Source organism: Diospyros lotus, chromosome 1, assembly GCF_014633365.1.
Source record: "Diospyros lotus cultivar Yz01 chromosome 1, ASM1463336v1, whole genome shotgun sequence".
Lineage (NCBI taxonomy): Eukaryota > Viridiplantae > Streptophyta > Magnoliopsida > Ericales > Ebenaceae > Diospyros > Diospyros lotus.
In genome coordinates this window covers 40,884,386-41,006,281 of record NC_068338.1, presented here as the reverse complement: position 1 = coordinate 41,006,281, position 121,896 = coordinate 40,884,386, and the positions used below count along the sequence as shown (strand labels likewise).

Genomic DNA, 121,896 nt, shown 5'->3' with positions numbered 1-121,896 from the left:
TGCTCACACTAAGTTCAAATTCTAAATTTATTCCTAATAATCAACAAGGAGTGATGGCCGACTTGGGTTCCTAAGTTTGAATTCACTCATTGCGCAATCACTATGAATTAGACTTCAGATTTATCTTTCATGTCAAAAATCATAAAACTGGCCAGCGAAAACTCTCACAAGAAAGGGCATCCTAAGGTTTAAACTCTAAACACCATATTTACTTGTCATAAGGTGTAAATCACAACCTGAGTCTCACTTAGGACTCTTAATTTATTATTTTAAGAGAAGTCAAGTGCTTTTATGGAAAACATACTGAAATTGTAACTGATAGGGCCACACCCTGAACACCAGAGAATAGAAGCTATATCCTGTGCATACTGCAACACCGCCAATCACTTAAATCCCCTTCCAGATAGATAGATAATATGATATGATGCTCAGAAGAAGCTTGATCAACAGGAACAGCAGGCAAAATTTTAGAGTGATAAGCTTGCATAACTAGCTCTGTTAAGACTGCCATATTCTTCCTATTTGTTAATTAGGAGTTTCACCACACGGATTGAATTTCCAGCCCAACTGGAAGAACCTAACCTAGACTACTGTTAGCAACGATAACCACATACATGATACGGCTACATAAAAAAGCCAAATAGCACATAAAAACCTAACCTTTCAAGGAAAGAGTTCATATTTCTCTCTTATTACATCTCCATCTTAAACTTTGTCTCATCGAGCTGTGAGATAGACATTTGATGCTGCAGCTGATTAAGCATGCCCGAGAAGCTTCTGCGCCATAGTTAACTAACCCTCTTCGTCATAATCTTCCTCATCTTCATCCAACCTGGAATTGAGATGTGCAAACTGAAGAGGGTCGATGGCCATTCTGCCCATCTCAGAAAGTGACCAGCCAGGATATTCCTCGGTTCTTACTTCAGTAGGCCCACTCAATGATGTGCAAGCAGCTCCTCCGGCTGCAGCAGCAGCAGATGCTTTATCTGTATTCTCATCCAATTTATTCTCATTCAATTCCACATTCAGATCGAAGTTCCGAACTTCTGGATTGGCACCATCAGGAACCTTAACATTTTTCATTGTTTCGTTTGACTCCAAACCATTGTCCGTATGCCTCCCAGGACTCTGATGTTGCTTGATGCTGTGCCGAGGACTGCAAGAGTCAATGTCAGCATCAGGCTCCCGGTATGAAGCTCGAACAGCACGGGCACGGCCTCTCCCTCTACCCCTTCCTCTTCCCCTCCCACTGCTGCTTGCCTGGGTTATGCAGTGCAACAGAAAAAAAACAAAAAAAGTGAGTAGCTCTCTAATGATTGATTGGTTTTATAATTAAGATGCAACAATGAATTTGTACTTCTCTATTTCCTGATTTACGTACTTTGGTCTTTGCTTAAGATTGCAGTGCACTGGTTAACATACTGCTGCTAAAACAAACACATCTCAAGTTCTCATATCTATATTACTAGAAGATCGTTGTCTTATGGTTAAATTAGGGTCACCTCTCCTGGACATTTACATTGCATAGATACAGGAAAGGTCTCCCAATCATATTACAAAAATTATACCAAGTTTCCTCATTTTGAAATGTTGCTAACAAGACCCCCTAATGTTATAATTTTTCAACAGAATCTAATGATGAAATTCAACATCCCTATTTACCATTTTACATATCAAAATTGCCCCCGCTAGTTATGTGCCAGTAACTATTTTAATCTTAAAATCTATATTAATATACAGTAAGGACATATACACCATATGCAATTCACTTTATCTACCATGGTTGCAACATGACAGTGCCATCAGCTCCCCCAACCTAGCCACCCCTTGGCCTCTCACTTAGTCAACCTAACCTCCAACCTACTGCCCAAACCCCTGTCCTCGCTTTTTTCTTCTATGTCTGATTCCAACCCAGAACACAGTCAGAAATAAAAAAGATCTTGAAATCAATAAACTCTAGATTTATTTCCTTACAATTCCCTGTTCAATCAAATAAAAAAAATGAAACAAGAAGTTAATTTTACAAGTAGGTTCAGCCCAACTTCCCACCAACCCAACGATCTAATTTCTGATCAAACTCTCACCATGAGAAGGGAGGGGGGGAGCTATTGTTGGGTGGGGAAGACTGCTGATATCAAGGAGTGAAGTTGGAGGAGTGGTTTCAGTCAGAATTGGAGGTGATCAGCGGGGAAGCCACGGAGGAGGATAGCAAGAGCTTCTATGTTTCATCTACCACCTCTTGCCAGTTCCACGCAACATCAAGCATCCTCCCATTCCCTAGTTTGCAGCCATGGCAGTATTGGATGGGCAGGAGGTGGAGGTCACCCTCATGGCAGTCACCACATATCAATGGCCTTTGTTCTCATTGCCTCCGTGATTTTCCCACTGCTCTTGTTCTCCCCTGTATAAAGCTTTGGTTCTCAGAATTGATGTGGCAGCAGCACTGCTGTCTTAGGAAGGGAGACTGGGTGGTGGTGGAGCATCCACAGTGAGGTCAAAGAAGGTAGTAACAGGCTTGCTAGGTTAACCGAGGTCAAGCAAGGAGGCAACAGGGTTGCTGGGTTAACTGCATTTGTGTGAGGTGGAAGGTGTTGGTTTGAAAATTAGCCATAACTGTAATCTCACACCAACAGTGTACCATATTTCTTATTGGTATAGTACGCATAGGACCCAACGTGTATTTTAGACACACAAAAAAAGAAAGGAGAGTTAGAATTTATCTAGCCATCCCACCTAGTGGAATTAATGCTTGTGTACAGTATGCACCATTATTGGTATATTTCTACATACCATTTTGAATTTTTGCCATACCTAATATATTTTTAAAAATAATACTTTTCCTTTATAAAATTTAACTTAATATGCCATTACCTAGTCATTCCTGTCTCATTATTAAACAGTTTCAAAGCAATATAAGTGTATATTGTAAATATAAATGCATGCATATAAATAGACTTAAAGACTAATACATTTTTTAACATATCTAAAATTCAAATATAAATCTTCTTACTGTTCCTCATTATTATTATTATTATTTTTGAGAGGGGGGGCGGGGGTGTGTGGGGAGGCAGCGGCAGTTACTAGGCTCTTCATTATATGCTGATATTAAGAATTTTTACAACTTCAATTAATGATTCACGGATAGATGTTAATAATGCTATAGAAGTGGTCTATAATGGCATGTCTATGTTGTAAGTTCTGAAGTACAGGATACTCTTACCATCCTAGTCCTCTTTGAATCTTCATCGCTATCATTGAATTCCTCAGCTGCAGCTTTCCTGGAAAGGCACATAAACTCTCCATCTGGTTAGCTTGGAGAATATAACAGGAGGAATAATCGAGGAAGAAAAGGAAGCCACATTTCCTAACCTTCTCTTTGACATGGTCCGATCCTCAGCAGTGGAATCAACATGACCATAGTCAGGAACCTTGCTAACTATTTCCCTCAGAAAATCAAACACATTATAGCTGTGGACGCAATGCTTTCTGCAGTTAAGGCACAGAACTTAGATTGAAATTCAATGATGGAGAGCTAAGAATATGGAAAGAAAAGGAAAACAACAGGAAAAGAAGAAATGGGGATAGTGAAAAATCTTTAAAAATATGTTGGCAGCTCCAGAAAAAAGATCATTATCCAAGAAAGAAAAAATATGGGAAGTTGAAACTACTTCACCCCCTCTTCTCCACATAAGGAAATCTTGTACTTACCTTCCTCTCAACCTTTTGCTACATAAAACAAAAGGCACCTATCACTAAAACAAACAAAAGAAAATGGAAACAAATAATCAACTTACAAACCCCTAGTACCATCAGAGAAACCATTAGGGACCCCACTAGCCCCCCCCCCCCCCCAAAAAAATAAAATAAAATAAATAAATAAATAAATAAAATAATAAATAAAACAAAACAAAATAAAATGAACTGAAGAAGCATAAAAATGAGCCCACTTCCAGTTTGATTAACAGCCCAACTTCTACATCAGAAGAAAAAGAAATCCCCCAAATTTTAGAAGCTTGCAAAGCAGACCCAAATATATTACTCTAATGGGAAAAACTATACGACCATTGGAAATCAGAACAGACTCTAAAGTTTAACCAGCCCCACAAAAGCATTACGTAAATCCAGATATCACCCCCAATAATTCCATCAACCAACTGGATAATAACTTAGCAATAATTGTATGCACACTATCCGCTAGGAAAACAGGCATAAAATCCTTTAATTCCTTCACTACACCCATCTTATACATTAAAGGATGAAGGGAACAAATCAAGCTTCTCAGATGAGACCCAGAAGGATAAATCATGCCACAGCCTCCCCATCAACAAAATTCAAACACTAATAAAAGAAAAGCTCAAGGAAATTCATCAACTAGGGTCCTTATCCCCATGTGCTTGACTACCTCTTTCAAGAGGGTGTCTCATGCTAACCTTGTTGCTTCTTTGGCATAGAATGGCAATCCACCCTTAAGAGGTCAGCAGGTTAGTCTCCTTTTGAGAACAATAACAATCACAAACCTTAATCTCACTAGACAGAGTTGGCTTCATGAATTCTAAACCTCAAACTAGCTTTGTAAGATCATTATATCCTATGTCATATTTATAGGTTTCTCACCAAGTTTCTTTGGTCTTCTTCTCTCTCTTTTGCTATAAACTTCATCCATTTCATTCATGTGTTGCCTCCCAAGTGCATCTATTGATCTTCTTGTCACATGTCTAAACCATCTTAATTGCCTCTCTTGTTAGGCACCACTAACATTATTACATATAATTTTCATTTCTTGTATGGTTGCACATCTACCATAACATCCTTTATCCCAGCTATGCTTATATTTTACATGTTGGTACCTAATCCCCCAACATTCTGAACCATACATTGCACTAGAATTCATTAGAATAAAATTGCAAGGACAAACCTTATGTAGAGATACTATCTTTGCTTTTCAATAATAGGAACGGTTGTTATCAGGGTAAGATAAGAAAGCATAAATGGTCATAAATCTTGACTTACAGATGCAATGCATTCATTGTCTTTGCTCCTCTCCGAATAGTTATATCATACGTTCGATCGCAAAGGTCTTGCAAAAATAATTCCAAAGCTTTAGCTGCATCGGAATTGCAGAAAGTAAGCAAGGGAAAAGTTTCACTAAATAGCTGTTGAGGCTAAATGGATAAACAATAACAGCTACTTACAAACCAAAATAGGCACTGCCATGGCAATCTTCCCAATATCTTCATCAGCTTGCATTATTTTTTTAATCCGAGCCTGACAAAGTAAAACTTGCCATTAGATAACAAGAGTAAATATTAAATAATCCCTAGTTATTCCCCCAAAGTAAGAGAACTACCATTCATTATCAAGACAGAATATGTAAAATGATTCAAACTCAGATGACCTGATCTTTTTATCATTTCTCTACATACACCAAGAATACCCTGTGAAGGTATGAGGATCTTTGAATTCATTATGAAGTAGGACCAGGAGTAGGGACTACCCTCCTAATATAGTAAGCCCAAACTTTATAACATAGCAATATCAAGATCTATCGAAGACTGGTTTTAATTGGCTTAGATAGGCTGTAAGCTGGTAATACAGAAGTTTTTTAGATTAAAAAGGAATAACAGAGAGGCTGTGGTTTCAGAATGAAACTACAATTAGGGGCAGCTCTGAGCACTACATACAAGCAAGCTAGTATTAGTTTGAAGAATTTAATGTGGGATAGTGTTTATGGTAAAAAGAATGCAGTAAAAAGATATGGTTTTCATATAAAAGCATTAAAATACACCAGAATTAAGAAACACTGAGAAAAGAGAAGATGAACAATGCCAAGCATCATCCTGGGCTTGTTAGGAATCATGTCTTGGGTTGGATGTGGCACTCAATTCACAAGAAAGGTTAAAAAAATCTTCATAAAATTCTCCACAAGTATTAAAACCTTAAAAAATTCATATATCAAACCAACTACAGACAACTTGATCCGCAAAGCAAACCATGGAGTCATGCTGCTGCAAGACCCCTCACGTGGTACCCAAACTTGATGCCCTCTCTCTAAGGCAGCCAGCCTCTGATTGCTTTCTGAATGAACTGTATCAATAGACAGTAATGGCCGGTCACTTATCAGTTCGGATTAACTTGCCCACACAATGTCAGTTTTGAGAGATCAGGTCAGGGGGCAAAGTGAGGCTTCTTGTATGTCGCATTAAGAAAAATTAGATGCATAATAATTAAAGTAGATATGACCTACACACACCCACAACACTTACTTGAATGCGTTAAACACAATTATTACCCGCACCAACATCCACTTTTTGAAACAAAAGCCTTTTTGTGATCTGACCTTATAATTAGGGGAAAAATCTTTCCAAAGACCTAGACCATTTTGAAAAAGTTTCTTTATAACTTCTCAAGATGAAAGTTATGATGCACTAAATTTAGAAAGAAATCAATTCAATAGTGCTGCTAGATATTAAATAACAGAAATATTACGACAATAAAAAGTTGAAGTCTCAAAGAAAAAAAAGGTTAAGGAGGACAAAATAACCCCCCCCCCCCCCCCCCCAAAAAAAAAAAAAAAAAAAAAAGTTAAAGCCCATTGTACGGTTCATAGTCTGAAAATGAAGGCTAGTTGGAGAGGTACAAAGGGTAGAAGTAGAGATCTGAAATGAAACAGTTGCATCAAGTAAAGATTGTTATGTGATAACATAATAAGATATAGATGGAATTATGGGAATGTGGCAAACTTTCCACTCAAATGCCATATTGACAAAGACACAATTGTCATTTCCTTTCAAAGCAAGGGGTTAGGCTAGTCAGGTTCGGATTCCTAAATGAAATGGACCTTTCCAATCCCCTAAATATGGCAAAATAAAAGCAACTATCCAAAAATGAAAAAGACCTTTTTCAAGTCCAGATAATATTTTACCCTTAAAACCCATTGCATCATAGATGCCAAATATAGCATTATCAAAGAAATTGGTAACTCTACATACTAGACCTAGTGTAAATTAAAAGATGCGCTAGGTCTCCGCTGAAGCTCATAGTAGATATTCTGGTGTAAGGGGAACTTAAAATGTTAGGTCTCATCAATTCAAGGTCACTGAAGGGATTCAGACTACATTAGAAAATTCCAAAAGCAAAGAGCCGATTTTAGGAGTAAAAATAGACCCTAAAATCAGCAGTGGTGAACGTATGGTAATTGCACAGCCTGAAGCCACGGTCATACTGAATGGAACCAAATAACTAGCTCTACAAAAGGACCAATTAATTGAATTGAGTCCAGCGGGGAAGAAGGAACCTAGACAAGTTCTAGAAGCAATCATAACCTCAAACCCTCGATGAAGCAGCAAAACTAATAATCCTCCAAAACCAAGTCGAGCAAGCAGACACACATATACCAGAAGAACTAGGAAACCAAAAACATCTAAAAATCTAGAACAGATGCGGAGGCAAGATAAAGAGGATAAGTATACCCCCAATCGAATTCGAGTTGAGGAAATACAAAATAAAAATTTTGCAATTATGCATAGAGCTCCAACACCAGTGGAAAAATTCAACGCTACCGAAAATCAGATCAAACTTGGCACAACAAGAATCAGAAACATCAAAACTGCAACAGTGCCCTAACCGTCAAAAAGTTGGATAAGAAGCATAATAGGAAAGACGGGGAGAGAGAGACGGAGAGAAACTTACAGCGGGGAAACGGGTATCGAGCTTCTTCTTCATGGCGTCAGATTCGAAGCATTGAAATTGAAAGAAAAATAGAGAAAAGAGTGAAGTCGGAAGAGGGGGAGGCAAAGTGAGAGTGAGACGAGGTGGAAGCGAATCGGACACAGTAATTGCTTTCTTTAATCATTTGCGATTATCATCTCTTCTCTGCGCGATATCAATATGCAACGATCCCATTTTCAGATCAGATACGACGCGATGCTTTTTATTTATTTATTTATTTTTATTTTCAGGGACGGGGACGGCAAAATCTGGTTGCACCGCCACTGGCACACGATTACGATGTACGAATGCCTTCCCAGTACCAACAATTTAATAATAATTATAAAATATCGATTTCCTAATATTTTCTCTTTTTTACCATCAGAAAATAATAACAGGATATATGTAATCAAAAAGAATTAATATATTATCCATGTCGACGCGAGCTAACAGGGGTTGAGCTAACAGGGGTTGGTGTGTACGCGCCATTTCCGTGAGACTCACGCGCCCTCTCTCAAATTATTCACGTCGCTCAGATAATTAGTATGTTAACAACATAATAATTTTGTGTAATCAAAATTCAAAATCTAATGAATTTTAAATTTATAACATTTCTTATTTTCTCTATTAATGATAATCAGTATATTATGTTTCAATAAAGATTTTTTTGATTAAATAATAACATAACTTATTTATTTATTATTCATTCTCTTCCACAAATCTTTCTTCGAAATTATCGTGGTTATTTTATTTTCAATATTAAGAAAAAGGTAAAACAATTTTTACTGAAATATTTAATAAACCATTTGAGCCTTGTCCGGCTAAGGTTCATACAAACACGGAATTGTTCTCTCCAAAACCTTGCCAACAGTGACCAAAAGAGTCTTGACATATCGTTCTTTGTATGGTTCGACTGAATCGACACAAAAACTTTTCCATTCAACTAGCATGAACTTCGCAACAAGATCACTTGAAAACCATCTCAAGGTGCAAATGCTATTGCCGCGTTCCTTCAAGCAACTTGTGACGTATGCATATCTGAATCTGATTGAAGGCAGCTCCATTTGAGTTCCCTGCCAATAATATAAAATGAAACCTCTTCTTGGCAACACAGGCCCACCGGTCACACCATGGCTGCACAATCAACTTCACTTATTCCGTGATAGAATATACGGCAAAATGGCAGCTTAGCTATGACAAATTAAAAATTTGGGCAGGCCAACTGTGTTTTCGGCCATCAAGGGTGAGTCCTGCAATCTCCAAGGAGATGTCGATGCTGCGATGCTCAGAAGCACGGGCAATGCTGATGCGGGAGAGGATTTTTGAAGCAGGGCAGCCAGCAGTACCAACAGCCGCGGATCTGTCAGCATCAGGCTTTCCAAGTGCCATTGCAATTGGTTCCCGGAAGGTCAGAATTGTTTGCGACCAGTGTGTTCTGGGAGTATATGGGGATGTGGACAGAACAATTGGCATTTCTTTGCAAAACCTACTTGTAAAGCCAGTCTCAAACCACAGGACAACTCCATAACACCAGGTTGTTTTACTCGTTGCATCTGGAGAGGAATTTGTTGGGCTATTATCGGGCAATGGTTCCAACTCAATCCTTGAAGTGAAATCCATTTCATCGTGTGTCATCCTCAGCAAATCAAATGACTAAGAGGAAGAGAAAAAAAGTATTACCACACAAATAATAACCAGATGAAATTTATGCATCAAACAACTGACATTAGTAAGTACTTGGGACCGACTATCAGTAGCTACCAATTAAATGCACTGGTGGCTACGAACAATCACCACTACCTTATCTCAAGAATAATCAAAATGACTTCCAAAAACACCATCTATTAATTGCTTGGTGAAAACAATCTTATCTTCTAATCCCAACAGAAAGAAATTAAAAACTATAAAAAAAAAATCCAACAGATAAGTTCATCAGAAATTATTAAATATTTAGGTACTAGAAGATAACTAAACATAATTTAATCTGAAAAGATAACATCTAGAAGTTTCAAATTTTAACCATAAGTAATTCAAATTATTAAAAAAAATCCAACTTATAAATTCTCTCAGTTTCACATTTAACCCAGAGAACTCAAAAGTACTAAGAATAATTTAGTCCCAACTGATAAATTCATCTCAAAGTTTTCACATTGAACCATTAGCATTTCAAAGTATGATAAATAATTTAGCACAATTCTATCAAACAGCCCCCATATAAAGCAATAAAACTTCCCATAAGGGCATCTAACATCAAGTGTTTGGCAAAGAACTCTTTCTAAAGGCTTGGAGGATTCAGTATGTCAACAAAGGGATAGAACAAAAGTCCCCAAAAAAGTGTTAGGAATTTAGGACTATATCCATTAGGAGTTGACTCGAGAAAAGACCTATCTTGAATACAAATAAATCAATCTAATGGAAAAGCAAGGAAAAATGAGGATGTTGGCATTCTTAATAAGGCCTTATTTTCTAGATCATTTGAATCCTGGGTGAATATAGAATCTCCTGACACACCCTTAGGGTTGAGCTAGGGTATGAAAAGGGACTTGGGAAGATTAAGAGAAGAATTTGGGGGAGAGATCAGATGGAAGGGAGAGAAACAGCAGTAAGAAGATGAGGATAAGGGAGAGAAGGTAACTGAGAGAGAGAGAGACAGAAATATTAGGAGAGAAACAGCAATATATTCAATTCATTCTCATTCATCATAGCCCTTCCTATAGCTAAGGCTTAATATATATAGCCTCCTCACATTAGCTACTAGACAAGGCACTCTAACCGCTAAACTACAAGACAAAAAAGGGAAAAGACAAAAAAGAAAATATCCTAACAGAATAGAGGGGCACAATTACATAGCTACCCTTGGCATGTTACAAATTTCCCCCTTTTGAAATGTTTCTTGTCCCCAAGAAACTTACTACCGTTTATCCATAATTCCTTATCCAATTCCGGCTGGCTCACCTCCGTCGTTGTCTTCCTCTAACCTTTCCATATGCAGCAACTGTCTTCTGCATTGGTGACTCAGACTGAATTTGTCCCCACATTTTAAGCATAATATGAGCCTTCGCTTGGACTCCATAATAGGAGATTTGGCTGCCTGAGGATTCTCTTTTCCTTGAGTCCGATCTGAGGCTGCCCTCCAAGCATTTTCTCCCAGTTCCTGACTGCTTCAAGGACACTTTTTTGTTACAGTACCGTGCTTCTTAACAAACGCCTCCAATGATAACTCATGCAAACGGGCCTTCTCTGCCGCTTGTCTTACTGAAGTAGGTTGCAGTATTTTGGCCATTGGCCTTAGCTCATCACTCAGTCCACTGAGGAAGCAAGACACGAAATAATGTTCATCTAGAGTCGGGTGAGCTTGTCTTATTATAGACCTAAGAGCCTCAAACCTTATCTGATATTCTTCCACTATTCCTTCCTGCTTCAGTTTGTCAAATTCTTCCACTACATTAGTTAGGTCTCGCTCCCAAAACAAGCACAGAATTCCTCTACAAATTTAGGCCACCGCCATTCCGTTTTCTGCTTGCTCCACCCTTGAAACCATGAATCTGCCACATCATTCAGATAGGCAGCTGTCATGTTTACCTTGTTCCCTTTGGCTATTCAGTAGTGGTAAAAAAAAAACGCTCGCAACGTCTGACCCACCAACAGGGTTTATCCACTTCAAACATCGGGATTTCGAGTCTCAGCGTAGGGGGATTATTCTAGTTTGTTAGGGATCCCCAAAGAGACCCTTCAGCAGCATACTTTGTCCATTCTTCCACTTGTGGCCGACCCCTCGATCTAGGAAAAATGGGTGCTGCCGCGACTCGAGGAGGAAAATCCACTGGCAGGCTTGCATTGGGCTGTCGGGAGAAGATGGCAAGGGCAGCACTCAGTTGCTGGCTCAAACCCGAAAGCTCTTCCTGGATGTTCCTCTCCATTAGCAACACATCTGCTCGGATGTGGCTGACTTCCACTTGGGTGTGTCGAACCCTAGCTTCAACAGTCTCCAGCCTCTCATCTACCTACTCATCATTTTGTCGAAGGCTCGCTTCCAAGGCATCCAACCTCGACTCTAGTTGTTTCGTCCTTGTGCCTTTAGCCATCCTCACCTCCAGTCCTTCCTCATTTGACAACAACTAATCACCTAATGCATTTGACACTGGTTGTGACCCCTTCCTCACTAACTCTGACAGAACTCCCTCACCTGTCTTCCGCTCTAGTTGCAACCCCCTAGGCTGTCCGTTTCACCTCCGCATGACTCATGATCACAACGGAACGTCCGTTACAATTGCAAACGCTTGTAGGTCCGCATCACCCTTCGACACCTAGAGGTCCGCTACAATCGTGAACGACCGCCGTTCGCATTGCCTCCGGCGTGCTCGTCGGTGGACCCACCATCCATTCGCATTGCCTTTGGCGTGCTTGTCATTCGACCCACCTTCGTCCGACTTCCAAGGACGCCGACTCTGATACCAATTGACACACCCATAGGGTCGAGCTAGGGTATGAAAAGGGACTTGGGAAGATTAAGGGAAGAATTTGGGGGAGAGATTAGATGGAAGGGAGAGAAGGTAACCAAGAGAAAGACATAAATATTAGGAGAGAAACAACAATATTCAATTCATTCTCATTCATCATAGCCCTTCCTACAGCTAAGGCTTAATATACATAGCCTCACATTAGCTACCGGACAAGGCACTCTAACCGCTTAAGCTACAAGACAAAAAGGGAAAAGACAAAAAAGAAAATATCCTAACAGAATAGAAGGGCACAATTACATAGCTACCCTTGCATGTGACATCTCCCTCAACAATCCTTTCTTTGGTAAGCTCAGGCATGAATAAATATATTCAGAGAACACAGAAAAAAGTACATGCAAAGATTTTTATGTTCTATCAACTACAGAGCAAACCCCAGGCATGCAGACCGTTGAAGACACCTTTTCTGCAATAGGATAAGAATGAACTAAAAACAGATGAATAATCAATGCAACACCTTATGCAAGGGCTTCTGCAACATAATTAGGTGTATTAAAGAACCCATAGATATTCTTCCAATCTTTTACAACAAAATGAGTTGATTGTTACAAGCAAGCTCCCTATAAAGAGGTATAAAAACTCTCCTATAGAAATTCAAACAGGACAACTGTAGGATCGTAAAATCCAGAATGGGTGAAATTTCTAGCATAAAATAACTTGGAAAACTGTAAAGAATAGAAAGACATTTTTCAGTAAACTCATCCCCTCAAACAAGTCTTAAATTACCAATAAATATTTCTTAAGCAAGTTTTGCAATTAAAATTTTATAGAAATTTTGGAGACTTGGGTGAAATAAATCAAATAAAAGCTAAAGCATTGCTTTTTAACAGAATTTAAGACCTCAAACTGGGAAAGAAAAGCCAGGGGTATGGCTAAAAGATAATGAATGGGTCCAATCAAAAATCACTGGCTCTTTAACATCATGGCCTCCAAATAAGTCAAAAAAACGTTTATCCCTTAAAGATTCATGAGTAAAGCCATGGCAGCAATTGCCTAATATGACCACAACCAATGTTCAGAACTGCATCACAAAACTTGTAGTGAATTGTAAAATCTTGTGTAGATCCTTGAAGATGGCATGTGCCCTAAGAAACTTTTACTACAAATTCTAACCAATCTACCAAATTATGTTACTTTACATGCTATATATTGCTGCAAAATTGAACAAAACTTTTCTTTTCCCATCCCTCAGGTGAGGGAGAAGCCAACATGGAACTGGTCCTTAATTGTGATTGGAGATAAACAGTCATTCGCTTATTAGTTTAAGCTAGAATAAATTGCACACCATGAAAGACACTCAAAATTGGTAGTTTGGTACTGTAGCCATAACAGACAACAACAATGAACACAAGCCTTAATCCCTCTAGGTGGGGAGGTATAGTGGCAATGATTGGTATACTGGACACAGATACTCTAATGAAAGACACTTTGAAATATGTGTTGTAGCGATAATTGATATATATTGGACACATATAGTACAGAGTTGTTAAATTGAGATTCGAATCGAGAATCGAAATCCTTATTTTATGAATTGTGAATCGAGAATCGAATCGAATCATAAGATTCGGTAAACATTCTCAATTTCAACTATAAATAATATATATCCATAGAAAATAAATAATGTGTCCACCATGATCAATTCTTTTAAATATAAATAGATAAATAAACTTCTAAATATATTTGCTAAGTTTAAAATCATACCAAAAGGAAAAAGTATATTCATGTTGCCTTTAAATTCAAATTGCACCAAACCAAACCACTTTCAAAATAACAAGCTAGAAAAAAAAAAAAAAAAAACTACAACTATAAGGTTAATAATAAACTCCATTGTCCATAATCTTCACTAGTTATCAATCATCTTCATCTTTAAGTTCAAGAGCATCATCATCTTCATCATTTTCTTTGTTTTCAAAGATAGTCAAATCGAACGAATATTTGATTAAAGCGCACATGCAGACGAAGTCGCACGAATTGGAGGAATCGGACGAATCGTGCTATTCATGCGATTCACGGTTGATTCGTCCGATTCATAGTTGATTCTAAGGGATTTTCGATTCACTCTATAAATTCGACTCAATTTCTATATAAATCAAGTTGAGTCGTACGATTCTAAGGGATTTTAGATTCACCCTATAGATTTGACTCGATTTCTATATGAATCGAGTTGAATCGTACTATTCGAATCGTGAATCGTAAGATTCTAACTACAGTGATATAGTATAATGAAAGACACTTTGAAATAGGTATCATAGCCATGATTCACACACTGGAAACAAATAGTCTAAAGAAAGAGCCAAACCTGGAGAACCACAGAATTGGTTACAATATCATGACTGTCAACAACATCAACTATTGGGATTCGAGCAGCTTCTTCAAAAAGTTCCTTGCCAATACAAGACATGTTGAAACCATAAACATCTTCCCAAAATGGAATACTGGTACCACCCCGGCCAAAACCAGCGACGAACTGGAAAATTATTCCAGGATTGTTTAGTTAACTTAGAGAAGCACCTACCAGATTAATAAAGGCTAATAAAAGATCTAGAGAACTCACTATGGTAGCTGTGTCTGGCAGAATAGCACCTCCAGGCTTCAACCATCGATCACGTGCAAGAAGCACAGAAGTCAGCATTGACTCATAAAGTAAGCAATAGCCCATCCATTCACTCAATAATACATCAACACTCTGAGGTTGAATACATTCCAACTTATCAAGCTCTTCAACCATTCCCTGGACCACCCTTATTACCCCAGTGGATCTACTTGTCCCATTATTTGGGTTTCCAGCCCATGAAAAGCCATTACCTTTTGCAATCTGCATTTTCCCAAACCAAAAGGGTTTTCAAGGGGAAAAAGAGTAAAAGGATCATGAAGAAAGGGCCAAGAAAAATAAGAAGCAGCACCTCAGTTGCAACTGCAGCCATCTTGTCACTGGCTTCAACTGCAATTACACTTGAAGCACCTGCTTGGGCAGCAAAGAGACTAGCACAAATAGGAAGAAAAATAAGAAATAGTTATATTAATATCCAATACTTGGAACAGATTAACAATTCAGGTGGTATATTTAGAATGGTACTTATGATGATTGGCTAATTCAACTTGCAGTACTGTGATAGATTTATCGAAGAATGTGTACCACAAGCATACAGAAAAAATCATCTCCCAATAAACCAAGAATTGAGCCAATATCTAATGCCTATTGACAAATTTACATGGCCTTAATGGATAAGATAGATTGACATGAAAAGGTTCGACATGTGAAGCCCCCATATGAAAGATGTGCATCTAATAAATATTTATTTATATAGACAAATCAACAATTGTGGATCATACATAGGCTCTTTGGTACAAAATGAGCCACTTCAAATAGATAGTTATGCCAGATCATCAGCATCATCATCATAAGCCATAATCTCACTAAGCAAGATCTGCTACATAATTTCTAGCCCTTCAATAGCTATATCAAGGCCATTATATCCATGTCATGTCTAAGAGTTTTCCACCAAGTTTTCTTTTGTCTTCCTATATTTCTTTTACTACAATCTCTTGCATTTCATTTACTAGCTTCACAAATTTATTTTTTGGCTTTCTTTTCACATATTCAAACTATATTAACCAAGTCTCTGCATTTTATCTTCAATAGGCATCCCTCTAATTTTATTATGAAATTGTTTTTTTAATTGTCATTTCTTGTATAGCCGCAAATTCATTGTACCATCTTTATCTCGGTTACACTCATATTTTACACGTCAATAGTCAACTATCCAACATTTTGTACCATATAACAAAATGAACTTATAGTCATCTAATAGAATTTATATTTTAAAATTTTCATAATCACATGAACGTTGGGTGCACTTCTCTATGAGTAACATCCTTAACAATTTTCCCTTGTTTTTAAATAACCAACTCCAAATATCTATGCTGATTTTTTGTAAAAATAACTTGATTTTGAAGTCCCACCATAATATCATCCACACCTTTATTTTTACTAAATTTATATTCCTTATATTCAGTTTTTGACCTTTATATTCCATAGTTGCTTATTGAATAAATTGATCATTTCTAGTCGACTAGTCCACAAGCAAAACAAGTGGTTTCTTATCCATGATCCATAAAAGCAAGAAATTTAGTACCAAATCAGGCTTTAATATGGTGTTTCTGAATTCTGCCTGTGCAGAAAATTAGTTATTTTCCTTTTTTTTTTTTTTGCTTATTTCCAGTCACTGAAACTAGTTATTTTTTGGATTGAATTCATTGTAGGACCTGAATGTTTACTAGTGCAAACAAAGATAATAAGGATTGTGTATCAGGAATACAAAACCAGCACAACAGACATCAATATTTCAAGTTATACCACAACAACAACAATCACAAGCCTTAATCCCACTAAGTGGGGTCAGCTATCACAGTTTATACCACAGTGAAAAATTATTTCCATAGAAAAAGAAAAGAAAATTATTTCCACAACCTTCCACTCACAGAGAAACAACCTTACCATTGCTACCACTATAAACAAAACCAAAAAGAGAAACAAAACATAAGGACAGGGAATAGAAACAAATTCTCAAAATAAAAAATAAAAAGAGCAATTCTCACCTAAGTATGCCAGTCCCACATCCGACATCCAGAACAGCAGCACCATGAAGGAGAGAAGGGTTATTCAAGAGGGCCTGTCTATAAGCATCCGTTCTTACCTACAAAACCGGATCAGCTGATTTGCTATAAGCAAACAATAAACTTCCATTTTCCTAGAACATTCTTGCAGGAATTTAAAAAAAAAAAACAAACAAAGATCCTTAAAGAAAATTCAAGATTCAGCATTGTACCTTATCGCTTATCATTTCCCTGTGGATCCCAAATGAACTGTATGACCCAAAATAATTCTTATTCACTTTTTTAATTTCATTTGCAACCACTTTTGCAAATGAAACTCCCAAATGCTCATCTTTTAACTTTCTATCACACAAACAACCATTTTCTTTTACAATGGCACCATTGTTGTTTGCCTCCTCCAAAGGATTTATCATGCTCAAACAACTGCTAGAAGTGGAGGCAATCTCCTCGCTTCTATTAGCATCAGCAATGTGAATACTTTCAGAAGTAACCAGATCAGTAATTTTATCAACTGTAGCAGTATCCTCATCTTCTGGTTCATAATTATCACTAAAACTGTATAAAAGTGGATCATCTTGTATAAAAGGCCTTAGATATTTGTCATCACTCCAAGGAAGGGTACCAACTTCAGAACTGGACGCTTCATGTAAATGATTCTGTAGATCTTGCCTTGACAAACAGGTAAACTCACAGCTCCAGCATCTGTTTTCTGCTACCTGGCATTAGATACAAGCAAGCAAAGCTCAAGCAATTAACATTTCTAACTTGTAATTAGGTGCCTGAAAACCAAACATTCGACGTATGAAACCTCTACACTAAAACATTGTGCTAACAAAGAAATGCAAATGCATTTTAGCATATTAAAAATATTTTTTTCTTTTTTTTTATTTCCTTTGTGAGAATAGGTTTTGACTTTTTTATAAATGAAAACAACTAAATGTCATTCTCTATTTTCTTTTCTAAAATTTTGAAAATGAAAATTGAACACAAGCGGAATGGGTACCAAAGAGGCCCTTATCATATACTCATTCTTCACCTACCATGTGGCCAGATCAAAGAAATAATCCCTAAACCATAGGCAAAGGAACCGGGGTTTAGCACAGCATGTACAGTACATATACCTGCACTATGAAGTTTTTATGCATAACAGTAAAAAAATACTCGAAGTTAGTTTAATTTGGACAAAAAGGAAGTTAGCAACTAATGAGCCTCAGAAGCCAAGGAACCAGAGTTCAACCGAGGGCATAGGCACATGTTAAGTACTTGGACACGTACACTGTCGTGTATGTACATAAACGTCAAGTAGATGCTTGTCCTACTTTGCAGCATCATCCTCGTGGTTATCCAGAATTGATTTGTTATCGTCCTGAAGTTGAGTGCCATCCCAAATGGATAACTCAGACAAATTAATATTTAACGAATTAAGTATAGAGATCCTATAAATCTGAGACAAAATGATTGCACAAACACTGTTTGGTTTGCGTTAAAAATCCTATAAATCAAGAGGAATGGATGGCACAAACTCTGTTTGGTTGGCGTTAAATCCTAAGAAAACGTGAGAAATCAAACTTCCCCATCCGATAAAGAAAACAACAAAAGGAAATGAAAAAGTTGCCTTCCAGATTATTTGTTTTTCCTGATTTTTACCTGAGACCTGACGTAGTTGATGAGCTTGAAGGAAGCATAGAAATCCAAGCCTAGAGTTCTCCTGATAGCATGAAATTCGAAGTGATGAACAGATCGGCAGTGCTCAAAGAGCTCGCCGGAGGAACTGTACTTGGACTCGCAGAACAAACAGAGCATTAAATCAGACATCGAATCATCTCCCCCTTCCTCTTCCTCGTCATCGGCATTCCAATCCCCCCAGTCCTGACCTTCGTCGTCGTCGTCTTCTTCTTCTTCTTCTTCATAAACCAATTCTTCTTTCTCTGCCATCTTCTTCGCCGGCGGAAAGCTCCACAGTGACTACTCGTTAGACCCTACACGCTCACACATACGCCTCAAAACCCTAAACCCATGCGGTGACGTCTGACACCTGTTTTGGCATGGTTCAAACATAACCGTGCTCTTTTGGCATAGGCAGTATAATTTTTAAACTGAACGAACGCCTTAAAAGATATTAAAAAAATATATATATATATATATTTATAAACGTAACTTAACCACCACCACTTCTTAGAATTTTTTTACATTAATAAATTAAACACCTTATAGCTTTTTATAAGTAAAAAGATTTTTAAAAAAGTATTTATAAGACACCATTACTTCTTAGATTTTTTAAAAATACTTGACTGTTGTAATTTTTTTTTTCAGTTAAATGATCGTTGATATAATTTATATGGGTAGATAATAACTTAAAAAAAAATTAATAAAATGAGGATACGAGAATTTACATTTAAAAATTTGAATTATTTGAATTATCTCTATTTATTAGAGAAAATTTTTTAACATTTTCTGCATTGATTTCATGTGAACATGTCAAGAGTCAAAACTTTAATACAATTAGCCTTTTAACTTCTAACCACTTGATTTACAAATTTGAAAATTTTCAATTATGCTTAATTTGAGAAAGAGAGAGAGAGAGAATAAAAAAAGTCTCCTGTAACTTTAACAGAATTGAGTTAAATTGCCTTAAAAATCTGTTTTCAAGATTAAATATTATGAAAATTAACATAAGTTAAAGCTTCAATCTTGTCGTATGTAGTAGAATTTGGTTCCTTTTATGGCAACCAAGTTGTCCCAATTTTTCTTCTTAAAAAAAGGAAACTCCCAAGTGGAAGAAGCGCCAATGAACCGTCGAGAAACTTGTTAAGTGATAGGGCCACACACAGATCCCGAACACAATAGAATAGATGCTGCATGCTGTGCAGACTGCAACTCCAACAACAATCACTTAAATCGCCTTCCAGATGGATGGATGGAGATATGAAGAAGCATATTATTGAACAGGAACATCAGGCAAGATTCTAGACTGATAAGCTTGCGTAACTAGCTCTGTTAAGACTGCCATATTCTTCCTATTTGTTAATTAGGAGTTTCAAACACACAAATTGAATTATCTCCTTTCCAACTGGAACAAGCTAACCTAGGCTACCGTGAGCAATGATAACCACATTCATGATACAGCTACATAAAAAAGCCAAATAGCACATAAAAACCTATCCTCTTTCAAGGAAAGAGTTCATCTTTCTCTCTTATTATATTCTCCATCTTAAACTTTGTCTCATCGAGCTGTGAGATGGACATTTGATGCTGCAGCTGATTAAGCATGCCCGAGAAGCTTCTGTGCCATAATTAACTAACCCTCTTCGTCATAATCTTCCTCATCTTCATCCAACCTGGAATTGAGATGTGCAAACTGAAGAGGGTCGATGGCCATTCTGTCCATCTCAGAAAGTGGCCAGCCAGGATAGTCCTCGGCTCTTACTTCAGTAGGCCCACTCAATGATGTGGAAGCAGCTCCTCCGGCTGCAGCAGCAGCAGATGTTTTATCTGTATTCTCATCCAATTTATTCTCATTCAATTCCACATTCAGATCAAAGTTTCGAACTTCTGGATTGGCATCATCAGGAACCTTAACATTTTCCATTGTTGTTTCGTTTGACTCCAAACCATTGTCCGTAGGCCTCCCGGGACTCTGATGTTGCTTGATGGCGTGCCGAGGACTGCATGAGTCAACGTCCGCATCAGGTTCCCGGTACGAAACTCGGACGCCACGGGCACGGCCTCTCCCTCTACCCCTTCCTCTTCCCCTCCCACTGCTGCTTGCCTGGGTTATGCGGTGCAACAGGAGAGAAGAAAAAAAATGTTAGTTGCTTTCTAATTATTGATTTAGTTTTATGCTTAACATGCACCAATGAATTTGAACTTGTCTATTTCATTCACAGACAACAATAAGATGTATTTCTCCTGATCCGTATACTGTTTTTTTGTTCTTTTCTTTTTGCTAGAGGGTTCATATACTTTTTTCATCACACATTTTTCGTGTGGTGAAATGCAGAAGCACACCTATTGGTGCATTAGTTAGTATACTGCAGCTTAAACAAATACATTAGAACACAAAGGATGCAATACAGCACATGGGATTGTAAATATTTAAATTTCACCTACAATTAAATTACAACCTCTGAGATCTGAGCTTGAATGTAATGATAAACCCCAGATAAAATTGAAGTTGAATCATAGATTGATATCCAAACTTAATCACTTAACAGTGATTATGTCATTTCAATTGGATTTATGTTCACATTCAAACTAACAGACAACATTAAAGCACCAAGGATGCAACAAATAGGCACACAACTAATCGAGATATTTCGGTGTGGCACACCAGCTGGTTTGTGACAATGGCAAAATCAAAGATAGCAAGGTTAAAAGATGAAGAAAACCAATGGAAATGGTATTTACTGAATATTAAATGACCTATAAGACCATCTAACAACTATAAGAACTTGTTGTAGAGCTCAGAATGCCAAGCAGCTAAGTGCAAACATGCACAGAATATAATTGTAGCCAGGATGAGGATATTACGGTGAATGTGTGACCATAGAAGAAATGACAATAAGAAACAAGGTCATATGTAATAAGGTTGGAGTAGCACCTACTGAAAATAAGATGAAAGAGTCACCACTAAGATAATTTGGGCATATGAGAAGACAACCTATAAAAACTCCTATGAAACAAGGGGATGAAATGGAGGAAATTTGCAGCAAACAAGATAAAGCAAGACCCAAAAAACTTGGTGGGAACCTCTAAGACATTACATAGAATATAATGGCCTCATAGAAGATATGACCATGGATCGAGATGCATGGAAGATACATCCCATTTAAGTGGGATATTAAGGCTTGGGATTGTTGTTGTCGTCCTTGTACCTAATTGTTTAAAGGAAAAAGATAAAAAGAAGTCCTGATAAATGTTCTCTTTAGATCCATTCTTATTTACTAATTTATTTATTATTATTTTGGTGGGGGCAGTTGCTAGGCTGTTCATTACATGCTGTTATTAAGAATTTTTATGGCTTCAAATAATGATTCACAGAAAGATGTTAAAAGGCTACAGAAGTGGTTTAAAATGGCATGTCTATGTTGTAAGCTGAAGAGTACAGGATATTATTACCATCCTAGTCCTCTTTGAATCTTCATCACTATCATTGACTTCATCAGCTGCAGCTTTCCTGGAAAGCCACATAAACACCATATCTAGTTAGCCTGGAGAATATAAAAGGAGCAATAATCAAGGAAGAAAAAGGAAACCACATTTCCCCAACCTTCTCTTTGACATAATCCGATCCTCAGCAGTGGCATCAATATGACCATAGTCAGGAACCTTGCTAACTATTTCCCTCAGAAAATCAAACACATTATAGCTATGGACGCAATGCTTTCTGCAGTTAAGGCACAGAACTTGATTGAAATTCAATTATGGAGAGGTAAGAAGATGGAAAGAAAAGGAAAAACAAAATACAACAGGAAAAGAAGAAAAGGAGATAATGAAAAATCTTTAAATATATGTTGGCAGCGCCACAAAGAGAGTACCATTAGCGAAAAAAGGAAAAACTATGGGATGCTGAAACCACTTCACCCCCTTCTTCTCCACATAATGGAATTTCGTACTAACCTCTCAACCTTTTGCAACATAAAGCTCAAAGCAGCCATCATTAAAAAAAAAGAAAAGAAAAAGGCTACAAATGATCAACTTGCCTGAACCCTAGTACCATCAGAGAAACCATTAGGGACCCCATTAACACCCCGCCCCACCCCACCCCCCCACCCCCCCCCAAAAAAAAAGTAATAAAACAAAACAAAATAAATTAATGAAATACAAAAATGAGCCCGCCTCCAATTTGCTTAAGAGCCCATCTTCTACATTACAAGAAAAAGAAATCCCCCAAAAGCATGATCATGAACCTTTAGACATCAAGCTTGCAAAGCAGAGCCAATATATTACTCTAAATTGGAAAAGCCATACGACCGTTGGAAATCATGATAACTTCTAAAATTGAACCATCCCCACAAAAAGAATTATGTACATCCAGATATCACACCCAATAACCCCATCAACCAAGAGGATAATACCTTAGCAAATAATCTTATGCGCACTGTCCACTAGGAAAATAGGTGCCTAAAATCCTTTAATTCCTCCACTACACCTATCTTAGGCATTAAAGGATGAAGAAGAAGTTTGAGCTTCTTAGATAAAACCCAAAAGGACAAATCATGGCTATACCCTCCCAATCAAAAAAATTCAAACACAGATGAAAGAAAGCTCAAGAGAGTCATCAACTAGGTCCTCATCCCCATTTAATAATCCATGTAAAACCCCATGACTACCTACTTTCAAAAGGGTCTCTCATGCCAACTCAAAAAAATTCAAACGCTGATCAAAGAAAGCTCAAGAAAGTCATCAACTAGGTCCTCATCCCCATTTAATAATCCATGTAAAACCCCATGACTACCTACTTTCAAAAGGGTCTCTCATGCCAACTCAAAAAAATTCAAACACAGATGAAAGAAAGCTCAAGAAAGTCATCAACTAGGTCCCCATCCCCATTTAATAATCCATGTAAAACCCCATGACTACCTACTTTCAAAAGGATCTCTCATGCCAACTCAAAAAAATTCAAACACTGATGAAAGAAAGCTCAAGAAAGTCATCAACTAGGTCCTCATCCCCATTTAATAATCCATGTAAAACCCCATGGCTACCTACTTTCAAAAGGGTCTCTCATGCCAACTTTGCTTCTCCAAAATAGAATGGCAATCCACCGGTCCTCAACAGGTTAGCAAGTTAGTCTCATTTTCTTGAGAACAACAACAATCACAAGCCTTAATCTCACTAGACAAAGTTGCCTACATGAATTCTAGACCTCAAACTAGCTCTATCTATGGCCCTATCCTTTGTAAGATTATTATATCCTATGTCATGTTTATAGTTTCTCACCAAGTCTCTTTGGTCTTCTCTCACTTTTGTTATAATCTTCCTCCATTTCATTCACTTGCCTCATAGGTGTGTCCATCGATCTTTTGTCACACATATAAACCATCTTAATCGCCTCTCTCACATATCTTTAAGTGGTGCCACTCCAACTTTATTACGTATAATTTTCATTTCTTATTTTTTTTTTCTTGTATGGCTACACATCTACCATAACATCCTTTATCTCAGCTATGCTTATACTTTACATGTTGGTACCTAATCACCCAACATTCTAAACCATACATTGTACTAGAATTCATTAGAATAAAATTGCAAAGCCAAACCTAACGTAGAGACAACATCTTTGTTTTTGAATAAGGGGAATGCTTGTTAACTAGGAAAGATAAGAAAGCATAAAGGCCATAAATATTGACTTACAAATGCAATGCGCTCATTGTCTTTGCTCCTCTTTGAATAGTTATATCATATGTTCGATCACAAAGGTCTTGCAAAAATAATTCCAAAGCTTTAGCTGCATCAGAATAGCAGAAATTAACTGATGGAAAGTTACACAAAATAGCTGTTGAGGCAAAATGGATAAACCAATCACAGATACTTACAAACCAAAATAGGCACTGCCATGGCAATCTTCCCAACATCTTCATCAGCTTGCATTATTTTTTTAATCCGAGCCTGACAAGGTAAAAGTTGCCTTTAGATAACAAGAATAATATTCAATAATCTCTACTTATTCCCCAAAAAGAAGAAAAATCCCATTCATTATCAGGACAGAATACATGAAATGATTCAAACTCAGATGACTTGATCTTTTTCTCATTTCCCTGATTCCTAAATAAATACCCTAACTATTGCAAAACAGAAGTACCTATCCAAAAAAGAAAGGTACCTTTTTCAATCCAGATAATATTTTACCTTAACACCCATGCATCATAGAAACCAAATATAGCATTATCAAAAGGACTATATTTTGAGGGCAATAAAGTGTCATATCAGAAAATTAAGAGCTAAATAAGAATTCACATCACAATGTCCCATAGAATCAGTACAGTACAAGGTAAAGATCACCTGGATGAAAAAGGAATTGGTAACTCTACATACTAGACCTAGTGTAATTTAAAAGATGCATAGGTCTCCTCAGCTGAAGCTCATAGTAGATATTCTGGTGGAAGGGAAACTTAAAATGCTAGGTCTCATGAATTCAAGGTCATTGAAGGAGAATAGAAAATTCCAAAAGCAAAGAGCCGAGTTCAGGAGTAAAAATAGACTCTAAAATGACCGGCGGTAAGTGCATGGTAATTACGCAGCCTGAACCCAGAGTCATGTTGAATTGAACTACAATAACTCTATAGAAATTAGAAAAGGACCAACTAATTAAACTGAGCCTAGCTGGGAAGAAGGAACGTAGACAATTTGTTATCTAAACTAAAGATAGATTACCCTCCCAACCTCAAACCCTTGATGAAGCAGCAAAACTAATAATCCTCCAAACCTAAGTCGAGCAAGCGCGCGCACATATACCAGAAGAAGTAGGGCACCAAAACATCTAGAACAGATGCGGAGGCAAGACGAAGAGAATAAGCATACCCCCAATCGCACTTGAGTCCGGGAAATACAAAATAAAAATTTTGCAATCACACATAGAGCTTCAATACCAGTAGAAAAAATCATCCCTACCGCAAATCAGATCAGAATTGCCACAGCAAGAATCACGAAAGTCAAAACTACAACAGTGCCCTAACCGTCAAAAAGTTGAACAAGAAGCATAATAGGAAAGACGAAGAGCGAGTGAAAGACTTACAGCGGGGAAACGGGTGTCGAGCTTCTTCTTCATCGTGTCAGATTCGGAGTGTTGAAATTGGAAGAAAAACAGTTAAGAGAAAAGAGTAAAGTGGGAAGAAGAGGAGGAAAAGTGAGCGCGAGACGAGGTGGAAGCGAATCGAACACAGTAATTATTGCTTTCTCTAATCATTAGCGATTATGATCTCTTCTCCGCGCAATATGTAACGATCCGATTTCCAGATGCGATGCGATTGCGAAGATGCTTTGCTTTTTATTTATTTTCAGAGACGGCGAAATCTGGTTTTGCGGCACTGCCACTGGCACTGGCACACGATTACGACTGACTTGACTTCTTCGGACCAACAATTAATTTAATAATAATAGCGTCGCACATTTGACTACCACATTGGCATAGGTTGCACCAACCAGGTAGGATGCCCGTGAGATGAGAATGTGAGGTTCGGATTGATGGATGGTTGGTCGCTGCCTCGTTGGCATTGGTCAGATGATTTATTGATTTTGTAAATCTATTATTTATATATAGTAAATTGATGTTTTTTCTTTTTCTTTTTTTACTCAATGGATGTAGGTACTAGGCATATATTATCTAATTATTTTAAATTTTTGTGCCTTTAAATTGATTTAATTTTTGTATTTGATTTATTCCACACCTAACTGATCATATGGGAAGTTGTTGGATATTATTGGACAGTTGGAGGTTGGAACTTGGAACTACTTGTGTTTGTGTATTATATTGTTAAAAATACACATCTATCTAACAATTAAATTTAAAATGATATGTTTATGCTTTAAAAAATGGGCTATAAAAAAAATAAAAAGCCATGCATGGCAGCCCATGATGCGACCATGGGGCAATCCTATCTTTAATTTTAAGTCGAGGGTGATCAGTATGGGTTTTAATAATTTATTAATATATTAATTATTCGTGAAAAATATTATTGTTGAGGTTCTTTATTTTGCAGTATTATATTTTGTTATTATTCCCTCATTTACAGGAAAGTTAGGGCGCCATAAAAGAGCATTTGTTAATCTCGTGATTTTAAATTTTAAGAATAGACATACACATTTTTAATGCTTATTTTGGTATATTTTAAATAATCTATGATGTGACCTTATTTAATCTTATTTCATGATTGCAAGTAGTATTAAAGTCGAGTTTAAGGCATATTCAAAAGCAACTATTTTCAATTTTAAACACATAAAATTTAAAACGTATCAAAATATTATTTAACTTCTAACCAGTACATTTTAAATAATAAGGTCACGACTTAGTAGATTGCACCAAATAGAACTTATCCTATCCTAAAGTATAAGGTCAGTGTTGTGAAAAGTGCTCGTCTAATTCAAAACTTGCTTTGAGTTCACATGCATATGCAGTTTTTGCCAAAGGGTAAAAATAAAAAAATAAATAACACCCAACTGTAACAAGTTCTGTACGGTAACCCCCTCTCCATTACAATACACGAGAAATTAATAAAATGAAAAACAAGAGCTTGGCTGGCAATTTACAAAATTGAACCAAAAGAGTCAACTAATTAAGCAAGGAATTTGAGCAAACATCTGCAGCATCAATATTGTTGATTGGGTTCTACCACCCAAACCCAAATGGCCTCTGTTGAAGAAAACTAAAAAAACTGAAATCAGTTGATGCAGATGCCACATGTTGTGGCATGCACTCCAATGGTGAGGTTATGATGCCAGGGGCACTCTCGTTAATCAACCTTGATCCGGGATGCCTTCGCCTGTGTTCGTTGTTCTCTCGTCGTGCCACTTGGTGAAGCCTTCCAACAGAGCATCTCTCATCCATGCATGTCTGCAGTTCTCTGCAGCTTGAGGTATCGTTAGCCAGGTTCTACTTCGGGTGTTCTGCTCTGGCCAGAACTCGAGCTCCTCCTTCACGAGCAGAGCAAACATTGAAGCTCTACACAAGCCCTCTGGGCTGATGAACTCGTCTTGGTGGGTTTTGCTCTTGAAGTCGTAATTTCCCAGGAACCCCTGCAACACCAATTAATCAATGGTTGATTTCCCCCTTTTGTTATCCAATGATATTGAATAATGGTGCTGCCGAAAAAATGTAGCCATGCAGTCTCACATGATCACATCAGAATGGCAGCCCCCCCCCACCCCCCCCCCCCCCCCCCAAAAAAAGGGACTAAAATTGCACAGCCGAGGCATACCGGGTATAGAATTATTGAGCACTTGCTATTGCGACATTGACAAAGTGAAATTATAAGAAGAAAAATATTAAAGAAAAAAGTCAGGGCTGGAGAATAAATGATGAAAAACCGGCACTAAGCTGATAAACATAGGAAATATTTAAATAGATATGCCATTGAAATTGTGGGGCAGCATAACGGGACAGCAATTAGAATTGTTTACAAACTATATAGACAAAGAATAAGACTAAAACTGATGAGAAAATCAAAGCAGGAAGCTGCTCATCACCAGAAAGCCAGCCAAGCCTCACTAAAAATTGTGAAATAGACAGTCCATGAAACCCAGCATTTTACACACATTTACATAGATTTGATTTATTTTACCAGTACGACATACTGAGAGGTGAGAGCAGTGATAAGTATCAAAAAGCCTCCATTGAATGCCGAGTTGAGATCACAAGACTCATGCTCATCACACATGCAGCCCCCAACCACTGCTTTTCATGGAAAAAAGAGAGAGAAAGATGGGGGAGGAGGTTCTGGAGTTTCCACTTTTTTTTTTTTCTTTACATCTCTGACACAGCCAATCAATAATAATAATAATAATTTTAAGCTCCTTGTAGAACTAGAACATCAGGAGAACTCAATAAAAAGGGAATTTAAAAATGAAAGAGTGACAAATAAAGCATGTATCACACTGACAAAGCAGGTTCTTACCATCAATTCCCCTCGGACTCCAGCTTCTTCAATAGCTTCCCGTACTGCTGCCTCCTCAACAGTTTCATCATTCTCCCAGCCTCCCTGGAAGAGAAGCAATGAATCTCAAAACAATATTATTGTGATACCATCTGTTTGTTCTATAGCACAAGGAATTGCACAAGAAAAATGTTTTGATATTTTATAACATTCTAAAGAAACAATAACTTAGGTCACAGTGCAAAGTGATATGCTGGCACCAAAAATGGAAGCAGATACAAACTTCAATAAAAAGATAATATGGTAGAGCTCCCTTGGTCAGGTCTCCGAGAACAAGTTAAATTTGTTTATAAGTAAAACAATAGGTTGAATAATTATGACGAAAGGAATACAAATACTGTGGAACTCTTTAAAGAGGAAAAGATGCTATATTTTCACCTAATTTTTACATTGTTACAGAGCTTTTTTGTTTTGCTCTGTATATTGCTGCAGAGTTAACAAGTAATATTTATTTCCCAAGTGACCCTGCATTGAACAGAGTAATCTTCCTTCTTTTTCTTTTCCAATATGTAGATTCAACCAAAGAATGTTGCCAATTTAGACAAAGTCACAGGCATGCAAACTATACATGAAAACTGAGATTAAGCTCCAATAAGAGGCTTACATGCTCATGAACAACACAGAAACCACCACTTTAGAACACTTCCTGATAATCCAGATGAGAAAATAATTAGCATCTAACTCTTAAGGCCACAAGAAAACGTCCTCAAATCCTCCACTCTACACCTAAGTCGGTGTACTCATCTGATGGATACAGAATGACAGCACAAAAATTTAATTTTTTCTACCTCTGTTACTAGAAAATGCTAATACCCTAGCAAATCCCATACCGGTATGCATGTAAAAAATGGTACATCTTCATTCCAAAATTATGAAGCAATCCAAAACAATCTGAACGTTGTTCCTGTACTTAGAGGTTATTTACTGGGGAAAGAAAACAATATAAAATATATAATAGACAGAGTTCTGATAGGGGAAAATGTAAAACAAAAATAGTCATAATGCATTGAGAAATTATGTTCTTAAGAGACTAATCTAAAGAAAAAACAGAGACAATATTTATAATGTTTATTAGATGTAAACATTAAAGAAATTTGGTATCAAAATTAACTAAAAAAATCTAATAGATATTAGTATAACCTTATTCCATTGTCACATGTCTACAATGGATCTGCAATAGAAGTAGCCTCCACCCAAAAAAAAAGTTAAAATGAAGAAGATATTATCTTCTCATCCTCAATCCTTAAGGATACAACAACAATTTGATGAAAGTTTTGTACCAGCTATAGGAATAGATAGGACAAAAATTGCACCATCCCACGTTCCCTTCAATTTGAATTCGGGACAACATTAGATTCAAAGACAGGATAAGTTGGAAAATTTGTTTATGGATCAATAGAAGTAGCTAGAAAGGTTTTCAGTCCTCATGTTATTCTTGTGCATAAATCATAAATTGTAATAATAAAAAAAGCATCATATGGGATGCAAACCATATAAAAAAGCAGGGGAAAAAAGCCACTGAAGAATAAATAATAAAGGTGAACCCCGTGTATGAGGCTCTTGAATTGCATGCGTTGGGGAAGGTCAATTGTATACAGCCTTACCCTTGCTTAGCAAAGAGGGGCTGTTTACCGACTTGAATCCATGACCTCCAAATCACAATGGAGTAACAATACCAAGGCTCATCTTTCACCTAAGAAGAACTAATGAATCAAAAAATTTGCAGCCCCCAAAAGGAGCCAATATATCTCATAATCTCATTTATAGAGAGGAGACCCATCCCACAAAGTGCCAAAATAACGCTAGATGACAAAAAATCAACAAGACTAGGACTTCAATAAAGCCTCTCGCAAGCTAGGTGGTTCCAATGCACTCCAGCTTATAACCCATAAAGAATATCAAAAAGGCAAAAAAAGGGTTTCCCTAATGCACAAGGCTCCCTGCTTTGCAAGAATCAAGAGAGAATCATTTCTGTACACAACTTTACCCTTGCTTTGCAAAGAGGCCCAAAATGTATCTAACATAAAAATTAATTAAGAAAAAGTAAAACATTTAGCTGCCAAAATAATTAATCTAATAAGACATCTGACTTGTATCTGGTTAAATAACTAAGTTGGCATTATAATTTGATTTTTTTTGACTTGTAATATTCTCAAATTTTCTTGGCTGCCTTTTGCATCATTGCCACTATCATAGCCCTTCTAAGCCAAAGCAAACTCCCAATCCCCATCACTAGCAACATCATACATGATTTAGTAATGAAATAGATATTATTGTTTGTTTGAGGGCTGTACTACCACCCACTTACTACAAGGACACTTGTGGTACCTCCTTGACTCAACCACCAGTATTAGTCTCATGCTTCACTATAAAGGAGCTCTACATGGACCACACACCTAGAACCACCAAAGACGACATTCACAGTCTCTAAATATGGAAAGACTTTAAGTGATAACCAAGGATGAATCGGGCCTAGGGATCTGCTTCCACATGGGATCTCTAGCAACTGGTGCATTGTCACCTAAGTTCAGTGCTCAATCAAGGTAATCTTGCTCTTCCCATGAAGGGTCATCCACCTTGATCTTGGTCCGTCATATAGAGTATCTCCAGAAACAAAAAGCACGCGATCCTTCCAGAACCCCTGTATCACCAATCACATCCTCACATTCTCCAGTCCAACTAATCAGCTTAGGAGATACTAGCTCCAAAATTGGCACTCTCAAAAAGGGCAGTCCACTAACAAAGTTACAACTCTAAATTTGCCTCTTCAAAGAGGCCTTCCATCTATGGTTAACCAAGAACATGGATCCTTTCTTGATTACCTTAATTCTCTCCCTTTTCATGTATACTATTAGTCCGCTCACAAAGGTCTCCTTAGTCCACCCACACTTAGATCATGCATGCAGATGTAACAATGTCCTATAGTATCATTTTGCAGCTCCACTTTTATCTTTCCCATACCACATCTCCTTGTATTTCTACAAATAATCAACAAACAATTCTAAAGGGAAAACAGCCAAAAGTGAATTTCAAACTGCTGTTAACAGCCAATTTTATGACATTCTCCATGAATGATTTATTTATCACAAGACACTACTCAGGATAGGTAGGACCTCATCACCAAAGATAAATTCTTAGATGCATAAGACAAAGAACTAAAAACTGCCCATAGAGAAAACAATGGTCATAGAGCAGAAACAATAATAGGTAGAGATGAGCCAGGAACTCTTTCAATACACTGCCCTCGTGAAAATTATTCAATGAACTAATGCAAATTAACAAGTGTCAATGTTGCTTGATACATTGTTTTACCATAGAAGGAATTACATCAAACGAATTTATTTGGTGCTACATCTCATTCTTAATGATGAGATATCTACCAGCATCAACAAACAAAAGCCATCACTAATGCTTGTTTTCTTCTTCTTGGCCACTAACTGTGACCCGATGACAAAAAAGCAAAAGAGCATTTATATCTGTACTGACTAACGTTTTCACTGAAAATTATAGTAGGATAGTTGGAGGATAGAATTAGCAGGTTGTATGCTTGCTAACAAAAAGAATCTGCTAATTACATGAATCACATATATGCATATCTACACAAATGCATGTACGCATATATGCAAATACGTTTTAAACAGTTTTTTTAACTTTCTGGCAATTAAAGAGCAAGAAAACTCTGCTGATTATATTCTTCTTCTGAAATCTATTACATTACATGCATAAATTTGTCAACACATTTCCCAAATATACATTAAAACATGGTAAACTGGGATGAAGAAAACAGTTGAATAGATAAGGAGGAAGAGGAGCAAGCATGATGAGACTAGTTACTTACCACCAATGAAAAAATAATTCTGTACCATAGAAAACTGTCATGAAACTAGACCTCCCTACTTTGCCTAGTTGAAAGAGTAAAATCAACCATGGGAAACCAGATAGTAAATCCCAATGAATGTTAATTTGGTAACTTGTGGGCTTCAGAAGCAAGGATGCACTCTAAAGTGATTTATCAAAAGCCAACATAAGGGCCACAAAAGGCAAATCCCTCTATTCCTCAACCAAGGATCAATATTCATTTTGATGAATATATATTTCAAAAATACAGGGGGAACTGCAATAATGTTTAGGAACATAAGTTCATGCTTGTACAAATATTATATAACAACAATCACAAGCCTCAATCCTACTAGGCGAGGTTGGCAAATGTTATACAAACTCAAAAATTAAAAATTGAATAGTTTCTGGGATCTATACATCTATTTACATTCGGGGGGCATATACAAACAATTTCAGAGTAAATTCATGCAAATAGAAAGCATAAAGTTTCACCAAAGATAATAATAGCCATGATGCTAATGGTACATACAGGGCAGAAGAGTTCTCAAGGAATTGAATGTCCCTGTGTAAAAATAGTTATTTTCTTTATATATGTATAGCAAAATTGACAATCAAGTTCAAAGAGGGACAACAAATACAAAACACTCATAATCAAAAGTCTTACATGGTTAACTACAAGAGGTTTACAAAGAAAAGTGGTTGATTTTAGTAGTAGTAGGGATTGCAACAACATAGCAAGACTTGATCCGACTAGGTGGGGTCGGTAGTACTAGTAGGGATTAAAAGAAAAATAGAAATGGTGGTCGTAATTATTCATATAAAAAGGAATGTATTTAGCTCCAAAAAACGAATATGAAAATTAACCCTATCAGCAGATACAGGTTCTCTCTCCATTCCCTGCCCATTTCTCTTATTCTCTAGCATGTAAAGACAGTTTTTAACCACCAAAAAGAAATGGAACAAGAGGAAAACAAAAATGACTGTCATAACCTCTTCCTCATAGGTGTCTAAAGAACAAGTCAAGTCACTTTGAAATGTTTCACAGTGATTCAATAAGTAAGAATGCATTTCATTATATTTTGAGGGAATGTTAAAGTATACTTTTCCATTAATGTTTCATGCCAATTTCCCTAGGAAGAGAAACATTCAGAATGCTTGAGTAAAAGAAAAAGAAAATTCGTAGCTGTCCTCTACAACCTCTAACAAGTCTCAGATTTCTATACTCAAATATACAGAGATTACATGTCCCCTTGCATTCTATCAAAGTTAAAAAGACCTCAGAAGAAAAAACACATATTTTCTAATTCAAATATAAAAGATTATATGCATAATTGAAAATGGAGCATGCTGGCTATTACAGATACGTATAACAACAAATATACCTGAACAAAAGGAAATAGAACCTTATTTAGTTTAGATGACAAAAGCAAATAAAGTTTAACAAAAAGATAAAAATAGAAAATAAATAGAATACAGTAAATATTAGGTACTACTAAGAAAGGAAAAGCTCAAATTTGTCATACCTTTGGAAACAAAAGACCTGGTCCACTAGGTGAGCTGATCATAAGCACCTCAACAACCCTCTCTGAGTTTGCATCACTATTTTCCTCATTGTCTCTATATTTATATGGAATGCACCTGAATGAGGAGCTACTGTTATATGAGGTATAGAGAAAGAAAAGTAACTTTTTAGAATATTAATTACAAAATAAAAAAATACAGTAATCAGAATGATTCCAACTTTTTACGTTCATCTCTGACAAAGTGCCTAACATAAGTATGCACTCGGGATAAACTAGGAAGGAAGGCAAATGGTCCAGTTATGAATTGGCAATGCTACAGTTATGGCGATAGACTACCAACAGTGGATAAGTGGGATTTGAGGCTGTCTTTAGATGGAAAGATAGGGAGCAACAGTGCAGAACCAACATTTTAGGAGCTTCTTTGGGAGGACACTTTTTCCTAGATGCCCTGAAGTGGTGACCTACCTATAGGAGGGGCAATTCTTCTGTGCCAAGTGAACAGTGTATGTTAGGCATATTGGTCGATACCAAGAGATATGACTGCCAATATCAAAATCATCAAATACTATGGGGGATGATGATGTTCATGCTATCCTCTGGTGCAAAATATGGAGCACACTATATATCTTTGTATAGCAATTGACTATCTCTAGATATACACAGATATGACTCATAAAGGTGTAAGCCCGTTAGGCAGAATGGCACAAACCACCTTCACAAATTCTCACGGCTAAACCACAACATCCCGCGCTCCCCCCCCCCCCCCCCCCCCCCCCCTCCCCAATGTATGGGATCATGGATCAAATAAGATTGATGCAGGGGCACATTCTCTGATTTAATAATGTTATTAATTTTCTTGTTTGTTTATTGTTTATATTATTAACTTTAATAAGTAGTCCTGCAACTAGCATGTGATAAATGCTAAGTAGCTGACAATTACGTGATAAATGGTTGAATTTGGGTTTAATTGAAAGTTTGAAGTTTGGAATTTTTTTTTTCGGCTTGTGAATTTAACTACTTTTAGATTTAACTAGGGTAGGATATTCTGGTTTCTATGTCCTATTTCTAAAAAACAGCTAATGAAACATATATAAACATAACATTCTTTTGCAATATCCTTGCCATCTCCAGTCCTCATTTTTTCAAATTGTCATATCACATGTCCATATCTATGTTCAAGTCCTAGCATGAAACCCAAAAAAAATCAACTATTTGACGTTGGAAAATTAGTTCAGCAAGAGCAAAGTCTTCTAAGCCCAAACACTTTAAGATTTTCTAAAGATGTCTAATCTGAATTTCGATCCCTAGTAAATGACTAATAGGACTATCTTATGCCATTTTGCACTTTGAAGCTTTAATACATGATCTACTCAGAAAATATATTTAGTTTCAAGAATGCTTGGTCATCATAAGCCCTTTTCAAGCTACTTCTCAACTTGATTTTCAACTGAAGCACAACATTATTAAATTAATCTTGAGAATTCAATTGACTAGAGAAAACGCATGATATGAGTTTTATGCCACCTGGTCCACATCCAATATAACTGCAATTGCGATGCATCTCTGCTGGTAGACTCGCTAGACACATTCCAACAAATTATTTGAAACCCAGTCCAACCAATTCTACCGCCAAACACTAACTAACTTCCATGACTTACAAGTCCCATCCCTCTCTATATCTTTCTTTCTTCTCGTCTCTCTTCCATTTTGTTCTTCTCTGACCGAAGGCACCCACACTACCACCAGCACTGTCCACCAGTCCATCTCCTCAGCCATAGAAATGGGTGCTCTAATGAGTACCTATGCCAATATAAATTTGTTGCCTGAACGAGAATGGCAGTATGAAATGACAACATGCAATGTTTTCAAGCATATCTTTAAATACCGAACTAGCCTAAGTTCTAATGTAGTGGTTGGAATAATGAAAGGCTAAAGACGCCTAGGCAAACTAAAATAATCGAAATCAATCAATCATATTTTTCATAGGTTATTAAACCCGCAATGAACTTTGACAAATATCTATTTCTTTTCTCCTTATTTTCTAACCCAACCAAATAAATAAATAAGTTTAACTTCAATTCCTTCACACCCTTTTCCCATTCTTTTACCTCCAAAAGACGAAGGTCCGTAAATAGCCAAAGAAACCAACAACGGAAAAGAGAGAAACCTATCCCATCACAAAACTAAAAGGAACAGGCCATACCATTAATTAATTACACTCGCATCCAAAATATAAAAAACTAACAAATAAGAAATAAAAGAAAGAAATAGAATAAGCCCCAAACATGACAATGAAGACCCACATTCTATGAGGAACGACAAAGAAACGCATTTTTGTGAAAATAATTAGATGGAAGAGAAGGGAAATTACCCAGCAACGAGGCGACAACCGTCCTCGTATCGCTGCTGATGCCGACCCGTGCGGGCCACCAAATCAGACATTACTACGCAATCTCTACAACAACAACAAGAGCAACAATAACAGAAAGATCCTATTCGAAATCAACGACCATGAGAAAGAGCAGCTGTCGCCGGCCCCACTGGAAACGAAATCACAATCAGGAGCTCTGGTTCACCAGCAATGCGCTGGCTCTGACGCCCGCCCCCGCCAATGCCGTCGTCGGAGCAGGTTCGCCACCCATGCAAACGGAGAAACGCGATTCTGCAATAGGCGTTTGGATACGAGAGGGCTGGAGAGAGAGGGAGAGAGAGAGAGCGAGATTTGATCTTTCTTTGTACTTTTGTTCAGAAAAGTTTCCTCTTATTTTTTTTTTCTTTTTTTGGGCGAGAGAGAAAGAGAGAGATGTTGGAGCGGCAGAAGCGGATCGAGTGGTGGGGGCTCGATTGTCATTTGTCAACACTCACGTGGGGTTTGGTTAAGCGCGCGGGCCCCATTCCGTAGAAGTCAGCCCTTTGCCTCGAAGACGTCTACTCTTTCGTCCTCCGTCCTTTTTGTTTTTTAAATAAAGTGTATTAATTATATTTTATTTTTAATTTAATTTTATGAACTTAATAAATTTATTTTAAAATCAATATTAATAAGATTATTTCTGTACTAAAATATATATATATCTCTGTTATTTAAAAATAAAATACATGTATTATACTTTATCGTATAAATAAATATTATAAACAAACATAAATTACAATTTTAAAGTTAAAACTTATTAAATTAAGCAAAATGGAGCAAACACGTGAAATGATGCCTGGTTGGAGGAACCATCCCTTGGTTTGAAGAGGTAACATATAGTACCAAAGTTAAAAGGCTCGCCAGAATTTACCCTTATTATTAGTAGTGAATCCTTTTTAATTTTTTTAAAGTGCCCTTGAACTATTTCCTCTCAATCTTCCTTACCCTTTGTTCCCTAACGTCGTTATCTACCAATGGCAATGACAATCATGTACCCCCTTTCTCTTCTTTTTTTTTTTTTTTTTATGTCAAATTTAATAATTGAACTTGGCTTAATAATCTCTTACTTGGTCACTTACCATAAATTTAATCTCTTATTTTTTTATAGTGATATTCAGAATGAATCCCAAATACTTAAATTCAAATAAAATGAACGAAGTCCTATCTAAATTTTGCAGACTCACGACTAGTTATTGATTGTTAATTTGTTGTTTAAAACAAAAATCAAATTAGAGATAGAAGGATGAGAGTTAAGAAAAAAAGATAACCATAAATAATATAAAAAAAAATAGTTGTTTTAATATTTATTTAATAACACTAGCATCTCTTTCAACAATAACTCAAGTAATCATCCATATTTCATTATAAATATGCATTTGATTGCAAGTATAAAATTTACATGAAAGAAAATAAATTATAAACAATTCAATTACTTAGAAATTATTTACATAGAAATGATCAATTGAGGATGTTTAACTATATTTTATTTTCTATAGAATTATCTCCTCAAAAGCCATTGGTCTCCTCCCTCCTCCCCTCATCTCTCTCCCTTTCCCAAGCCCACTTCTCTTCTTTGCCTCCTCTCATTGTCGTTGCAGCAACCATTATTGCTGCCATCAAATGTTGCAGCGCCTATCGCCCCCTCGCCAAGGCTGTCCATCTTTCTCTCCCAAACCCACTTCTCCTCCATGCATCCCCGCATCGCTGTTGCAGCAACCATTGCCACCGCCATCGCAGGTTGCAACAGTCGCCGCCATCACAAGTTGTAGCAGCCATCGCCCTCATCGCCGTTGCTGCCCATCTCTGTCTCTCTCTCTCCCCCCTCCTCCCAAACCCACCTCTTCTTCTTGCCTCCCCCATCGTCGCCACCGTCGCTCTCCCTCTCTCTCTCTCTCGCTCACTCGCCCTCTCTCTCACTCACTCACTCCGTCAATCCACCTCCGCCTCCTGTATGAATCTGTAACAATGAATTTAGTTAATTAAAAACGTCGTTGTCAAGCCAAACGAATTTGTAAAAATAAGAAAACAATCAAAGGGCGCGGAGAGGCTCCCGCGCAAACACTCTGATGTTTAAGTCAAACACTGAGTATAATAAAAAAAATTGTATTAAAATTAGTACCAGAGATGTATATTTTTCAGGAATGTGTGTTTACTTATTTATAGAGAAATATGAAATGATCTAAAATGTAACATAATTAGAATTCTTGTAGATAACGCTTATCTTAATTAACCATAGTCTGGATGAGACTAAATTTATTATAGATGATATCTATATTTTATAAATAATGTTTATCGTATTCTTTTTTCGAGATGAAATTTTTTTAAAGATGATGCTTATCCCAACATTCCTGAATTCTTTTAGAATTTGAATTCTTCATGAATAATTACTTTATCTTTCATTGCGCATTTGTATGAAACCCTCTACGAAAAATATACATCTTTTATCCCAAAAAGATTATTTTGAGTTTTGGGCTTTTTGTCTTCTAATGGACTTTTTGCCATAAAATAATGGATTTAAACATTTTCATGTATTTTTATTGTGAACATTATTTATAATTTTAAGAAATAATCCTTATAATGAGGTCTTATCTCGTGAGTATAGTTAGTATAATTTATTCTATTGAATTTAAAGATAAGTCTTTTAATTATGAAAGCCCAACGGCTATGGAGGTTAGAGATTAAAGATTAGGTTCGATAATGGACCCGCTGGACCTCAAATGTCCAAGCTCTGATACACACAACTGTGCGGCCTTTGATTGCGTGGGCCAGAAAACCCGACCCCTGGCCCATTTTTATTCATGGCCCACTGTTGTTGCAGGAGACTAATATTTCGATATTGGCGTCTATCAACTAACGTGGCAATTAATTTTGCCAACCATGTTGTCTGCCATTATGCATGCTTCCATTAAAATCATTCGATTAGTTTGTATTTTTATATGAGAATTGGTTTGTATTTTATTTTATATTTTTGTAAAATCCTTCTCAGAATCATTTAATGACAATTGATCTTGTGCAACGCACTAGGCACAGTAAAGACACAATAATTAATCTTCAAACGAGTATTTAGTTTTTTTAGGAATGTTAATTTACCAAAAAATACAAATATATATTTAGATAAGACTATTGAAACTTTTAAACACTGAGATTTATAATTAATGTCACACTTATTCAATGAAAACATGTACCATTTGAAGCCTTTAGTTTGATAATGTAAACTAAGCCTATCTCAATAATTAAAGATAAAAAGTTATACCGCGTTAAAATATAATTTTAATAATTATAAAGTTTAGAACTAAAATAACAGGTTAAAACATAAAAATTACCTTTTTTTTTTTTTTTATAATCCAAGTTTTGATTTTTGCCCGATTACTTCTGGAGATGGGTGCTGACTTTTCTCTCTAATTCACCCGTCGGATAAATTCAAATGTGGTCACGACTTATATACATACAATACAAAACAGGATATTTAGTTTATATTTTTATAAAAAAAAATTACTTATTTAATTGATACAAACACGACTATCAATATTATTGTAAATGGAAATTTGATCAGTGTGAGACCCAACCAAACCCATACCTCTACAAGCAGCAGCACATGCATTGCAGCCCCATCCCTGCTTGCACTTTATCCCTTCAACGAAGATGAAGAAATGTTAACTTCTAAAATGCATAGCGGTCGTTTTCCGGGAAAAACAATCAGATTCAGAGATTCTGCGCTAAATCCGTGAAAGGGTGCAGGAAAATCATGGGGGCACGCTCACGTGGGATTGTCATACACATCTCTGCTGATGATCCTGCAGCTGCAAATGGCAAGCCATTCATGGTCTAGGTTCAGAGCATCATCGGATCCCAATGCCAATGCCAATGCCAATGCCAATGCCCACTCTAAACTAATAACAAACTAACCACAACCAAGATTTCCACACCTAAAATATTAACACACAATCATATCAATTGTTTTAGCAAAGAATATCTTCATATCATCCTGTACATATTACAAACAATAATAAATAACCTAATAGTCGTGTGGGTGGGTCGCGCGAGTACATAAATTTTAATTATTTATTTTATTTATAATTATATATTCCATATAATCATATCATATAATACAATATCAAGAGTTGTTTTATTAAATTTCTTCTAATCTTTCTCTTCCTTCCTTGCCGTGAAAATTTTAAATCAATCTTTAATATTTATTAATAAATGACAGTACCCATAAACGATGTGAGACAAAGATGAGAAAATGATGTTAATACCATCCATGCATGCATATACTTCGAGAAAGATCATGTGTTATAGCACGTTGGTTTGGTTTGTTCACAACTTACCTTAAAAATATGGTTGCATGCATCAATCCTAAGGTGCATTGAATTTGAACCATCCCTTCTTCGTCCAGTTCACGATTCTTCAATTTTTTTCACATTGATAGGTCCCAGGTAGATTGTCTCGTGAATTACACCTAGACGCCTCAACTTTTGTCTTTTACGCGTACAGCCCCACCTTATTTGGGACTTCATGTGGCTTCTTTGTGCATTCAGTAATCCTCGGGGGCTTAAGCGTAATTCATCCAAATCTCCACAGAATCTTTTTATAAGTTGTCTTGGAGCCTGGCCCTGTCGATTCGCATTCGCATCGAAGAAGATCGAACTGAAGCTTCGAAATCGAGGTTAGGTTTTGACGCAGCAGCCTGGCGACATTGTTCGGCCGAATTACAGCGATAAATTGAGGCTTCGATCGACGAATTCTTGCGGAGAAGAACTTGAGTTTGATGAACTGTGATCGGACCAGGCGTGTGCGATTCAAGAGGGAGCTTCAGATTGGGTTACCGCGGATGAAAATGGCGAGGCGTTGGAGTTTGGGATGGGGCTGGGCGGTGGTGCTGGCGGGGCTGACGGTGTCGCTGCTGGTGCTTCCGCTGATGCTGCCGCCTTTGCCGCCGCCGCCGATGCTGCTGCTTTTGTTCCCGGTGGGGATAATGGCGCTCCTGATGTTCTTGGCTCTGTCGCCAGACTATGCGCCCGCTGACGTCGTCCTTTACACGTCGTATTGATTGGACGGCGCTGCTCTCTGTGTCGCCAGGCTTTTGTTGCATATCTGATCGGATTTCTGAGCAACTGTAGGATTGTAAATTGAATGTAGCGGATCGATCGGCTAACATAAGCTTAATTACAGTCTTTCTTTTATCTTTTTCACTTACTATGGAGGAAATTTGGAGGGCACGAAGCCTTGAAATTTGAATTGATGAGAGCCGACGAATCAATCAATTCATGCACCACCAATGATAATACTGGATTCGAAACTTCAAACAAAAATAAAATGATGTAAGGTATAGTTTCCTCACAATAAAAAGAGTAAATTACCGAATTTTAAAGATTAAAAGGTACTTTTGAGACAAGAACAATATATTTTTAGATAGAGTAAATTATATTATTAATTATTAAACTCTATATCTCCTAGTAAATTGGTCATACTTTAATTTTTATCATAACAATCACTAAATTTTAATTTTTATCTAGTTTAGTCTCTCTTTTGATTTTTCATCAAAAAAATCATTTGATTATGAGGTTTATATTAATTTTAATATTAAATGATTTTTATATTTATATTAGTTTTTGTTAATAGAGTTGATAAAAAATTAAAGAATAACTAAATTATAATGAAAATCAAAGTTTAGCGGTCACGATAATAAAAATTAAAATATAATAACTAATTTGTAAAGAGTGCAAAATTTAAGGATCAGTAATATAATTTACCCTATTTAGATATTATAAACAACATTATATTATATTAAAAAAAGAATACAAAAATAACACATAATGCTTTAATTTTATTAGAACAAAACAAAAGTGGGAATTTTCATGATACTCAAGAAGAGCAGTGTCCTTAATTTACAATGCAAAATTAACCTCAATTGGTTGTGGGTAGTTAGTCTTTGATGTGTGTGCCAGTGTATAATGTTGGGACCAGATGCACCCTTAAAAATCGGCTTTGTATTGGTTTAATTTAAACATACTCATAATTGACCCAATCCATTTGCCCCCGACTACATCGACTTAATTGTTATATATGTATTTAATTTAATATATTATAATTTCATTTATTATGAATTAAAAATAGTTTATAGTTTGGTTTATTTTGTTAACTTGATAAATTGAAACCAAATTATAAATTGTAATAGGGTATACATATATTTATAACAATGAAAATATATGTTTTTTTATGGTTTCTTAAAAACTTAAATTCCATGCACTTTACTATTATGTGAATTTTTATATAAATACATTGTAATTGTATTACTTTTTTACTAGCCATTAATTATGTTATATATTATTATTTATCGATATAGCTTTGAATCGAATATCAAAAAATTCATGTAATTTTATATATTATATGTAATCTTACTTTATATTATTGTAATCTCATGCAATGAGATATATCTTGACCTAAAATACATACGTTGAACCAAGGGCGCGGCCACATGAGATCCCATTGAGTTAGAATTTTTTTTAGTTTTTAAGTATTTAAAAATAATATTTTATATTAATAAACCAAACACTCAAATAACTTTGTTGTCTTTTCAAAAAGAGTTTGAAGAATTACGAAACTCAGTGAACTTACATAAAAGTTGGTTATGACGAAAAAAAATATAACGTATCTATTAGTTTACAAGTTTATGACTTTAGCATTTACTCTTTCAGTTGCTATTATTACGGTTGAAAGAGTATTTCCTACAATAAACATTATAAAGAATCAATTGTGTAATAAGATTGAAGATCAATTAATGAATGGTAACTTAGTTGTGTATGTTGAAAATAATGTATTTAATAAAATTGATAATAAAATCATTATGCGACTTTATCAAAGTATTAAAAGTCATAAAAAACAATTGTAAAGTGTTTTTATATTTTAATAATATTATTATTATTTTATTTTTTATATTTAAATTTGCTTTTATTGAATCAAAATCCTGACTCCACCCCTCCGTTGAACCTAATGTAAGTGTAGGGAGTTTGTTATAATATCGCCCATTTCACCTTTTGATAGGAAAATATTTGTATTTATATATAATATTTTTTTATTTTATATGAATATTTTATTTTAAATTACTAATATTTGATTGATTTCTACGGACATACTCAAATAATCTTGATAGACTTTTATAATAACATTGTAAATTTATTTACTCTTTAAACTCAATGAATTACTTAAAACGTAAATAAGAAAGTAAAAAATGTTGAGAACTAGGGTTGCAATTGAGTTAAGCTTTGTTAAACTTGGTTTGGCTCGACAAATCTGAGCCTAGGCTTGAACTCAATCTTGGTTAACATAGTCTGAGTTTGGGTCCGCCACCATGCTTGAGCTTGAGCCGGCAACAAAAAAGGCAGGACTATGATGAAGAGGAAGAATGCAATAGTGGTTGGTGATGACAATAGGGTCAACGGTGAGAGTGGCAAACACTCCAACGACAAATGGCAGTGACAACGACCGACAATGGGTCTCTAGTAAAATACAGTTATAAATATTTGAAATTTGCATTTAAGGCTATATGTAATGATTAATTTTTTGAAATTTAATGTAACATTAGTCGAATAAACTAGATATTACTCTAGTGAGATATACAATTATTTGAATAAGTCTTTTTAATATTTGAGTAAAATATATTAATATTTATTTTGAATCGATTAATGATACAAGTATAGAGACTTGTAATTTTAACTCAGATTTATTAATCGGTTAAATGTTATAATTACTCAACTAATGTACCACTTAATCGATTAACTATTTGATTATTCAAATAATATTATTCCATAATATATTCTAATAAAACAAGTATATAATTGATTAATCCCTTAAATGTTTAGAAATTAAAATAAAAATTTAGTCGAGTACAATACTTATTAATTGTTATTCAACTAAATATTTTTTTAATCTATTAAAATGATAATTACTCTATTAAGCTCATACATTAATTCATTAATTTTCAAATTACAATATATCTTATTATCAACATCTTTTAGTAATGATATTATAGTAATGATTTAAAATTTGATAATTTTATATTAAATAATAATTTTATAAAATTATGAATAAATTTATTTATATATTTATAAATAAGCCTATTTACAAGTTGTTCACAATTTAATAATCAAGCCTACTTGCAAGATTTTGAGCCTACTTGCAAGTCTCTAATTAAGCTTGCTCGCGAGCCTCTATTTGAGGCAGCTCACAAGTTAACAAATTAAGTTTTATTGAGTTTAAATTCGGTTTCTTTACAAATTAAAATTTAAAATTAAACTCAATTTTACATCACTTACCTTAATGAAAGATTTGAACGAACCAAGTATCAAGCATTCGCAAACACCTTGACTCATTTACGACCCTATTAAGAAGCCAAATTAAAATTAATAGCATAACAATGTAGCATCAAACGTACAAGAGTATCACTATGGTAGTTTACAAAATATTTTAAATGCTTGAAACCATAACAATCCAATCACAAAAAAATCAACTTTATTATTAACGTACATACATTAATATAAAATATAATATTCTTTTAAGAGCTCAACTCAGCAGTGTTTTAACTTTCCATTAAATTCTGATTAAAATATTTGTTGGTAGGATAATATTTGCCAATTAAAAATATTGGCAATCATTCTGTGTTTTTTTTTTTTTTGATGAGATATTGGCAATGCTTCTCTAAGGAAGGAAGCATACAAAAGAAGGCAGAGTTGGAGTTGTGCGTGTGTAAACTGCCAGCGAAGCTTCCATGTGAGATTCGAATGTTCAGTGGTCTCCAGATGCCACTTCTCATCCGTATATATAACATATAATATTCTGTTTACACGTTCGGAAAACCCTTTTTTTCCCCGCATTAGGATAGGGTTTGGATTCTTTCGAACTGCCAATTCGATTAAAGCCATCTCGTTTTTCCATTCGAAATCAAGACTCCAATCATTGTACCCAGAAAGAAAGATTGATTCAATCTTTAATTGAAGAAATTGCTGGCATTTGATGGGTAAAGGCGGAGGCTGTGTGCCCAGCAAGAAAAAGTCGGTTCTCGGAGTCACATCCGATCGTGAGGCGCCAAACCCGGCCAGCGATGACGCCGCCGATCGAGTCTCCGGCACTGATCCGGCTGCGACGAATCAAGACGGCGCTCCGCCGGCGGCGGACAAGGAGAATCTGAGGATATTCATCGTCTTCTATTCAATGTATGGCCACGTGGAAGGTTTGGCGAGGAGGATGAAGAAAGGGGTCGATGGGATTGACGGCGTCGAAGGGGTGTTGTTCAGGGTTCCGGAGACGCTGCCGCCTGAGGTTCTGGAGCAGATGAAGGTGCCGGCGAAAGGGGACGACATTCCGGTTATATCTGTGGAGGACTTGCCGGAGGCCGATGGGTTTTTGTTTGGGTTTCCGACGAGGTTTGGGTGTATGGCGGCTCAGATGAAGGCGTTTTTCGATTCGACGGGGGGGCTGTGGAGAGATCAGAAGCTCGCCGGAGTGCCGGCGGGGTTCTTTGTGAGCACCGGAACGCAGGGCGGTGGCCAAGAGACTACAGCGTAAGATCTACTTTCTTAATAGCCTTTGCTCTTTCTTTCTCTCTTTTTTTATTTACTTATTTTGTAATGTAAAGTGTATCGGAAATTTTAGTGATTTCAATTTCTTGGCGTGTACATTTGATGGTAGTCAGTATCATTATCCTGTTCTTGTATTTATTTTGTTAATATTCTGGTTGGATTTAAGTGAAGCAAAGTGAAAAAGGAAAAAGAAGATACTTCCTCTACGAGAAGAAAGGTTTCTTTCACTTGTTTAGTTAGAAAATGAAGTTCTATGAGAGAAAGTGAACAAATTCATATGATATGCTTGACCTTCGCAAAAGAAAAATTATAACATCAAATGCTTCAGCTTCTCTCCGTATGCTTCCAAAATTGGAAGGAAATGGCAAATGCTTAAATGGATTGTATGCTTTTATGTCCGGCAATTTTTAATCCTCAATTCACCCTTTTTTTTTTGGCTTCTCCATAAATGATTATTCAAACAGCCTAACCCTTACTATTTTCTTCGAAATCCTTCATGTCCCTTCTAAATCTTTCTATCTAGATGGGGTGTAAATGTAACTATTGAACTAGATCGTTCATAGATTACTAATCTTGCTATTTTCTGTTAATTGTCTTAGGTTGCTTAAAAGGTGTTGTGGTGTTGACTTTTTATATGACATGGAATGTTTGATAAACTAGTGCAGCATCTCATCTGAATGTGGAATCTTTAGGATAAAACATACAAGATATTACCCATTTATTCAAACAATAGGACTTTCTTAGTTTTATTTAGATAGTTTCCTAGACTGGTCTGTGTTCTTTAAGTGCTTTCATTTTTATCAGCAGTATTGTCCATATTGGGAGAGGACACTGGGGACTGAAAGAAGCAGGGATTGGCATCAAGCAATGTAAAGGTGGAAAAAGAAAATAAAGGGAAAAATGTTTCCCCTTATTATTTTCCCATTTCCTTTCCTTTTTTTTCATTTATTCTCCTACTTGGAACCAAACAAAGGATAGGAAAAACTTTTATTATCCCATATTTTCCTTTTCACTTCTTTCTTCAGGTTCCAAACATAGGGAATTTCTCTGTTGAACTTTTGTTTTTCTATTTTTTCCCCCTAGTTGTTAGCAACAGTAAAGCTATGTTTTAGTTGCAAAGAGTTATGTACGTGGGAAAATAATTCAAAGTTCAGGAATTGTTTGGTATTGCGTTCTTATCTCTGTTGGAATTTTTGGTGCTATTGTCCTGTTAAGGATAATAATAATACTTATGTAGTCTCTGTCCTGTTTGGAATTCACATATTTTATTCTTCTCCGTGTGTTATTGATGGCTAAACAATTGAAGGTGATATCTAAACGAGAGTGAAATCTGTGATTCCTGAAGTATTCTGAGTACAACAGGGCAAGCACTCTGTTGCTCTGGTCATGCTTTTTCACTGATAAGTACCAAGTATCAGTAAACGGGAATTACCATTCAGGGGGTAACATATATGAATAGAAGATAACATTGACTTGAAAATGGGATTGAACTGATTAATTGATTCAGTATGTTTGTGGAAAAGCTTGAATTTGAATGGAAGTTTTCATTAAAAATTTGACAATTTTTCTTCTGTAGAAGATGAAGTATCTTTTTTTAACCATCAATGAAGTATATCAGCATTGTAGTTGAGCCCCCAACCCTACTTCAAAACATTAATAAATAAAGAAGAAGCAGAAACCCACATTGGTTTTTTAGTTTTTTAATTCATAGCTTGGAACTATATTAACGATCTCACACATTTATTGTTTTCTTTCCAGACTCAGATATTCAAAGTTTCTTTTTCCTATCTCTTTTGGTTTGTCTCTATGCTTGTATTTGGCCACCAACTAGAGTTCTTGGGCATGAACTTCATTGATGCGTAACTGCACACTGCAAGAACTATGTTTACTTGGAGAAAGCAATTCTTAAGCTCATTTCTTATCCACTTATTACAGACCAATCATGTCCCAACCCACATACTTTACCTGTCACTTAACTGTTCCATCTTAAAGAAAAGATGTTAAAGAAGGAACACACCAAAAAAGAGAAAAAAACGAAGTTTTTGCTGAAAACCAGTTCCAAGAACTAATGGAATAGTTAATCTTGCTGTTGAAAACCCAAAAATGGATATTTATGAACAGAAAGAACCTTTATAGTCATCAAATATTAAGTATTGAATGTTCCCTTCTCTACTGTCAAGGTTGGTGGTTGTGTGGAAAGGGGTGACAACATTTTGCTTCTCTCTCTTGCATCCATGGAGCTGGAACCCTTTGGAGGAGTCTAATGAACAATATGCCATGAGAGGGACCTTTGCTGCACTTGATTCTAATGGAGCTGAACTCAAATTTGTTATTAGTTTCCATTCTTTTCAAGTTCCCTAGCGGGAAGAGGCTGCCACTGAGCCAAGGTGCCATTATCATGTTGATCTCCTCCCCTCTCCACCTTCTTTTAATAAGAAAAAAAAAGTTGCTTACTTCATTATCAGTTTTACATTGTGGTCCCTGAGTGATCACGTTAAGAAACTAACAAGATGAGTGCATAATTCTTTCTTCAATAATTCTAATTACCGTGGTAAAATGTAGGTATTTTTTCTAATTGGTTTCACCTTTAACAGCATTCTGTGATGTTTGAATGCCTTAGTTCTGAAGTGCAATCTTTTTATGGAGTTGTATACGTAGTTATGAATATTTGTGGAATCTGTATATTACTTAGATAGATATGCTGTCATAGAACTGTTTTACCTGTAAAGCACATATAGAGCCCCTTTGCTCAAGGATTAAGAGCGTGCTTGACTTAGCATGAAAGGTAGAAATTGCAACTCCCCACCCTACATTATCACTCAAAAAACAAATTGGGTCTGTAATAGGATGCATTATTTTCTGAACCCCAGAAATGCAATTGGCATTATGAGTTTCAACCCTGTGTTGGCACAAGGATGTTAGAAGTCTTATCCTCATTTAGCCTTTAACAACGCATCTATTTTTTCCCCTCTTTAACATCCAAATTTCTTATTTTAACATATAATGTGTGTTTTTTCTTAAAATATAATGACATCTCGGAGTGGCTCTAATTGATGATTGATTGATAAATGTACTAAAGATTTGTCTTTCTGAATTCTAACCTAAACCACTAGTAATACGTATCTATACCTTATCAAAATGTTATAGGACCACCTCCTTTTCTTTTCCTAATGCTGTCATCTTTACTTGTGTAAAATGTGAAAAATGATGATGTCCATGAGATTTTTTTCTGTCAAGTGCTTTTCCTTTGTGGGGAGATTAGGGTAAGATTTTTGGTGGTTATATGGTTATGCGTGCCTTTTGAATGAAAATTACTGCTCCCTAAATTTTGTCCAATTTGTGTTACAGTTGGACAGCAATCACTCAATTAGCACATCATGGAATGCTCTATGTTCCAATTGGATATACTTTCGGAGCTGGAATGTTCAAATTGGACTCAATTAGGGGAGGCTCGCCTTATGGGGCGGGAGTTTATTCTGGAGATGGCACCAGGGAACCGAGCGAAACAGAACTGGCCCTTGCAGAACATCAGGGCAGGTACATGGCTTTGCTGGTTAAGAAGTTTGCCGAGCCTTGTTTACTTGCACCTGGAAACAGCATTAGAGAGCCCCATTGAACCAATTTCTTTGTTCATTGAATATAATATATCTTCCTGTGTGTATGGCATTCAGAAATCATGTGTTGGGTAGAGTTCAGATAGCCAAGTAGTCTATTCCTTATTCAGTTTGATCTTCCTTATTCTCTCCATTCTTCTCAATAGTATCGTGGACAGGAGTGTAAATGTCTGTTATTCGTCGATCTGGAAGTGTAATATTCACAAATAAAGTTGAGTTGCTTTCTGTTGTACAATTTGCAAATAAATCTCTTACTGGATATATGTTTTTATGCTCAGAGGCTAGTTTTTACCTCTTTAAATAAGTGCTTTTTCTGTTGGCAGTAGTACTTCAGGAATACAAGCCATGGGGATGGATGGTGTGTTGCTGTGTTCAAACTTGATATTTGTGACAAGCAGTTCATCTATTATTCACCTTGCCCCTTCACTGAACTGAACCCTATTTTTAAAACAAAAACCTATGATTTTGCTGTTGCTTTTCTGCTTCAACACAGCTACAGTGCCACAAACAATAGTACAATTGAAGATGACTGACTTAATAGAGAAAATAGAAAGAAAAAAAAGGAAAAAACATGGAGGTCAAAGGATGTCCAAAGACAGTAGTAACACAGAAGAAAGGTCAAAATACCACAAATGTGGCGCCCTTCCATATAATCCAATTTAGGCTTCACGCAAAGAAGAAAGAGACCAATCAACAGAGAATAATACAGTCAGCAAGGGGAATAAAGTACACTTCAGAATTCCCATCGGTTCTTCTTAGTTCACATGAGTGAAAAAACACCAACCCGTTCTACAGCTTCTGGACCTCTAGTAAATTAGTTTGGAAAATGATACACAAGAAGCAGATGTCACATGCACCGGGGGAAGAAGTTGTGTCCTACATAGCCACCAACCATCGCCCTTCTCACATTCGATTCAAACATCTTCGGGTTGTCTCTCAATACAGCAGCAGCATCGTGATTGAGGGGGTCTTCATAATTAGGTTGCTGCCCATACAAGCAACAGTAAGCACAGATTGTTAAGTGCAGTCTAATAACAATCAAGGTGGACAAAGGCCTTTGTGCGAAACGGATTTTAATTACCGTGAAGAGATGAAACAGTCCATAGATGACAGTATTTACGTTGAAGACAGGTTTCCAGTCTTCTCGTAGTATGTTAAGGCAGACATTTCCTTCCAAGTCAATGTTAGGATGATAAACCTGAAATATAATGTATTGTTTAGCCTACCACAACTTCAACCCGCCAGCCAAAAGAAAATGGATGGCTTTCTTTACCTTAGTCTTGCACTTCACCTTTGGCGGCTCATGGGGATATACAGGTGGAACTTGGAAGGAGAACACAAATGTACCGCCTCTGTCAGAAAAAAAAACAAACGGTACGGTTAACCAATGAAGGTTCCACCCAACCAGGATGAGGATAAAACAATAAATAAAATGAAAAGAAGGTAGAATCAAACGGAAAAGCACGAGACATGCTGATGCTGAATTTTGTCATCTAATGAGAGAATACCACAGAGATGTGTAGCACTTGAACCATATCAAACAAGTGAAACAAGGCAAATGGTTAGTCTGCTTAGCATTTGGGCAGATAGACAAATCCTTAGTTATCATAATTAGACCTTGTCTTACATGGACTCAAGTTGTTACTGGCCCATGCTGCCAGCTGATAACCTAATTCAAGGAAAGTGGTAATCTAAGCCTGAGCCCTTTGAAACTGATGTAATTTGCAGGGTCAATGGTTCATTATTTTTATTTTGTTTTGGCCCAAATGATGCAAGAATTCCCAATCAATCCCGAATTCCACTCAACAGTTCACAGTTCACCCTTGCGGTGGCTGCCTGGATGGGCTCCAAACAAGACACATTCATCTTTTTAAAAGACAGGCTAAATTCCTTGGTGTGTGGGCGCGCATGCGCGTGTGTTTGAGAGAGAGAGAGAGAGAGAGAGAGTGCAATTTGCAAAACATTACTTACATGTAGTATCCTTCATCAGGTCGAATGACAACCTCAAAGTTCATCAGGTCATCCTTGCCGTTGGGAAATGATATGCCACAACTTTGTGGTAGGTTCAGTTCACCAATATCTACAAGATCAGAAGCAAGAAAAAGGAACAAAAGGAAAAAGAAGAAAAAGGAAAATACCTCTCTGTTAAATCTGCTCACGAAATTATAAGGTAACCTAATTTAATGTAAGAACCTGCTTTTAGCATCACAATTATTTCGACATAACGAAGGAAGAATTTGGTATAACACAACCCAATACATCACAAAATGCCAAGCAATTCCCTCAATGTTTTTGGAACTGTTCAACATGTATCATCAGGATTCAGGACAAAATACTAAAGAAAAAGCTGCTCAAAATGGATAGCATATCAGTATTGACTAGTGAAAAAAAAAAATGCCACCTAACGTGTACCCGCGAATTTGTTGACATGTCTCAGATGAATTCTGTGATTTGCTACTAGCAGCTCTTCATTGTCAAGTCACACATAATACCATACAGCCAGTTGTATATCTTCTTTTTTAATCTTGAACTGCATCTTCTCATATTGTAAGATATGCTAGAAATGAATTTAGAAGATAATAACTAGCTGTTGTATGTCAATGAGCGCTGGAATATGAAATTCTTTATATACATAAAAAACTTCAAGCCAAACACTTAATTTCTCCAAATTTAACATTCAAAAGTTAGGCATTCGACCACATTTATTCCTCAACTAAGTTAGTTATTGGAATGTGAAATTCTTTCTATTAGCTTGATCAACCAAGTGGAGAAATAATGCTATTAAACTTGGAAATACTTCTATAGAACTCCCAAACATTCTGTGGAAATTTGACTGGTGAATAATTCCCTATACTTTCTATTTCGTTTTAGTTTTTGTCCTGCTTATAAGTTTTTATATATTTTGACTTCAAGCATGTTAAACAAACATATATTTATTGTGCTTGTTGAATCTTATGTATCACATATGCAAGGATACCATGAACTTGGCTTACATTTTAGAGATACATATGATTTATCACAACAAAAAAAAGAAAAGAAAAGAAAATTTATGTGTTGCATTTTTAAATCATAAGATATGAAAAACTGTGCTGTGACCATGGAGCAGCTAGTTGACTATATCAACATGCAGGACACAGAAAACAACCTATCATCAATGGACTCGTAGAGCAATGGTAAAACAGACTAGCTAATAGCAAAAAACCATTAAAATAGCATCGGAATGGCATTCAATCTCATTGCCTTCGCAAGAATAGTCCACAATCTCATTGACACCATGCAATGGAGCTGGAGGGAACCTGAGGCAATAGTCTGTGCAATAACTTCATGCATAGCATTGGAGATAGCCGGAATTTTTTATACAAAAAAAGATGGTATGATGCAAAAATGCAAAATCAGGGAATAACTCAAGCAATGCACTGCGAACCATGTGCTGTGTGCGCAAAGAAAGCGGAAGTTTTAGAACCAAGGAGTTTTAGAAGTAAGGAGAGAAGAGAAGCACAGTAGGGAACAGACAGGGAAGAGAAGAAGAAAAGAGGAGCAACAGATAAGTGGGAGGAAAAGAAATAAGAGGAGGGGAATTGAGAGAGCTCCTGCTCTTTCAAATATTCACTTTTATTCATTCTCAAAAATCATTTCTTTTTCAGAAAAAAGAAAGTCAAAATTTCATAATACATGAATAAGCTACATTTATAAGCTAGACAAAACTCCTTAAACACCAAGAATTTTAAAATACCTGACCCCAGTATGGTAATCAAATATCACTTGAATTCTTCCACATAATCTATTAAAAGTCCTAAAAAAACTTAAGTACAAATTGAAAAAAAAATTAAAGAATCCTAATACTCTTAAGGTTCCTAAATAAATAAAATCTAACACAACTAGAATTGTAAAGTTCTAAAATAATTATAACTCTTGATCTCCATCAAGGTATACCTTTATGAACACGCAACTCCCCTGCACTTTGCTTTTTGATTGGTGCTGTTCCATTGGGGTTTTCAGCCCTCTGCTTTGCCTTCACTTTGAAGAGATTAATCATATTTCCTACAATGAAATATTGAATATAAGGAACTTATTAGAAAAGGGACATACTAATACAAAGAAGAAACATGCAATATTGCCATCCTTCAACAAGATCAATGTAACAAAAACTTTTGAAGAAAATAGGAAGAGAAGGATATAAAGACATTGCTGTATGATTGATAAAAAATTTCAAATTTCTTGCATATCTGAGACAATTAACCAAATATGACAAAGTAGTCATCCTGGAATCAAATTGAAATTAAAATCAGTGAATTGCATGCCTTGATAAGGAACCTCACAACAAAGTTCTATAACAACATATTACAGTAACATTTTTTTATGCATTGCATGATTGGATTAGTTGCAATAGAGAACCACTATAGACTGAACATAAAATGTACTTGATTGCTTCAATTTGGGGGGTTAATCTTAAAATCTTATTTCAAGTGAGAACATGTTGGAGACATGAAGAAGTTAAATTACATTAGTACTTCATTTCTGCATTATTTCTAATGCAGGATCAAAGAAAATGTACTTCAAGTAGTTTTTCTCAGTGAACTCTGCATTGTTAGCAGTGTATTTTAAACAGACTAATCTAGGAAGATAGTTATTCTCACAAGGAAGAGTAGTGAGCAAACAAGCTTCACCACCTCTTGAGCAACTATATGAGCAAACCAACTTTAAATTTAGACGGCCGGCCTTCAATGCCTGATTCTGTATGCCCCTTGCATACAGAGATTTCCCCCTGTTGGAGCCTTTCGCAGATTACTCTCCTCTCTCTCTCTCTCTCTCTCTCTCTCTATATATATATATATATATGTACAAGCAAAAGCATGCATACACAGTACACACACTTCTACACAAAACAAGATGAGATAATCTGACAATAAGTGCCATAAGAACAAAAAAAATAGACAACCTGATACAATATGTCCAATATGTAGGACATTGCATTACATGATCAATCATTTAATACATAGATTATAGAAGCAGATAACTTTGAATTTCATAACAAGAAGTCAAGAACTCTCTGGTGTAGATAATGTATGTCATTAATCTTCCAATCACATTATGTTATCACAATACAGTAAATAGGCATCAAAAGGTGGTCAGGGGAGAGTAGTAGAAATTTTCTTTCTTCTCCACTGCTGTATCTGGGTGTGCATATCACTTCTTTCAAATGATATCTTTATTTTTTCTTCTTGTTGCTTTGCTGCAAATAGGTGGATGGTGAGGAAGAGGGAGGGAGTCGATTCATTAGGGTTCTAAGTTCTAACTTGAACAAAACTACTCGGAAACCTTTCAATCAGATTAGAACCAATTAATGAATACACCATCTCTTTTTGGTCCTATGGCCTATGGCCTATGGGAAACAGGTTGCCCATAAATCTGGCTGAAGACAAGATCTTCCCAATTAAGGCCACCGGAGATATATTTACCATCACACCGCAGCAATGCATGGTATGCAAACTAGACAGTTTTTTAGCACAAAGCGCCAGATATCAACCCCCAAGCTTGAGAATTCAATGATAGATACTGGTAAAATCCAGATCTTAAAACATCGAAACCCCTAAATATCTGCAAGCACGACAATAAACACACTAAACATTTTATTCTTAGAAACATATATGGCAACTGAAAGTCGAAGACAAAACAATTGAGAGGAAGGGTTTACACTGTACTCAACGTAGACCCAAAACCCAGAACTTAGAAATTCCAACGTATTATCAGGCCGATCAAAAGAAACCCAATTCTCAATATAGATCAATATTGTTAAATTTGGATAAGGTTACCATGTATGGTAGAAAAACAGAAGAGAAAAGAAGGAACCAACAAGGAGACGTGCAACATCGGATTGAGCTAAGACATGGATTGAAGAATACCTGGCGGCAACAATCAACAGAGGCAAAGACGAAAAAATAGAAAGAAGCACATACAGATGGTGTGTCTGTACGCGTTGAGACACAGGAATCTGGAAGCTGCTTGTCGGGTTATGTTATTGAGAGGAGAAAGTAAGGGTTTTTGTTTAGCTCATTTACTGGGGGCGTTTCGGTCCACATATTTGCTTCGGCTGGCTTGCTGTTTGACAGCGGACTGAAATAGGGCGAAATTCACTAAAGTTTCCACTTTCTTGAGTCATTTTTGTATAAAATATATAACTATGTATATAGCAAATAAACCATACAACAAAACATAATCTTTAACTCCAAAATCATTGTCAAATTATTATGCTGCCATTTTTGGTGTAAAAACTTTCTGAAAATTATAATCATATAGAAGTCTATTATTTATATATAAAATATTTTGATACTTTGTCACAACAACACAACATTACTAACTAACTAGGTCTATGTAACTTATTTCAATTTCTTTTTTAATATTTTGTTAGGATTTCAAGCAAAGCAAAACCTAGCATTTATAGTATTACCTTAATTTACACACAAAATATGAATTACAACATCACTACTTCTGATCATTTTCATTTGTTTTCTGATCAAATCATTTTCTTATCCGATATGAATTAGCTAGAGATCTCAAATGTGTTGTGCCACTTCCCCTTTATTGCATATTTACCCTATTAAAAGTTATATATATATGTAGTAAATATTAAAAAGTATAAAAATAAAAAGTAGAGCTTCGTTGGCTTCTGCCAAACCAAGAAGTTGTGTTGGGGTGACCATTTTGTCAAATTTGACATCTCCAACTCAAATTAAATCCAATTTGACCTAAATTTAGACTATTAAGAAGTCTATTTAGAATATGAAAATAACGGTCGATGCTAACGGTTACAATGAACTTAATCAAAGCATAAATAGTCTTTACCAAGTAACGAACCCTAACGAATTCGGTGGAAAGGGCGAACAAGAAATTTACACATAATTTCTTATAGTATGTTTATGAAAACTTAGACACCTAACGCATTTTTAGTTTAAACATTATACAAGTTATATTAATTCGAGAAATACACACATATATTATTTTTTGATAAAAAATACGCATAGGTTTAAGTTTAACACACACGCACGTCCGCGCGCACACATATATATATCTTCATGCATTTTGGATTGAATGAAAGAATTCCAATGGAATTCCGATTACAGCTACGTAACATTCAAGTTTATCTCTCTAAAAGAGGATTCAAACATATCTGGTAACAATTTTCCTACATTGAATCTCACAAAATATCATGGATACGAAAACAATTTCTGGTCGTTGCGATCCTGTCTCCAATCGTTCTCTTTTTAGTCAGAAAGGAATGATAATAATAATAATAATAATAATAATAATAATAATAAATTATTTTTATATATATACAATAAACTTTAAAAAAAAATGATGCATCCATATAATTTATTTATTTATTTTTATCTAAACTTATTTCTTCTGAAGATAATTATACATTGCACCGAATTAATTACATATATTATATAGGATGCCGCCTGTATATATATAATTTTGATGCATTGTACAGTCATATTTAATACCATGTATGAAAATCTTGCACAAAATATATCAACATTTAATGAGTAGAAACAAACTCTCTCTCTCTCTCTCTCTCTCTCTCTCTCTCTCTCTATCTATGCAAGGCTAATTATATATATATCATGAACTTCATCTCATTCAGACAATATCAAATTTGTTACCATAAGTTTTCATAAACACAAATATATAGCATATATTGCATTAATTAAGGGAGTAAAAAGTAATAGGCATCGATCATTGATCTAAATTAATTAAGATGATGAGTATATATACGTACGTAGAGTACGTAGTGGATGAAATTAAATTACGTAGATAGATGTGGTCTGTATGTATGATTTTGGTGCAATGTATAGTCAATGAATATATATCATCTTCAAACTTCTTCATCATGCATGAAAATCTTGCAGCAAATTATATAAACATTTAAAGTGCATTTCATCATCAATTCGTTCATGAATTTGATTTCAGATGGGTCTGAGTCTGACAAAAATAATTAAAGAAAGTAAAACAAAATCAGTGCCATTTCCTTTCCTTTCCTATATATATATATATATATATATATATTAGTAGTTGTTATTTACAAGAAGTTCTTAAACCCAAATAAATAATATAGAAATACAAATACACGAATTAATTGAAAATGTTAATAATCTGACCATAACTTAAATTAATCGACCTCAATTGCTTATTAATTTGTGGCTACTGACGGAAAATATCATGGACCTCAAACAAAACGGTTTCCAAATACCCATATAAACTAATGATATTCATCATCCTCAATTATATAACTACATTATTAGGATAAGTTTTTATATATATATATATAATATAATAAATGAATACTCAGCAAAAAATATATATGATAAACTATTTTTTTTTAAATTCATCTTTACAAAAATAAAATGAATTCATATTTTAAAATAATCCATGGTTCTTTTATTTTTCTTCAGGTAACTAATATACCCATCTATTAATTAGAAAATAAATATTTAAAAATAATGGTCTATTTAGTGCTTTTGGATGAATATTTATATAGACTAATTTATTTAATTTTACTAATTTGATCAACTTACAAATAATTGGTCGATTTTGACCTATTAATTTATGCCCATGTTTTTTTTTTGGGAACTAGATCGATATAATGACTGATTTGTTGGTCAAATAGGTCGAGTTGGTTTGTTTTACAAATTAATTTGATCAATTTATAAAATATTAGCCAATTTTAACTAATCTATACATATGCATGATCTTTTTCTTAAAGCAAACCAACTAGTTTATAACTCAACTAGTCCAACTAGTTGAAGTGATTCGATTTTAATAACTATGATTTAGTGAAAGGGTGGTAAGAAATTGTAACCAATGGCTAATGGGTTAGAAAGAGGCTTGATACTAAAGAATATACGACAAGAAAGCATAAATAACAGAATTGAATTGGTCGGTGAAAAACGACAAGAAAATATAAATAATGGACAACGAATCAATTTTGCTGAGAAAGCGACAAGAAGGTATAAAAGATGTTAACGACAATAGTCGATAAGATGACGAAAATAACGATTAACGACTAGAACAAGGTAAGTGAAATTAAAAATGACAAAAAAATATGAAAATAACGGTCAATGCTAACGACTACAATGAACTTAATCAAAGCATAAATAGTCTTTATCAAATAACGAACCCTAACGAATTCGGTGCAAAGGGGCGAATAAGAAATTTACACATAATTTCTTATAGTGTTCATGAGAATTACCATGCAACGTATATTTGGTTTAAACATTATACGAGTTATATTAATCCAAAAAATACACACATGTATTAATTTTTGATGAAAAATACACGTAGGTTTAAGTTTAACATATATATATATATCTTCATGCATTTTAGATTGAATGAAAGAATTCCAATGGAATTCCGATTACCGCTACGTGACGTTCAAGCTTATCTCTCTAGCAGAGGATTCAAATATATATCTGGTAACAATTTTCGTACATTGAATCTCATGAGCATTTTGCCCCAACGGATATGGAAATAATTTGCGAAAAGACGAGAGAAATGAGGTAATTAAATTAATGCATATCAATCTTTTCACGTCTCTATACCGTCTCTATACCGTCTATAAATTGCCTCCCATTTTGCACTATTGATCACTACCAATAAGCCTCTCATATCTTCTTCCCAAATCCATTGGAGTTTTGTCTCAAATCTTTTCCTCTCCGGCCGTCCAACCAACCATGAACTCTGCCGCTAACGATTCCGTTCAGAAGCACAAGGTCGTTTTCATCATGGGTGCCACCGGCACGGGCAAGTCCCGCTTGTCCATTGATATTGCCACTCGTTTTCCGGCTGAAATCATAAACTCGGACAAGATACAGGTCTACGAGGGCCTGGACATAGTCACAAACAAAATCTCCAATCTGGAGATGAAAGGGATTCCCCACCATCTCCTCGGCCAGGTATATCATCAGCTTAATTATTATATGGCTTTATCCTTACCAAGGGTTGGTTTTTGTATAACATTGTGTACTGTGCGTGTTAATTAGGTGCAACCTAACGCTGATTTCACTGCGACTGACTTTTGCGTTCACGCGATGGTCGCGATGGAAGATATCGTGAAGCGAGGGAAGATTCCGGTGATCGTTGGCGGTTCGAACTCCTTTATGGAAGCCCTGGTGGAGGACCCGCAGTTTGATTTCAAGGGCAAGTACGAGTTTTGTGCCATCTGGCTCGACGTATCGTTGCCAGTGCTTGACTCTTACGTGAGGAAACGAGTCGATCAGATGTGCCAAGCAGGTAACCGCGTCATGCATTCCATCTATATCTTCCTTATGTATAAATATATAATATACAAAAGTGGGAAATCCTAATTAAACCCTGTATCAGTGTTACTTATAAGTGGAGCTCTAAAAATGGTGACGCAGGGCTGGTGGAGGAGGTGCGGGGGATGTTTCAGCCGGACGCCGACTACACCAGGGGAATATACCGGGCAATTGGGGTACCGGAGCTGGACCAGTATTTTAGAGCGGAGGCGGAGGTCGACCAGGCAGCGAAGGCGGAGATGCTGGAGGAAGCTATCGAACAGATCAAGGCAAACACCTGTGACCTAGTGAGAAAACAGCTCGGTAGGATCTATTGGGCGTGGGACAAGTTGGGGTGGCCGCTGCACCGCATCGACGCGACGGTGGTGTTCGAGAGCTCCGGCCTGGAGGCTGACCTTATGTGGGATGAACTGGTGGCGAAGCCGAGCCTGGCGGTGGCGAATGGATTACTGAACGCATTTTGATGGAGAAAATTGTGGGAAGAACGAAGTGGCTGAAGGCTCTGCTGCTGCTGCAACGCTTAAGGCAGCTTAATCTGATGCATGTTGAAAGGGTTTTGGGTGTAGTCTCAAGTGATCAATGCTTTTTGTTTTGCTAGAAACCCTAACCCTAGCCCTAGCCCTAGTCCTTGCCCTAGCTAGTTTCTCCTTGTAATTAGGGTTTAGTGACTGGATGGATGTCCCTAAATCATTATATTAATAAATAATAAATCAATAAAAAAAATTTATAAAATTAATCTTCATGTAATATATATGCATAATTATAATATATATATATATATTCATGACTATAGTATATAATATATTATATATCAATACAAATTTAATTTAATCTTCATATATATAAATATGATTTCTCACTATTTATCAGAAAAAAATATTATATATAGTCATGCATATACACACACACATATATATATAACCAATAAAAGGCAATGATATTGAATTTGTATATATATATATATATATATATTTATATTAATTAGTAATATCCTATAGAATGGAACAATTATATATGACTTAATAATATTATTATTGTCATTCCATATTCATTTGGTTAATTAATTTTTTTTTTTGTAATGATCATTATCGAGTGAAAAGGTAACAATCGTGTGTGATATTTAGTTCGAATCAAACCAAACATCATGAATCGAACGTGAATTTTATTCATTTGGAATTTTTTTGTATAAAAACAAAAAAGTTAAAAGACAATTTCAATTTCAGTCCTATATGAGTTGTTATTTTGATTTAGATCAAGAATCATTATTTGCCGGCAAGTTTGTGCTAGCTAGCGTACAATGGGGTCTGCATTGAATATTGTTTATCTGCATGGAGGGGGCTAGGTGAAATTTTGCAAAAGTGGGGTTGATTAGTAGAATTTTCCAAAATTGACAAATTAATAATAATTGTAGCTAGTGTGTCACAAGGTGCATGAATATATATATATTCACGGCTTATTACCCTGTTAATTTAATATTTAATCGGAACAATTATTAATTAAAGAGGCATAAATGGGAACTTTTTTTTATTTCTTTGCATACTTAATCAATATTATTGCTTTGATTACATTCTATATATATAGGAATTAATTTTAAAATTTGTGTACATTGAGTGACTTTAAACACATCATCCAGAGCAATGTATATCAATACCACATGCATGAATGATAATAATTATGTACATTATATTTTTAAGTGAGAAATATATTTTGTACATATATTTTAATTGTATATTTTTGTATAAAAATCTGTTAAGAGATTAAAAAAAAACAAGGGCTGATTCCCGAAAACGGTCCATGCCTGGCATGGCCCATGGGCCCAACAAGCACAGGCTCGATGGCCCGTTAATTAGAAATATATTTAATAAAATTTACATTTATAGATAAATCTGTTGATGCATAATTTATTTAGCTTTTTATTTGTAATTTTTATGTTATATGTTGTAAAATATAAGTTTATACTTAAATCATAAGTTTTTATTTGCTAATTTTCAATAAAAAAAAATGGAGACATTACTCAGTATAAAAATTATATTATGTAATTTTATGTATTATTTTTTACTGAAATAATAAAAAAAATCAATACAACATTTGACTTATTAAAATTATTATTAAATTAAAAAGAGTAAAATACACTGCGCTTTCTTCTTTAATAAGATGTAAATACAAATATATGCTTCGTTTTTAAAGTTACAGTAAACACTTGAAGGTAAGTTAAAAATAGAAGAGTGGCCTCCATAATTAATTATGCATAACATTCATTAATTAAGGATATTTGGTGTATATTTTACCCAATCCAAATTTATGCAATGACAATGGTACATTAATCACTTTAGAGGCCGATTTGAGATGAATTTTAAGATGAATTTGTTTTAGACAGATTTAAAGACGGGAAAAAATCAATCTCTAATTTGTGATGAAAAAATTTTTGTCTCAAAAATCCATTTCAAATTTGAGACGCATTTAGAGACAAAAATTAATCTGTCTTAGATTTGAGATAGATTAATTTTCGTCTCAAATTTTAGAAGAATTTTTTAAACGAAATTTTTTTCGTCTCAAATTAAAGATGAATTTTTAGGACAGAAATTAATCCATCTAAATTTGAGATGGATATTTTCCATCCCAAAAATTCCTCTCAAATTGAGATAGATTTTGAGGTGAAAATTTTTTTCTCTCTCAAATTAATAAAATATAAAATTAATTTATAAAATATAAATTTTGAAATATTATTTTATAAAATGTAAAATTTTTATCTATAGATATAGAAATTAAATTCTAAATATATAAATTAATATATTTCATGTGTATAAAATATAAAATAAAGTATATATACATGCATCTAAACTAATATATATAAAAATTTATAAATTAAAATATATATTAAATATATAATAATTAACTATTTGTAATAGTTATTAACATTCTTAATTATCATAAAATTATTTATTTAATAAAAAATAAATTTAGCCATCACAAACTTTTAGAAAATGTATAAAAATATATATTAACTCTTTTTTTATTTTTTAATTAATTAATTTAATTCATTTCAATTAATTTATTCTAATTTATTTCATTATTTTTTATTTTATTATTAAAATTTTAATTTAATTTTTTAAACAATAACCCACACATATTAATAAATGTTACGCATGCATGGGTTATAAACTTATTTACCGTGGATGTTACATAATAGATATAGATCATGGATTAAGTACCTAAAACATGACATTCAATCCATATATTCAATAAATTTACAAGAAATCAAACTATAAGATAATACAATTACTCAAAAAAGTCAAATCATAGAAACTAATTCACCCACGCTGATAGCTTTTATTGGTTCTTAAGGTATGGCCACTCAAGATGGGGTGAATTGAGTGTTTAATTTTTTTTAATTTTTTTAATAAATATTATTGAATAATTATTTTATTTAAGAATATATAAATTATTTTCTTTTAATTAAATTCTTGTTGTTTAATTTTAAAAAATTAAGATTTTGTAATTATGTATATGTGAGTTTGAAATTAATAAATCACAAGCCACAAGATATAACAAAAATAAATAAATGAAGCACAAAATAATTTATAGTGGTTCGGTGTTTCCACACACACCTACTCCACTCTCTCGAGATCTCAACTACTCTCGAGGTTCCATTAATCTCACCAAAATTTTCACACTAACTTATCTTGAAAATTAGATACACTCATAGATTACAGTCCATGAAAAAAATTTACCAAGCATAATTCATATAAATAATATGATGGATGATAAACAAAAAGTATTGACAATATATATGTAACGTTAAGTACTAAAAACAATACAACATATCAGTCATGGAAAATATTATTGTATGAAAATAATTTTAAAATTATGATGCAGTATAAAGTTATTTGATAATAGTATTTTTGGTAAAATATTTTTGCATTTAGCACATATTTATATATCTTTCTTATACATGAGAATACATTTAGACATTCAACACACCAAAAATTGTTCTCTTTTTTTTTTATTAATTTGAGGGAATAATATAAATTATTTATATTTTATTTCATTACATATTATTATTATTATTATTATTATTATTATTATTATTATTATTATCTGAAACAACTTTTCGAATTTCTCTCCACGCATCCAGTGCGTGTTCCAGCAACTTTTCGAAATTTCTGTCGCGAGGTCTCGATAGCATTTCTGATTTTCCTCCACGTGTTTCTCTCCAGCATGTCTCGCTAATTTTCTACAGATTTTGTGATTAGTTTCGCGGAGTGTTTGTCTCCATGTTAGGTTGGGTCTGATTATATAATCAAACCCATCCATTTTGCTCAAGATTAGACGAAAATCAGATAGCCCATTATTCACCAGAGAACTCTTTTGCCAGTTGAAAATCAAGAGCCCAGTTAATTTTTTTCAATCTTCCTTCTGCTAGTTGTCATGGCCACCGATGCTATTGTTGTCTATGTTGCTTCGGTCATAACTCCAACATCACATTCCCAATGCGATGCCTACAGGTTCTTGAGAAGAAGATGTATCCAAGAGTGTGTCTTTGCCCCTTACTTCAATCATAAACAATAACCTACTTGTTTTGCATACATCCACACGATTTTTTTGTGCCAGAAATGCCTCTGAGCTCCTAGTCGGGCTTCTGGTAAGTAATCATTATGTGGTTGTCATTACACTCTCATATGAAGCTCGAGCTAGCTTCAAGATCCCATTCATGACTGTGTATTCAAATTTTTTTCCCTCCAACAGCAGGTATGACGAACCACTATAAATTATTGTGTTGTCTTGTGCTTGTGTTCTTTGTTTATTTATCTTTTTCAACCATCTCTATATTTTTCAATCTTGTGTTCTCCATAGCCAAGACGAGATGTCTTTATACGGTTGATACCTCATCATGCCATTTCAAAATCTTGAGGTTTAACGAGACCGTAGTCTTTATAAACGACATTTCCTTTTCATCAAAAGATTTATCCTTAATCTTTTTGAGTTTTTTGACTTAATTTGCTAATTATGTGTGATTTTTAAGTTAATAATCTGCAAGTTTATCTAACATTTTTGAAGGAATTTGCAGATTCTTGTGCAAACCTTTAAAATGTTCAAAATTGGTTTCACCCATAAACCAATTCAAACTCTTTTTCATAACTCAATCTGAGATAAGTAATTTTAGACACATCTTAAAAGAAAATGTTTCGTTTTTTGGTTTTCAGGAAGGTAATTTTCAACATGATCCAAACCTTATTTGAGGTTCTGAAAACTCAGTCATCTTAGAAGAAAACGTCAATGAACTTGGATTCGTCGTGTTCAGCAATCAGCAATTATCATCAACAGGCCAAATCCAAAGCTATCGTGGGATAATTAGATTTTTTTTTTTTTTTACTTTTTGTATGATTTATTAAGCTGCAATAATGAGAATTGGGTTGAAGGTCTTTTCCAAATTGTTATCATTTTATTTTATTTTTTATTTATTTTTTTTATTTATTGTGGAGGATTGCAGTTGATTGGTAAAATAATTAAACAAAATGATACCAATTGATAAATTATTATTTTATTAGTTATCATAATCATAAATTATTTTATTTTTATCAATTAAATAATAAATAATATAATTAAATTTGTAAATAAATATTAATTTGAAATTTAATAATTTAAATCATTTTATTATTTAAAATATTTAATAATGATCATAATTTAAATTATTTTGTCAACTATCATAATTTTAAATTATATTATTTTTATCAATTAATTATTTTGTAATATTATTTTTATAAATTATATATATTATTTAATTATTAAATAAAAGTAAGAAAGAGGCAGAAATCTCCCCACTTCTTTGCCAAAACTAAAATTATCCTTATGGCTTTTAATGATGATGATGTATTAAGTCGTGGGCTACCACACTTGAAAACATTTAGCTATTCTTTACTTTATAAGAATTGAAACCCACTCATCCCTTCTACCTTCCCCCTCTCTCTCTGAACTCACTGTCTCCAGTTGTCGTTGCTACCTCCATATCGGCATCTATTCCTCTTCCTCCACTTTTGTCGATCGACTTTCAGATATTCTTTTATTTCCTCATCTTCTATGTCATATTTGTCTCTATTGCTAAAATCCCCCCATCTTCTATGTCCTATTCACCTCTAGTTTTACAACTAAAACCTAGCTCATCTCTACATTTGCTAGCCACGATACATGCATATACATGCATGTAGTTGTTTTGTTTGAACAATGAGCCAGTAAAAAAGTAAATAATGTATTTTTAGTGATCAATAATATAATAAATTATAAAAAAATATATAAAAAGTTAATTGAAGATAATGTAAGAGACAAATTGAAAAGATGTGTCCCCACTGTGCGTGTATTATTTTATATATAATATATATATAAAAGAAAATATATTAGATAGGAGAATTGAAAATTGATCAAGATAATTTAATATTAAAAGAATTAACAATTTCAATTGAAAAAAGAATGAGAAAGGTAAGTAAGAGGATGGGCTAACAAGGATAAGGCCATGTGCAACAGAGACTAAGAAGGTTTTTTAATTATTATTATTAGAGTGAAGATTATAATTAACTGATGTAGATGGATATGGGCGTTATGATAGGGCTGGTTGGGTCCCAATAGTGCATTCATATACATATCATGATGATAGTAGTAGATATATATATATATATATATAGCTACATCATGATGATGCAGATCATAACCCTAGCATTAATTAATCTTAGTATTCTTAATTACATATATATTTATATATTATATGTATAGAATAATTAGAAGAAAATTAAGGGCATGCAAATCTGCTAAACAGAGGCAACATACCCCAGCACCAGCAGCAATAGCTGTTTATTTGACTACATTTGATATCTTTAACTTTAAACAAAGAAATTATAAATTATTCTAATCTTTACAATTTCACATAATTAAGTGGTTTGACGAGTTTAAGGTAATGCGTTGCTTTAGTATATCTATAATTGATGATTTCCTTTAGTAATATCTAAATTTAATTTGGCTTGTAATCAACTAAATGATATGGTTATGACTCATAAAAAAGGTATTCATATTCATAATAAAATAACATTATTGTCATTAGTAGTATAGATTTAATGGTATATCTTCATACTATTGGTAATATGCAATATTTGATTTTTTTATTATTATTTGTATTTATGTTTTTTCTAATTCCTGTATTCATTTTTGTATGCCTGACTATGTTAGTGCTTAGAAATAAATGTTTCACATATTCTATTCGAGAATTTTTGTAGCATGTGTATTATATGAGTGATTTGTTTGCTATGGAATAACCCTTGCTTTAATTTAGTTTTATTTTTTTTATAACTTTTATTTTGTCTTAACATTATAGAAGAACTAGTATTGGGATAATAAATTGGAATATCAAATCAGAACTAATTTTGAAAAGACTGTCTCCGACCGTATGACGGATATATTATTTTGTGTCCGTAAGTATTTGACTAAAAAATCAGATTATGTATTTATTATGTATTCATTAAAAAAATTCGTTATTTGTATGAATGATAAAATTTATTATGTATTTTTACTATTTATGGACGTGTTATGAGTATAGATGATAGATTTTATGATGTATTTATAATATTTTTGGATAATGTGTATTGCTTTATGAATTTATTGTATGGTATGGATGATTTTTTCAGTTCGTATATATGTTTCTCTGGTTGGATTTTGAAATTTTTTAAAAGAAAATTAAATTAATTTTTTTAATTATATTTAAATTTGAGATGGATTTAAAGACGAAAAAATCCATCTCAAAATTCCTCTAATTACGAAAAAAATTGGCGGAGTAGAAAAATTCGTTTCAAATTTGAGACAAAAAAAAATTCATCTCAGAATCCCTCTTAAATTTGAAATGAAAAAATCTGTTTCAAAATCCCTTTCAAATTTGAGACAAAAATATCCATCTCAAAACCCCTATCAAAATTAAGACTGATTTCGAGATGAAAAAACTTGTCTCAAATTTTAGACAAAAAAAATCTGTCTCTAAATTCGACTCAAATTTAAAATGAAAAATCCCTCTCAAATTTGAGGCATATTTTTAGACGAAAAAATCCGTCTCAAATTTTAAATGAAAAATCCGTTTCAAATTTGAGATGTCAAAATCTATCTCAAATTTTACGAGGAGCATTTTTGCGACGAACCAAAATCCATCTCTAAATAGCTATTTTCTTGTAGTGTTAGAGTTCTAAAATTTTGGAGGAGAATGTGCTAAAAAAAATACTTTTGTATTGCAATTGTTACGAAATTGAATCAACAACAAACCACAATCAAACCAATAAAAAATACACGGACACAGAATTTACATGGAAAATCCAAACCGAAAAAAATCATGAGTAGAAAGAACAAAATATCACTAACCAAATATTAATAATATAAAAGTGATATAGTTACAATTAATTTTAGAGTGTTGGATACTTATTTATAAACCTAAAATTATCTATAGATAAACACAAGAAGGATACCTATTTATAAACCTAAAATTATCTATAGATAAACACAAGAAATCATATTTTGATAAGAAGATAATGCACGAGGATATTCCTGATATAAATCTCACATAAAATTGAATTTGACAATATCATAATTACAGTTTAATTTAAAGTCATAATCATGGTCAAATTAGGAGTTATAATTTCAATAAAATTTGAATTTCGGGTCACAATTGTAACAAGCTCCACCTTAACATGAAATTCAAATATAGAATTATCCAAAATTCTTTATTTCAACAAAATTATAGATAATTAATCTCCTGAAAAATACCAACCAAAAACTGTACCACAAAAAATACCACCCAAATCCCCACAAAATTTATTGTAATGGATATCTTTAATTGCACTTAAGGCATATTTAGAGATTAGCCTCAACATATCTTTGTTGATCTTAATAACTTTACATTTATCAATATAAATCCTCTTTAATAACTCCACATTTATCTAAATCCATCTATCCAAAATTATGTACATTTTAACCTACAATAGTGAGAATCAAGATATTCCGATCCAGTAATGGAATATCATAGGTAACCAATATAAAGATTAAATAACCCCAAATAATATTAAACGATCAATAAAAAAAAATCTCAACAAAAAACAAACTAGAATATCATGTCTGGAAATAAATCTGGGCAAAAATCTAAATCTGTAACGCCCTACTTTTTCGAGTGTTAAATACTTAGAAATTTTGGAAATATATATTTTTTTTCATAAACTCAATATAATCATTTCCCGATAATCGCGTTCTACCTTCCCATCATATCAAAATAAGAATCAATAAGCTAAGACATGTAATCATCATAAATGCGGAAGCAATAATCGAAACCTGATATGGTACGTAACTAAATTCACTTAATCATAAAAATATGTACCATCATATCATCAAATATTTAGATACATGCAGACTTATCATCAAGAGATAATAACTGAGAACCTTAGATATAATTCGACGATTCCTCCGAAATACATTAAATCGTAATGATTATAAATGATCATCAATACAATATAATCTTCTAAACATGACTAAAAACATATCATGAATCCTCACGAAGGTGCATATACCGGAACAACTTGTCGAACCCATCGGTCACGTCGTTACGTGCCATAACATCGCAATCATTCTCTTGCCATAGCTGCAAATTTTAATTGAAACGTTTGAATGTTCCAGGGGCATAACCCAATTAGAAAATGAAACTTCTAGTAAATGTCCAAAAATATATACATGGATGCATGATGCAATAACATGAACAACCATTTGCTCTAGTGTAACTTTCCTGGCCCACAAGCCTGACACGGAATCTTAGCCAGAATCTTGGCACCTCCAACAAGATAATCCTAACGTTATTCCATCAATTTCCCTTGGAGAATTACGGCTACACTATCGGGGCGATATCTCATTCTCATGCACACATATCAATATGTCAATAATATCGTGCCATGCAACATCACGACCTTCCATACAATATGACAAAATGATCACAACGTTCATAAATATCATGCATATATAAGCAATCATATCATGAATATAAGTTCTTGAGGCAAAACCACTCACCTTTAGACGCAAACTCGAATTTCCTCAAAAAGCGCACATCACTTCAATTTGTGTGCCGACCTCGAAAATAACAAAAATCGTCAAGATCCTTGGCCAAATCACTTTCTAACCAATTATTTCCAAGGAAATCGATAATATAATTTTTCTAGACTTTTTCTTATTTTTTCACTATTTTCTTCTATTTTTCATAATCATCAATTCTTTCAAAATTAAAAGTAAATACCTAATCAAGTAATATATTGAATTTTTATTCATTAAAATTCCTAAAATAACATTTCAAATCTCCAGACATTTTCTGAGAATTTTCCAAAATCTCTTCCTATTTTTTTTCTAATTAAATTTCCTTTCAAAAATTTAAAATAATTATTTTCTTAGGAAAATTCCAAAATAAAAATTTACAAAAGTAAACTACTCATTTTCCCTGTATTTTTGGACATTTTTTCAGAATTTTATCCCTCTTATTTCTATTTTTACTCTATTTTTTTATTTTTAATATTTAAAAATAATAAAAATTATCTCCGATCATCTTCTCCGATACCAGCACACTGAAAAATCAAATTGACTATATCAGAAGATATCCCACCTTGATTCGATCATTCTGGATAAATTTGAGCTTAAAACAACATCCCAAATAGCTTCATCTGGGCAAAAAATTAGTTCACCTTCAGCGAGATTCAATTTTTCCGACGAAGTTCCGATTACCTCTCAAATGAACTTCAAAATTACTCAAACTTTCTAGAAATGATCCTCACCTCATGGGAAACAAAATCCCTATCGTTTGGTACCTCAATTTGTTCAAAAACAAGGTCGATTTGAAGCTCAAATCTTGCAAAACCTTCGACCATTATATCCTCTATTTATAGCCAAATTCGCACCTCAAAACGACATATCTCGAGCAACCCAAGGCCTCTGATGTCTCCTCTTTCCCTTAATGAGCCCAAAACCCACCGAAAGTTGTCTCAAAAATCAATTTACAGTCGGTAAAAATCTGATTTCTTTCGACCGAATGTCTGCCCGTTTGCAACCAAGCCAAGGCCGATTGCTGGCCTGGACTCGACCCAAGAGAATCCTAGGCTAATTTCCTTGAGTATTTCGCCATCGAATTCGGTGATGGGAGGTGGTGGAGGAAGCTTGATCGGCCATGGCATAATTGCTCTTTGTTGAATTTTGCAAAATTACACTTTGACTCCAGTTTCTTTTCATTTTAAACTTTGATCCTTTTCTTGAAGCCCCTGAGCTTCTCAATAGTGCTATTGCGACCTACAAATTCTATACTTTCCATTGCATCCTTGAATATTCTGAAAAAATGTCATTTCGACCTCCATCCGGTAAAATTAAAAAATTACACTTAGGCCTGAATCTTTATTTTGGCCTTAAATCCTTTTGTTTCTTCCTGAAACCACTGAAGGGTTGTCCTACATAAAGAATATAAAGTCTTTCAAGATTCCGTTGACTTCCCAGAAGCCTCCTACGATAATTCGATTTTGCAGCCTTAATTACAACCGCATTTTAGCTGTATCAAAAATTGTTCCTGATTCGATTTTTTTCGATACCATAAATCATGCCTCGAAATATTGATCACTTTCATATCATTTTCCTTTAGCATCTCAGCTCCAATGCACTCCCTGCAGTCAATTCGGTCAATTTTTTGGGCTATTTAGATACCAATCTTTTTCGAAATTTTATGTTTTTAATAAAACGCTTATTTTCAAATAAATCCTAATTTCTTGGGTATTACAAAATCTGTGTTGACATATTGGCTAGTCGGATATGGCCTAATGGATCAACCTTAACCAAATCTGAAGCGAGATATAGACCTGGTGATTTGTATCTAACTAGATCTAGATAAGGATTTGGCTGTGTTGAAATAATGGTCTTTTGCAATGGAGAAACTTAATCGACAATGGCTGGCAAACGATGAAAAGCAAACGACCAATGATGTGAAGGAAGACGACCAGATCTTAAGCGACGGTGAGGGCAAGGGTGGTCGATAGTGAAGGCGAGGTCGTTGACGACAGAAAATGAGGCAAACATGTGATGATGATGGGGGCTGAACGTGCTGGGTAACCTGAAACCAGCTGATGCAAATGATGATAATGCAGATCCAACCTTTGAGATTTGTCAAATGTTGATGATTTGATCCAACGGCTCTAATACCAGTTTGTTACGAAATTGGATCGACACAAACCACAATCAAACACACACGAACACAGAATTTATGTGAAAAACTCAAATTGAAAAAAATCACGTACGGGCAAAAAGAATAAAATATCACTAACCAAATATTAGTAATACAAAAATAATATAGCTGCAATTAATTTCAAAGTATTGGACACCTATTTATAGATCTAAAATTATCTATGGATAAACACAGAAAATTATATCCTAATAAGAAAATTATGCATGAGGATATTCCTTTAGATGAAATAAATCTCACATAAAATTGAATTTGACAACATTATAATTGCAGTTAAATTTAAAGTCATAATCAAGGTCAAATTAGGAGTCCCAATCTTAGTCAAATTTGAATTTTGAGTCACAATTGTAACAAGCTGCACCTTGACACAAAATTCAAATATAGAATTATTCAAAATTCTTTATTCCAACAAAATTACAAATAATTAATCTCCTGATAAATACCAACCAAAACTGCACCACATAAAATACCACCCAAATTCCCACAAAATTTATTGTAATGGATATCTTCAATTGCACTTAAGACATAGTTAGAGATCAGCCTTAACATAACTTCGTTGATCTTAATAACTTTGCATTTATCAATATAAATCCCCTTTGATAACTCCACATTCATCTAAATCCATTCATGCAAAATTGTACGCATTTTAACTTGCAATAGTGAGAATCAAGATATTCCGATCCAGTAATGGAATATCATAGGTAACCAATATAAAGATTAAATAATCTCAAATAATGCCAAATGATCGATAAACAAAATCCCAATAGAAACCAAACTAGAAAATTAGATTTGGATAATAAATTTGGGCAAAAATAGATTTGAATCTGGGTTGGCAGATTGGCTGGTCGGATATGGCCTAATGGGTCAACCCTGAGCTGATCAAATCTAAAACGGGTATGGACCTGGTGATTCGGATCTAACTGAATATGGATAAGGATCTGGGTGTGCTGAAACAATGGTCTTTTGCAATGGAGAAACCCAATTGACAATGGCAAGCAAACGACAAAAGGCAAACGACAAAAGGCAAACGACCGACGAGGTGAAGGAAGACGACTGAATCTGAACTGATGATGAAGGCAATGGTGGTTAACGGTGAAAGCGGGGTCGTTGACGACAGAAGAAGAAATAGACATGCGACGACGATAGGGGCTGAACATGCTAGGCAACTTGAAACCAGCTGATGATAATGCAGATCCAACAGTTAAGATCTGTCAAACGTTAATTGTTTGATCCAACGGCTCTGATACCAGTTTGTTATGAAATTGGATGGACAACAAACCACAATCAAACACACAAACACAGAATTTGCGTGAAAAATCCAAATTGAGAAAAATCACGAGTAAAAATAACAAAATATCATTAATCAAATATTGATAATACAAAAGTGATATAGTTATAATTAATTTTAGAGTATTAAACACTAATTTATAGACCTAAAATTATTTATGGATGAACACAGAAAATCATATCTTGATAAGAAAATGATGCATGGGAATATTTCTCTATATAAGATAAATTTCACATAAAATCCAATTTTACAACATCATAATTACAATTAAATTTAAAGTCATCATCATGGTCAAATTAAGTCCCAATCTTAATCAAATTTAAATTTTGAATCATAATTGTAATAGCTATAAATTAATTTATTTATTTTATGACACAACACAACCTCATCACTTCACACCAACAAAATGAATTAAGTTCATTTTAATTAGGAGAAAAGTTAAAAAGAGTTAAATAGTAGGCCCAACAAGCCATGCATAATTCATTAACCGTAGAAGCAGAGCTTTACTTAGCGAAAAAAAAAAGAAAAAAGAAACTCTTTCCATTACATCATAATTCAAAGACACACCGAATACTTTAATAAGTACATACATTGCGACGACAACAGTAGAAAGAAAGCACACGGCAAGCATACAACACAAATATTGAAGCACTTGTTCAACTCGTGCTCATACTTACTACACAAGTTTATCCATCCCCAGTACATATTCCAAACAATAATTATTAACGAGGGGGCGGGCCGGCTCATGCGCAGGGAACCCGCTGTGCCAGGTTGCACTTGGTGGGGAGTTGCATGACGAGCTTCCGGTCGATGCCCAGCGAAGCCAAGAGCTCGGGCTTGTTGTACTGGCAGAGGCAGTTCATGTCGGCACCGGAGAGAGCCGAGCAGCAGGCGGCCGAGGGCGGCGCAGGGTTTTTGCCGATTGCCACCGACGGCTTGCATGCAACTAGACCATCTGTGCTGATGCCGCACATGGCCGACACTGGCTCCGGCGCGGTGGCTGCGGCCACCAGAACCCATAATATTGCCACCATCGCGAGTTTTGCAGATCCTTCCGTCATATCTCTGCCCCTTGCTGTTGCTGCTGGCTTTTTTGGTGATGGTGGTAATGCTGTTGGGTTAGGGCTATATTTATATAAGGGAGACGATCATACACTCATATATTATATGGGAAAAATATGCTTAGAATTAATGACATATAAATAAAAATATTATATAACTAGATAATATATCGATGGCGCAGATGCACCACACGTCGATCACGATCAGTAGTGGGGGGCAAAGAGTTGGCTGAGCCTAAGGTGTCCCTAAGCCCAGACTTACGCCCTGTATTAAATTAATATTTCCACATAACATATAATGATGGGTTTGAAGAGAAATAGCACCGAAAGATCCCCCGTGACAAGAAGAGGTTGGCAATTTGGCATTATTCATCACGGGCTTCGCGTTTGAATTGGGGCAGGGCAGCTGGGGTATAGAGAATTTGTTGTTGGTCTACTGCTCAGAACATTGACTGATTTTTAGAGGGAATTAATGTTATCCGTCTTTGGCTGGTTTACTTTTTGTAGTTTAAAATGTCTGGTGGATTAGCATCACTAATTATTGCATGCATGTGATCCAATCTTGTACTGTTATATGACTTTTCTGGATCAGTCCACTAAAATTTGTGGACAACTTTAATTATGAGCTAATTAGGAGGTAGAGAAATGATACTTTTGTATGATTCCTGTATTTTTATTTCGAATAATTACAAAAATTTATTTCAATTTTGTAATAATATCCACCATCTATTAAATATTATCACATTAATACAGAAACCTATTTGAGCCACCTAATAAAGCCAAGCCTAATGTGTAGATTTCAAGTCTTTTTTGCCATATTTTTTTTTTCTAAGTCTCAAAGACCACCTTTTGATTTATAAACCTTCTTTTTTTTTTTTTCAAATAGTTAGGTCTCAAAAACTTTATATACTTAAAACTTCTCAAGCCACTTCTTTTTAACTGTTTTCGTGGAATTTTCTTGTGTAAAAATCTGTAACTTAAGATTTTGTAATATTTTGCCAAGTTTTAAATAAAATTTTACAAAATAAGTCTCTATTTAAGGGGATGCCTCAGGGTTGGGATGGCCATACACGGGTCAACCCGACCAGACCATGGGAAACTAGCATCTCAGAACTAGGTTAAGCCCATGAAAAGAAATCGAAAGATGGAGGAGATTTACACAGCTACCACACAACCACCCATCAACAGAAATAGCAAAGCTGCTCCTCAATCAGAACATGTGGAAAGACCAAAACCAAATCAAGTAACAGCAAGGAAATTTTGTATTAACCAGTGGGAAAGTTTATACCCTTTAATGAGAATTAAGTGTTTGATCGATACACGTATTTGGCAGACATTGATGAAGCTGTCATATAGCCAGCACAGGGCTAGGATAAATGTGAAAATAGGTAGCAGATGCCAGATATGCACAAACTAAAGACACGTATATTTTGAACCAGACAGATGAGAAAAGGGTCAAGAAGGTACATAAGCTCGTGAAGCTGATTACACACAAGCAATTTGTCAAGCACTTAATCATAGACAGGCTCCTTTCTGTTCCTTCGCTAGGGAAATGGCCACGTACATAAAAGTCGGAAAGCAACTGATCCTTGAGCTGGAACGTATCGTGCAGCCATGATCCAGTCTTTTCTTCGGATTCTGGGATGTCACTGAGAGGGATGCGGCGAACATGAATATGTACTTCAGAAGGGTCCACACCGAAAGCATTGTCCAAGAAGGATGGGCAACGATGCTTGTAGCCGATGGTAATGTCATAAACTGCAGTGCATAGATGACATTAGATTAAGACTTTTCGCAAATATACTTAAGAGAAGCACCGATGCATGCGCAAAAGCAATATTAATAATATTTATTACACCCCCCAAAGTGGTGAATGTTGTGATTAACAAAGTAAGGTGACATTCAGGCCTAAAATGTTGAAATGAAGCTCATCTTGCATTTCACAAGATATAGGATTTAAATTGGGTTATTTAAAAAAAAAAAAGATTTTTTTTTTCTGGCTGGTTGTAGGAAGGTAGAGTCAAAAAGGAAAGAAGAAAAGGAAAAAAAAATGTAGGAGGAGCTGACTTGAAGTCTACATACAAGTACAATTGCAATATACAGCATGACGGAATTGTTTCCAATATGACACGGTACCCATCAGGTGAGTAACCAAACATTTCAGTTCATTGCAGATAAGTTGTGTCTCTCTCAAAAATATTACGTGTGCGTGGAGAGAGAGAGAGAGAGAGAGAGAGAGAAGGAAGGAGACGAAAGGCTTAAAAACCCAATTAAGCAACCCCGTAAAAAGGTGGAAAAAGAATCACCGAGCAATGTGGCATGATACCTGTGAAGAGGAATTTAGTTGTTCTCCAGAAGCAGAGAATGATAAATCAGGAAACTTGCAAAATCTTCAACTAAGCATTCAAGTGGTATGTAGAAATTATTCTCATTAAACATTTCTGTGAAAGCAATACCAGTTACATGCATGACCTACAACTATATTTGCATAAAAAATCACGCTACTGAAATTAAGAACTAAAGATTTATATACAACTTCAATATGCAAAATGAAGCATGTAGAAATTATTCTCATTAAACATTTCTGTGAAAGCAATACCAGTTACATGCATGACCTACAGCTATATTTGCATCAAGAATCATGCTACTGAAATTAAGAACTAAATGAAGCATGGTTTCCTATATCATACCATCCCTATGAGGCTAGCAATAAGTCCATTTGGCACCCGTTTTGTTTTCAGTATTCTGTTTTTGTATTGATTATTTTAAAAATGAAAACAAAGAAAGGCATTTATTTGCTTTTTTTCATTTTCAAAAATTTTGAAAAAAATGTTAAGACAACCAGAAGGGCATTTTTTTCATTTTCATTATTTTCTCATACCCCTCTGCCACCAGACTTCTGGAGCCCCATAGGAATCGAGATCTAAGAGTCCTTTTAACTCCCAGAGAATCACCCGAGGATGACTATATACTGGCAGTGAGAATAATGAAGAAAGAAAAAAGAAAAAAGTTTCACAATCCAAATTGAAAATCAATCAAAGTTATCAACCAATATAATCCAGTTTTCTTTTTTCTTTTTTTAATGAAAATGAAAGCCCTAAACTGCAAGCCAGAGGAAATTGATTTCAATGGAACACAAAGAGAGACCAGATGACAATACAAACAATGCAGGGGAATACAAAGAACCTGCATCCAATGAATCTCTCAATTCCTCCAAGCAAGCATAAAAACCCTTTGTCTTTGGAAGCAGGACATTCTTAAGGATAGGTAGTCCATTTTCAGCTGCATATTTCTGACTTTGACTAGACTTCCGCTCACTGCAATAAATGGAGCAGCAACTTATTAAATTAATTGAATATGAAATAGAAGGATTATGTTCAAGATAAATATCGAAAGGCTATAAGATTTCTGAAGCCATTGATATGCTTTTTCCTTTAGCATCTGTAAATTTCCAAAGGAAATCAATACAAGGTTTCCCTGTAATAAATGCCTGAATTTAGGAATAAGTATAGTATGATACATTGCTTGATTATTTAACAGATAACAAGTGGTTGAGTGAACAGGTCAAAAAACCAGAAATTAATGAAACCAAAAAGGATGTATGAAATTACGTGAAATCTGTGCCTTCGGGGAAAACTGCAAGCCAGAGATGATCTTGACAATCCTTAAAAGTTGAAAGCATTTGATGCACAATTGATCTATCAGCCTCCCACCGCCTCTCAACCGGAATGAACTCCATTATATGAAATGACCAGCCAAATACGGGTAATTTCATCAAACTACTCTTAAGGATATACTTTATGTATCCGAGCTGTCCCTTGCGCAATGCAAGGTCCCACAAATACATCCAATCCACCTCTGTTCTATGGTTTGCAATAAGCAAAACGCGTTCCCCTGCAGGAACACTTTCTCCAGAAAACACTACCTTAGTTTTGTTTATCTTTTCGAAGAGAAAAGGCCACAAAGCTAGCCAGGCACCAAAGAAAAAGGATGTCACTTTCCTGCTGTAGTGTACACTGAAAAATCGGAAGATGACCGCGGTCACAAAGCCAATGTACACTAACATCATAAATGCTGTTAAAAGTAACACTGATAGACATGCTACACCCCTTAGAACTCTTAGTGGAGTTAAAGGTTGGCTCCTTGGTCGATCACTTGATTTCAAAGTCCTCTGATTGTCAGTCTGTGAACTTGCATATGCATCCATTTGGTTTCAGGTCCCCAACACATACAATACCTTTTATGTTAGACGCTATTAAAAGGTCAACCAAAGGAGTTCCAAGCGATCAATAAAGATGCCCCTGAAGTCCAAACAGTAATCTGATCTTAGAGCTATTACTTCACAAATTAATACAAGGCAATAAATGGTTCTTCTTCTCTCTGACAATAACGCTATAAAGTGAAGCAATGACTCCAGATTAAAGTGTTGATAATATAGTTCAACTTATAGGTTTCATAACAATAACAACTGGTCTGATTAAGGAAGTGAGAGGCAAAAATCTAGTAAAATCAAGAGGCCTCTAGATTTATCCTGCAAAACATTTTGAATAAGGATCAGTAGTATTATGTTACTAATACCATATGAAGAAGCTAGCATCACGAGGCTGACACTATGCCACCTCTACTAATTTAATAAACACTAGCCACCACTACTAATTTAATAAACACTGAGAATAAATTATGGTAAGGATACTGCAGGGAATTTACGGACATGGAACATATCTACAAAATGACATTCAAAACTGCCAAAAAAACAGTGGTCTACCAGCAAAAGCACTTTCACAAAGTGATAACAAGTTGTACGGGCAAACACATGTAATGTTTAATTCCCATACAGAGCCCACTCCACTTTTAAATCAATAAAATTAATCAAAAACAACACATATGCAACCTTTCAGCACTATGCATTGACAACAAGTAGCATTTGTTGTTTTAAAGTGATTTTATTCACAAATCCATCAAATATAATATATATCAGCAACTTCAGCTCCGATCACGACTTCCATCGGCGAAAATGGGCCTAAAGCATACAAATGCGTGAATTTGTGCATGAACAGTGAGATAGAAGACAAGTGCATAACGACTCAAATCAAATGAAGTAAACAAGAGACGTTACAGATTCTACAAACAACATATCCGGCTTAATCGACCGATCTGTCTCGTAATCGGATTAAAAGAGGCAGAACACCGTACAAAATTACAACTAATACGGATGTGCGTTTCTACTTTCGAATGCAGGAGATCCAAGTGAGTACCGGAGAAGAACAGGCGAGGCCGAGCCGTATGGTTCTCGGTTTTAGGGCTTCGATTCGATGGTACAAAGAGACGGAGACCTCCCAACGTTCCAAAACGTACAAAAGCTCATCGAACGAAGTCTGGAGCGAAGATCGAAGGAAGTCTGGTACGTTGTGAGGCTGTCGAATGCAGAGTCATCCGGTGGGCTTTAGAATTTGACAAAAGGGGTACGGACTTCCTTCTATTTACCAATATGCCCCTACCGGCAATGGGCTGGAACCGGGCCGCTTCCTTTGGTCGGTGCGTCCATTTTGGGCTCCCCGGGGCCCGAGTCCAAATACCGTGAAGCTTTTGTGTTTGCTTTTTAGGGTAATTTTAGAGAAAAGGTTACGTTAAAGAATTTATGTTTATGTATACGTAAAATTTGTAAAATATGGTAATGCTGAACTCGTGGTCACTTTTGAAATTTATGACCTTTACTTGTCCAAAGATACATGAAGGGTAAGATGGTGAGCGTTTGAAATGTTTTATTAGACTTTATTTAGTGTTTTTTCAAAAAAAATTGTGAAAATTGTAAAACATAATCATGTTTCAAAAAAAAAATGTTTTGACCCTGTAAACTAATTTTATAAATTTGTCATTTTATTTAAATTTTAACCCAATTAATTTTGATCTTATCACATGTTATGAGTATTTCTCGAACTAACTTTTATGGGCTGGACTCGACCCAATAGGCCAAAACTAATATTGTCAAAAAAAGATCATATGCTTCCAGCTCGCTGACTTAACTATTCAGTTCGCATAACAACACTGTTGCTGAATAACCGTAGAGATGGACAATGGACGGGCTGAGTCGGGCCGAATTTAGCCCGCGAAGGAGATGGGCCGGGTTGGGGCAATGAATATTGGAGCCTGACACGGCCCTGTGGCCCTTAATAAATGGGCCAAGCTGGCCGAGCCGGGCCATGGGCCTGCTGGGCAGGGCTGGCCCATGGGCCTGGCTGTCTGGGCCAGCTCATAGGCCATTTATTTTTAATTTTTAAACATAATTTTTATGTTTGTAAAATTTTTATAATTTTTATGTTTGCATAATTTTAATTATTATATTTAAAATATGTTTAAATATATTTAAACATATTTAAAGATGTTTAAACATATTTTTTAAACATATGTTTAAATATTTAATAAACATAATTTTTTAAATATTTTTTTATATTTTGGTGGGTCGGGCCGGGCTGGGCTACAAGCCACACATCCCTGGCCCGGCACGACCCGCATTCTGTTGGGCGGGGCAGCTCAAGCCGTCTGTTATAGTAGCGGGCTAGGCCGGGCCAACCCATGGGCTGCCGGCCCATTTCCCATCTCTAAATAATCGAAACTAAGGACCCACTAACTTTATTTAAGGCAAACCAGATCCCCTGATAATATGAAATCTATTCTCGATTTTATGGAATTGATAATGACATATTGTCTCCATAATGTCATCCTTCCACTTTTGAATTTTATATGATTGCAAACACATTGCACTATAAATATGAGTAGAAATGCCATTGTAAAGGGACAATAAGAATACAATACTATTATTCTGTCGGAATACTCAGATAACAGTCGTGGAGTAAGTATCGTTCTGGCCGAACCATCTAAAAGTCCAATTGCGTACCGTTTATCTTTCGCGCTGCCTATTTTTCCTCTTTACGTTAGTACTAATTTTCTCATTGCAGGCCTACGAATCATAGTCGACTGATTCTGAACGTCGACATCACATTTACAGTTTAAGTACATTTATTGAGAAAAAAATAATTATAAAATGTAATTAGTTTGTTTGAGTGGTTATAAAATATAATTAGTTTGTTTGAATAGTTAAAAATATTATTTTTTAAAAAAATTAGTTAAAATAATTAACTCATAAAAGAATAAGAGTTAAAAATTTTAAAAATAAAGAAAATATAACTAAAAAAATAAAATAACAAATGAGTCATCTCTTTTAACAATTTGACATTTAATTCTTCTATTATTACTTTAACAAAGACCTCAAACAAAATAATAGTTATTCTTACTTATCTGTGTCAACCCCCTATCTCAAATCTCAAGATTATCAAGTAGTTGGATCACTATAAGTTAAGATTCACACTAATAGATCATGTATTTGATATTTTATTATGCACAATAAGATTGTTGTTGTCAAAATATAATAATTAGAATTTCTAAGAATGGGATGCCTGTGGATGCCAATGGTCTCGAGATTCAATCAAAGTTTAGCCACTGAGATATGGTAAGCTTCCGAAGGAATGCTTTCGAATGAGCCTTCCAAACAGCTGTTTCCGGAGTGTTCCTTTTGAAGAGAAATTTCATGCGAGTGGGGGCTAGTGACTTGGAGTGTTTTTGTAGGCATTCTTTTGTGATATCCCTTCCCAAAGGTCTTCTCGAAGGGTAATTTCACACAAATGGGAGTTTTTGCAATTGGAAGTGCTTCCATAAGGTCGCTTCCGAAGGAAACTTGTGCTAATGTGGATTTTTTTCGAAGAAAGTAGACAAGTCCTCTGAAGTGTTTTATCTTCTTCTACAAGCAGGTCTTCCGAATGAATGAATGTAATGCTTCCGAATGAACTGTAGAGGGCAAACAAGAGTTAGAAAGCTTGCATGATTTTCCTCTCGCGAAGACTTTTCAATACTTAAGTCAGTAACAAAAGGAAAAATAGGCTAAGTTTCTAGAGGAAAGTGAAAATGATATACCGATATCTGGATCCCCTATTTGAGAACTGTAATTGACTTTTATATGGCTCGAGCTTCAAGGTGAGTGGTAGAGGGGCACGTGTCTTTTTCGTATATTTCTTCCCCAAGGCTCTTTCGAAGGAATCCTTTTGAAATAGTGCTTCCAAAGCAACCGATTCATCGAAAGAATCAATGGCTCTTACGTTCCCTTCCGAAGCCACTTACCTGTCTGCCTACCTTCTTATAAGATTCATCATTTTTCTCTCTATTATTGGGGCATAATAAAGGCAAAGTTTATATATGTAATTTATCTTCTTTGTCAAAATTAAAGACACGAATGATAAAAATCGCACAATGATGATCATCCCAAAATTATCATCTTTTATTCGTCGAAATTCTCTTTCCAGTCGATATGGACCGGAATGGCCGAAAAATTGGCAGGTGCAAAACAAAAGAATCGCCATTCCGGTTTTAATGAAAAATCGAAACATTTCGGCCGTTCCGGTCAGAATATAATGGTATTGGTATTGACAACTGAGGTAGTAAAGTCCACCATCCAATAATTATAAGTATAATTATAAATTATATTTTGTTTTTCTTCGCGATAGAATTTTGAGTGAAAATGTATTCAAGAATATCGTTTTCCCATTGGCCAGTGTCTCAATCAGGTAACCTGTTTCCATTTTCCGGTGGGGTCTCTTATCATATCAACATGGAGTGGTGGTGCTACGACAACTAGATTGAGAGCCACCACGGTTATCATTAAACTCTTCCTTCTCCACAACCTCCGAGCAGGAAAAAACCCTAGTAATGGAGCTCCACTCTCTGCAATCATCCTCCCCTGTAACAGGCATTCCCTCTGCCCTAACCCAATTAGGGCTTAGAGAAAAAAAGCTACTTTTGAGTGGTCAAGTTATCGGGACTCCCAATTTCAAGAGGAACCCAGATACCAGAAAGCTCAAACTTCTTGGTTACAGAGCTCAAGCTTCAGGTATTTTAGTTGTTATATGTTTCTGGTGGCAATGTGTTAATCTGATTGAAAATGATCCCTGTTTGGCTGTTTGGCTGGTGTGAAAGTGTGGAAAGATGAAAGTTTTTTTTTTTAATCTTTTTCTGTTATGGGTATTCCATAATTTAAATTCCAAGAAAACTAAAATGTGTGCTCAAGATGAATTGCTTTTGTTAGTTGTGGCTTAGTTGAATTCATCTTCTGGCCTCCTGCACCAAAATGACGTCAGATTAAGACAGCGAATTGGTTTTCCTGAAACTCTCCAGGAGCTCACAAAAAGCTACTGTGCCTTTTGTATAGAGATATAACTTTTGGGTGGAATTTTTTCATATCAATTGATTATGCTCTTTACTCTTTTCTGTTTAGTATATATGTGGAAGAGTAGTCAGCTCTGCAGAACTGGTTAATTATTATTTTTGGGAACTATGGCTAAGTGCAAAGATTTATTTATTAGAAAGGATGTTAAAGGGCCAGCATCATTGCTGTGAACACTGCCATTATCTTTTGCAGTTTTACTACTAACTTTCCTTCTTACGAGCTGCTTGTTTCTGGTTACAAATGCTATCACATACATTGAATCTGAAACCTTCAAGATATTCTATGATAAATTCATTATTTATGAAATTGAAATATTAAATATTCAGAAATTTTGGTATTGCAACTTCGATTTTGGCGTTTAAAATTCTGACAGGTATCCAGGATGGGTATTTCCCCAAATTAATCCATGTTAATCCCCCTCAATTTATGAGGGCATTACTGTCTTGTGCTTGATCCATGCAGTCAACTCATGGTATGAGGTGCCTCAAAATATATCAAAAAAACTTAGGACATACCTATGCAGGAACCTGAAAGGTGGTGACCCTGACTGCATAATGCCATAATTTGAGGCTGTCCGGGTGCAATTCACTCATTATCTACATGGCTAAAAATTTCTTCAAATGCATGATCCAAGCCATTAGTCAATGTTTATAATCATTGTGGACTAACAATGATAGAAGAATTCATTGGTCATTCATTCCATATTTACAAAGAAAGCTAAGAAACTTCTTATGACTATCTGCAAAAAAATTACGTCTTTTATTGAAAACTAAAACATATCTGCAGCATAAAAAATAAGAAAAAAACTTTTCCACTGTGTCTATAGACACATTTTTTTTTAATGTCTAAGGAGCTTTGGTTTGCACTGAGGCACAAGAATTCGATGGTAAAGAAATAACCTGGAACCAAGATTGTATGAACCACTATGAAAGAATTTTCCTTCTCTGATAGAACATCTCATCATGCATTTGTCTGCTTCCATTTTTAATTGATGTGTTTGGGCATCTATCAGGCTCCATAAAATTCAGCGCAACTGCAGTTGAAGCAATTCCGAAGGATTCTGATTTAAAGGATGAGAATCTTGTATTTGTAGCAGGTGCTACTGGTAGAGTTGGTTCAAGGACTGTGAGGTTACATTCTGTTGCTTGCTTTATTAATAAAATAAAAGCATAGACAGACCTGGCAGTTTGTTGTTAAATATTCTGCCAAGTTCATTTCATTTTTCGTTTTTATTTTTATTTATTTATTTTTCCTTGTGCTCAGGGAACTTTTGAAGTTGGGATTCAATGTTAGAGCTGGTGTAAGAAGTGTTCAGAGGGCAGAACCTCTTTTGCAAGTATGGCTTCAGTGACGGCTATGTTAATTTTCTATATCCTTCATGTACTGAATAATAGGTTTGCCTGCAGAGTGTTCAGCAGATGAAGCTTGATAGTGAGGCTGGAAGTGAGGGAACTAAACGTAAGAAAGTATAAGCTCTCAAAACCTCGTTCTTCATATGTTTTTGTACTCTGAACTTTTATATCCATTAACTGTTTGGAGATGCAAATTCTATTTGATGAACGTTGCTCCTCTAGCAAATAACAGGATTGCTTTGGTCTTTAGGCCAGCTATAGAGAAGCTTGAAATAGTAGAATGTGACTTGGAGAAACAGGATCAGATTGGGCCAGCACTAGGCCGTGCATCAGTCGTTGTATGCTGCATTGGTGCCAGCGAAAAGGAGGTCTTTGATATCTCTGGGCCATATCGAATTGACTACCAGGCAACAAAAAACCTTATTGATGCAGGTTAGAAAATTATGATTTGAGATATGTGCTTTATTGTTTTCAGTTTGGCATCAGGTGACTAATACATGTTAACTGAAAACAAGCAGCAGTACATAAAATCTTTTAGATTTTCGTAAGTACACAAATCTAAAAGATAAACTAAATGAACAGAAAGAATATTAGTGACAGTCGTGAAAGGTAGAAATTTTCGAATCTTAATACTTTTTCTTCACTGCTTCATCGTAAAAGTTAGGGAACTTCTACTGGATTACATGAAGGAGAGGGTGATGGTTTTATTGTTCTTGCCATGTTACCTAAACCTGAGATTGTAGCTTGACTGCTAATTTTATATCCATCATCTCCCTAAAATTTCTGATGTTTGGAACAATAGAGATTAAAATGAACCATAATAACTTTTAGGAGAACCAATTCATGCCATGCTAAAGCTTGGTACTCAGTACATACTTGCAGCGGCAGTGAAATGCTAAAGTCAGATTTGGTTTATGAATCCTTATAACCACTCCATTCATCTTCATTACTTTCATGGCTTCATCAATTATGGCTATATTCACCCTCGTTATTATTTTCTGCTTGTGGAAAAAGATAGGACATGCACTGTTGGAAGATTTTACTGTACGGGATGAAATTTCCTCAAATTTGAATCAAACATATCATCTTTGGATCCGGCATTTTACAACCTGAGTATTCTTTTAAAATGTGCAGCAACTACTGCAAGAGTTAACCATTTCATTTTGCTTACATCTTTGGGAACAAACAAGATTGGGTTTCCTGCAGCCATTTTAAAGTAAGCAAGAAGCTTTTGATCTTTTAAAACAATTTGCTGTTGGCTTCTCAAATAATTTGTGTGTTAATGAAAAGATTTGTCTATCCTTTGCATCTGCTGCAAAAGTTTGTTTTGGGGAGTCCTGATATGGAAAAGAAAGGCTGAAGAAGCACTGCTAGCCAGCGGTCTTCCTTACACAGTGAGTTTCATAGATTTTTTGAAGATACAAGCATGGTGCTTCAGAATATATATGTCCACTTAGATATGATCACTTATTCTAATCTTGTTAAATTTCAGATAGTGAGGCCGGGAGGCATGGAGCGGCCTACTGATGCTTACAAGGAAACTCATAACATTACCCTTTCAGAGGCAGATACATTATTTGGCGGTCAAGTGTCAAACCTTCAGGTTTTCTTCTTGAGGAATTATTTGCATGATATGTGAAACCCTTCCATTTCCCTTCAATTTGAGGCTGGGTGCCTTGTGTATTCGTGGTCCGCTTTCCTTCATAGCATGGTGCATGATGCCTGCTTAGCTGTCTGATTAATGGCCTTACAATATTTTGAAGAAAAGGAAGGACAAATTATTGTAAAGAAACTGTTTCCTTAGTGGGTAACAATAAGAAGAGTCAGCTTGAACTAAGATGACCAGTTAATAGTGTTGCTTTCTGAACCCCACTGACATTATCACCTGGATTCACCTCTATTAGTAAAGGGGGGTCCCAGTTGAAAGCTTTATAAGTTGGATTTGAATAGGTCAGGATGGTTGGATGTACTTTATGAGTAGCTGAGGAGGCCAAATTTACCATGATCCAAACTGCTGTCTCAATTAATTAAACTTTAGTACTAACAATTGGAATCAAGCCAGTCCATTTTAGCTAATCACTTGGAAGAGAATTGAAATTTGCCTAATCAGCAACTAAAGTTAACTTTTTCTTGATAATGGCAGGTGGCTGAACTTATGGCATTCATGGCAAAAAACCGCAGTCTTTCATGCTGTAAAGTGGTTGAAGTAATTGCCGAAACAACTGCACCACTCACTCCCTTGGGGGACCTCCTTGTGAAGATTCCATCTCAACTTGTTGAGGCCAAACCATTGAAGAAGGTAGTTTTCCTTTCTACTGTCAAAAGGACAGATAGACAACCATCTATCCAATCATTTTTCAGAAGATTTTTGAGAGGCTTGAGATGCTGAACTATTCATCCAACTTTATTCATAAAAGTGAAATATACTATATTTTCCAGTAATCTCTTTACCTAGATATTCATGGTTGTGGAGTATGGACAAAACTTTTTTTGGAGGGAAACTTCTCAGGAACATTTTCAAAATGCTCTCAAAATTCTATCATATTGTAAAATGACTTGTTAGACACTTTCATAACACTTCCTTTACCTAACAAAAAAATAAAAGAAAGAAAGAAACTTGTAGAACACTTGAAAAATAGTTCACATAGAAAAGGGCATGGAGGTTGGTTTGATGAGACCACTTGTTCAGAGATATATTTAAAATATATTACTGCTGAAAAATATATTAGTAAATAAATTCTTAATAGGAAAAAAAAAAAAATCCCTTTTGAAAATTGACCCCATGCTTGGTCAAGTGAACCTAACTATGAGGAAGGCTTTAGCTGCTCTAGATTGCCTAGAATTGGTGCCAAACATCTTTAAACAAAAGTCAAGTGTATCCTATTTTTGTGTTTGAAATAGTATGTACCTCTTTGTGAGCATGGTTTTACTTTTACCTCATTTATGAGGAATTAGCCATACACTTCAATTCAGGCATCCCTTTTGATTTTTGAAATGTCTCTTTCTGAAAGCTTTGTTTTTATACTAGAGAAATATATTTGTTTTTACACCAATAAGGTATGCTAAAAATAACAAACCAAAATACCTATACAATCCATGCAACAAATTTACTCAAACAGTTCACCTAGTATGGATAGGCATACCCAAAGACCTACCATGTAAGTGACAATATTTTGCTCAGTAATTGGAAAATAGGTGCCTCAAACCCACTGAAGTCTTTCAGTTATGCTCCCGCCAAAACCATGGGTTTTGCATTTAACCTTCTCTTACCTACCTTTTGCTTCTATTTAATGCATTCAGGTAACTAAGAAAGAAGAATGATCTGTACTTAGTGACTTGCATTAGCTTTGAAACTGCAACCACTCAGCAGTAATATCTCTCTATGACAAAATATATAGCTCTACTCAAATGAAAAAGGTCTTGAGTAGCAACTCTAAAGTTGTGTGCTAACATGTCCGCAAGGGTTAGAAACTTCTAACTTTATGAAGGCTTTTGTTTGTACACGTAAGTTACAAGAACTTCCTTTGGGAAATTATCAGGAATCAGATGCTGTTGGCGGGTCTCAACCTGCAGCTTCCATGAGTGCTGAATCTGAGACTCCGAGTGCTCCTGCTGAGAAAGAGCCTACCAAAGCACAAGCTGAAGCAGCAAGGCCGCTTTCTCCATATACAGCGTTAGTCATCTTAAGCTGTAATACATGTCAATAAAAATATTTTTGTTTGCAATATAACTATCGTATTTTTGCGTTTTCCCATTTTCTGTCTCTGAACCCAACCAATAGATATGAAGATCTGAGACCACCTACATCCCCCTCCCCAACTCCAAGGACTTCAACTGTTGCTACTGTAACAAGCAGTACAGAGGCCACTCTAGCAGCATTGGAGTCTGTAAACTGGAAAAATGGATATGGAGAAGGAAATCTATTTTCACTGTGAATAGGATACAATGATTCCTCTCTTTCTTATAGAGGAAGAATACAACACAATAGGAAAGAATAATTTAGGTAAGAAGAATATACATAATATTCCTACAATAAACTCTATCAATCCAGGAAGGGATTTGGGGTATCAATCAAAGGATTGGAGATGATTCCCACTAATCAAGGGAATTAGCTCCTTTCCGTTTCTACAGAGTCCACCCCTCCACCTAAAGAAAATAAAACTTCAAAATCCACAAGCACTGTGAATGAAACAGAAGCTGTCCTGACAGAAGTGATTAAAGAACATCCTCTCTCGCTTTATACAGCGTAAGCTTATTTTAAATGTGTTAGCATTTGCAGCATAAAACACAAATATATGATGCATTATGTGATCAAGTATGTAACAAACTGAGGTGTAAAGTGCTGCAAAGAACTGTCATATCTGCAACAGACTTTTTCAAAGTGGGGATCTCATACATCATGTTGGAATGTGCTTCAAATTCCAAGAAATAAAAATGACTTTCTATCTGCTACGTTTTAAAACATTGTCCTCTGCTATTTTTATTAATAACTGTTGTTATATAGATACAACAATAAATTTGTTGAATGAAAACGTCGTCTTCAAGCCGCCTGAGCCTGCAAAAATAAGAAAAGAGTCAGAGGGCGCGGAGAGGTCCCCGTGCAAACACTCTGACGCTTAAGTTAGACACTGAGTATGATAAAAGAAACTGTATTGAAATTAATATCAAAGATCTTCTCACATTTTAGGAATGAATGACTCCTTATTTATAAAGAAATATGGAATGATTTAAAATATAACAAAATTATGATTCTTGTAGATAACGCTTATCTTGATGGATGACGTTTATCTTGCCCTTTTTAGGGATAGAATTTCTCAGGATGATACTTATCCAAATATTTCATAATCATTTTAGAATTTAGAATTCGCTATGGATAATTATCTATCATTTTCTTGGAATATTCAAAAGGATTTTTAAATGTCGGACTTATTATATTTGAGCGCTTTGTGTAGGACCCCCTTACATATGGGAAATTTATGTCTTTTAGCCCAAAAAGACATTTTGGGCTTTTGGGCTTATTTGATCTTTTAATGGGCTTTTATCTATGACACAACAATAACTGATTCTGGTAACTGCTGACTTAATGATATCAACAGCTATGAGGACTTGAAGCCACCTAGTTCTCCAAGTCCAACCCCGAGTGGTCCAAGAGAGGATAATTTGAGTTTTTCATCTGCTGAAGTTGTACCAGAAACTAGTGGTAATGATGTTGCAAAAGTCATTACCACCAGTTCTGTTGAGACGGGTCCTTCCCAGAATCTAGATTCTTATCAATCACCTTACTATGTGTAAGTACATGATGATCTCAACTTTTTCCTGCATGTTTGGCTCTCTAATTTTCCTTTAAAGCTCAGAAAATACTAGGACACTTGTTTATCTGGAATTTTTGCCTCTGCTGCCGCCATGGATTCCCGTGTTTAAAGTGTTCTACCTAAACATCTGTTATGAATCCCTGATGTTCTGAACCTTTGCTAATTCCTTGTCAATTATGACTTAACAGAAGCATGATTAGGTGGCATGGTGTTTTAATCCTTGTTTTTTCTGTGCCAAAAGGGATCAAATTATTCATGATCCTTCAATAGAAACCACATTTTTTTCTCCTCGATTCTTCCATTCTCATGGAAAGCCTTTTCTTATCCTGAAGTTCATTTGCTTCTTGAGGTCGGGGCATGGTATTATTCTTCCACCTTCTTGTTGACATCTCATACTACCCCTTCTTTTCTTTTTCTTGTGATTCTTCGTTATCCCCAATCCTATTTGCTTTATCTGTCAATATCTTTTGAATACCAATGTCTTAACTATATGAAGTCTTATTTTTAGGTAGTTGAAGTTTGTTTTCTGTCTAGCAGTCACTTTCCATGTTTGTAAAACACAGTTGTACTGATAATGAGTTAAATAAATTTTCTTTTGAATTCAATGTCCCGATACACCTTTTCACATATTTTTGTTCTCAGATATGATGACTTAAAACCACCTACATCGCCATCTCCTAATGCGCCAAATGGGACTCTGTTGGTACCATCTTCCTCAAATGATGGCTCTCTGAAGGCCACTGTGCCAATAAACATCACAGCCGAATCCCCACCTGCAGATAAGCCACAGGATGAACGCCGGGGTGCTGAACCAAAACGAAGGCCGCTCTCACCTTTCACCATGTAAGTCATTTACAGTTCTTGGGTTCTCTTCCTCTTTCCTCACTTCTGCGCTTCAAATAGATTTGAAATGGGTGTTAATAAAACGCAAACCAATACGAGTTCCAACAATTCCCCAGCGTCGTTTCTCTAAAAATCATGCATGTCGATTTAACAGGTATCCGGACTTGAAGCCCCCAACTTCTCCAGGACCCCCAAGAAACTTATAAGAAGGCCATGACCGCCCACAGATTCAAATTTCCTCGGGGACTGTCTGCAAAATACCCTATTCATTCAAGAAAACAAGGGATGGTGTTTGACTTGCATGGAAAATTTTCTTGTGAGCCATTTCCTTCGCGTAGTTTCTGACTGTTGTTGATTCGATTGTCATACGCTGATCGACAGCGTGCATCTAAACCGCAACATGATTCTGGTCTCATGAACTTGAACATGTAATGTTTCTGTGATTCAATTTCAGGCTCCATCTTTTCCATTATCTTGCAGCCCAAGTTGTGTGATTTCTCTGGGCCTTTTTGGCCTTTGTGTTCTGTCTTCTGTGCTTTCTGAGGAGCAAAGGAATTGAATGATTGTTCTGGTCATGTACCACTGCCATTACATACCTTCAATCTATAAATGATGCTAAAATTATCTCTTTAAGACTTAAATAAGATTATATTCACAGAAACCACATAGTACATCTGAAATGTGAAATTGACAAAATAATGGATTGCCTCTGAGAGGGTTTTGCTTTGCTTTTGAATCTTTTGATGGTTTTTTAGTTAGGGTTGCAAAATTGAATGGATATTCTCTATTTTAAGGTTACAGTAAATATTTTTATAAAATATGATACATTCTGATTGGGAGTGAGTCAAAATAAAAAATAATGTTCAATCCTTTGTTCTTTAAAATAAAACTAGTGGATTACTCATGCGATGCATGGATATTGTAAAAAAAAAAATAAATTATTAAAGCGAAAGTTGTATAATTTAGTAATTACAATAAATGAAAACCACAATAAATAAGTAAAAATTAAACAAAATAATCGTGTTACAATCATGAGAATACAACAAAATGATTATAAATTTTGAAAGATTTCCTTATATACATTCAAGGGTAGACAAATAATAAAAAGTACATAACTTTATCCCGAAACCATATAGAAAATAAACCTAAATTAACATGTAATACAATAAGCAATGCGTAAAAAAATACAAAAATTACACGATAACAGGAAAAAAAAATAAAAGATAACCAACCTCTTTATTCTAAAATATGCATTCAATGGTAGACATATTTTTTTTTTTATTTTCACATGTATTTGTCTCATATGTGCGTGCTACACGAACCCTCAATGCTTAATTTTTTCTAGTTGTATTCATATCACTCACTTCATAGAATAGTGGTGCTATGTTACACCAGAAGACCAAACTGGATAAAAAAATACGATTAAAATTTACTAAATAAAAGTAAAGAAGAAGAGAAAATTTAAGAAGAAGAATTGAGAAAGGAGAAGAGAGGAAATGAAAGTGTTGAACGGGAATGAAGAGGAAAAAGAGAGAGAGATATTTGTTTTATTCTATTAATTTTTTTTTCTTCAAATTCTTCAATTTCTCTCAATTTATCAAATCACATATCACCATTAAGTTTCTCTTTTTTTCCCACGCTTTACCACACAATCTGAATCTTACTTAACATAATTTTCAAAACACAAATTTAATTTGTATTTAATTTCTCCAAGTCCAACATATAGCACATCTTCGGAGTAGACCAATGGAAAAAATGAGAATTAAATAAATGACAATAATCAATTAAGTTGAAAAATAAAATTATGACATTTAAAATTATAAAAAATAAATTTAAATTAATTAAATTGTATGTAAAATAAAGATAATTTAAATAATCAATTAATTATATAAATAATAATAATCAAATTTTCAAAATTGATTATTCAACTTTATATATTTCTCCTAATAATTAATTACCACATTGAAGATAGGTCAAATTATTAAAGAAGTAAAAAGAAAGTTAAAAAATAAGATTATAACATTTAAGTTATATTTAAAATTATAATATTTAAAATTATACGAAAATAAATTTAAATTAATTAAACTATATATAAAATAAAGATAATTTAAATAATCAATTAATTATATAAACGGTAATAATCAAATTTTCAAAATTGATTATCCATGATTTTACATGTTTAACAATCAATTACCACATTTAAGACAGGTCAAATTTTAAGAAAATAATAAAAAAAAAAGTTAAAAAGTAAAATTATAATATTTAAATTATATATAAAATTATAATATTTTAAAATATAAAAAATAAATTTAAATAATCAATTAATTATAAAAATAATAATAATCAAATTTTCAAAATTGATTATCCATATATGACTTTACATATTTTTCCTGATAATCAATTATCACATTTAAGACAGATCAAATTTTTAAGAAAGTAACAAAAAAATAAAGTTAAAAAATAAAATTATAATATTTAAGTTATATATAAAATATAACATTTAAAATTATAAGAAAATAAATTTAAATTAATTAAACTACATAAAATAAAGATAATTTAAATAAATAATTAATTATATAAATGATAGTAATCAAATTTTCAAAATTAATTATACATACATGACTTTACATATTTTTCCTAGCAATTAATTACCACATTTAAGACATGTCACATTTTTAAGAAAACAACAAATAAAAATAAAGTTAAAAAATAAAATTATAACATTTAAGTTATATATAATATTATAACATTTAAAGATATAAAAAAATAAATTTAAAATAATTAAACTATATATAAAATAAGAATAATTTAAATAATCAATTAATTATATAAATGATAATAATCAAATTTTCAAAATTAATTATCCATATATGACTTTACATATTTCTCCTGACAATCAATTACCACATTTAAGACAAATCAAATTTTTAAGAAAGCAACAAAAAAATAAAGTTAAAAAATAAAATTATAATATTTAAGTTATATATAAAATTATAACATTTAAAATTATAAGAAAATAAATTTAAATTAATTAAACTACATAAAATAAATATAATTTAAATAATTAATTAATTATATAAATGATAATAATCAAATTTTCAAAATTAATTATACATACATGACTTTACATATTTTTCCTTGCAATCAATTACCACATTTAAGACATGTCACATTTTTAAGAAAACAACAAATTAAACTATAAAAAAATAAAATTAAAAAGTAAAATTATAACATTTAAGTTATATATAAAATTATAACATTTAAAATTATAAAAAATAAATTTAAAATAGTTAAACTATATATAAAATAAAGATAATTTAAATAATCAATTAATTATATAAATAATAATAATCAAAATTTTAAAATTGATTATCCATACATGATTTTACATATTCCCTCTAACAATTAATTATCACATTTAAGACATGTCACATTTTTAAGGAAGTAATAAAAAAAATAAAGTTAAAAAATAAAATTATAACATTTAAGTTATATATAAAATTATAACATTTAAAATTATAAAAAATAAATTTAAATTAATTAAACTATATATAAAATAAAAATAAAATAAAAAATTTACTTGGCAGTTGGTATTCGACGGTATTACCTGATATCTCAAGATTTCTCCCGATTTAAGAAAGTTTCATTTTTTTGTAATTTATTTCAATTAATATTTTATATTAATATTTAAAAATTAATAATATAGATTAGATCTTGTCTCTTCATCTACCAGCATGCTTACACATTTTCCAAACTCTATTCAATCATAAAAAAATCATTTACGTGTTCCAAGAATTACATGTTTTTCACCAATCTAGACTTAATTAATGACCTATAAAAATTCTATTTCGGGTAAAAAAAAAATTAAAAAATATAATAAAATATTAAAATAGTAACTAAAAATGGGCGGGAAAAATTTTGACGGCTGTTTTGTTATAATATATATATAGATGAGAAGTTTAAAAAAATAAAAAAGTATATATGTGTGCTCGGGCATTAGAATCAATCAAATTAAAATCATACAACTGTGTTTTAAGAAAATATAAATATTTCGTCTTGTATGTTATAAAATTAAAATGGAAAGTCACTTTGATTGATCCCTATTTACCCTATGTTTTGGAGGGGGGCCTGGAGGGAAGGGGGAGGTATATATGTATATATTTGGTCTTGTACTCGGTGCTCTCCTAAACAAGGGCTAGGGTTTTCTCCGTCCCCCAAGTAAAGCCCTGCAGTACGGAGCTCGGAAGAAGCAGGGTATCTAACCGGAGACGAACACTGAAATGAATCAAGGCGGAGAAAACAGGCCGGGAACGCAGAAAACCTGCGCCGTCGAACCATCCACCGCTATGGCATACCTCGATCCCCACTACTGGTGAGCACCGACTCTTGACACTCCATCGTTTGGATAATAAGAAAACGCAGAAGGAAGAAACAATCGATGCTCCCAGAGCGGCTTCTCCCCTCGTAATTTTGTTTATTCATTCTATGTTTCAGGGACGAGAGGTTCGGTCGCGAGGAGCATTACGAATGGTTCAAAGACTACTCTCATTTTCGCCATCTCATTCAGCAACACGTCAAACCTAATTCCTCTGTAAGAATTGTTCTCTTCTCGCTGTAAATTTCGTGCTGCTTTCTTGCTTCGTCAAGAAGTTACTGGTAGAGATATTTGGGAAACGAATCATGCAGGTCTTGGAACTCGGGTGTGGAAACTCGCAGTTGTGTGAAGAACTGTACAGGGATGGAATTACTGATATAACCTGCATTGATTTGTCCGCAGTGGCTGTGGAGAAGATGCAGAAAAGGTTGCTGTCCAAGGGATACAGAGGTTTGTGGCTTCATTTTGACAAAATACCGAGCTACCTATTTGATATAGAAACATTATTATTCAATTGAACTTTGAATGGCTTAATTTGATGTAAATTTTCTCGACGAGCAAAGGAAAAGAAAAGTGAAGAGCGTTTCTTTTTTGTTTTGGTTCTAAGAACTGATTTTTGGTTCCAGAACCAGAAAAAAAACTATTTAACTGATTTCAAAAATTATTTTGTTAGAATTGGTCGTGAAGTGTCCAATTTTAAGGAACAGCGAACATATGTTTTTACTAATTTGAAAATTGTTATTATATGAAAATAATAGCATTTTCAATACCACCATGCCTTAATCCCACTAGGTGGTTCAAAAAACGTTGAAAACGAAAAATAAGTAAATAACAGAACCCTTAAATGACTGAGACCAAAGCTTTTCATTTTTTCACTTTATTATATATTTTGTATGGTTTGGTGATACATAAATGTTTGCATCTTGAAATTCAAGATTCAGCTGCACATGTTGTTCTAAGATTACGGATTCTTAAGGGCAACATAAAAGTCAGAACTGCTGCACTGGAATAGTTGGTCATTTAATTAGCAATGCAAAAATCTTTATGTTAGTCCTCTGACTTGTATCTGGAGAAGAGTGTTGCTTGGTAAGAGAGATGTTAGCTATTTTGACAGTATTTTCTTTTTGTATTTATGCATTATTGATAAACATTATATTTTAAGACTGTTTACTCAGTAGTAAAGTAAGAGCCACGATTACAGTAACTCTGATTCATAGCTGATTATCTCTATGATCAGAAATTAAAGTGCTGGAAGCTGATATGCTGGACCTGCCATTCACCAACGAATGCTTTGATCTGGTTATAGAGAAAGGAACAATGGTAAAGTTGCAAAACTTTATGGTTCTTTATTATAGTTTAATTGCTACATACTGAACCAGGTGTACCATCTATTTGTCACTTTTAGTCTCCGACCTTTGATAGTTGAGAATGTGTATATTTTGAATCCAAAGGATGTTCTGTTCGTGGACAGTGGTGACCCTTGGAATCCACAATCCGAAACAGTGAATAATGTAATGACAATGCTTCGAGGGGTTCATCAGGTTCTTAAACAAGACGGCATTTTCATCTCTATCGCCTTTGGCCAGGTAATATTACAATGCCATAAGACCCGGCTTTGCTGTTTCTTATAATTTTTTATTATGCTATTTTCTTCACCTGCAATTTGCACTTCTTACAGCCACACTTCAGGCGCCCTTTCTTTAATGATCCAGAATTCACTTGGTCCGTGGAGTGGAATACCTTTGGTAATGAATTTCACTATTTCTTCTACATCTTGAAGAAGGTTAGTCCTGTGAATGTCACGAGCTTGACATTTAATGCCAATAGAGGCTATTCGTATATTGTATGACGTGGCATTTTTATGCTACGTGGAAATGAATATGTGATAGTGTTTTGCATACCGTCTGTCAGTGGCCATTTTATTCCATAGAGCATTTGGAGACGGTCATTTTGTGTTGGGCAATCAATTCTGGTTGGTCATGGCACCATCTTAGAAGTTGAATTGTGCATTCGAAAGCTATGCAAGCACAATGTAAAGTTTTCATGTCAAATGTGAAAGGCAATTGTACTGTGCCTACCCATACCGTGCCATTAATCAACAAATAAATTTTCAGGGTTGCAGATCATCAGAGAACAATGACAATGAGAGGGTTGCAGTGAAGTCTATGTCTCTATTTCATGATGAACTAGAAGCTGAAGACTATATTTTCCGAACCAACATCCATGAAGATGATGGTTAGAAATCATGCTAAACCTTTTGTATTTTATTTGGATCTGCTTCTGTCCTTCTACCTCACCTACTGGGATTAAGGGTTGTGATTGTTGTCTTAGTTGCTCGTTCCGTCCTTTTACTCTTGGTCCTAAGCCACTTGCAACTAAAGCTCAACATGCAATAGATATATGTACGCTCCCAACTCTGTAGCTCTGAGCAATAATAATAATAGCATGCATTTTACTCTGAGCTTTGCCTGTTCGGTTGTAGCTGTTCACTTTATGGCGATGCCGTGGATTGCCTGATTTATCCTTTTCTTGTTCTAAGTTGATGAAGGTCAAAGGAAGTAATTGGCTTCTCTGGGCTATATGCCAATGCAATCATTATTGGAAGGTTGAATGCTATTGCCATAAACTGAACTGTTATTGTAACATGTAACGTCATCCAGGAAATTAAGGGGCTGTTCTCTTTGGCATTTTCAGCCCGTTTTCTATTTTCAATTTTTCAAAACACTCAAAACGCGTTTACTTACTCATTTTCAAAAACGCATTTTACAAAACACACAAAAAATTTACACAGAAAACTCAAAATGCTAAAAACACATTTTGGCTGTTTTCAGCCAAAACCAGCCTCCATCCAAAACACAGAAAACAGTCACCGTTTTCATCCCTTTTCTTCAACCTCTCTTCTCTCTTCTCTTTCTCTTCTTTTCTATTCAAGCTCGATTGCCTCCATCGTCCATGCCACCGCCATCACTGCAATCGCTCGTCACGACCATCACTGCCACACCCAAATTCGCCCGCCACTGCCATCTCCCTCGCCCGCTATAGCCCTCCGAGCCCAGATTCTCCACCGCCACTGCCTTCCATGCCAAGATCGGCCACCGCCACCGCCATCGCCATCGCCCTCGTCTGTCACTGTCCTCCAAGCCCAGATCTGCCACAGCCATCGCCGGCCATTGTCTTTCACGCCCAGATCTGCCACTGCCACAGCCATCGCTCTCGCCCGCCACTGCCTTCCACGCCCAAGCCATCGCCACCGCCACCGCCTGCCATGCCCAAATCCAGTCGCCCGCCACTGCCTTCTGCCATTTCTCCCTTCCGCGTCTCCACGCCCAATTAATATAGATTTTGTTATTTTATGTTTTATATATTTTTTAAATATTTATGTTGTGAATAATTTAAATCTCAAAATTAATATCAAATTTAATTTATAGGTAAAAATGAATTTATTATGAAATTAATAGTTGAGTGAAATTAAAAATGACTTAGAATGTACTTTGTAATCTTAATTTATTATATATGATTAAATTATATAAGTTGTATTATATTTGAAATTCTTTAAATAAAATTTATAATTTATTTTGAATCAAATTTCTTAAATAAATTATCATAAAATAACATTTTACAAAATTTCAAAATAAACGCATTTTCCAATTTTCTGTTTTGAAAAATAATTTTTCAGAATAACAAAGAGAACGCGTTTTTAAAAATTTTAAAACAGACACTCAAAACACAAAACTCAAAACTCAAAACTGAAACACAAAAAGAACACCACCTAAGAGATTGATGACTTTTGCGCTTTGTTTGGGGAAATTTGGAAAAATAGGACTCTCCAAACTTTTTAAAAATCTTTGCAAAACTATAATTTTTGAATATGCAGTAGACAAAAATACTCTCGTTTTTCAATTAACTCTTTTCGTGTTCTTCCCTCTCTTTTTTCTCTCTCTATTACTCTATATATAAAGTACATATATATATATATATATTCACCTATTATTTTTTTTTCTTTTACCATTCTCTGTAATCTAAATATGTATATATATTGTTCACGTTCAACAATTAAGTTCAAAAGATGTGGATCTGTCTCTTTTTCTCTCCATTATGTATATATATATTATACATGTTGTAACGACCCGTTAGTGGGTCTAGGTGTTATGGGTATTTTAGTTTGCACATTAGAGTTGTTGCCTTTATTAATTAATTGTTAAGAATATTATATGAGTTGGTAATGGGGTAAATTAATGAAAATAATATTTGGTGTGAAAAAGTCTCAAAGTTGTGGGCTAAATGGGTTTGAGCCTTATTTGAATTAGACCATTAATAAATAATTAAATCTTAAGTGTAAATGAATTGGGTTGAACCCAAATCTCAAGAAAAGTCCATTGGGCCTTAATTGGATTGGGCCATATATTTTGACTTGGGCTTGGGCTATATATTTTGACTTGGGCTTGGGCTATATATTTTGACTTGGGCTTGGGCCATGGGCATAGAGAATGGTATCTTAATTAAAAAGAAAAAAAGATTAAGAGAATGGTAAAATGACCAAAATGGGTAAGAGATATGTGAATTGTGTGTATTAGTATGAAGGGCAAATTAGGAAAAATGAAAAGGGAGATGGATTGGAAGGAGTTGGGAGACAAGTTTCCCACATTTTTCCCTCCTTTTCTTTCTTCTTACTTTCTTGTTCCCTTCTTCTTCTCCCTCTCCCGATTGTCTCTTCTTCCTCCATTGTTCTTCTTCATTAGAGCTTCAAGTGGAGAATTTCCAATTTGAAGGGTGTCTTCATCTCTTTGGATTTTGCAACCATCTAAGGCAAGTTCCCTTCCTTCTTGTTTCATACGCAAGATCTTCTTCTTCTTCTTCTCCTTATGATTGTGTAAGTTCTTCTTCTCTTGTTTATCTTTTAATGCAAGTTCTTCAACCTTGTTTCCATCTTAGAAGGCTTGTTTCCTTCATTTTTAAGTTATTGCTCTTAAATTCTTATTCTCGGATTCACTGACCATGTTATGTTCTTTGGTCTATAACTCCTTGTGTTTATATCCAAATTGAGATCCCGTTTGTTGGGTTGTAAATTAGACATCTTAAGCTTCATTTTAGACACAAGAATCGAATTTTTTGACTAAGATTTGATCATTTTATAGCCTTGTAAATCCCTGCTAAGATCTGGAAATTTTACTGCTTTCGAGTAAACTGACCTTGTTGTACTCTTTAGGGTATAACTCTCTGTGGTTATATCCGATTCAAGATCCGTTTGTTTCTGTATAAACTAGACTTGATAATCTTCATTTGGTAAATTTTTTAGAATTTTTGGCTGTGTTTTGAGCCTACAGTATCCTTGTAAATTCTTGCCCAGAATCTGGAAATTTTCTGCTCTGTTTTTGAATAATCTGTTCTTGCTTCGGTTTTTGGGGTATAATGCTCTGTGGTTATATCCAAATTGTGATCCATTTATTTTTTCTATAAAATAGACTTCATGGGCTTCGATTCGGTATAAGATTTGAAATTTTTGGTTATGATTTGTACCCATAACAACCTTGTTGAATTCTATGTAGAATTCTGTAAATTACTGTTACAAATTCTGCCTTGTTTCGGTTTTTGTGGAATATCTCCTTGTGGTTATTTCCGATTTCAAATCCAGTTGATGTTCTAGAAACTAGACTCATTAGGCTTTGATTTGGTATATCGTTTGTGGTATTTGACCAAATATTGAGCCCAGATTGGATTTTTGAAAATATGCTTGAAATCTGGAAATTTCTGAAATATGTTGTTATTCAACTCTTCCTATGAAGTCTATCCTTCCTACGTTTAAAATTATGATTTTTGTATAGTTCTTCCATTGTTTTTTTGAATTATTCTTGATAACCCTCACTGTTGGATAAAAGGGTTTTATTTTCCTTATTTCGATAAATCTTGCAATATTAATTCGTTTTCTTGTTGAACATTGCAAAAATCTAAATAGGGTTTTGTGTCACCCTACATTTCTTAAGGAATGACATTTATTCATTAGGGTCTAGTGTCATGCAAGATTTAGTGTTTCTTGCATGTATAAATTTTGATTCCTTGCGATTATTATTGGGGTAAAAATATACCGTAAATATTGGTTTGAGCATTTCTATAAGTATGAGTAAATAAATATATTAAAATTTACCCTGTGATCATAAGATAATGCACACTTTAATTTATGTAATTGTGCATGTTAAGCATGATTTGAGATTTTTCTTAATCATTGAGGATTGACATGAAATGGGGATATGTATATGTGATGCATGATTATACTGATTTGCGCACCTATTATTTTGCGTGACGGCTAAGTCCGTGGATGAGAAAGAATATCCTATGAGCGCTTGACGCGGGTGAGGTGGCCATCAACCTAGAAGGCGTGGCTCAAATTGTTATCGTTTGTTGATGTATTTTCATGATGCATATATATTCATGAATGGATATATATATATATATAGGCTGTGAGAGCCTTGAGAATTATGCGGAAAAATTCCCTACTATTGGTGCATATGCATGAGCATGGGAACGAGTGCATAATATATGTAATAATCACGGCATGTGAAATTAATGTAAACGGAGAACTTATGAGTCGCGTTATACTAATATCTTCTCATAGAGTTGTTTATTCTATCCTGATTATCCCTGCATTTGATTCTATATCTCCATGCTTTATAAATACACTTGCTGAGCCTTGTGGCTCACCTTGTTTACTCTCATGTCATTCCAGGTACAAGTAGAGCAGTGGTTGAGGGTGAGCCCAGTGGGGCTAAAGCCCAGGGTTAGAAGTGTACAAAGACCTTCTAAATTAGATGGTCTATGTTAGCATTTGTGATGAGGGCAAGTGTGAGGAAATTTTATGTTGTAAAATTTGTTAGTGCCCTTGTATTTTATTTTGTTTAGACTATGGTCTAAGATGTTGTAAACCTTTATGTTAGCTTCCGCTGAGTTTATCTAAGGATAGTATTATGGTGTTGTATGTTATTGTTCTATATCACACTTGTGATGACCTCCTTTCGGATATCCTATACTAGCGGGACTATCCGGTAGTGGGCCACTACACATGTACTGTGTGTTTTTGCGTTGATGGAAAAGGAGAAGAGCCAGATGGTGGCCATGTACCAAAAAAAAAAAGAAAAGCGACTGCAACAACAGCCATGGCATTGTTGATATATCGATTAACAGTTAACATATATCTGTTAAAATATTAAAATTTGGATTTAAATTGAATTAACATTAATTAATTTGATTCAATTTTTTTTTATCTTCAGTTCAATTTAATATGGGTATTCTAAAAGTTTAAATTTTTCATTTAATTTGAAAACTAATATTCTGTAAATGATAATCAAATAAAACAGTAACTGTGAATAGAGTGGTTATTAAGGTACAATTTACTTATAACAAACTTAGTTAATTACGTTCAATTTGATTATTTTAATAAGAAATAAGATATAGGGTTTATATATAAGAATATTTTGATAAATTTTTAATATTTTAACATATATCTGTTACAGATTTCAATTAACCGATATCATATCGATTAATCATTATCTGTTAATGACCGATATCTATTAACAACCGATATATATCGGTTAATAGATATCTGTTAACAATCGATATCTGTTAACTGATATGCTTAATAGATATTGTTTAATTGATATACGTTACAAAATATCTATTAAACAGATATCGGTTAAAAATATAAAATTTTGAATTGAATTAACATTAATTAATTTGATTCTTTTTTTTTTTTTATCTTCGGTTCAATTTAATTTTGATATTTTAAAAGTTTGAATTTTTCATTTGGTTTGAAAACTAATATTTTGTAAATGATGATCGAAGGAAACAGTAATCGTGAATGAAGTGGTTATTAAGATACTATTTACTTAGAACAAACTCAGTTAATTACGTTTAATTCAATTATTTTAATAAGAAATAAGAGAAAGGGTTTATATATAAGAATATTTTGATATTTTTTTTATATTTGAACAGATATTTGTTACGGATCTCACTTAATTCACATCTGTTAACTGATATCCTCAACAGATATTGTTTAATCAATATTTGTTAAATATATCTATTAAATAGATATTGATTAATCGATATTTGTAACAGATATATGTTAAAATATCAAAATATTATTGTATATAAACCCTCTGTTTTCTTTCTTATCAAAATAATTGAATTGAACGTAATTAACTGAGTTTGTTCTAAGCAAATAGTATCTTAATAACCATTTAATTCACCATTACTGTTTCATTCTATTCTCGTTTACAAGATATTAGTCTTCAAACCAAATGAAAAAATCAAACTTTTAGAATACTCAAATTAAATTGAACTAAAGAAAAAAAAATTGAATCAAATTAATTAGCGTTAATTCAATTCAAATTCAAATTCAAATTTTTTATATTTTTAAACAATACATGTTTAATAGATATCTTTAACATATATCGATTAATAGATATCGGTCAATATGGGTTGTTAACAGATATCGATTAATCGATATCCATAACAGATATCTGTTAAAATATAAAAAAATTATCAAAATATTCTTATATATAAACCCTCTATCTTATTTCTTATTAAAATAATCAAATTGAATGTAATTAATTAATTTTGTTCAAAGTAAATTATACCTCAATAACCACTTCATTCACAGTATATGTTAACTGTTGATTGATATCGGTTAACCGATATATCAGCAACGCCATGGTTGTCGTTGCGGTCGTTTTTCTCTTTTTGTTGATACATGGTCACCATCTGGCTCTTATCATCTCCCATCAACGCAAAAACAGACAATATATGTATAATACATATATACACAATGAAAAAAGAAGGAGAGAGACCCACATCTTTTTAACTCAATCGTTGAACATGAATAATATATATACATATATTTAAGTTATAGAGAGTGGTAAAAAAAAAATAATAAACAAATATATATATGTGTATTTTATATATAGAGTAATAGAGAGAGAAGGAAAAACTCATTAAAAAAGAAGAAGGAAGAACACGGAAATAGTTAACTGAAAAGTCGGTGTATTTTTGTTTCATATACATTCAAAACTCTTCATTTTGTAAAAATTTGTAAAATATCTTATTTTTGCAAAGTTTCATACCGAGAGTCCTATTTTTCCAAATTTCTCCTTTGTTTGGGAAGGCGCAGTTTATTTACTTATGGACAGGCGAGGGGCGACATGCACTTTCTGTTTTTTGCCCCCCCTATATTTTGGGGTTTCATGTATCAACGTTTCTAATTAATTTATTGCTAAAAATTGACATTTCTTTTTAATAAAAGTATTTTTATATTCATGTTTATTCAAACAATTCAATTCATTTTAATTGAAATGAAATGATTTAAAATGTGAGATCAAATTATAAATTGATAGGAAAATTTTAAATGATATCAATTATTATATTTCTAATTTAAGATGCTTCCGAATATCTATCTCTCATTTGAAAGTTTTATGTTTAAAATGCAATTGTTTGCATAAATAAATAAATTCTATATTTATTTTTTTAATTCTATGAAGAAAATGTAAAAAATTAAAAATTAAAACTATAAAATATACGCTCAAGCAATAATATTAAGATGTAGAAACATGTGAATGAAGAAATGCATCTAATTTACGTGAAAATTGTGTGTTTAATATTTCGGTACGCAAAATGGAATTTTAAACATAAATTTCAATTGAAATAACATAAATTTATTTATTCAAGTTATGTTAACATTTTTAATTTGAGATGGCATGCAAAAAGAAAAATGGCAAAATCAAAAATTGGTATTAATTGATAAAAATATTGGTGAAAAAATAGGCAAATAAGAGATATCCTTAAGGAAGAAGAAATTGAAAAAAAAATATTATTATTAATTTTTTGTTTTTCCTTTCCTTTTTTTACTTTTGGCCCAAGGAATCCTTATTCTAAATGAACTGTCTTTGCAAATTACTTTACATATAAATAAGTGAATCAGTAACCAACCAACCACGCTCCATCCTTATTATCTGACCAAACCAAATCAATCCGTTGTCATTCCACGGGATTTGGACTCGCCGAACGACGACGTTTGTATCCCTGTTACGACGTCGCATCGCCCGATTTTTCACTCATTTTCTCACCGCAAAAGGTCCTCTCCTCTCCTCTCCTCCCCTCTCTAGCAAAAGTCACTCTTTCGTCGCTTACGCCTCTCCCTCTCTCTCTCTCTCTCTCTCTCTTTCATCTAAAGCCAAATTTCTGTGTCCTCTCGCCGGCGAGCACTCCGGAATCATCCACGATCTCGGTGGAAACAGACGGTTCCATCTGTTTGCTTGATTCCGAAAACGATCGGAAGATCAAATTTCGGCACGATTGGCCGACCGATTGTATATATATATAATTTGTTGCGTGCATTATAGGCAGCTTTCGACCTTCTTCTGCAGCTATGGACGATTCCATGGGCAGTGAGGAGGATCATTACTGCTCCGATCGAGACTCGCTTGAGGGATTCGAGAACGATGAGTCCGATGTTCACTGGGCCCCTTCCAAGGGCCCTTCCAGTAAGGTATTGAATGCACGCAATCATCTATCGGCTCATATGGTCTGAAAAGCTGTTCGTATTGTTAGATTCTTTGTCTTCTCAACACTGTTTGAATCTCTGATTGGCGAAGCTGTTTTCGTTGTTCTAAACGGGAATTACTAATTTGTTATCTGGTTGCTGCCCAAACTGGTTTTGGTGATTCTAGGGTGTTTATTGTTTTACTGGTAATTTGTTGTCGCTCACGGTTGTGGAATAACGTCTTTTGCTGCGGTTTTGCATTTGAACCGTATTTTGACCCCGGCAAAACCTTTTTGGTTCACTTATGCTTCTTGTTTTTATTTCTTTAAGCACTACCAGGTTCGTCAGGCATTTATCAATCTGCACGCCTATTTTCATTTGATTTACTTGGTGTTTATAAGTTCTGATTATGCCAATGTGCCCAACCATTATTAGAGTTTTGGACTTTTCCAACTTCAATAGCTAATTTCAGCAATATTAAAGAAATTTGTGCACTAAGTAAGCCCAAAGATAAGCATTGACGTCAAGTTTGAATAGGAAGATCGTGAAGAAGAGAATTTGCTGACAGTAATACTCCTTTTTGTTGATTTTGGTTGGAACACTCTAGGGATTTAACCCTTTAAAATACCATTATTTATGTGCTCAATTAATCATTGTTGTGTGTTTTACAGGTAATCACAAAAGAGTCTCTTTTGGCTGCACAGGTAAAATGGGGAAAAGAAACCTTGTTAATTGTAGATGTTGCATTCACCTTTGTCAGGGCTGAAATTTTAAATTATTTTGTTTTGTTGTAGAGGGGAGATTTGCATAGAGTGATGGACTTATTATCTCTAAGAGAACACCATGCAAGGACCCTGCTTATACATTATCGCTGGGATGTGGAAAAGTTGTTTGCAGTTCTTGTTGAGAAGGGGAAAACTTACTTGTTTGCTGAAGCAGGTGTGTCTGTGGCAGAAAACCATCATATTGACGCCCCACCTTCATTGATCGTCTCCTGCAATATCTGCATGGATGACATTCCTGGTACTGAGGTAACAAAGATGGACTGTGGCCACAGCTTTTGCAACAATTGTAAGCATTCTTTTTTCTGTTGGTTTCCTTTCTCAATTATATCATGGTTGATATCTTGCAAAGTTTGAAAAACCACTGATTACGTCTTATAGGTCATTCAATGTTCAGTCACATAAAACTCATAAATTTGATCTATGATACTCCTTTTGAAATTTATTGGTATAGGATTTGTTATTACGTCTATGTTTTTGATTCTCTCCTATGAGAGTTTTAAAATCAATGGTAGAAAATATTTCTTTTTCATTAACTCATCATTTTATGCTGTATATTTCTTTGACAATATGCTTCATATCATATTGGACATATTATTACATTTTTGGGTTTTATGTCTTTTTACTTTCTTTCAGGTTGGACGCAGCATTTTGTTGTGAAGATAAATGAGGGTCAGAGTAAGCGCATTACGTGCATGGCACACAAATGTAATGCTATTTGTGATGACAGTATTATTAGAAATTTTGTTAGTAGAAGGCACCCTGATTTAGCTGAGAAATTTGACCGTTTTCTTCTGGAGTCCTATATTGAGGATAATAAAATGGTTAAATGGTGCCCCAGTACTCCTCATTGTGGGAATGCAATAAGTGTCGAGGAAGATGAATTTTGTGAGGTTGAATGTTCATGTGGTTTACAGTTCTGTTTTAGTTGCTTAGCAGAAGCTCACTCACCCTGTTCATGTTCTATGTGGGAACTGTGGACAAAAAAGTGTCGGGATGAATCGGAAACAGTTAATTGGATTACAGTTCATACAAAACCTTGTCCAAAGTGTCACAAACCTGTGGAGAAGAATGGTGGCTGCAACCTTGTGAGCTGCATCTGTGGGCAAGCATTTTGGTGAGAACACTTCATAATTATATTCATTTCATGCTTGGTTGAGCAAACTTTGACTTTGGTTGCTGAAGAACTTATGTTTTTCATAACTTAAATATTCTGCTACTGGATGTTATTGTATTTTGACTCTAATCCTTTTTGCTTCAGTATTATTGATTCAGTCAGCTGTCTTATAGGTTTTCTGACTAGGTTTGTCTATATTGTTTTCTGCTTAGGTTTATCCTTGTAGTCAAATGTAGATTGTTCTCTTCTCATTAGGGGTGGTGTGCATGGTTTGGTTTGGAGGAAGTTAAAGACCAAATCTTATATTACAGTTTGTTTATATTCTTACCCAAACCAAACTTTTCTTAACAGTCACACAACAACAACAACAACAACATATTCAGTCTTTATCCTACTATGTTGGTTCGGTAAATTCTAGACTTCCATATATTTCTATTTTTTGTCATATCTTCATTTAGGCCCATACACTTCATATCAAACTTTAATGTCTCTCCCAAAATCTTTTTGGATTTGCTTCTATCTCTTTTTTTGACTAATTGTTCCATTTCATCAACTCTCCTCACATGAGCGTCTCTTAATCTACTTCTCATATGACCAAACTATCTTTAGTCTAGTCTCTTTCATCTTCTCCTTGATTGGCACTACTCCTACCTTATTACGAATAACCTCATTTCTAATTTTATCTTTTCTTGTATGACTGCACATCCATCTTAGCATCCTCATCTCCGCTACGCTCTTCTTTTGCTCATGTTGGTATTTGACTGCCCAACATTTCGAGCCATACTACAAAACTAGTCTTATAGCTGTCCTATAGAATTTTCTTTTCAGTTTTAATGGGATTTTACCATCACATAACATCCCCCAATGCATTTCTCCATTTTAGCCAACCTTCCTTAATTCTATGCGTGACATTCTCGTGAATTTCTCCATCTTTTTGAATCACTATTCCAAATATCGAAAATGGCCTTTTCTTTGTATGATTTGGTCTTCCAATTTTATTATAATATCCTCCACTCTTGCATTCTTACTAAATTTACATTCCATATATTATATTTTCCTTCTACTTAATTTAAATCCATTAGATTCTAAATTGTTTCTCCACAACTCAAGTTTAGTGTTCACTCCCTCTTTTGTTTCATCCACCAACACTATGTCATCTACAAATAACATATACCATGGCACCTTTGTCTGAATGTGTTTAGTGAGTTCATCTATTACTAAAGCAAATAAGTATATACTTAGTGTAGAATCTTGATGTAGTCCCATTGTGATTTTAAACGGTTCAGTATCCCCTCCGCATTCTGACCCTTGTCTCTGCACCACGATACATGTTCTTAAGGGCTTGTATATAGGTTATTCGAACTCCTTTCTTCTCTAAAACCCTCCATAATACTTCTCTAGGGACCCTATCATAGGCCTTTTCTAGATCTATAAACATCATATGCAGGTCTTTCTGATGATCCCAATATCTTTCCATTAAGCACCTCAATAGGTATATAGCTTCCATTGTTGACCTACCGGGCATGAAACTAAACTGTTTTTCCTAGACGTCTGTTTCTTTTATGAGCATTTGCCTTATTACTCTCTTCCAGAGTTTCATGATATGGTTCATTAATGTAATTCCTCTGTAATTTTCACAGTTTTGAACATCTCATTTGTTCTTGTATATAGGAACCAAAGTACTCTTCCTCCATTCATATGACATTTTTTTTTATTTAAGGATCGCGTTAAATAATTTCGTTAGCCAGGAGATGCCCTCTTTTCTTGTGCATTTCCATGCTTCTATTGGTATATTATTCGATCTCACCGCCTTATGATTTTTCATTTTTTTTAATGCTTACCTTATTTCTTTTGAACTTATGCGTCGAAAATGTATAGCTCACGTTCCTTTCAGAGTTACTAAGATGTTCCAACCTAACTCTTGTGTCCCCACCATCCCTGAATAATTTTGTGAAATACTCCTTCCATCTCTCCTTAATCGCTCCCTCTTTCACTACTACATTTTGGTTTTCATTTTTATGCATTTCACTTTTTTTAGATTCCTTGTCTTTCTTTTTCTTGCTTTAGCTAATTTATATATCTCCCTTTCTCTATCTTTTGTATCAAGTCGTTTATATAGATTTTCATATGCTTTTGACCTTGCTTCACTAACAGCTATTTTTGTTGTCTTTTTCGCTTCTTTATAATTTTTTAGGTTTTCTTCATTTCTGCACTAATATACAGGTTTATAGCAAGCTTTCTTATTTCTAATTTTCAATTGTACCTCTTCATTCTACCACCAAGACTTCTTAAAGGTTTATGGCTCTACCCTTTGTCTCTCCCAAGACTACCTTTGCCGTGCTTCTCAGGGCAGTAGCCATTTCGCTCCACATTTGGTTTGCTTGTCCTTCTCCATTCCATTCCCTTCTACCCCTTAATTTTTCTTTGAAGATTAGTTGTTTATCCCCTTTTAAATCCCACCACCTAATTCTTGGATTTTGTTTTATGTGATTTTTTCTCTTATAATTTCTTACTTGGACGTCAAGTATCAAAAGTCTATGTTGTGTAGTGAAACACTCCCCTAGTATCACCTTACAATCCTTATAACGTAACCGATCCTCTTGTCTCATGAGGAAGTAATCTATTTGGGTGCTTGATGTGACATTTTTATATATGACTAAGTGTTCGTTCCGTTTGTTGAACCTAGTATTGATTATGTTGAGCCCATATGCCATAGCAAAATCTAGAATAGATTTACCTTCGTTATTAATTTTTTCGAATCCATACCCTCCATGTACCTCTCTATAGCCGTTTCTGTCTCTACCTACACGACCATTTAAGTCACCTCCTATAATTATTTTCTCTCCTCTTGGTATCATTTGTATGAGTCCCTCTAGGTCCTTCTAAAATTTTGCTTTTATCTCCTCACCTAACCCCGCTTGTGTTGCATATATACTAAAGATATTCATAGTCATTCTTCCTAGACCAACCTTCATCATAATAATCATATTCCCTATTCTCTTTACATCCACTACCTCATCTACTAAGCTTTTATTCATAATAATCTCCACTCCATTTTTCGCTCGATCATTTCATGTGTATCATATTTTATATCCAGTTTCTAATAAAGTTTTTGTATTTTTCCCTACCCATCCCATCTCTTGAAGATACATAATATTAATTTTTCTCTTAATCATCACATCTACCACTTCCATAGCTTTGCCTGATAATGTTCCTATGTTCCTTAATCTATGATTTTGTTTTTGCTTTCATTATATATATATTTCAAAAAGACGAGCATATATAATAATTGGTAAATCTTATATAATATAATATTAGGGTTTATGATTTGGATTTTTTTTTTTTTGGTGTAAGACAGATTAAAATCAAATGGTAAACCATATTTCTAAAATTTACAAACCAAACCATATTTTAAAAAATAAACCAGACCAAATCAAACCAAACTAATTGGGTTGGTTTGGTTTAACAATTTATCCCAAATTCTTCACACCAGTACTCCTAGTGCGAATAATTATTGAGAAAGCGATAGAGGTGCCTCTGTAGTTTGTGTGAACGATAAAGTTACAACATGGTACCTTCTTCAAGGTTGATGCACCAAAACATTGGTGGCCTTATTTGCCATTATGACATATATGTTACTTGTATCTTTTCTTATGTTTTTTTGAAAAGGCCTTTTGTCTTCTTTTTTATAAAGGTGGGACTGGCCATTGGTTTAATATCTGAGACACACCATGGAAGTTACAAAAACATTACTGTTACCATGCAAGCTCTTTTGTCTTCTTTCTTGAAAAGGTGGGACTGACCACTGGTTTGGTTTCTGAGACATACTATGGAAGTTACAAAAATCTTACTATTACCATGCATGTGCCAATGCATCTTCTTGCATAGAGTCATCCTAATCTTGTTTTTACCACTCTGGCTGCTCTATCTTTGACACTCTTTGTATGACATTCTTGACATTATCAGGAAAAAAAAAAAAAAAATCTAGATGACCTGAATTAAGTATAATATAGGAATTCATATTGGGAAGTGTCTCATGCTTCTTGTGCCTCTGATCTGATTATTCTAACCTGATCTTGGTTCTATTCATAATTTAGATTCCTGCATACTGGTTCATTAACTCATTTGTTTGGACTCTTTTCCCAATAGTATTTGCTTTTGATTAAAATGTGATGGAGATCCTTTTGACACTCTATTTGTTCCTTCCCTAGCACTTTTGGGATCCAGCTGGTCTGATTAATATCATATTGGTCTTGTAGCTAGATTTTGGCAAAATATGTGATGAAACTATTCTGTTTGATGGATATATGATGAAATTTACTAGAAATGTAGGGCAAGAACTTTCATATTTTTTTAATGTTCTCTATTTCCAGCATATGAATTTCATCTTATATGGTTGCATACTCTTTCTTGGCCTGTGTGCTTGATCATCCAGTCATTCATCTCCATAATTTTTCTCCTGTGTGTTCTATTTCCAGCTTATGAATTTCATCTTATATGGTTGCACACTTGTTCTGGCTGGTGTGCTTGATTACCCCCTCATTCATCTTTATTTATTTTTTATCCCTCTTTGTGATGTGAATGTACTGAATGATAGTCTTAACTAACTTTTGATGCAGTTGGCTCTGTGGTGGAGCCACTGGCCGCGATCATACTTGGTCACAAATCAGTGGTCACAGTTGTGGTCGCTATAAAGAAGACGGAGAGAAGAAAGCTGAGCGTGCAAAGCGAGACCTTTATCGTTACATGCATTATCATAACCGCTACAAAGCTCATACAGATTCCTTTAAACTTGAGTCTAACTTGAAGGAAACTATAAAAGAGAAGGTGTCGAATTTGGAGAATAAGGATTCAAGAATTCGAGATTTTAGCTGGGTTATGAATGGACTTTACAGGCTATTCAGATCAAGGCGGGTGCTTTCATATTCATATCCATTTGCCTTTTATATGTTTGGTGATGACTTGTTTACAGATGAGATGACTAAGGAAGAAAGGGAAATAAAGCAGCATTTATTTGAGGATCAGCAGCAACAACTTGAGGCAAATGTTGAGAAGTTATCCAAGTTTGTAGAAGAGCCATTTGATCAGTATGGCGAGGACAGAGTCATAGATATAAGAATGCAAGTCATCAATCTCTCCGTGATCATTGATAACCTCTGCAAGAAAATGTGAGTATGGCATTGGCAAACCCTAAAGCTTACCTTGTTTCTTGATATTCATGCACTTTGTATCTTCTTGCAGGTATGAATGCATTGAGAATGATTTATTGGGTTCACTCCAATCTGGCACTCATAACATAGCTCCATACCAGTCAAAAGGCATTGAGAAGGCTGCTGAACTTTCTGCTTGTTGGACCTCTAAAGCCCGTAACACTGAGAAATCGCCAACTTCTGATCATCTCATGAATGGTAAGCTCTTTTGAACTATATTTTCTGCTACTTTGGATTATTCTGGTACATATTAATGAAAGTTGCCATGTGGAAAATTGGGAAACATGTACATTATGTAATCATGTAGTGTTGTAGCTTATGTAAAGATGTATTGCTACGTCATGGTATTAGTCAATTTATTTTGATTTGGGAAACAAAATTCTGAGGGCCTGTTTGATTTTACTGCCGTTCCCAGTTTTCTGTTGTTTTCACTTAAAAAACCAAAAAATTGATCATTGGCGTTTTTTTTTGTCTCACAAAATGTGAACACAAATTTCAATTTCTAGAAAAACAGAAATACCAAAATTGTGTTTCATGTTCATGTTTGTTTTTATTTGAACAACCAGCCACCCTCTCCATCAACCCAACTTGGGATGGTATGCCAATGTGTCGTTATTGGAATAAATCTGCACTGGTATCTGATACCAGCCAGTAAAGAGATTGGCACCTTTTGGTGCTAGGAAACTCTTGGTTTTATTTTAGGTTTTGTTTGGGAGAGATTCAATGACAGAAAATAAAATATTTTCTTATTTGTGGGAGGGGATGGAAAGTATTTTTTCCTTGTTTGGGAGAGTTATGGAAATAAATAGAATGAAAAGTTCTTAAGCAAATGACAATTATATGCCCTTGTAATAGATATATAACTAGATGAGATATTGGATTTTATACTACTTGGGATGTTATTGGGGAGTCACCAAACCCCCTCCCCACATGGGTGGGTTTTGGGTATTGAAAAATACACATTGGGGTGAGTTCAGGAGGGCATTTTATGATAACCTATCAGGAACTCAGGATCCCTGACCTGGGTATACAAAAAAGAAATGACCCAAATCTTGTTTGTTGATAAATCTCCTAACCTTAACATGCATCATGCTAAAACTTGAAACATTGCAGTCTAATAAATGTTTGGCTATTTCGGTAGTCCTGAAGCCATCTCCTACCAGAGAAAGCAGAGGGAAGATAACTAACATGGTGGAAATTTTGAAATACATATAAACATATCCCAAAGTAATGTACTACTTACACCCCATGGGTGGCTCCAGTGGTAAGAATAGGAGGTGGACATGTCTGAGGTTGTAGGTTCGAAACTTCCTGGAGACATTATATGGAGATTATATCATGATTTATCTAGGGGTGTGGGTTGGGGTGAGGTCCACCTCCCCTAGGGACTAGTTAGGCGAAACCCAGGATACCCTAGGTTAATAAAAAAAAAAAAACAATGTACTACTTGCAGATACAGAAAGCTGTAGGAGGAATTCGTGGCTCTTCAGCATGATTCTCAAGCTTCACAGTCACATCATTCTGGAACAATGAACCATTTGGAATTGCATAAACACATCTTTACATGTTATTTACAACTACAGAACAACTGCAATATGTATGTCATGCGGTTACCTGAATTGCAGTAAGGATTGCCAACTATGAATTGTTTAGATTGGAAATAACAACACCTAAACAAAGCAACAAATCTATTGTTAGCCAAACTGTTGCCTATTGCCTGTATCTTTGTCTTATTCCTTTGTTTCTTGTTGTTGCATTGCATCAATAAATTATTATTGTATTTTTCTTTTAATTGTTTTTGTTTTCCTTGTAATTAATGAGTGAAATTAAAAAATAGGCTAAAAAAATTGTTATAAAATTATTTAAATTATGAATGTCTTAGCTAGTTTTTAAAACGAAATTTATCAAGGGTACCCAACATTGTCGGGGATGGGGTTAAACAAAATACCTGTTAGCAACAAGGGCATGCATGATGGGGATGGGGATGGGGATGCAGTACAGGGACAGGGGTCTTCTACCCAAACCATTCCCATTGCCATCCCTAACCCAACCTCTAGTTCCAGAGTGCCAGACCAGACTGATGACAAATTAGGATTATTAAATTTTAGAGTAAATTACAGTAACCACCTGAGGTTTGTGTTAATTGCAGAGACTATCCCCCACATTTTTGAAGGGCAATGACTTCCCTTGTTAAACAATGGGGTAAAATGACAATTTTTTCCCTGCTTTCTCTCTCTTCCCTTATTTTAATTACAAAAAATATAATTAAAATATATTTTCTAATCTTTTTATATAAGCCAAGAATATAAATATTAACTAATATATACTTGTTATCTTAGAAAAAAAGCTGGGCACTGAAAACTCCAGTATATATAAGTCATCAACTGCACCCTTACCCTAAACAAGTTATTTGTGGAAATATATATATAAGTAAAAATCGCTGGCCGCCTCCATTGTCTGGAACTAGATGGGTTTGGCCATCACAGGGAGAGAGAGAGAGAGAGAGAGAGAGAGAGAGGCTCAACCATTGATGGACGAAGCCAATTCGCTGTTTGGCCATTGCTGATTTGAACCCTGCAACTGGGGTTGGTTTTCTCTATATTTTAGTGTTTAGTATTAGGATTTAGGTTTGATTTGAATTTTTGTATTTAGATTTAAGATTTTGGTGACTTTATTTTGCTAGAATATGTATAGTTAGGGTAATTATGATAGAATATTTAGTTGTTTATCTTATTTTATTTAGATTTAGATATTTAGACTTTACCTTTAGATTTTATCTTTTATTTATTTTTCTAAGATAATTTTAGGTTGTATAATTATCTTTTAATTATGTTTTTTAGCCTATAAATAGACTTTGAGGATATTAAAAACCACGCCTTTGACAATTTGAATACAGTTGATAATTTTATCCCCCTTGATCTCTCCTCTCTTTCTTGGTTCTTGCTTGCTATCAACTTCTCTTCTTGTTCCCATGATATCTTCTCTTTCTTTTTCAATCTGTCTTAATTTTCTGGCTGTTCAGCAGCAAATTGATATCAGAGCAAACCTTGAATTCTAAGCTTCCGTCGCTTTCACCCCTACAACAGCCATTATTTTCAGCAACAACCCTTCATTCATCTTGCAGGATTAACAATCAGTAGCCCATGTCATCATCAGTGAAGTCATCACAGAATTCAGAGTGCCATCATTAGAAAGTTTTCCTTGAAATACCAATGAAGGCCACTGCATGCCATTGTAACAGGAACCTCCGACCATCATCAATCCACCAGACCAGTGAAGAACCCTTTGGAACCATCAACCTCTGGTTTTCTTGATCAACATCAACATGAATCTTCACCAAACTCAAGGACTACTTTTTCTTGGACGAGGGAAGAATGATGAGAAATTAGGATTAATAAATTTTAATATTTATATTAGGATTTAGGTTTGATTTGAATTTTGGAATTTAGATTTAAGATTTTTATGACTTATTATTTTCTTAGGATAATTCTATTAGGGTAATTATGATAGGATAATTAATTATTTGTTTTAGATTTTCTTATTTTATTTAGATTTTTAGAATTTATCTTTTATTTATTTTGTTTAGACACTCGTAGTTAGGAGAATTATCTTTTAGTGAGGATTTAGTGTAGAAATAAGCTTTCAAGATGTAATTATTAATCACACCTTTGATGATTTGAATAAAATTGAAGATTTTTTCTCCCTGATTTCTCTCCTCTTTCTTCTTCAATCTTTCTCAATCTCCTGGCTATTCCTCATCACAGACTACCCCCTTCATTGACTGACATACCAAAAAAAAAAATATCAAACATTTTCAATCATCTGCTAAAATACACAATATTTTTTGAATTATGTTACATGTACATTATTTTTGTACATCTTGGGCTACATAAGGGGTATTATGACCAAAATACCCTGCGCCTCTCCATGCGCCTCACGCGCTTCTATGCGCCTCATGAGGGATATTTTTGTCATTGGTACACCTTGGGCTACACAAAGGTGTACCAATAGCATTATTCACATTTTTTTTTATCAAATATCATTTTTAATGTTCAGTTTTTTTTTTTTTTTTAAAAGGTTTTCTTGTGGGAACCTTACAACTATAAATTATGAACGTTGCTTTCACCATTGCAATGTTCAGATGAATTACAATTTTTGCTTCCAATTTTTTTAAAAAAATAAAACAGCGTTCTGTGAACCTTACAAACATCAGACATCATTTTTAATCATCTGCTAAAATATACAATGTTATTGTGCAGTTTTTATTTTTCTTACAGAAAATAAAACCAAATAGAAATGTCAATTTAACAAATTAAAAAAATAATCTGAACATGATTTAATGCTTATGTGAACTTGATGGTTTAAAATTCATTTACTTATCAAATATATGCAAGTATGTACTTATGTATGTGTGGTTTAAAATTCAGTGATAACATGTGAAATTCTGTAAATTTTGGAATGGAATCAATTGACCAAACTTGAGATGGCCACAACTTAGATATAGAGATCAATTGAAACCTTGGATTATATGGTGAAACTCAGATTCATAATTTAGGGGAAAAGACAGATTTTTAATTTACTTAATTGAGATATCATCCAAATTTTTAAACATTTGGTAGGAATTGAAGTCAGAATTGGATAAAATTGAATCCAGACAAGTTCATCATATCAAATAAAAACTTGAAATCCCATCTTTTTATATATGCATCAAAGATTAACTTCATATAATCCTGGTACCTGGGTTAAAAAGGAAAATTTAGTTTCTCATGGCAAGGCCTAGTAGGATGAGCTGGTAGAAATGGTAAGGTTGCTCCCTTGTGGTCAGAAAGTCAAGTTGTAAAAACTGCAAACAGCCTCTTTACTAGAACTTCAAGGGAAAGGCTGTGTATAAATAATGACCTTTCCCGACCCTCACAAAGGCTGTGTGCTAGGAACATCTATTTTTATGGTAGGCCCACTAAATTAGTTGGATTAACTTGCATGCTATATTAGATAAAAAATTGTAAAGGGCACTCCAGTAAGCAAGGTTTAGATATTGGTAGGCTAATTGGTTGGACTAGCTTCCAATACAAATAAGCTAACCTTTGAAATAGCAGTTCATTATTTGAGCCAGATGGTCGTATGCATGCAGGATCGTTGTTTCTATGCTTCCAGTCCATGATAGCCTGCCTTACCTTTGCAGCAAAGATTACCTTCACTAGCCACCAAACTTCAACACAACCCCATGCATTTTTTGGACATGTCAGGGTTGGTCATGGTGCTTCTGTTTTGTCATCCCTGTAAACTCACTTTTGGAGCTGGGTGAAGTTTTTTGTAGTCTGTGATCTGGTTTCTTGCTGAGGGCCATTCTTGGTGCAGCTGTAAATTATCTACCGGAGTCCAGATGCTGAACACGACACCTAGGAATTAAACTTTAATGCTATCTTAAAATTGACTATGAGATTCCTGAAGTTAGTTTTTGTTAGCTTTATCGTTTATTGTTTATCGGCCAAAGGATTTATGTCCGGATTGAGCTTGGAACATTTCACCCTTTAAATGTGGCCCTTCTTTGTGTTTATCTCTAATTGGGGTTGAGATAGGACTTTTCAATGCAGGTATCTATTAGCTTTATAGACCATGCGATTCCTGGTAATAGTTGTACTTCGTGATTGAATAAACTACCTCAGCTGATTTTCTTTGTTTCTGTTTGATATTACCTGTATTTCATTTCTATTTCTCATGTATGCAGTTGTTGTGACCTTTTTTTATTATATGCACCCTGCATGGGCACTTAATTATTTATTTACTGCCCAGGATTATCATTTACTTCTATATGTTTTGCTCTACAAATGAAATATCTATTCTGATTTCATATTTACATTTCAATTACCTGACACTTCATTACTTAAAAAGCATCCTCCATTAGTCAATGGAATATTTCTTTGTATGTGTTCACCAGATTCTAGTTGTTTAATACCTTACCTGAGTTTCATTTTTGTGGAAGGATGGATGTACCATTCTGGTCTGAGTCATGTTCTCAGTACAATGTATAGTATAGTGGGATGAGTTAAGTGTTTGCTCTGTTTCAGGTGAAAATTGTTTTTTATATATGGTATCTGAGTTGTATGAATCATTATGTAATCCGTTATCATAGGTATGTGTGTTGTATAGTTACTATGTTGTACTTGGCTCCTAATTGTTATGGATGCTTATGTAAGATCAACATTTCTTGAACTTTGATTAAAAAATTGGTGGGAAACTCTTAGGTATTATAATTATATAAGAGTACAATAAGGCCGTAGATAAAATTATTGCTGAGCTAATTCATATACCCAACCTCACATAGTGAGATTAAAATATTGACATGTTTGAGAAGATGCTAGTGATATTTGTATTATTTTGTAGCCTGGGCTTCTTGTTATGGATGCTTATGTAAGACCAACATTTTTTGAACAAAATCTTTTGATTAAAAAACTTGGTGGGAAACTCTTAGGTAATATAATTATATAAGAGTACAATAAGGCCATAGATAAAATTATTGCTGAGCTAATTCATATAGCCAACCTCACATAGTGAGATTAAAATCTTGACATGTTTGAGAAGATGCTAGTAATATTTGAATTATCTTGTAGCCTGGGCTTCTTGGTTTTTTTAAAGTGTTAAAATTCTAGAAATTGGTTTCACAATAGCAACTATGTGATGGAACATGACCATATTAGTTATCTTCATTCACTGCCATCTTATGAAATTTTTTTATATGAAGATGGTGTTGGAATGTCATCTCATCATTCCCTCTCTAGAGGGTTGCGTTAGGATGGGCATCAGATGTAAAATTTTACCACATTGTTTTTTTGTTTGTGTTTGTGTTGTCAATGTGAGATTTAGAAGTTAATTGACATTATGAATGCCATGCACTGACCTAACTTGGTTAGGGTAAAGCACCTGATTGATGATGATTTTAAAATTCTAAGTTAGTTTGAAGTTGGTACCACTAAAATTAGATTAAGGTTCAGTTGACATATATGTTTTTACATTTTGAATGACGTTCAGATAGTCATAATATTTGCAGACATTTATTTTCACATTTTGAAAGAAAATTTTGAGCAGGAGTCACTGTTGATGGTCGGCCTTCAGGCTCCGGCAGCTCAGATGAAAGTGGATACTCAGCACGGAAGCGTGCTAGAAAGGAAGGTCCTGGTGGAGGCATGATAGACCTGAATTTACCTGCTGAGGTCATTGACAAGACCTGATATTAAGCGCTGCCAGCTGCCATCCACCTTAAACATAAGCGTACAGGTCTAACTTAAAAGAGCAGCTCACTTGTTTATTCATGGATGAAACAACAGATGTTTTGCCGTACTTCTCTCTCATTTTAGCTTTCTCCCTGAGTCGACAAGATCTCGTTGTCTTTTGCCGGTACTGTGGAATAGAAACTAGGATATGCCTTCTTACCGAATATGCTCCTTCAGTCTGGAAATCGTGTTTTGTACATAGACTCCCATGGGAGCCGAGGGCTTCTATGCATATATAAAACTGTGAATCCCCTAGTTTGAGACATGAGCAATAGAATTAAACTCTGTAAATCCCTTAGAGGATGGAATGGCTGGAATATATGCATGCTTATTACATGATTTCATTATATCTCGTTAAGTTAACGCATGCTTAGTGGGTCATTGGCTTAATTTGTTCTCTTTATGCTTGTTGACTAATGTTCACAGGCGAATTCATGCTCGTGTCCACAAGATTTCGTTATTTATTATCAGCCTCAACAGGATGATGCTTCCCATTTCTTGACCTAAAAATTTCTCGAACTGCAATTTTGTCTGTTATTGTTCCGCAAGCAGATTATTTCTTAATTATTGTACGCTGTACACCCAGCCAGGTTTCATGAGTCTTGACATTGGAGATGAATTCTTAGATTCACTGGATGTCTCAGTTTTATGTTGCTGTGTGCAAGCATGGCCTAATATGTTCTTCAACGGCCTTGTAATTTCCCGGTGATGGATTCACTGATGTAATTTCTTGATACCCAAATGCCAGTTTATTGATTCCAGAACTGGAGGGCTTCCTCAAAATTGTCACGAACTCCTTATTTATGATCTTTTCTAATCTGAGGAGTATAATTTTGATGCATTGTTGTAAATTTTTATTGTACAAAATCAGGTTTAGGATATTGCATTGTTTTTAATTATTTGTTTATAATTGGAGTTGAACACTAAGCCTGGTTTGAATTCCCCCCCCCCCCCCCCCCCCCCCCCCCCAGTAAAGCTCTGTTTGATTTAATATATAATATTTTGTATTTAATTTTTTTTTTTAGTATTCAAGAAATATATTTTAGATTTTTTTGGGTGTTTGATTTGTAGATAAAAATATTTTTCAAAAGTTACACTATGCAAATGTGTGTATGTATATGTGTATGTATGCATGTAAATGTATATGTATATGAATATGTATATATAGAGCTGGCAATTTTAGATACGACCCGATTACATGACACGACACAGAGTTAAGCGGGTTAGGGTTGGGGTCATAAACGGGTTAACCCGTTTATGACAGGATTATTTTCGTGTCTTAGGTGGGTCAACCTGTCTAATCCGTTTAGACACGAAATGACACACGTTTAGACACGAAATGACGTTTAATTAAAATAGTTAGTGAATTGATCTGAATACGTTAACATGATTATACACAAAATAACACGTTTAACAGGTGACATAACATGACCTATTTA

At 34.5% G+C, this 121,896-nt stretch overlaps 11 protein-coding genes across 28 annotated transcripts; 5 read left to right on the top strand and 6 right to left on the bottom strand.

Annotated features, from left to right (window-relative positions):
- Positions 1–465: 465 nt before the first annotated feature.
- LOC127799930 (uncharacterized) lies at positions 466–25,908 on the bottom strand. Of its 5 annotated transcripts, none has more exons than XM_052334228.1 (7): positions 7,690–7,984; positions 5,936–6,084; positions 5,193–5,265; positions 5,011–5,104; positions 3,370–3,486; positions 3,221–3,278; positions 466–1,260 (listed from the first exon to the last, which is right to left on the bottom strand). In XM_052334228.1, exons 2-7 carry the CDS (start codon positions 5,999–6,001, stop codon positions 793–795), a joined length of 876 nt encoding a protein of 291 aa, XP_052190188.1. In that variant the 5' UTR covers positions 6,002–6,084; positions 7,690–7,984; the 3' UTR covers positions 466–792. The 5 variants fall into 5 exon arrangements, with proteins under 5 accessions (XP_052190188.1, XP_052190217.1, XP_052190210.1 ...); XM_052334257.1 differs by having other exon boundaries at positions 5,991–6,084; positions 7,690–7,983; XM_052334250.1 differs by lacking the exons at positions 5,936–6,084; positions 7,690–7,984 and adding an exon at positions 25,582–25,901.
- Positions 8,473–18,927, bottom strand: LOC127799917 (probable protein arginine N-methyltransferase 3). 2 transcript variants are annotated; one of them, XM_052334218.1, is made up of 8 exons: positions 18,492–18,673; positions 18,054–18,210; positions 17,057–17,560; positions 16,827–16,924; positions 15,131–15,209; positions 14,782–15,042; positions 14,527–14,694; positions 8,473–9,360 (listed from the first exon to the last, which is right to left on the bottom strand). In XM_052334218.1, the coding sequence occupies exons 1-8, from the start codon at positions 18,527–18,529 to the stop codon at positions 8,899–8,901; spliced, it is 1,767 nt and encodes a 588-aa protein (XP_052190178.1). In that variant the 5' UTR covers positions 18,530–18,673; the 3' UTR covers positions 8,473–8,898. The 2 variants fall into 2 exon arrangements, with proteins under 2 accessions (XP_052190178.1, XP_052190168.1); XM_052334208.1 differs by lacking the exon at positions 18,054–18,210 and having other exon boundaries at positions 18,492–18,927.
- A 1,081-nt stretch (positions 25,909–26,989) lies between the features above and the next one.
- LOC127811878 (nudix hydrolase 16, mitochondrial-like) lies at positions 26,990–36,621 on the bottom strand. The gene is made up of 4 exons (XM_052352075.1): positions 36,230–36,621; positions 33,859–33,973; positions 28,457–28,540; positions 26,990–27,578 (listed from the first exon to the last, which is right to left on the bottom strand). The coding sequence occupies exons 1-4, from the start codon at positions 36,298–36,300 to the stop codon at positions 27,300–27,302; spliced, it is 549 nt and encodes a 182-aa protein (XP_052208035.1). The 5' UTR covers positions 36,301–36,621; the 3' UTR covers positions 26,990–27,299.
- An 8,394-nt stretch (positions 36,622–45,015) lies between these two features.
- On the top strand, positions 45,016–49,737 carry LOC127805783 (probable NAD(P)H dehydrogenase (quinone) FQR1-like 1). Of its 2 annotated transcripts, XM_052342570.1 has the most exons (3): positions 45,016–45,828; positions 48,027–48,233; positions 49,195–49,343. In XM_052342570.1, the coding sequence occupies exons 1-2, from the start codon at positions 45,281–45,283 to the stop codon at positions 48,205–48,207; spliced, it is 729 nt and encodes a 242-aa protein (XP_052198530.1). In that variant the 5' UTR covers positions 45,016–45,280; the 3' UTR covers positions 48,208–48,233; positions 49,195–49,343. The 2 variants fall into 2 exon arrangements, with proteins under 2 accessions (XP_052198530.1, XP_052198521.1); XM_052342561.1 differs by lacking the exon at positions 48,027–48,233 and having other exon boundaries at positions 45,028–45,828; positions 49,195–49,737.
- A 339-nt stretch (positions 49,738–50,076) lies between these two features.
- On the bottom strand, positions 50,077–55,562 carry LOC127805794 (NEDD8-conjugating enzyme Ubc12-like). Of its 4 annotated transcripts, none has more exons than XM_052342589.1 (6): positions 55,418–55,562; positions 53,394–53,501; positions 51,432–51,540; positions 50,734–50,812; positions 50,542–50,658; positions 50,077–50,445 (listed from the first exon to the last, which is right to left on the bottom strand). In XM_052342589.1, the coding sequence occupies exons 2-6, from the start codon at positions 53,494–53,496 to the stop codon at positions 50,308–50,310; spliced, it is 546 nt and encodes a 181-aa protein (XP_052198549.1). In that variant the 5' UTR covers positions 53,497–53,501; positions 55,418–55,562; the 3' UTR covers positions 50,077–50,307. The 4 variants fall into 4 exon arrangements, with proteins under 4 accessions (XP_052198549.1, XP_052198542.1, XP_052198563.1 ...); XM_052342582.1 differs by having other exon boundaries at positions 55,364–55,531; XM_052342603.1 differs by lacking the exon at positions 55,418–55,562 and adding an exon at positions 54,920–55,072.
- Positions 55,563–59,155: 3,593 nt separating this feature from the next.
- On the top strand, positions 59,156–60,240 carry LOC127793742 (adenylate isopentenyltransferase 5, chloroplastic-like). Its single transcript, XM_052324444.1, has 3 exons — positions 59,156–59,413; positions 59,501–59,750; positions 59,879–60,240. The coding sequence occupies exons 1-3, from the start codon at positions 59,192–59,194 to the stop codon at positions 60,238–60,240; spliced, it is 834 nt and encodes a 277-aa protein (XP_052180404.1). The 5' UTR covers positions 59,156–59,191.
- Positions 60,241–73,858: 13,618 nt separating this feature from the next.
- On the bottom strand, positions 73,859–74,455 carry LOC127810379 (putative lipid-transfer protein DIR1). The gene has a single exon (XM_052349833.1). It carries the CDS (start codon positions 74,394–74,396, stop codon positions 74,079–74,081), a length of 318 nt encoding a protein of 105 aa, XP_052205793.1. The 5' UTR covers positions 74,397–74,455; the 3' UTR covers positions 73,859–74,078.
- Positions 74,456–75,635: 1,180 nt separating this feature from the next.
- LOC127790591 (probable 1-acyl-sn-glycerol-3-phosphate acyltransferase 5) lies at positions 75,636–79,828 on the bottom strand. Of its 2 annotated transcripts, XM_052320165.1 has the most exons (5): positions 79,652–79,828; positions 78,008–78,697; positions 77,583–77,713; positions 77,278–77,367; positions 75,636–76,154 (listed from the first exon to the last, which is right to left on the bottom strand). In XM_052320165.1, the coding sequence occupies exons 2-5, from the start codon at positions 78,601–78,603 to the stop codon at positions 75,745–75,747; spliced, it is 1,227 nt and encodes a 408-aa protein (XP_052176125.1). In that variant the 5' UTR covers positions 78,604–78,697; positions 79,652–79,828; the 3' UTR covers positions 75,636–75,744. The 2 variants fall into 2 exon arrangements, with proteins under 2 accessions (XP_052176125.1, XP_052176132.1); XM_052320172.1 differs by lacking the exon at positions 77,278–77,367 and having other exon boundaries at positions 79,652–79,825.
- A 3,237-nt stretch (positions 79,829–83,065) lies between these two features.
- On the top strand, positions 83,066–91,649 carry LOC127787719 (protein TIC 62, chloroplastic). Of its 4 annotated transcripts, none has more exons than XM_052315794.1 (13): positions 83,068–83,334; positions 84,683–84,800; positions 84,934–85,006; positions 85,077–85,128; positions 85,245–85,454; positions 86,157–86,238; positions 86,344–86,416; positions 86,515–86,625; positions 87,166–87,321; positions 88,562–88,695; positions 90,119–90,310; positions 90,977–91,177; positions 91,332–91,649. In XM_052315794.1, the coding sequence occupies exons 1-13, from the start codon at positions 83,154–83,156 to the stop codon at positions 91,381–91,383; spliced, it is 1,635 nt and encodes a 544-aa protein (XP_052171754.1). In that variant the 5' UTR covers positions 83,068–83,153; the 3' UTR covers positions 91,384–91,649. The 4 variants fall into 4 exon arrangements, with proteins under 4 accessions (XP_052171765.1, XP_052171766.1, XP_052171754.1 ...); XM_052315802.1 differs by having other exon boundaries at positions 83,069–83,334; positions 85,278–85,454; XM_052315805.1 differs by lacking the exon at positions 90,119–90,310 and having other exon boundaries at positions 83,066–83,334.
- Positions 91,650–95,309: 3,660 nt separating this feature from the next.
- Positions 95,310–98,010, top strand: LOC127807363 (uncharacterized). 2 transcript variants are annotated; one of them, XM_052345260.1, is made up of 7 exons: positions 95,310–95,549; positions 95,672–95,768; positions 95,864–96,002; positions 96,790–96,872; positions 97,004–97,138; positions 97,231–97,297; positions 97,667–98,010. In XM_052345260.1, the coding sequence occupies exons 1-7, from the start codon at positions 95,458–95,460 to the stop codon at positions 97,690–97,692; spliced, it is 639 nt and encodes a 212-aa protein (XP_052201220.1). In that variant the 5' UTR covers positions 95,310–95,457; the 3' UTR covers positions 97,693–98,010. The 2 variants fall into 2 exon arrangements, with proteins under 2 accessions (XP_052201220.1, XP_052201137.1); XM_052345177.1 differs by having other exon boundaries at positions 95,313–95,549; positions 97,231–97,335.
- A 7,664-nt stretch (positions 98,011–105,674) lies between these two features.
- Positions 105,675–121,240, top strand: LOC127804230 (probable E3 ubiquitin-protein ligase ARI2). 4 transcript variants are annotated; one of them, XR_008023674.1, is made up of 8 exons: positions 105,675–106,083; positions 106,749–106,781; positions 106,872–107,148; positions 107,496–107,976; positions 112,596–113,144; positions 113,218–113,384; positions 120,259–120,461; positions 120,884–121,240. XR_008023674.1 is itself a non-coding variant. In XM_052341053.1 (8 exons), exons 1-7 carry the CDS (start codon positions 105,964–105,966, stop codon positions 120,413–120,415), a joined length of 1,770 nt encoding a protein of 589 aa, XP_052197013.1. In that variant the 5' UTR covers positions 105,676–105,963; the 3' UTR covers positions 120,416–120,461; positions 120,884–121,240. The 4 variants fall into 4 exon arrangements, 3 of the variants coding, with proteins under 3 accessions (XP_052197020.1, XP_052197030.1, XP_052197013.1); XM_052341053.1 differs by having other exon boundaries at positions 105,676–106,083; positions 120,273–120,461; XM_052341060.1 differs by lacking the exon at positions 120,884–121,240 and having other exon boundaries at positions 120,259–120,804.
- Positions 121,241–121,896: the final 656 nt, after the last annotated feature.

What these genes read in the sequence shown, in the direction of transcription:
- LOC127799930 (XM_052334228.1), bottom strand. Translation starts at nt 6,001, where the DNA reads ATGACTCCATGGTTTGCTTTGCGGATCAAGTTGTCTGTAGTTGGTTTG. An exon ending in TGATATATGAATTTTTTAAG is followed by an intron (nt 5,266 to 5,935) that starts GTTTTAATACTT and finishes TTACTTTGTCAG; the next exon opens with GCTCGGATTAAAAAAATAAT. An exon ending in GGCAGTGCCTATTTTGGTTT is followed by an intron (nt 5,105 to 5,192) that starts GTAAGTAGCTGT and finishes ATTCCGATGCAG; the next exon opens with CTAAAGCTTTGGAATTATTT.
- LOC127799917 (XM_052334208.1), bottom strand. Translation starts at nt 18,779, where the DNA reads ATGGCAGAGAAAGAAGAATTGGTTTATGAAGAAGAAGAAGAAGAAGAC. An exon ending in TCAACTACGTCAGGTCTCAG is followed by an intron (nt 17,561 to 18,491) that starts GTAAAAATCAGG and finishes ATCTAATGCCAG; the next exon opens with GTAGCAGAAAACAGATGCTG. An exon ending in CCAATTCTGTGGTTCTCCAG is followed by an intron (nt 9,361 to 14,526) that starts GTTTGGCTCTTT and finishes TCTTCCTCTTAG; the next exon opens with TCATTTGATTTGCTGAGGAT.
- LOC127811878 (XM_052352075.1), bottom strand. Translation starts at nt 36,300, where the DNA reads ATGTCTGATTTGGTGGCCCGCACGGGTCGGCATCAGCAGCGATACGAG. An exon ending in GGTTGTCGCCTCGTTGCTGG is followed by an intron (nt 33,974 to 36,229) that starts GTAATTTCCCTT and finishes CTCCTCATTCAG; the next exon opens with GTGCATTCCATATAAATATA. An exon ending in CAGGTCTTTTGTTTCCAAAG is followed by an intron (nt 28,541 to 33,858) that starts GTATGACAAATT and finishes CTTCTCTTCCAG; the next exon opens with GGAGGCTGGGAGAATGATGA.
- LOC127805783 (XM_052342561.1), top strand. Translation starts at nt 45,281, where the DNA reads ATGGGTAAAGGCGGAGGCTGTGTGCCCAGCAAGAAAAAGTCGGTTCTC. An exon ending in GGTGGCCAAGAGACTACAGC is followed by an intron (nt 45,829 to 49,194) that starts GTAAGATCTACT and finishes TTTGTGTTACAG; the next exon opens with TTGGACAGCAATCACTCAAT.
- LOC127805794 (XM_052342589.1), bottom strand. Translation starts at nt 53,496, where the DNA reads ATGATTAATCTCTTCAAAGTGAAGGCAAAGCAGAGGGCTGAAAACCCC. An exon ending in GGAGTTGCGTGTTCATAAAG is followed by an intron (nt 51,541 to 53,393) that starts GTATACCTTGAT and finishes CTGATCTTGTAG; the next exon opens with ATATTGGTGAACTGAACCTA. An exon ending in GACTGTTTCATCTCTTCACG is followed by an intron (nt 50,446 to 50,541) that starts GTAATTAAAATC and finishes TTGTATGGGCAG; the next exon opens with CAACCTAATTATGAAGACCC.
- LOC127793742 (XM_052324444.1), top strand. Translation starts at nt 59,192, where the DNA reads ATGAACTCTGCCGCTAACGATTCCGTTCAGAAGCACAAGGTCGTTTTC. An exon ending in CCCACCATCTCCTCGGCCAG is followed by an intron (nt 59,414 to 59,500) that starts GTATATCATCAG and finishes CGTGTTAATTAG; the next exon opens with GTGCAACCTAACGCTGATTT. An exon ending in CGATCAGATGTGCCAAGCAG is followed by an intron (nt 59,751 to 59,878) that starts GTAACCGCGTCA and finishes ATGGTGACGCAG; the next exon opens with GGCTGGTGGAGGAGGTGCGG.
- LOC127810379 (XM_052349833.1), bottom strand. Translation starts at nt 74,396, where the DNA reads ATGACGGAAGGATCTGCAAAACTCGCGATGGTGGCAATATTATGGGTT.
- LOC127790591 (XM_052320165.1), bottom strand. Translation starts at nt 78,603, where the DNA reads ATGGATGCATATGCAAGTTCACAGACTGACAATCAGAGGACTTTGAAA. An exon ending in CCCGAAGGCACAGATTTCAC is followed by an intron (nt 77,714 to 78,007) that starts GTAATTTCATAC and finishes CATTTATTGCAG; the next exon opens with TGAGCGGAAGTCTAGTCAAA. An exon ending in GAGAGATTCATTGGATGCAG is followed by an intron (nt 77,368 to 77,582) that starts GTTCTTTGTATT and finishes TCTCACTGCCAG; the next exon opens with TATATAGTCATCCTCGGGTG.
- LOC127787719 (XM_052315794.1), top strand. Translation starts at nt 83,154, where the DNA reads ATGGAGCTCCACTCTCTGCAATCATCCTCCCCTGTAACAGGCATTCCC. An exon ending in GTCAAGTGTCAAACCTTCAG is followed by an intron (nt 86,626 to 87,165) that starts GTTTTCTTCTTG and finishes TGATAATGGCAG; the next exon opens with GTGGCTGAACTTATGGCATT. An exon ending in CCGCTTTCTCCATATACAGC is followed by an intron (nt 88,696 to 90,118) that starts GTTAGTCATCTT and finishes TGATATCAACAG; the next exon opens with CTATGAGGACTTGAAGCCAC.
- LOC127807363 (XM_052345177.1), top strand. Translation starts at nt 95,458, where the DNA reads ATGAATCAAGGCGGAGAAAACAGGCCGGGAACGCAGAAAACCTGCGCC. An exon ending in ACGTCAAACCTAATTCCTCT is followed by an intron (nt 95,769 to 95,863) that starts GTAAGAATTGTT and finishes CGAATCATGCAG; the next exon opens with GTCTTGGAACTCGGGTGTGG. An exon ending in GCTGTCCAAGGGATACAGAG is followed by an intron (nt 96,003 to 96,789) that starts GTTTGTGGCTTC and finishes CTCTATGATCAG; the next exon opens with AAATTAAAGTGCTGGAAGCT.
- LOC127804230 (XM_052341053.1), top strand. Translation starts at nt 105,964, where the DNA reads ATGGACGATTCCATGGGCAGTGAGGAGGATCATTACTGCTCCGATCGA. An exon ending in ATCTGTGGGCAAGCATTTTG is followed by an intron (nt 107,977 to 112,595) that starts GTGAGAACACTT and finishes CTTTTGATGCAG; the next exon opens with TTGGCTCTGTGGTGGAGCCA. An exon ending in TTCTGATCATCTCATGAATG is followed by an intron (nt 113,385 to 120,272) that starts GTAAGCTCTTTT and finishes AATTTTGAGCAG; the next exon opens with GAGTCACTGTTGATGGTCGG.